Source organism: Taudactylus pleione, unplaced genomic scaffold (assembly GCF_031769625.1).
Source record: "Taudactylus pleione unplaced genomic scaffold, aTauple2 ptg000162l, whole genome shotgun sequence".
Taxonomy (NCBI): Eukaryota; Metazoa; Chordata; class Amphibia; order Anura; family Myobatrachidae; genus Taudactylus; species Taudactylus pleione.
This window is the reverse complement of record NW_028284564.1, coordinates 9387560-9531738: the sequence shown is the minus strand read 5'-3', so window position 1 is coordinate 9531738 and position 144179 is coordinate 9387560. Positions and strand designations below refer to the sequence as shown.

At 46.0% G+C, this 144179-nt stretch overlaps 1 protein-coding gene across 1 annotated transcript; it reads right to left on the bottom strand.

Annotated features, from left to right (window-relative positions):
- Window positions 1-74444: 74444 nt before the first annotated feature.
- Window positions 74445-135869, bottom strand: LOC148521467 (uncharacterized). The gene is made up of 4 exons (XM_088475147.1): window positions 135624-135869; window positions 135326-135398; window positions 110262-110298; window positions 74445-75408 (listed from the first exon to the last, which is right to left on the bottom strand). Exons 1-4 carry the CDS (start codon window positions 135867-135869, stop codon window positions 74445-74447), a joined length of 1320 nt encoding a protein of 439 aa, XP_088331273.1.
- Between the last annotated feature and the right edge of the window lie 8310 nt (window positions 135870-144179).

The window sequence follows — 144179 nt, the reverse complement described above, 5'->3', positions numbered from 1 at the left end:
ATATACAATAGCTGCTTATTACATTTAGCCTAATCCAAACTGTAACAGTTACAGTATATTGGACTAATATTGCAAATAATAATGTAATTTATAACAATTGAGGTCATCATGATTTCCCCACATTGCATTAATATGACCCTTTTTGTAGCAATGTGGTATTAACATTTGCATAAACGTTACCAGTTTCTGAAATTATGACACTCTCATTAATTTATGATGACCGGGGAAATTTTATTTTCTTAGCAACACAACTCAGGTTAAAGCCAGTTAATCTCTATATTATGTGGAGAATAGTCATTGCATTGGCTTCAATTGCAAGTAGAGCTAAGTCTTTTTTAATACATACTGTAGCTGACTAATTGCTTGGTATTTTTACTGTGTAAGCCAAGTTTTATGAAACTAATAAACAATCAGATTATCTGATGTTGATTGGAAGATCTGATGGCTGTGAACCAGGGCACAGCAGGGAAACTATAATGGTTCTTAGAAAAAAAAATTAAATATTATTTAATCTTTGAACATATTCTAATCTGTCTTTTTTTAACTGTTGACTGTTACAGCTACCACACTTTGCTTTAGCTCTGGGATTAACATTAATTCCATATTGGAATATTTTTTTTTAATAAGACTAGTATTTGCCCAATAAATTGTGTCTGTTGTATTATTGCTTTATTATTGATTATATAAATCCCTAGAGCAGTTTTTTGGTTGTGCAGTTCTAGTGAGGTAAGGGCAGCTTGCAGTGATAGCACAATCATGCCTCCACAATCCACAACCATGCCTCCCAACCAGTGGCGGCTCCTGGGGTGGGGCTGCAGCACAGTCCAAAATTCAGATAGGGGAATCACACCAACTGCCAGTGAGTCCCAGCCAGTGATGTTTGGCAGTGTTTGAAATGGCAGTTGGTGTGACTTCCCTATTTGAATTTTGGACTATGCTGCAGCCCCACCTCAGGAGTCACCACTGCTCCCAACTTTGATCCATAATCATGCCTCAAAACCATGATCCACAATCATGCCTCCCAACCATGATCCACAATCATTCCTCCCAACCATGATCCACAATCATGCCTCCCAACCATGATCCACAATCATACCTCCCAACCATGATCCACAATCATTCCTCCCAACCATGATCCACATTCATGCCTCCCAACCATGATCCACAATCATGCTGCCAACCATGATCCACAATCATTCCTCCCAACCATGATCCATAATCATGCCTCCCAACCATGATCCACGATCATGCCTCCCAACCATGATCCACAATCATGCCTCCTAACTATGATCCACGATCATGCATCCTAACCATGATCCACGATCATGCCTCCCAACCATGATCCACAATCATGCCTCCCAACCATGATCCACAATCGTTCCTCCCAACCATGATCCACAATCATGCCTCCCAACCATGATCCACAATCATGCCTCCCAACCATGATCCACAATCATGCCTCCCAACTATGATCCACGATCCTGCATCCCAACAATGATCCACAATCATGCCTCCCAACCATGATCAACAATCATGCCTCCCAACCATGGTCCACAATCATTCCTCCCAACCATGATCCACAATCATTCCTCCCAAGCATCCTGATTTCAACAAAACAGTCCCTATTTGAGGGTTCTATGCATCATGACTGGAACTTAATTATCTCTTTTGTCCAGCAGTTGGGAGTTAAGCGTGTTCTCAGCAGTGATGGGGTGCTACATGTACGTGCCACTGGTCTGGAGGGAGAAGGGAGAGATCTACGGTAAGCCTAGCGCACACGCCCCTATCCCAAACAGCTATCTTCCAATGTTGGAGGCATGTACACAATAAATGTGGCACTAAGCAATAACTCACGTAGGGGTCTATTTATCATACACAAAAAGCCCTAAATTCTGCAAAGCAAGATGTTTACAAAGGAATTATTGCTTCTTCCTATTTATCAAAACTCTCATTCTGGTGATGGCTTTCACTGGCTGTTACAGGCATTTGCCTTCTCTGGAGCACTCCTGTGATGTTTCCCCTCACAGATCATGGGATAGCCTACTACTCATGGACAGTGGCGGTGCAAGTACTGGCGATATCCTCCAATAGTCAACACCATCTCTGGATGGCGGTAGCCATGGATACGCACAGGAAAAAATTGTTTATTTTTAAAATACAGCATTTTTTTTTTTTTTAATTTCCTTTCTTTTTATTTATTATTACATTTTTTTTTTTATTGGATTGGAAATTGGAAGCCTTAGTTAGGATTCCAGTTCCAGTGCACATGCGGGAGCCAGTAAACTGGCTCATGATCGCCTATTAGACAATTTACTGGCCTGGCAAGCGGTAATCCTACATATTTAGTTATTTTAAAAAATCATAATTTTAGAGAGGTGCAGCCTCTGACTGGACACTGAGGTGAAGGCGAAGCTCAATGAGTTTACTTTTAGAATGTAAGCTCTCACGAGCAGGGCCATCTACCCTCTTGTGCTTCTCCTTACTATAGTGTCATTTACTTCTTACCACTAGGGCACCTAACACTTGGTTGCTTATGCTCTGTTGCTTATCTGGGTGATATGGTCACTAATGTAGCAATATATATTATCCATGTCCTGTATTGTATTGTTCTGTAAGTCACTTGTATACAATTTGTTTTTGTACTTTGTAAGGCGCTGCGGAACACTTGTGGCGCCATATAAATAAATGCTAATAATAATAATACTAGAAATACATGGAAATGGTAATAGTAATAGCTGGGACGTGTTGTGGGTCCCCTTTCCCAATACTGCACATCTGGAAATACACAGACACAGGGACCAGCCATGTGCAGAGAAGGCACCAGCCACTGCGTATGCTCAGAAGGGCCTCAGGAGAGGGGTCTGGCATTTCTGTGCCGCTCTTACCTCCATGCCCCAAAGTGATGTCACCTCCTTGAAGTGGCTGTATTTCTGCCATTGTAATTATGCTTTTGTTACTGAATATATGGTTGGACCTAAAGGAGCAGGCGTACTAAGCTATAGATAGTGATAAATTGGAGAGTGATAAACTACCAACCAATCAGCTCCTGACTGTCATTTTTCAAACACAGCCTGTGACATGACAGTTAGGATCTGAGTGGCTGGTAGTTTATCACTCTCAAATTTATCACTTTCCAGAGCTTAGTACATCTCTCCCAATATATTTAATGGCTGCCACTTGTTTGTAAGTGCACTGCCTGAGAATATGGCTTTCACTGCTATGTTTTCCGTATTATATGGCACTCACTGCAATGCTCTCTGTGTAATATGTCAGTCACTGCCATGCTCTCTGTGTAATATGTCGGTCACTGCAATGCTCTCTGTGTCAGGGCCGTTTCTAGGGGCGGGCGACGCTCCGCCCTCAATGCAAGATACGCCGGGTCCGACTCCTGCATGAGCGCTAGCCTGTGACAGCCTGTCTCCCTCCTCAACCAATCGGGCGGCACTACAGTAACTTCACACGCACACGGCGCGCACCCAATAGCCATCTTCCCTCCTCTCCTCCTGGGTGTCACAAGACAGGAAGGGGGCGGCATACACATCAGCCGCACTGAAGAGTCTGTCTGGATGCCGGTTGCGAGTGACCTCCTACTGCTTGCTGCACTCGACTCCTCACTCTCTCTCTGGGTGTTTGGCGGCTGCGCCTGCTCTCCGGACTGGGCGGCACTGACTGGGTACGGGATAGAAGTGCGGCAAGCGCACAGCAGCTTCAACAGGTTCCAACTTCCAGGTAACTAAACTGCACCTCTGTGGAGGGAGGGGGAGGGAGAGCGCGTGCAGCGTGTAAATAATGTCACTGTCAGTTGTGCAGGGTGCAAGCTGCCTGCAGCAGCATGTTGGGACCTGGGGGGGAGCAGCTTGTGTAATATTAATTGGGGGGGGGCAGGGGTGCAGGGGTGCAGCATGATGATGAGTAATATATGCTGGGGGGGTGCAGCGCAGCATGTTTAATATCAATTTGGGGGGTGCAGCATTTGTAATATCAATTGGAGAGGTGCAGCATGATGAGTAATGTATATTCTGGTTGGGGTGCAGCATGTGCTATGTCAGTTGGGGGAGGGGGTGCAGCATGTGCTATGTCAGTTGGGGGTGTGTACAGGGCCGTTTCTAGGGACGGGCGACCTGTGCAATCTGGTGGCACTACTACTTGGGGCTTTACTATTTGGGGCACTACTACAGAGGGAGCATTACTATTGGGGCCACCAACACAGGGGCATTAATACTGGGGAATGTATACAGGGGACACTACTACAGGGGGCATTACTATTGGGGCAATACAACTGGGGACACTACTACAGGGACCATTACTATTGGGGGCATTACTGATGGGGGCACTACTAATGGGGGCATGGCGCACTACTACTGGGTGCACTGCATAAAGGGCACCACTACTGTGGGCTCTGTATAAGTTGCACTACCACTGTGGGCACTGCATAAGGGGCATAAATACAGGGTGCACTGCATAAGGGGCACAAACACAGGGGGCACTGCATAATGGGCACTTTTGCCTGAGAGACAGTGGGGGGGAAGCCTAAGACCTGTCGGGCTGGAATTGCAAGGGAGGGGGCTGGAATGAAGTGTGTATTATGTGAATCTTGTTTTTTCAATGTGTTTTTATCATGTGGTCCTGGATTTCAAAAAGTATATTATGTGGAAGTGGTTTGTTGCAGTGTAATCCTGAAGTGGCTTTTTCAGTGTGTATTATGTGGACCTGGCTTGTATTTTCAATGTGCTGGGCTCGCCCTCCAGCATGACTGAACGGGTGTGATACAAGGTCTACTCCTGCAAATGTCACACCAAAGGCATGCACAAACAAATGCGGCGTAGGCTTGACAGCTAGGCCACACCCCATTTTTTGAGCGTGCACCTGCGGCGCGCGCATCCTGTCAGTCTTTCCTTTAACTGCATATATTTTTCAGTGCTTTGCCTCTGACAGGTTAGCCACCCATAGGCTCAGTAGTCACAGTGGCTGACATTCTGTGGTCTTTCGAGACCACGCTCTCTTACTGTGATACCACACCCCCTCATGATGATGCCACGCCCACTCCGCTTCTAGGGGGGGGCGCATTTTGTCTGCTTGCACTGGGAGCCTCAGACCCTAGAAACTGCCCTGCTCTGTGTAATATGTCGGTCACTGCAATGCTCTCTGTGTAATATGTCGGTCACTGCAATGCTCTCTGTGTAATATGTCGGTCACTGCAATGCTCTCTGTGTAATATGTCGGTCACTGCAATGCTCACTGTGTAATATGTCGGTCACTGCAGAGCTCTCTGTGTAATATGTCGGTCACTGCAATGCTCTCTGTGTAATATGTCGGTCACTGCAATGCTCTCTGTGTAATATGTCAGTCACTGCAGAGCTCTCTATGTAATATGTCGGTCACTGCAGAGCTCTCTATGTAATATGTAGGTCACTGCAATGCGTAAAAGAGATGACAGTGATCTGACACTGACTGGGGGATAGAGGTGTTGCAGCACACTGTATTAGTGACAGGCTCAGTGTGACAGTACATGTGTGGGGGTCTGATACTGCACCCACACCTGGGGGGAGATGTATGAAGTGTGCCGGCTCTGGGCATTATTTCTCCCACCGGCACCCGGCACTTTGTTTACTACATGCAGGAAAGCTACCGGTCCCCACCTTATTGCCCCTTCATACCTCTCCCCCCTGGTGCCTGGACACTTACCTCTCCCCCATGCTGCTGCCTGTATTGTGTAAATAGAGTAAGATGTGACTTCTGCATCTGCACTGCAATGTTACATCTGCAGGTTACTCCCGCTGCACCTGAGGGGGCAACATTCAGCACTTTAGGGGCACCAAAATGAAATTATATCTTGGCCCCCCAAACTACAAACAATGTGGCGCCCCTGTGTACAGATATGACCAGAGTAAAGAAACAAAGAAAATTTACCACTTTACTGAGGAAAAAAACACAGTATTCTATAGCACCTAAAGCTACACCTGTGATAAAACAAATTGCATGCTGAATAGAAAGCTGCTTTCTATGTGGGCTCCCAGCTTGAAATACTCCACAGAAGTGGACGAAACGCGTAGCTGCCCACTGCAAGGGTTCACTATGTCAAAGCTAGTCCAGCGTTCTCTTACAAATCAATTAACGGCAACAAGGCAGCCTGAGCACGCCGCACAGGGAGCGAGGATCGGAGCGGCTAAAAATGTTACAGCTGCCTTAACAGCAGGGGCGCCGAGAGGGGGTGGGAGCGGGTACAGCTTCCTGAGGGGCCCGGCAGGGGCCCAGGTCTGGTGCCACTCCCCCCTCCATTCTCTCTCTCTCAGCAGCCCAGCACACAGTGTGTGCTGAGCTGCAGTGGGAGACTGCTCGTGGCTGCTGATCACACTGATCGCGCCCCCCCCTGGCTTTGCGCCGGGCTGAGGGGCTTACAGTGCCCTCCACCCCGGCGCGTAGTGCCGCAAGGTGCTGCAAAACTTTTTTTTTGCTCGAGGGGCCGTGGCCACGCCTCCCGCGATTAGGCCATACTCCCTCTGTACCTGTGCCCGCCGCGGCTCTCTGCAACCCTGCTTAACAGCACACAGAAGCCTGAACCTATCGGAGTTACATTACAGCTCCCGACTTCAGCGCTTGATTTAATTTCATCAACCAAGTCTCCTCACCTTAACTAAAAAGCAGGTAACCCAACAAAACTACAACTATTGGGACCGTGGTCCAGAGCTTATGTATGGTATTCCTGATATAAGGATAAATACTTTCGAATATAACCAGACAAATCTACTGTAACTCCTGCTTTTTCTTCATTTGTATATGCAATTAACCTAAGTGAACTTTAAGCTGGACACCAGGGCCGTAGCTAGGGTAGTGCGACCGGTGCCATCGCACAGGGCACCACAGGGCAGGGGGCGCTGTTTGGACCTGTCAAATTTCTATTAATTATCATTCTCCACTTGTAGCTTCCTCTAATTTCATCTCCAGCATCTTCTGGCCTCTCCTATCTCTTCCCTGGCCCTTCCCCATGATGCCATGGCCCTTTTTTGGGTGCATTATGTCCCTTTGAAAAATGAGGGGGGCGCCAATGCTTTTTCTGGCACAGGGCACCAAAAAGTCTAGTTACGGCTCTGCTGGACACTATTTTTAAAGTACAGACACCCTATACACTGTCTGTGCTTGTAATACTGACAGAACCTTATGCTAAATGTTTCAATTTAATATATAACATTGTACTGTATCTAATTTTGGAAATTGTGTGATATATACTGTATATATATATATATATATATATATATATATACAGTTGATAATGGATATTGCTAATACCGATACCATTGATTCATGTTTTTTTTATATACTTTTAATATGAAATTTAATCAAATATGTGTTTTTTAATTAATTGATTTAACCCTTTAACACATTGGCTGATTATTGTAGATATTATTACTAGCGCAGTTTGTTGCGTTTACTACTTCACTAGGCAGATTTACTTCATTGTACTTATGTGTGGATCAGAGGAGCAGGAAAGATAGATACGGATGAGGGCGCAGTTATTTCTAATATATAATGGTGACTAAATGCAAAAACTATGAGGTAAGGAGAAAATGTGTTTTTAATGGACATTTCCCTATGATCACATTACTATGGAAAGGGAAGAAGACATTAGAAGTATTGCAGGGTCTTATATTGTTAATTAGGAGTAAGACAGCTGTATCAGAGTGTTTTGTACAGCCAATTTCCTTGGCACATAACACTACATTAGTGGTATTTACCTTCTGATAAATCTAATAATACAGAAAAATGACAATATTTATATTTTAAACTGTATGTAAAAATGTTATGGGAAAGAGAAGAAGGGTGTCGTATCAGTTCTAGCCTCATGTCGCAGAATGGCCAGGCACACCCTTGTTGCTAACAGGACCTAAATGTAGTATTAGATGTTTTATAAAAGAATAGGAATGAAAGTTGTGTCTAAACTTGTCTTTAGAAATATCATTCTTTATATTTTGTAACGTTATGTCGCAATGTTTCAGCCTCTCCCTATTAAATGAGTAACAAGTGGGCGTGGTTTAGTTACACCAACATAAAGAGTCACTGTTATAGAACACACATAATGCACTTATTCTTTACCTATATAAAACAATACACACACATATTAAACAAGGGCTTTTTATGCTGTCTGGAGAATAGAGAACGGCTATATAAATAGATGATCCCTAAAGGAGATGTAATGGATTTTTGGGCTTTGGTTGTTCTTTGCACTCTAAGGACCTGATTCAGAGTTGTATACAAACTAGGATCTGTACTGCGCATGTGCTGATTGGTGTCTGCGATGGTGGTCGCAGTGTCCTCCAAGCCACAGCATGACTGACATGCTGCCAACGTTTGGGGGTGGCGATGGCCAGTGTCTCAGAATGTGGGGGGTGTCTGCCCCATTTTCTGGGTGTTCCGAGGTCAGTGGCTGCGTTTTGGCATCACTTGTCCCCGGCAGCGTGAAAACACGGCTATCCTGGGTAATCTGTAGATTACTCAGTTGACCGATGTTCAAGCAGTTGATCCGATGTTGCGTCCACAGATCATAGTAACCGGCAGGAAGTGTCTATTTACACAAGACACCTCCTGCGCCATTAGTTTCACATAATTTCACATTGCCATTGCGTACAAAGATGCATTAGCGATGCCATTAGCGTACAACTTGAATCAGGCCCTCTAATTGGGTAAGCCACCGCTGCTCAGTGGGTTTGGACCTCAAATGTAAAGCAACACGAATAATAAGTGCAAAACAGGCCGGGCTTTGCATTTGATATTAGTGCTACTGGGTTTTGCACTTGTTATTAGTGCCCCATGGCTTTGCAATTGTTATTAGTGCCACTGGGCTTTGCACTTGTTATTAGTGCGACTGGGCTTTGCACTTGGTATTAGTGCTCCTGGGCTTTACACATGGTATTAGTGCCACTGGGCTTTGCACTTGGTATTAGTGCCCCATGGCTTTGCACTTGTTATTAGTGCCACTGGGCTCTGCACTTGGTATTAGTGCCACTGGGCTTTGCACTTGGTACTAGTGCCACTGGGCTTTGCACTTGTTATTAGTGCCCCTGGGTATTGCACTTGTTATTAGTGCCACTGGGCTTTGCACTTGGTACTAGTGCCACTGGGCTTTGCACTTGGTACTAGTGCCATTGGGCTTTGCACTTGTTATTAGTGCACCTGGGCTTTGCACTTGTTAATAGTGCCCCTGGGCATTGCACTTGTTATTAGTGCCCCATGGCTTTGCACTTGTTATTAGTGCCACTGGGCTTTGCACTTGGTATTAGTACCACTGGGCTTTGCAATTGGTACTAGTACCACTGGGCTTTGCACGTGTTATTAGTGCCCCTGGGCATTGAACTTGTTATTAGTGCCACTGGGCTTTGCACTTGGTACTGGTGCTACTGGGCTTTGCACTTGATATTAGTGCACCTGGGCTTTGCACTTGTTATTAGTGGCCCTGGGCATTGCACTTGTTATTAGTACCCCTGGGCTTTGCGCTTGTTGCTAGTGCCACTGGGCTTTGCACTTGTTAGTGCCACTGGGCTTTGCACTTATAGTGCCACTGGGCTTTGCACTTGTTGTTAGTGCCACTGGGATTTGCACTTATAGTGCCACTGGGCTTTGCACTTGTTATTAGTGCCACTGAACTTTGCATTTGTTATTAGTGCCACTTTGCTTTGTACTTGTTATTAGTGCCACTGGGCTTTGCACTTGTTATTAGTGCCCCTGGGCTTTGCACTTGTTATTAGTGCCCCTGGGCATTGCACTTGTTATTAGTGCCACTGGGCTTCACACATGGCACTAGTGCCACTGGGCTTCGCACTTGGTACTAGTGCCACTGGGCTTTGCACTTGTTATTAGTGCCCCTGGGCATTGCACTTGTTAGTAGTGCCACTGGGCTTTGCACTTGGTACTAGTGCTACTGGGCTTTGCACTTGGTACTAGTGCCACTGGGCTTTGCACTTGTTATTAGTGCCCCTGGGCTTTGCACTTGTTATTAGTGCCCCTGGGCATTGCACTTGTTATTAGTGCCCCATGGCTTTGCACTTGTTAATAGTGCCACTGGGCTTCGCACTTGGTATTAGTGCCACTGGGCTTTGCACTTGGTACTAGTGCCACTGGGCTTTGCACTTGTTATTAGTGCCAATGGGCTTTGCACTTGTTATTAGTGCCACTGAACTTTGCATTTGTTATTAGTGCCACTGGGCTTTGTACTTGTTATTAGTGCCACTGGGCTTTGCACTTGTTATTAGTGCCCCTGGGCATTGCACTCGTTATTAGTGCCACTGGGCTTCACACATGGTACTAGTGCCACTGGGCTTTGCACTTGGTACTAGTGCCACTGGGCTTTCCACTTGTAATTAGTGCACCTGAGCTTTGCACTTATTATTAGTGCCCCTGGGCATTGCACTTGTTATTAGTGCCCCATGGCTTTGCACTTGTTATTAATGCCACTGGGCTTTGCACTTGGTATTAGTGCCACTGGGCTTTGCACTTGGTACTAGTGCCACTGGGCTTTGCACTTGTTATTAGTGCCCCTGGGCATTGCACTTGTTATTAGTGCCACTGGGCTTTGCACTTGGTACTAGAGCTACTGGGCTTTGCACTTGTTATTAGTGCACTTGGGCTTTTCACTTGTTATTAGTACCCCTGGGCTTTGCGCTTGTGGCTAGTGCCACTGGGCTTTGCACTTGTTAGTGCCACTGGGCTTTGCACTTATAGTGCCACTGGGCTTTGCACTTATAGTGCCACTTGGCGTTGCACTTGTTGTTAGTGCCACTGGGATTTGCACTTATAGTGCCACTGGGCTTTGCACTTGTTATTAGTGCCACTGAACTTTGCATTTGTTATTAGTGCCACTGGGCTTTGTACTTGTTATTAGTGCCACTGGGCTTTGCACTTGGTATTAGTGCCCCTGGGCATTGCACTTGTTATTAGTGCCTCTGGGCTTCACACTTGGTACTAGTGCCACTGGTCTTACCACTTGGTACTAGTGCCACTGGGCTTTGCACTTGTTATTAATGCACCTGGGCGTTGTACTTGTTATTAGTGCCCCTGAGCTTTGCACTTGTTATTAGTGCCCCTGAACTCTCCACTTATTATTAGTGCCCCTGGTGTTTGCACTTATTATTAGTGCCACTGGGCTTTGCACTTATAGTGCCACTGGGCTTTACACTTGTTATTAGTGCCACTGGACTTTGCACTTGTTATTAGTGCCACTGGGCTTTGTACTTGTTATTAGTGCCACTGGGCTTTGCACTTATTATTAGTGCCCCTGGTTAGTGCCACTGGGCTTTGCACTTGTTATTAGTGCCCATGGTCTTTGCACTTGTTATTAGTGCCACTGTGCTTTGCACTTATAGTGCAACTCTTGGCTATTCACTTATAGTGCCACTGGGCTTTGCATTTATAATGCCACTGGGATTTACACTTGTTATTAGTTCCACTGGACTTTGCACTTGTTATCAGTGCCACTGGGCTTTTCACTTGTTATTAGTGCCACTGGGTTTTGCACTTGGTACTAGTGCACCTGGGCTTTGCACTTGTTATCAGTGCATCTGGGCTTTGCACTTGTTATTAGTGCCCCTGGGCTTTGCAGTTGTTATTAGTGCCATTGGGATTTGCACTTGGTATTAGTGCCCCTGGGCTTTACACATGGTATTAGCGCCACTGGGCTTTGCACTTGGTATTAGTGCCCCATGGCTTTGCACTTGTTTTTAGTGCCACTGGGCTTTGCACTTGGTTTTAGTGCCACTGGGCTTTGCACTTGGTACTAGTGCCACTGGGCTTTGCACTTGTTATTAGTGCCCCTGGGTATTGCACTTGTTATTAGTGCCACTGGGCTTTGCACTTGGTACTAGTGCCACTGGGCTTTGCACTTGGTACTAGTGCCATTGGGCTTTGCACTTGTTATTAGTGCACCTGGGCTTTACACTTGTTAATAGTGCCCCTGGGCATTGCACTTGTTATTAGTGCCCCATGGCTTTGCACTTGTTATTAGTGCCACTGGGCTTTGCACTTGGTATTAGTACCACTGGGCTTTGCAATTGGTACTAGTACCACTGGGCTTTGCACGTGTTATTAGTGCCCCTAGGCATTGAACTTGTTATTAGTGCCACTGGGCTTTGCACTTGGTACTGGTGCTACTGGGCTTTGCACTTGTTATTAGTGCACCTGGGCTTTGCACTTGTTATTAGTGGCCCTGGGCATTGCACTTGTTATTAGTACCCCTGGGCTTTGCGCTTGTTGCTAGTGCCACTGGGCTTTGCACTTGTTAGTGCCACTGGGCTTTGCACTTATAGTGCCACTGGGCTTTGCACTTGTTGTTAGTGCCACTGGGATTTTCACTTATAGTGCCACTTGGCTTTGCACTTGTTATTAGTGCCACTGAACTTTGCATTTGTTATTAGTGCCACTTTGCTTTGTACTTGTTATTAGTGCCACTGGGCTTTGCACTTGTTATTAATGCCCCTGGGCTTTGCACTTGTTATTAGTGCCCCTGGGCATTGCACTTGTTATTAGTGCCACTGGGCTTCACACATGGCACTAGTGCCACTGGGCTTTGCACTTGGTACTAGTGCCACTGGGCTTTGCACTTGTTCTTAGTGCCCCTGGGCATTGCACTTGGTATTAGTGCCACTGGGATTTGCACTTGGTATTCATGCCACTGGGCTTTGCACTTGTTATTAGTGCCCCTGAACTCTGCACTTATTATTAGTGCCCCTGGTCTTTGCACTTGTTATTAGTGCCACTGTGCTTTGCACTTATAGTGCAACTCTGGGCTATTCACTTATAGTGCCACTGGGCTTTGCATTTATAATGCCACTGGGATTTACACTTGTTATTAGGTCCACTGGACTTTGCACTTGTTATCAGTGCCACTGGGCTTTTCACTTGTTATTAGTGCCACTGGGTTTTGCACTTGGTACTAGTGCACCTGGGCTTTGCACTTGTTATCAGTGCATCTGGGCTTTGCACTTGTTATTAGTGCCCCTGGGCTTTGCAGTTGTTATTAGTGCCACTGGGCTTTGCACTTGGTATTAGTGCCCCTGGGCTTTGCACATGGTATTAGTGCCACTGGGCTTTGCACTTGTTATTAGTGCCACTGGGCGTTGCACTTGGTATTAGTGCCCCTGGGCTTTACACATGGTATTAGTGCCACTGGGCTTTGCACTTGGTATTAGTGCCCCATGGCTTTGCACTTGTTATTAGTGCCACTGGGCTTTGCACTTGGTATTAGTGCCACTGGGCTTTGCACTTGGTACTAGTGCCACTGGGCTTTGCACTTGTTATTAGTGCCCCTGGGTATTGCACTTGTTATTAGTGCCACTGGGCTTTGCACTTGGTACTAGTGCCACTGGGCTTTGCACTTGGTACTAGTGCCATTGGGCTTTGCACTTGTTATTAGTGCACCTGGGCTTTGCACTTGTTAATAGTGCCCCTGGGCATTGCACTTGTTATTAGTGCCCCATGGCTTTGCACTTGTTATTAGTGCCACTGGGCTTTGCACTTGGTATTAGTACCACTGGACTTTGCAATTGGTACTAGTACCACTGGGCTTTGCACGTGTTATTAGTGCCCCTAGGCATTGAACTTGTTATTAGTGCCACTGGGCTTTGCACTTGGTACTGGTGCTACTGGGCTTTGCACTTGTTATTAGTGCACCTGGGCTTTGCACTTGTTATTAGTGGCCCAGGGCATTGCACTTGTTATTAGTACCCCTGGGCTTTGCGCTTGTTGCTAGTGCCACTGGGCTTTGCACTTGTTAGTGCCACTGGGCTTTGCACTTATAGTGCCACTGGGCTTTGCACTTGTTGTTAGTGCCACTGGGATTTGCACTTATAGTGCCACTGGGCTTTGCACTTGTTATTAGTGCCACTGAACTTTGCATTTGTTATTAGTGCCACTTTGCTTTGTACTTGTTATTAGTGCCACTGGGCTTTGCACTTGTTATTAGTGCCCCTGGGCTTTGCACTTGTTATTAGTGCCCCTGGGCATGGCACTTGTTATTAGTGCCACTGGGCTTCACACATGGCACTAGTGCCACTGGGCTTTGCTCTTGGTACTAGTGCCACTGGGCTTTGCACTTGTTATTAGTGCCCCTGGGCATTGCAATTGTTAGTAGTGCCACTGGGCTTTGCACTTGGTACTAGTGCTACTGGGCTTTGCACTTGGTACTAGTGCCACTGGGCTTTGCACTTGTTATTAGTGCACCTGGGCTTTGCACTTGTTATTAGTGCCCCTGGGCATTGCACTTGTTATTAGTGCCCCCTGGCTTTGCACTTGTTAATAGTGCTACTGGGTTTTGCACTTGGTATTAGTGCCACCGGGCTTTGCACTTGGTACTAGTGTTACTGGGCTTTGCACTTGTTATTAGTGCCAATGGGCTTTGCACTTGTTATTAGTGCCACTGAACTTTGCATTTGTTATTAGTGCCACTGGGCTTTGTACTTGTTATTAGTGCCACTGGGCTTTGCACTTGTTATTAGTGCCACTGGGCATTGCACTTGTTATTAGTGCCCCATGGCTTTGCACTTGTTATTAATGCCACTGGGCTTTGCACTTGGTATTAGTGCCACTGGGCTTTGCACTTGGTACTAGTGCCACTGGGGTTTGCACTTGTTATTAGTGCCCCTGGGCATTGCACTTGTTATTAGTGCCACTGAGGTTTGCACTTGGTACTAGTGCTACTGGGAATTGCACTTGTTATTAGTGCACCTGGGCTTTTCACTTGTTTTTAGTACACCTGGGCTTTGCGCTTGTGGCTAGTGCCACTGGGCTTTGCACTTGTTAGTGCCACTGGGCTTTGCAATTATAGTGCCTCTGGGCTTTGCACTTGTTGTTAGTGCCAATGGGATTTGCAATTATAGTGCCACTGGGCTTTGCACTTGTTATTAGTGCCACTGAACTTTGCATTTGTTATTAGTGCCACTGGGCATTGTACTTGTTATTAGTGCCACTGGGCTTTGCACTTGTTATTAGTGCCCCTGGGCATTGCACTTGTTATTAGTGCCACTGGGCTTCACACATGGCACTAGTGCCACTGGGCTTTGCACTTGGTACTAGTGCCACTGGGCTTTGCACTTGTTATTAGTGCCCCTGGGCATTGCACTTGTTAGCAGTGCCACTGGGCTTTGCACTTGGTACTAGTGCTACTGGGCTTTGCACTTGGTACTAGTGCCACTGGGCTTTGCACTTGTTATTAGTGCACCTGGGCTTTGCACTTGTTATTAGTGCCCCTGGGCATTGCACTTGTTATTAGTGCCCCATGGCTTTGCACTTGTTATTAGTGCCACTGGGCTTTGCACTTGGTATTAGTACCACTGGGCTTTGCTATTGGTACTAGTACCACTGGGCTTTGCACGTGTTTTTTAGTGCCCCTGGGCATTGAACTTGTTATTAGTGCCACTGGGCTTTGCACTTGGTACTGGTGCTACTGGGCTTTGCACTTGTTATTAGTGCACCTGGGCTTTGCACTTGTTATTAGTGGCCCTGGGCATTGCACTTGTTATTAGTACCCCTGGGCTTTGCACTTGTTGCTAGTGCCACTGGGCTTTGCACTTGTTAGTGCCACTGGGCTTTGCACTTATAGTGCCACTGGGCTTTGCACTTGTTGTTAGTGCCACTGGGATTTGCACTTATAGTGCCACTGGGCTTTGCACTTGTTATTAGTGCCACTGAACTTTGCATTTGTTATTAGTGCCACTTTGCTTTGTACTTGTTATTAGTGCCACTGGGCTTTGCACTTGTTATTAGTGCCCCTGGGCTTTGCACTTGTTATTAGTGCCCCTGGGCATTGCAATTGTTATTAGTGCAACTGGGCTTCACACATGGCACTAGTGCCACTGGGCTTTGCACTTGGTACTAGTGCCACTGGGCTTTGCACTTGTTATTAGTGCCCCTGGGCATTGCACTTGTTAGTAGTGCCACTGGGCTTTGCACTTGGTACTAGTGCTACTGGGCTTTGCACTTGGTACTAGTGCCACTGGGCTTTGCACTTGTTATTAGTGCCCCTGGGCTTTGCACTTGTTATTAGTGCCCCTGGGCATTGCACTTGTTATTAGTGCCCCATGGCTTTGCACTTGTTAATAGTGCCACTGGGCTTTGCACTTGGTATTAGTGCCACTGGGCTTTGCACTTGGTACTAGTGCCACTGGGCTTTGCACTTGTTATTAGTGCCAATGGGCTTTGCACTTGTTATTAGTGCCACTGAACTTTGCATTTGTTATTAGTGCCACTGGGCTTTGTACTTGTTATTAGTGCCACTGGGCTTTGCACTTGTTATTAGTGCCCCTGGGCATTGCACTTGTTATTAGTGCCACTGGGCTTCACACATGGTACTAGTGCCACTGGGCTTTGCACTTGGTACTAGTGCCACTGGGCTTTCCACTTGTACTTAGTGCACCTGGGCTTTGCACTTATTATTAGTGCCCCTGGGCATTGCACTTGTTATTAGTGCCCCATGGCTTTGCACTTGTTATTAATGCCACTGGGCTTTGCACTTGGTATTAGTGCCACTGGGCTTTGCACTTGGTACTAGTGCCACTGGGCTTTGCACTTGTTATTAGTGCCCCTGGGCATTGCACTTGTTATTAGTGCCACTGGGCTTTGCACTTGGTACTAGAGCTACTGAGCTTTGCACTTGTTATTAGTGCACCTGGGCTTTTCACTTGTTATTAGTACCCCTGGGCTTTGCGCTTGTGGCTAGTGCCACTGGGCTTTGCACTTGTTAGTGCCACTGGGCTTTGCACTTATAGTGCCACTGGGCTTTGCACTTATAGTGCCACTTGGCGTTGCACTTGTTGTTAGTGCCACTGGGATTTGCACTTATAGTGCCACTGGGCTTTGCACTTGTTATTAGTGCCACTGAACTTTGCATTTGTTATTAGTGCCACTGGGCTTTGTACTTGTTATTAGTGCCACTGGGCTTTGCACTTGGTATTAGTGCCCCTGGGCATTGCACTTGTTATTAGTGCCTCTGGGCTTCACACTTGGTACTAGTGCCTCTGGTCTTTCCACTTGGTACTAGTGCCACTGGGCTTTGCACTTGTTATTAATGCACCTGGGCGTTGTACTTGTTATTAGTGCCCCTGGGCTTTGCACTTGTTATTAGTGTCCCTGAACTCTCCACTTATTATTAGTGCCCCTGGTGTTTGCACTTATTATTAGTGCCACTGGGCTTTGCACTTATAGTGCCACTGGGCTTTACACTTGTTATTAGTGCCACTGGACTTTGCACTTGTTATTAGTGCCACTGGGCTTTGTACTTGTTATTAGTGCCACTGGGCTTTGCACTTGGTATTAGTGCCACTGGAGTTTGCACTTGGTATTAGTGCCACTGGGCTTTGTACTTGGTATTAGTGCCACTGGGCTTTGCACTTGGTACTAGTGCTACTGGGCTTTGCACTTGGTACTAGTGCCACTGGGCTTTGCACTTGTTATTAGTGCCCCTGGGCATTGCACTTGTTATTAGTGCCCCATGGCTTTGCACTTGTTATTAGTGCCACTGGGCTTTGCACTTGGTATTAGTACCACTGGGCTTTGCTATTGGTACTAGTACCACTGGGCTTTGCACGTGTTATTAGTGCCCCTGGGCATTGAACTTGTTATTAGAGCCACTGGGCTTTGCACTTGGTACTGGTGCTACTGGGCTTTGCACTTGTTATTAGTGCACCTGGGCTTTGCACTTGTTATTAGTGGCCCTGGGCATTGCACTTGTTATTAGTACCCTTGGGCTTTGCACTTGTTGCTAGTGCCACTGGGCTTTGCACTTGTTAGTGCCACTGGGCTTTGCACTTATAGTGCCACTGGGCTTTGCACTTGTTGTTAGTGCCACTGGGATTTGCACTTATAGTGCCACTGGGCTTTGCACTTGTTATTAGTGCCACTGAACTTTGCATTTGTTATTAGTGCCACTTTGCTTTGTACTTGTTATTAGTGCCACTGGGCTTTGCACTTGTTATTAGTGCCCCTGGGCTTTGCACTTGTTATTAGTGCCCCTGGGCATTGCACTTGTTATTAGTGCAACTGGGCTTCACACATGGCACTAGTGCCACTGGGCTTTGCACTTGGTACTAGTGCCACTGGGCTTTGCACTTGTTATTAGTGCCCCTGGGTATTGCACTTGTTAGTAGTGCCACTGGGCTTTGCACTTGGTACTAGTGCTACTGGGCTTTGCACTTGGTACTAGTGCCACTGGGCTTTGCACTTGTTATTAGTGCCCCTGGGCTTTGCACTTGTTATTAGTGCCCCTGGGCATTGCACTTGTTATTAGTGCCCCATGGCTTTGCACTTGTTAATAGTGCCACTGGGCTTTGCACTTGGTATTAGTGCCACTGGGCTTTGCACTTGGTACTAGTGCCACTGGGCTTTGCACTTGTTATTAGTGCCAATGGGCTTTGCACTTGTTATTAGTGCCACTGAACTTTGCATTTGTTATTAGTGCCACTGGGCTTTGTACTTGTTATTAGTGCCACTGGGCTTTGCACTTGTTATTAGTGCCCCTGGGCATTGCACTTGTTATTAGTGCCACTGGGCTTCACACATGGTACTAGTGCCACTGGGCTTTGCACTTGGTAGTAGTGCCACTGGGCTTTCCACTTGTAATTAGTGCACCTGGGCTTTGCACTTATTATTAGTGCCCCTGGGCATTGCACTTGTTATTAGTGCCCCATGGCTTTGCACTTGTTATTAATGCCACTGGGCTTTGCACTTGGTATTAGTGCCACTGGGCTTTGCACTTGGTACTAGTGCCACTGGGCTTTGCACTTGTTATTAGTGCCCCTGGGCATTGCACTTGTTATTAGTGCCACTGGGCTTTGCACTTGGTACTAGAGCTACTGGGCTTTGCACTTGTTATTAGTGCACCTGGGCTTTTCACTTGTTATTAGTACCCCTGGGCTTTGCGCTTGTGGCTAGTGCCACTGGACTTTGCACTTGTTAGTGCCACTGGGCTTTGCACTTATAGTGCCACTGGGCTTTGCACTTATAGTGCCACTTGGCGTTGCACTTGTTGTTAGTGCCACTGGGATTTGCACTTATAGTGCCACTGGGCTATGCACTTGTTATTAGTGCCACTGAACTTTGCATTTGTTATTAGTGCCACTGGGCTTTGTACTTGTTATTAGTGCCACTGGGCTTTGCACTTGGTATTAGTGCCCCTGGGCATTGCACTTGTTATTAGTGCCTCTGGGCTTCACACTTGGTACTAGTGCCTCTGGTCTTTCCACTTGGTACTAGTGCCACTGGGCTTTGCACTTGTTATTAATGCACCTGGGCGTTGTACTTGTTATTAGTGCCCCTGGGCTTTGCACTTGTTATTAGTGCCCCTGAACTCTCCACTTATTATTAGTGCCCCTGGTGTTTGCACTTCTTATTAGTGCCACTGGGCTTTGCACTTATAGTGCCACTGGGCTTTACACTTGTTATTAGTGCCACTGGACTTTGCACTTGTTATTAGTGCCACTGGGCTTTGTACTTGTTATTAGTGCCACTGGGCTTTGCACTTGGTATTAGTGCCACTGGAGTTTGCACTTGGTATTAGTGCCACTGGGCTTTGCACTTGGTATTCGTGCCACTGGGCTTTGCACTTGTTATTAGTGCCCCTGAACTCTGCACTTATTATTAGTGCCCCTGGTTAGTGCCACTGGGCTTTGTACTTGTTATTAGTGCCCATGGTCTTTGCACTTGTTATTAGTGCCACTGTGCTTTGCACTTATAGTGCAACTCTTGGCTATTCACTTATAGTGCCACTGGGCTTTGCATTTATAATGCCACTGGGATTTACACTTGTTATTAGTTCCACTGGACTTTGCACTTGTTATCAGTGCCACTGGGCTTTTCACTTGTTATTAGTGCCACTGGGTTTTGCACTTGGTACTAGTGCACCTGGGCTTTGCACTTGTTATCAGTGCATCTGGGCTTTGCACTTGTTATTAGTGCCCCTGGGCTTTGCAGTTGTTATTAGTGCCACTGGGCTTTGCACTTGGTATTAGTGCCCCTGGGCTTTGCACATGGTATTAGTGCAACTGGGCGTTGCACTTGGTATTAGTGCCCCTGGGCTTTACACATGGTATTAGTGCCACTGGGCTTTGCACTTGGTATTAGTGCCCCATGGCTTTGCACTTGTTTTTAGTGCCACTGGGCTTTGCACTTGGTATTAGTGCCACTGGGCTTTCCACTTGGTACTAGTGCCACTGGGCTTTGCACTTGTTATTAGTGCCCCTGGGTATTGCACTTGTTATTAGTGCCACTGGGCTTTGCACTTGGTACTAGTGCCACTGGGCTTTGCACTTGGTACTAGTGCCATTGGGCTTTGCACTTGTTATTAGTGCACCTGGGCTTTGCACTTGTTAATAGTGCCCCTGGGCATTGCACTTGTTATTAGTGCCCCATGGCTTTGCACTTGTTATTAGTGCCACTGGGCTTTGCACTTGGTATTAGTACCACTGGGCTTTGCAATTGGTACTAGTACCAGTGGGCTTTGCACGTGTTATTAGTGCCCCTAGGCATTGAACTTGTTATTAGTGCCACTGGGCTTTGCAGTTGGTACTGGTGCTACTGGGCTTTGCACTTGTTATTAGTGCACCTGGGCTTTGCACTTGTTATTAGTGGCCCTGGGCATTGCACTTGTTATTAGTACCCCTGGGCTTTGCGCTTGTTGCTAGTGCCACTGGGCTTTGCACTTGTTAGTGCCACTGGGCTTTGCACTTATAGTGCCACTGGGCTTTGCACTTGTTGTTAGTGCCAGTGGGATTTGCACTTATAGTGCCACTGGGCTTTGCACTTGTTATTAGTGCCACTGAACTTTGCATTTGTTATTAGAGCCACTTTGCTTTGTACTTGTTATTAGTGCCACTGGGCTTTGCACTTGTTATTAGTGCCCCTGGGCTTTGCACTTGTTATTAGTGCCCCTGGGCATTGCACTTGTTATTAGTGCCACTGGGCTTCACACATGGCACTAGTGCCACTGGGCTTTGCACTTGGTACTAGTGCCACTGGGCTTTGCACTTGTTATTAGTGCCCCTGGGCATTGCTATTGGTATTAGTGCCACTGGGCTTTGCACTTGGTATTTATGCCACTGGGCTTTGCACTTGTTATTAGTGCCCCTGAACTCTGCACTTATTATTAGTGCCCCTGGTTAGTGCCACTGGGCTTTGCACTTGTTATTAGTGCCCCTGGTCTTTGCACTTGTTATTAGTGCCTCTGTGCTTTGCACTTATAGTGCAACTCTGGGCTATTCACTTATAGTGCCACTGGGCTTTGCATTTATAATGCCACTGGGATTTACACTTGTTATTAGTTCCACTGGACTTTGCACTTGTTATCAGTGCCACTGGGCTTTTCACTTGTTATTAGTGCCACTGGGTTTTGCACTTGGTACTAGTGCACCTGGGCTTTGCACTTGTTATCAGTGCATCTGGGCTTTACACTTGTTATTAGTGCCCCTGGGCTTTGCAGTTGTTATTAGTGCCACTGGGCTTTGCACTTGGTATTAGTGCCCCATGGCTTTGCACATGGTATTAGTGCCACTGGGCTTTGCACTTGTTATTAGTGCCACTGGGCGTTGCACTTGGTATTAGTGCCCCTGGGCTTTACACATGGTATTAGTGCCACTGGGCTTTGCACTTGGTATTAGCGCCCCATGGCTTTGCACTTGTTATTAGTGCCACTGGGCTTTGCACTTTGTATTAGTGCCACTGGGCTTTGCACTTGGTACTAGTGCCACTGGGCTTTGCACTTGTTATTAGTGCCCCTGGGTATTGCACTTGTTATTAGTGCCACTGGGCTTTGCAATTGGTACTAGTGCCACTGGGCTTTGCACTTGTTATTAGTGCACCTAAGCTTTGTTCTTGTTATTAGTGCCCCTGGGCATTGCACTTGTTATTAGTGCCCCCTGGCTTTGCACTTGTTAATAGTGCCACTGGGCTTTGCACTTGGTATTAGTGCCACCGGGCTTTGCACTTGGTACTAGTGTTACTGGGCTTTGCACTTGTTATTAGTGCCACTGAACTTTGCATTTGTTATTAGTGCCACTGGGCTTTGTACTTGTTATTAGTGCCACTGGGCTTTGCACTTGTTATTAGTGCCCCTGGGCATTGCACTTGTTATTAGTGCCACTGGGCTTCACACATGGTACTAGTGCCACTGGGCTTTGCACTTTGTACTGTTGCCACTGGGCTTTCCACTTGTAACTAGTGCACCTGGGCTTTGCACTTATTATTAGTGCCCCTGGGCATTGCACTTGTTATTAGTGCCCCATGGCTTTGCACTTGTTATTAATGCCACTGGGATTTGCACTTGGTATTAGTGCCACAGGGCTTTGCACTTGGTACTAGTGCCACTGGGGTTTGCACTTGTTATTAGTGCCCCTGGGCATTGCACTTGTTATTAGTGCCACTGAGCTTTGCACTTGGTACTAGTGCTACTGGGAATTGCACTTGTTATTAGTGCACCTGGGCTTTTCACTTGTTTTTAGTACCCCTGGGCTTTGCGCTTGTGGCTAGTGCCACTGGGCTTTGCACTTGTTAGTGCCACTGTGCTTTGCAATTATAGTGCCACTGGGCTTTGCACTTATAGTGCCACTTGGCTTTGCACTTGTTGTTAGTGCCAATGGGATTTGCACTTATAGTGCCACTGGGCTTTGCACTTGTTATTAGTGCCACTGAACTTTGCATTTGTTATTAGTGCCACTGGGCTTTGTACTTGTTATTAGTGCCACTGGGCTTTGCACTTGTTATTAGTGCCCCTGGGCATTGCACTTGTTATTAGTGCCACTGGGCTTCACACATGGCACTAGTGCCACTGGGCTTTGCACTTGGTACTAGTGCCACTGGGCTTTGCACTTGTTATTAGTGCCCCTGGGCATTGCACTTGTTAGTAGTGCCACTGGGCTTTGCACTTGGTACTAGTGCTACTGGGCTTTGCACTTGGTACTAGTGCCACTGGGCTTTGCACTTGTTATTAGTGCCCCTGGGCTTTGCACTTGTTATTAGTGCCCCTGGGCATTGCACTTGTTATTAGTGCCCCATGGCTTTGCACTTGTTAATAGTGCCACTGGGCTTTGCACTTGGTATTAGTGCCACCGGGCTTTGCACTTGGTACTAGTGCCACTGGGCTTTGCACTTGTTATTAGTGCCAATGGGCTTTGCACTTGTTATTAGTGCCACTGAACTTTGCATTTGTTATTAGTGCCACTGGGCTTTGTACTTGTTATTAGTGCCACTGGGCTTTGCACTTGTTATTAGTACCCCTGGGCTTTGCGCTTGTTGCTAGTGCCACTGGGCTTTGCACTTGTTAGTGCCACTGGGCTTTGCACTTATAATGCCACTGGGCTTTGCACTTATAGTGCCACTGGGCTTTGCACTTGTTGTTAGTGCCACTGGGCTTTGCACTTGTTATTAGTGCCACTGAACTTTGCATTTGTTATTAGTGCCACTGGGCTTTGTACTTGTTATTATTGCCACTGGGCTTTGCACTTGGTATTAGTGCCCCTGGGCATTGCACTTGTTATTAGTGCCACTGGGATTCACACTTGGAACTAGTGCCACTGGGCTTTGCACTTGGTACTAGTACCACTGGGCTTTGCACTTGTTATTAGTGCACCTGGGCGTTGTACTTGTTATTAGTTCCCCTGGGCTTTGCACTTGTTATTAGTGCCCCTGAACTCTGCACTTATTATTAGTGCCCCTGGTGTTTGCACTTATTATTAGTGCCACTGGGCTTTGCACTTATAGTGCCACTGGGCTTTACACTTCTTATTAGTGCCACTGGACTTTGCACTTGTTATTAGTGCCACTGGGCTTTGTACTTGTTATTAGTGCCACTGGGCTTTGCACTTGGTATTAGTGCCACTGGAGTTTGCACTTGGTATTAGTGCCACTGGGCTTTGTACTTGGTATTAGTGCCTCTGGGCTTTGCACTTGGTATTCGTGCCACTGGGCTTTGCACTTGTTATTAGTGCCCCTGAAGTCTGCACTTATTATTAGTGCCCCTGGTTAGTGCCACTGGGCTTTGCACTTGTTATTAGTGCCCCTGGTCTTTGCACTTGTTATTAGTGCCACTGTGCTTTGCACTTATAGTGCCACTCTGGGCTATTCACTTATAGTGCCACTGGGCTTTGCATTTATAATGCCACTGGGATTTACACTTGTTATTAGTTCCACTGGACTTTGCACTTGTTATCAGTGCCACTGGGCTTTTCACTTGTTATTAGTGCCACTGGGCTTTGCACTTGGTACTAGTGCACCTGGGCTTTACACTTGTTATCAATGCATCTGGGCTTTGCACTTGTTATTAGTGCCCCTGGGCTTTGCACTTGTTATTAGTGCCACTGGGCTTTGCACTTGTTATTAGTGCCACTGGGCTTTGCACTTGGTATTAGTGGCCCTGGGCTTTGCACTTAGTATTAGTGCCTTTGGGCTTTGCACTAGGTATTAGTGCCCTTGGGCTTTGCACTTGGTAATAGTGCCACTGGACTTTGCACTTGGTATTCGTGCCACTGGGTTTTGCACTTGTTGTTAGTGCCACTGGGCTTTGCACTTGTTATTAGTGCCCCTGAACTCTGCACTTATTATTAGTGCCCCTGGTCTTTGCACTTTTTATTAGTGCCACTGGGTTTTGCACTTGTTGTTAGTGCCACTGGAGTTTGCACTTGTTATTAGTGCCCCTGAACTCTGCACTTGTTATTTGTGCCCCTGGTCTTTGCACTTGTTATTAGTGCCCTTCGACTTTGCACTTGGTATTAGTGCCCTTGGGCTTTGCACTTGGTATTAGTGCCCTTGGGCTTTGCACTTGGTATTAGTGCCACTGGACGTTGCTCTTGTTATTAGTGCCACTCGGCTTTGCACTTATAGTGCCACTGGGCTTTGCACTTATAGTGCCACTGAGCTTTGCATTTGTTATTAGTGCCTCTGGGCTTTGCACTTGTTATTAGTGCCCCTAGGCATTGCAGTTGTTATTAGTGGCCCTGTACTTTGCACTTGTTATTAGTGCCACTGGGCTTTGCACTTGTTATTAGTGCCACTGGGCTTTGCAATTGCTATTAGTGCCACTGGGCTTTGCACTTGGTATTAGTGCCTCTGGGCTTTGCACTTGGTATTAGTGCCCCTGGGATTTGCCCTTGGTATTAGTGCCCTTCGCTTTGCACTTGGTATTAGTGCTCTTGGGCTTTGCACTTGGTATTAGTGCCACTGGACTTTGCACTTGTTATTAGTGCCACTGGGCTTTGCACTTGGTATTTGTGCCACTGGGTTTTACACTTGTTGTTAGTTCCACTGGGCTTTGCACTTGTTATTAGTGCCCCTGGTCTTTGCACTTGTTATTAGTGTCCCTGAACTCTGCACTTATTATTTGTGCCCCTGGGTAATGCCACTGGGCTTTGCACTTGTTATTAGTGCCCCTGGTCTTTGCACTTGTTATTAGTGAGACTGGGCTTTGCACTTATAGTGCCACTGGGCTTTGCACTTGTTATTAGTGCCACTGGGCTTTGCACTTATAGTGCCACTGGGCTTTGCATTTATAGTGCCACTGAGCTTTGCACTTGTTATTAGTGCCACTGGGCTTTGCACTTGTTATTAGTGCCCCTGGGTATTGCACTTGTTATTAGTGGCCCTGGACTTTGCACTTGTTATTAGTGCCACTGGGCTTTGCACTTGTTATTAGTGCCACTGGGCTTTGCAATTGCTATTAGTGCCACTGGGCTTTGCACTTGGTATTAGTGCCCCTGGGCTTTGCACTTGGTATTAGTGCCCTTCGACTTTGCACTTGGTATTAGTGCCCTTGGGCTTTGCACTTGGTATTAGTGCCACTGGACTTTGCACTTGTTATTAGTGCCACTGGGCTTTGCACTTATAGTGCCACTGTGCTTTGCACTTATAGTGCCACTGAGCTTTGCATTTGTTATTAGTGCCTCTGGGCTTTGCACTTGTTATTAGTGCCCCTATACATTGCAGTTGTTATTAGTGGCCCTGGACTTTGCACTTTTAACAAAGCTGTTATGCTCCTCTTTAGAAATGCCCCCAGTAGTAGTGCCGCCTGAGTAATGTCCCCTGTAGTTGTGCCCCCTTTAGTTGTGCCCCCTGTAGTAGTGCCCCCTGAGTAATGCCCCCTGTAGTAAAAAACTACTAATATATACATATAAGCCCCACTCCCGAGTCCGCTGCCGTCTGGTCCCCCTGGTCCGCCTGGCTGCTCCTCAATCTGAACTATGAGAGAGACGTCATGACGCCTCTCCCATAGTGCACTGCACACAGCGGGACCCGGAAGCCGGAGCTCATGAGTGCCGCTGGCACTGTGGGGAGGGAGTCGGGCGCCCTCTGGTAACAAAATCTCAGCGGGCGCCCGGCAAATGTGGCGCTTGGGTTTAGGTGGGTCGGAGGAGGTGGAACTGGTACCATCTCCAAATAGAAGTAATGGAACGCAGTTCCGCCTCGTTCCGGCCAGCTTTAACCCCTGTATGCGTGGCATGATGCACAGGTAGTGATTTTAAAGCTACTTATCTCCAGGGGTGTATCAAGGGGTCCGAGCATCCCTGGCAAAAAAAGGGACTGCTGCCCCCCCCCCATATTTTTGGTGTACTGTTGTCAGTCTGTGGTGCAATACAGTGTTTGCATGGTTAGTCTGGTGTACTGCAGGATGTACAGGATCAGTCTTTGGTATAGTATGTACAGGGTCAGTCTGTTGTGTAGTTTCCTGGCCTCATCCTGTAAACTGCAGTGGACGGCTGCGGGAGCCCATGGGTCACTGCAGCCGGCCGATGGTACACAGATTAAATTATGCTGCGTTGGCCAACACCGCTTGGTTAAGTAATGCACAGGAGGTGTGATGCCTCCTGCTGCATTACCATATCTGCAAGGATCGCAATTGCAAAGCTGCCTGCGTGCAAACATCATATCTATAGCCTGCGTGCAGCTTTGCAATTACGATTCTTACAGAATCAGGCCCAGTGCATGTAGTCAGGGGCGTAACTAAAACTTTGTGGGCCCCATAGCAAAATCCTGAAAAGTCATCATAACGTCTCTCCCATTGTGCCCACTGCCGAGCGAGACGGGAGCAGCGCATAAGGGGCACAGGGGCACTACTGGGAACACTATATAAGGGGCACTACTGGGAGCACTGTATAATTGGTGCTGCATGGGGCGCACTATACAAGGTGCACTACTGGGGGCACTGTATCAGGGGCACTATATATTGGGTATTACTGGGGACACTACTGGGAGCACTATGTAAGGGGCACTACTGGGGGGACTGCATAAGGGGCACTGTATATTGGGCACTGCATAAGGGGCACTACTGGGGCACTATATAAGGGTCACTGTATAAGGGGAACTACAGGGGGCACTGTATATTGGGCTCTACTGGGGGCACTGCACAAGGGGCACTGTTTAAGAGCAACTATATATTGGGAACTGCATAGGGTTCCATATATTGTGCATTACTGGGGACACTACTGGGAGCACTATATAAAGGGCACTACTGGGGGACTGCATAAGGTGCACTGTATATTGGGCACTGCATAAGGGGCACTATATATTGTGCTCTACTGGGGGCACTGCATAAGAGGCACTGTATAATATGCACTACAACAGGTAGCATTGAATAAGGGGCACTACTATTGGGGGCACTGCACAAGGGGCACTACTACTGGGGCACTGCTACAGGGGGCATTGCATAAGGGGCACTGCTACTGGGGATATTGCATGAGAGGCACTACTACTTGGTGAATCGCATAATGGGCACTACAACAAGGAGCACTGCATAAGGGGCAATACAACATGAGGCACTGCATAAGGGGATATACTACTGGGGGCATTAAGGTGCAAATGGAATGGTAATGAATGTTCCCAGGTTGACTAGAAACGGTGGTGTGTCATGTTGACATGCCTCCATTTATCAGTGGCCACGCCACTTTTGGTACGTAGCCACGCCCATTTTTCTGGCGCACACGCATTGGAGGGGGGGTGCTCCATTTTTCATCTTGCCCTGGGCTCCAAATACCCTAGTTACGCCACTGATTGTCACACGCACACACACACCACTCAGCTATTGTCACACACACACCAGTCAGCCATTGTCACACACACACAGTGCACCCAAACCCGTTCTCTCACCTAGCATGCATTGTGTGGCTGGCTATGATGGGCCCTGTTTACTTTTCTCTCCAACTTGGTTCAGTCTGGGACCGACGCTGTGTCCGTCTCCCAGTCAAGAGATGCAGGGGGCGGAACATAGCCTCATGGGATTTGTAGTTTAACTTAACTGCTCAGAGTCTGAGCAAGTAAAAGATAAACTAAAAATCCCATGTGCCACACTACTCACCTCTCTTGCCAGCCGGCCTGCCAGGTGCCTGTATACAACTGAAGGCATAGTGAGTTGTATACAATCCATGCGATGCGTTACTGGGTGCAGGAGGAGCGTTGGGCTCTGGAGGCAGCCATAGTAGTTACATGGTCAGTCTGTGGTGTAGTACGGTGTGTATAGGGTTGCTCTGGGTGTAGTGCACAGTGAATAGGTTTGCTCCACTTTGTGATGTAAGGCGCTGCGGAATATGTGTGCTAAATAAATAACTGGTAATAAATAAATATATAAATATATATATAAATGTGATGTGGGTAGGGTCAGTCTGGTGTAGAGTGCGCTGTGTCCCTCCCCAAGAATTCTTATTCTACATACCGTTGTCAATCTGCTTTATTTTTTAACAGTGCACAGCGCCGGCGCGCAGAGGCTGCACCTGCCTGTCCCTGGACAAACAAACTCTCTGGAGCCTGCGCTCTCTGTGACAGTCACATGATGGACCAAATAAGAGGTGGTATCCAAAAGAGGGATCAAACAGGGGATGGAGTCTCGTCCCTGGAACCAACCAGATCCATTTCCCCGATCTGCCAGCTGTCCATTAAAAATTGCAGTGGGAGGACAGGATATGTAGAGGTGGGGCCACACCAAAAGTATTGGTCTGCGAATGTGCCTCTCCCAGACTGCTGACAGACCCTGCAGAGGGTCTTATATTATGTCTATAATATAATTGAAAAAAATTAAAATACATGCCAGCGGAAGTTGCAGGCAGGCCCCCTAGGCTGCACTGTCTTGTGAGTGGGTTTGTTTTCTAACCTTAATCTTCACCCTAAACCCCCACTTGGTGCCTAACCCTCCCTCTTGTTGCATAACCCTAACCGTCCCTTCTAGTCCCTAACCGTCCGATAAGTGCCTAACCCTTAAATAAACAGAAAAACATGCGTCAACCAGTTTTGTCTTGAACATTTTTGTGTCGACCTTTAGTACATGTCGACCTTCATCCATGCTGAACTTTTCTGTGTTGACCTTTTGTCCCTGTCGACCCTTTGTCCATGTTGCCAGATTTCCTACAGCTCTGTGTGGAGTTTGTATATTATCCCCGTGCTTGCGTAGGTTTCCTCTGGGTACTCCGGTTTCCTCCCACACTCCAAAAATATACTGGTAGGTTAATTGGCTCCTAACAAAAATTAACCCTAGTGTGTACAGTATGTGTGTGAGCATTTGGTAGGGAATATAGATTGTAAGTTCCACTGGCGCAGGGACTGATGTGAATGGCCAAATATTAAGTGCTGCGGAATACGTGTGAACTATATAAATTACTGGTAATCAATAATAAATAAATATTGCCTGTCTAACACATAGATGCCGACATTCTGGCTGTCCCTTCCGGGAGGGGGCAGCCAGATCGGAAAAATCAGGGGGCGGAGCAGGGGGTGTGGCCATGTGATCACGTCATTTTGGCCCCGCTACACAATGCTGAGATTTCCGGCATTGTGCAGCAGGGGGCGGGTCTAAAATGATGCAATACAGCGTGAATCGTGTCACCGACCCCCCGCGGCAGGGGTTTCTCATACAATCCCGGAGGGGGGGGGACAGGAGGGGTCGGTGGCTACTGGGAGGCTTATCTGCCTTTCCAGGGGGCTGGGAGTGGCACACGATTTTCGGGAGGCTCCCGGCCAAATCGGGAGGGTAGGCAGGTATTGTCTAAGATCAGTTTTCTATGTAGACATTGTTGACTTTTTTAATGTCTATCTATTGACTGGAAACCCTTGTGGGCGATCTGGCCCTGGCCAGTGTCAATGCCTGGTGGCCAGCGCCCCAGACGAGTGCCATCCTGGCCAAGGGGTAGATATGCCCCTGCTTATCTCTTTCTGTATGCTGGGTGTAATGTTTAGCTATCCTGTATGTATGAATAACTGCGACTAATGTTGTTGGTTGTGATGGGTGAGTTGATTCCAGATCTGATTTTTCAATAGAACAACAGTATGGACACATTTCTATGCCATTAATTTGTACTCTTAAATATTGTAATATTTTATTACAAATTGTGAGAAACGTGGTGTTGATCTGATCCTAAAAGACTCCTTTATTTGCTATTATAGGGTTTGCTTTCCCTTACATCTATTTTATAACTAGTACTTATGGGAATCCTTGAGTTAGTATGACAGATTATGAAACTCTGTTTCCTTCTTAGCTAAATCATCAAGTAGATTATGAAACTAAGCTACTTACCCTTATTTCTAGATAAGGATCACTACTTTTTCTTTTATTTTAAATATTAGATTTCTGTGGAATTGCAGAGTTCTTTTGCAGTGACAGTAGTCCCTAGTTTGCGATCTGTTACCCTTATTCTACAACACCAATGTCAAAACAAGCAGACTTTGGCAGAAAGAGAATCAGAAGATCCAGATCCGCTTTCAAACTTATTAACACAGGATTTGCAGCTGAGAGCCAGAAATCTTATAGCAAACTTCCTCCTTCACATCAAACAATGTGATTTATATTTTGTCACGTGTGGACAGCTTCCAATGTTTGACTTGTGAGACACTGTTGTTTCAAATAATTGCACTCTTTGTATTAAGAACAAAAATGTCATATATTTACTTTTTTGTTTTAAAGCATTGTTCTGGGAGTATAAAGAAAGGATGAGAAATCAGTCTACATGACTTAGTCATGGGATTTATTGTATTTAAAACTATACATTTTATTTGTATTAAAAATATTTTACTCCACTAACTGTGGGAAAAAGTAATTTTAATGCATACTAATAAAATGTAAAGTTTTAAATACAATTGCTCTCTGTATATGATATCGTCCTACAGATGTGTCCTCATACACTAATCCTTCTTGCGCAACATGGCGCGAGACATCAAAAGTGACTTAGACACTCCGCCACAGGGTGCGATCCTTGGACTTTAGTACTTTTTCCTAAATTAAGCGTCTTTGGGCCTGATTCAGCAAGAAACACAGTTGCTTATACACACGCAATCGGTAGATTAATTCACACTGCGCATGCATTTGCATCGCAGTGCTAGGCGCTGTGTTCGGAACTGCAATCGCAAAGGCTATGCAGACCCATGGCAGAGGGATTGACAGGAAGTGCCGTTAGTGGGTGGTGATGGGGGGGGGTCGGGGAAACGCAGGCGTGCCAGTGCGTTTCAACGCCGTTGTAGGGGCGTGCATAAATTATCAACTGCAATACCAGATGCACCTGAGGTATCATAGCATAAGCAATTTCTGAGTAAAGTCTGGGCTTCCCTAACTGTCCGATGTTACTCGATGTTACCGATTATTTCACTATGTTGGCCAAGTATACGGATGTGAGTAAGGGGAAGTGGGCGTCTTTATGTCAGGCTGCGATCGCAATGCGAATGCAAACATTTACATGGCACCGCTGTTATTAGCTACTGCGTTGCATGCGTATAAGCAGAATAGCGATCCGTAGTGAATCAGGCCCTTTGTCATATCATAGCTGCATCCAATGTCTCTCATAGTGTCCTGGGCATGTAGGATTAGTAATTTTATCGCAGATTAAGTACAACGCTGGTTGGAGTGATGCATGGTGTGGCTCACATATCGGTCCTCTGTTTTTTGCCTTCTTACCACGTTTAGTCGCACATAGCAGCTGCAGTGCCAGTGCCAGAATCCAGGATACCTGTGCATTACACTATTGTCATATTAGTGATGCGAATAACACGCATATTTTGTGAAATATGCTTAGCAGGACACATGGTGTAGCTTAGTCCCGATGTCTGTGGAGCGCCAAATGGAGCTATTTAGATAAATGTAATAATATGGGTATGTGGACACATCTGTATTCTGGGGTATCATAAATTATGGAATTCGGCCAATGATTTCTTTTAAGGATTATAAGAGTTGTTAGTGCCTGGTAGCCTGCTAATATTGATTTTCAGCAACTGCTGGCAAGATGAACTTTGAACTCCACAGGTGAACTTTGAACTCCAAGTCCAAAGGGGCAAGCTCAGAAGACAATTTCTCTTAATTGTTCAGTGCTTTTGCTCCTCAGCACCAAATGTGCAATACGTTTCTGGATGCACAAAAAGTATTATATGTACAAACAAAGTGAACATTAAATTTTTTCAAAGTGTTCGCCAGAAGAGTCTATGCAAAGTTGCATGCACTCAAAGCATTTGGTGAAGAGGCTGGACCAGCCTGAAGCAGGTATGTCTTCTACATGCTGCATGAAGGTCTCCACTGCAGATTCCGGTGACTCAAAATGATTCCCATGCATAATGCGCTTGATTTGTGGGAACACAAAGCAGTCGCAGGAAGCCAGGTCTGGACTGTATGACAGATGACCAAGCTCCTGGATGCGTTCATTGGCCAATAAATCCACCACTTTCCCGGACTTGTGGGCAGGTGCATTGTCGTGATGGAGAAGGGCACCACAAGCGCAAGTTCTTTTCGGCGCTTGGAAATTGCTTCCAGCACTTGCGGCAGCCATTGATCGGCGTACCAGTCCCCAGTGACGGTGCACTGCTGTATGAGTGGTACAGTAGCTACATAACCAGTCTTGGCCAAAAAACAGCCACCATCTGCTTTGCCACACTGTGCTCATGCCAGAACTTCTGTGGTGGCGCAACTTCTAACTGGGGTCCACTGGACTGACCGTTGTTTGATCTCGGGGTTGAAACTGTTCATCCAAGATTCATCACCACTGATGATCTCCCAGACAGAGTTTGTGCGACTGCTATTAAACCTGGTCAGCATGTTGCAGCTCCAAGCCTCCTTCTGCTCGAGTCAGCTCATGGGGCACCCAGCATACACTAAGCTTGCTCAGGCCAAGCTTTTTGTGGAGCATTAAGCAGATAGATCCCGTTGAGATGCCTTTCTCCTTCACTAACTGAGCCATGTCACCCTGGCATCCACCTCAAATATTGCCCACACAGCAACATCGTTGTCCTTGTGATGGCGGACACCGGTCAGCAGCAGCGCTCCTCGTCTTACAGGGACTATCTCCTGCGTTGAAATTCCGCAAACCACATTGGTTTTTTTGGGATGATGCTTCCTCACCAAAAGCAGCTCACAGTCAGTTAAAAATCTCCTGCTGTCGCAGACCACTTTTGTAGTTGTTAAAGATCATGGCTCTCCAGTGACCTCTGTTGAGCTCCGCAAGGAGTTTCTTGAAGGAAGTGAACAAGCTGAGTTCTTCAGTGTGAAGTGCTGCTTATATACGGTTCTGTGCAATGAATTTCACAAGAACTTCAGTCAGAGATTCACAACCAGTAAGATTGTGTTTACTCTACCCAGTGCCAGACTGTGGGCATGAAGGGCCCACCAGGGGATTGCAATAGTAGATGCCCACCGAAGGGGCGTAACCATCTGCCAAAGTGGGTGTACTCAGTGAATAGAAAGGTGTGGCAATAATATGTACAAATAGATGAAGGATTTAACTAGCGACAGACCTCCAAAAAGCCAGAGAAACGGTTGTCCTGAGCAGTGCCAGATCAAGGTCCACATGGGCCTGGAGCTCAAATTTATTAAAGGTCTATTGTGTGCCACTACAGAGGGTGTGACTAGTGATGTGGGTGTGACCTGTGCTGTGTGGGTGTGGTCAGCACAGGGTGTGTGTTTTGTGCCATGGAATGTAGCTAGTTCCATGGGGGGCATAACTAGCGCCTACCTTCAACTATTTTAATTTATAGAGGCAGATTCAATTAGCCATGGTGTTTACCGTGCAGGTAAAGGTCTGGATTTAATGGGCAGAACTGTTCAATTACTATGCATTTCTCTCCCGCACCACCCACTTAAGCCACCCCCCATGCCCCCTTCTGTACTGACCGGGCTGCCCCCTATATATATATATATATATATATGATATAGATATATCTATATATAGATGTGTATGTATATATATATATATTTATATATACACAGCCCCAAGGACAGATCACACTCACACAGAGCAGGCAGAGCAGCACCAAATATTACACTAACCTGTGGGGATACATGCAGCTGCCCTGTATCCATTTATTCCTCTGCTCGGTATTTCCCTTGCCTGCACTTCTGTAGGCAGCTTAGCTTCTGCTGCTCCACTTTTTTCATAATTTTCGTGCCCACTCCAGTCTCCAACTGCCTGCTCATTTGCTAATGGAGGATTGTGGGGGGTAAATGGTTGGAGCTTCAGCTACCCGTGAGTGGGCTGAGCTTTGGCTACCGTGAGTGGGCAGTCTCATTGGCCATGGACGGGGCTTCAGACGGCTGGGGGCTGAATGGGCAGGTGTCTGAAGCAGTGGAGCTCCACCTGCCCCATTGTTAATCCGGCCCTGATGGCAGCAAACCCCCTGTATGTGGCCCACTAAGCCCCACCCCCTCAGAGAAAGGGGCATGGTCACAACACAGTGGGACCCAATAGGAAATTACCCTATTCCCTGGCAGCCCATTCTGAACCTGCCTCTACCTATGCACTGCACATCCAGAAACGTATTGCTTTTGCTCCTGAGAACCAAATGTACATCACTGCTTCTGCTCCCCAGTGCCAAATGTACATCACTGCTTCTGCTCCCCAGTGCCAAATGTACATCAGTGCTTCTGCTCCTCTTTGCTAAATGTACATCAATGTTTCTGCTCCCCATCGCCAAATGTACATCAGTGTTTCTATTCCTGCTTCTATTGCTTTGTGGAAATCATTGTCTGCGATGGTCATTCCTTTCTGCTGTGTGGTGTGGTTGGAGTGACACTGAAAACAATTTAAGATAAAATATAATAACGAAATGTGTGAACTTTCATGGCCAAATGCAAAATGAGGGAAATATTGTGCTTGGTGGAAAATCTGTCTTATGCTACAAAAGTTAAGGGACCGTATACTAATATGGCTTCTACATGATGAGCCTATAACCAAAATGTTTCATCAATCAAATTGTGAGCTAATAATTCCTTATCTATCTACGTATAGCACACCTACACCACTGCTGACCTGTGGCACATCAGAACATCTTATAGAGCCTGGCTCCTTTACATTTCATAAAGATGTCAAAAGAGCCTGAGACCTATTAAAATATAGGATGGTAGTTTGTTATTGACTAGTCAATGAAGTTAGTACATTTTTTATAGTCGCTTATGACAATTGCTAATCCTTCTTAACAGTCAACCCATTTACTATAATTGGCTAAAAATTTATTAGCAGATATATGGATTTCACAGTATGAAATGCACTTCTCTGACATGGGTAAGTGGCTCTTATAGAACTGAAAGTTAACATTTAATACAGTAAAATTTTATGATTAATTTTAGTTTATAGGATCTGTTAAGATCAATATAATACAGTTTCATTATTATTATTATTATTTTATTATTATTAATCACATCTCAAAGGGAAAGAACTATAATTATCTTATGTTTTTGATATTTTGAACCCAATTGTACTATTTCAGAAAAGGAGATTACTTGTGGATTTATTAGACTAATAATTAATTAAATGAGGGCTTTGTTTATTTAATTCATTCTCCAGCATGATCTGGAGGACACTAGCATGTTGGAGCTTGTAGTCAATGGCTACCTGCAAGGGTGTAACTAGAACTTTGTGGGACCCACAGCTACATTTTGAAAGAGCCCTTCCAAAAACACACACACACCTGGAAAGGTCACATGGCATCTGCATACAGTAGGGGTCAACAGCCACGGACAGTACAGAAACACTACCAACCCTCCTACACTAGACATACTATAACCCCACCTTTACATAACGGAAACACTACCAACCCTCCTACACTAGAGACATACTATGACCCCACCTTTACATAACAGAAACACTACCAACCCTCCTACACTAGAGAAATACTATGACCCTTCTGTACTGTACCTTCACATAACAGAAACAATACCAACCCTCCCACACTAGGGAAATACTATGACCCTTCTGTACTGTACCTTTACATAACAGAAACACTACCAACCCTCCCACACTAGGGAAATACTATGACCCCACCTTTACATAACAGAAACACTACCAACCCTCCTACACTAGAGACATACTATGACCCTTCTGTACTGTACCTTCACATAACAGAAACAATACCAACCCTCCTACACTAGAGACATACTATGAACCCACCTTTACATAACAGAAACACTACCAACCCTCCTACACTAGAGAAATACTATGACCCATCTATAATGTACCTTCACATAACAGAAACAATACCAACCCTCCCACACTAGGGAAATACTATGACCCTACTGTACTGTGCCTTCACATAACAGAAACAATACCAACCCTCCCACACTAGGGAAATACTATGACCCCACCTTTACATAACAGAAACACTACCAACCCTCCTACACTAGAGACACACTATGACCCTTCTGTACTGTACCTTCACATAACAGAAACAATACCAACCCTCCTACACTAGAGACATACTATGACCCCACCTTTACATAACAGAAACACTACCAACCCTCCTACACTAGAGACATACTATGATCCCACCTTTACATAACAGAAACACTACCAACCCTCCTACACTAGAGACATACTATGACCCTACCTTTACATAACAGAAACACTACCAACCCTCCTACACTAGAGAAATACTATGACCCTTCTATAATGTACCTTCACATAACAGAAACAATACCAACCCTCCCACACTAGGAAAATACTATGACCCTACTGTACTGTACCTTCACATAACAGAAACACTACCAACCCTCCCACACTAGGGAAATACTATGATCCTACTGTACTGTACCATCACATAACAGAAACACTACCAACCCTCCCACACTAGAGACATACTATGACTCTACCTTTACATAACAGAAACACTACCAACCCTCTCACAATAGAGAAATACTATGACCCTACTGTACCTTTACAAAACAGAAACACTACCAACCCTCCCACACTAGAGACATACTATGACCCTACTTTCACATAACTGCAATAATACCATCACCACCCTATTGCCCGAACCATGCGCTAAAGCAATAATACCAATATCACCATGCCCGCACAACAACAAATATATCACCTCCACTCCTCCACAAAAGCAATAATACCCCCAAAATAACAGTAATAATTACACCACCAACAACTCTGTAATACAGCAATCTCACCAACCATTCCTTACATACACCTCTATGTATCTGTAAAGCCATATCTACTATATAAAAACGAAAATTTGTCTTTCTGTCTTTCTATACAAATCCACAGTTTACAAGCAAAGATCGTGAAATTTAACATACGAGCGTATTAAAACACGACGGAGGCAACTAAAAAAATTTGAAATCGAAATTAATTGCTGTTGATTTTTAATGAATTAAAAAACACAATTTTTGTATAGCATTCGCCCTCTACAGGACAGGTACGGAATTACAAAAGGATTTAGCTTATCTACTATATTTTCTTTTCTATCTTCTTCTCTACTATATAAAAGCAAAAATTTGTCCTTCTGTCTTTCTATACAAATCCACAGTTTTAAAGCGTATTAAAACACAGTGGAGGCAACTAAAAATAATCTAAATCGAAATTAATTACTGTTAATTTTTAATTAATTAAAAAACACAATTTTTGCTAGACGCTCATTGTGGGGCCTCATGGCATAAGGGTAGGGCCTCGGAGCAAGCGTTTTGTGTTGTCATGTTTTGTCATGATCTTAATGTTTATTATCGAAGAGAGCTTTAGCAGGCTTTGCCAGCATTCTTAGTTCTCTGACTATACCAAATTATGCAACAACATTGACTTCTGTCTTCGAACTGTGTCAAAATGATGACTTTGCAAAGACCCTGCTGTACTGTGAGCTGCCAAAATATTACACATGGAATGCGTCTCAAAAAGTTTTTATCGGTAGGAAACAGGGAGTCGCTGTAGATGGTCATTCTGGTATCAGAGCAACAGAAGCTCTTGGCCATGTTTACACATTACATCCAACAAATTTAGAATACTTTTATCTCCGAAGTTTGCTTTACATCGTTACAGGTCCTACTTCCTTCGAAGACCTTAGGACTGTTGATGGGGAAGCTTGTCACACTTTTCATGAGGCCTGCCTAAGGAGAGGTTGGTTGGAGGATGATATGTAAACAAACATTCTTAAAATCCTGGGCAACGCCGGGTACTCCAGCTAGTATTATATAAATGAGGGGTCGGGTGGATGAATATGCTATGTTACATTTGGAAGAAATCAAGATATTTACAGTTAAAGATAAATGTGACATTTGACATGAATAGGACATAGCACTTAATAAATGCTATTTAATACAAGAGAGAATTTGAGACCTTAATTTACAAAGTAACAGGTACGCAGACTAAATTTCCTCTCTGCATTTTGGGGGACACTGCACATCCCTCTTTTTTTAGACAGCCACTCTGTTCCTTTTAGACCTCTGACTAGCATCCACCTTGATATCCACCTGCTCTACATATTGCCCTTGTTAGATAATACATGATAGCTTCCTACCTACATTATACTGAATTCATATTCTCAATTTTAGAAGAAAGTATTTATTCCCGTGCTATTCTAAATCTATAAAGTGAGAAGTGATAGGGTTTGAGGTGACAGGATGGAAGGAACAAAATTGGGAGGTGATTGGGTGGGAGGTGACAGTGTTGGTGACAGGGTGGCAGATGACAGGATGGGAGGTGACATGGTGGGAAGAGACAGGATGATAAGTACCATGGTGGGAGGTGACAGGATGAGATGTGACAGGGTGGGAAGAGACAGGATGATAAGTACCATGGTGGGAGGTGACAGCATGAGAGGTGACAGGGTGAAATGTGACAGGATGGGAGGAGAAAGGTTGGGAGGTGATTGGGAGGGAGGTGACAGAGTGGGGGTGAAAGGGTGAGAGATGACAGGATTATAGATGGAGGTGACAGAGTGAGAGTGACAGGATGGGAGATGACAGGGTGAGAGGTGACAGAGTGGGTGTTGAGAGGTGACAGGTGAAATTCCTTTAACTCATCATAATTGTTAAACAGCAACCACCATTTCAAAGCTACTCTTCTTATTTCCACCTCCATATTTGGTTGGCAGGGAGCGAAAAAGGAAATGTAATTGGGGACAGAATATCATGGCCTATTTCCTCAGAATGTCCTTTCATAAGGATGTTTGCATTTCCTTAATCTATTTTAACCATATTTCAAGTGTAGTTTTAATTGTAAGATTTAGTCATCTTCATAGGATATGTTCAGTTTTAATCCCTCCACTTCTGTGTAATTCGACTCTGTACCCCCACAAACCCAGCGACTTAAGTTTGTTGTATATATTGTTGTATCACAGCTAAGTCCTTTTTCATGTTTACCTGAGTTCAATAAATAGAGAGTTCATGTAATATTATGTAAGTAAGTTGCACAGGAAATTACCATGAGAAAATGAGCAGTATTTATCAGCCACAGGCAGAGGCCCTGAGAGGGAAGGGAGAGTGGGTACTTATTGCCTGGGCTTGTCTGAGGGAACTGGCAGGCCCGGTACTCCTGTGGATGAGGAAAAATGCCTCCCTCCATAGAAAGCTTTGCATAGTATTTTTCATTTGTTTCTTCAGGTGCCATGCCTCCAATATTTGCCCTCACTGCCTGTGTCACATGGGCTGCCCACATATCTGAGGCACCTTGGCCACAGCAGCCCATACTGCCTGAGATTTTTCCATACTTCTTGCTTCAATGATCATCTTAGCGCTGCAGGATTCTAATGCAGGTCCTGGAGAAAATATCATTATCAAAGTTTATATTTTAGGGCACCACAAGTTCCATAGCACCTGACAGACAAGGAACAATTAAATTAAAAACAATAAAACATACACTATATAAACATACAATTTATGTGTGAGCAGTTGTTTGTCAAGACAGGACATTTGTCAATGATGCAACAAGTATAGGTGGCATGGCTCTAGTAACACATGTTAAACATGAAATGAGTATAATTGCATAAAATATTTATTGAAGATAAAAATATACAATGCTAATATAAAATAATAAATAGAATATACACATATATGGATATAAAATTAACTCTGCATCAATATTGTACGTAAAGACAAATGTTGTATCAACTAATGTATCAACTGCCACAGTAATTGCAATATAATATTATGTTGAAACAAATAGATGTCTGTTCCCAATAAAAAAAATATATATAAAGCTCCAAAGTAATAAATGTAAATGAAGTCCAGTGGGAAGCAGAACAAAAATAGGGTACCCTGGTTATGAAAAACAAAAAGTGCATGATCCGTGTATAATAAAAAATGTAGATATTCAGGTGAATAAAAAAGAGTCAATCAGAATAAACAAAGTGATCCGGATAGCGTGTAGGCATTCCTGTGTTTGGTTACTCACATGTGTTAGCTCACCTCTCGGCAATGGTGATAGTATACTCCAGATAGAGATGCGGTACCAGCCTGATGGTAGGAGGCTGGTTCGCAGCTGGAGGGTGCCGGGGAGTAGGACAGAGTTGGTGCACACGTCTGTGCCAGGAGAGCTGTCCGCTCTGGGGATCCAGAGACGCGGCCGGAGCACCACTACAGAAGCTGGAGGGCGATGAGGCAATGTAATTCCCAGCAGTGTAATCACTCTCTACAGAGAGATTTTGCCACGTATGTGTTCCCCGCTCTGCTGAGCCGCGGCTAGCGGGCAAACCTGGTAAAGCTGAAGTCTGTAAACTGACAGGAGCTGAATGGTTGGTACTTTATCGCTCTCTACTTTATCACTTTTCTATACTTAGTACATCTCCCCCTAAGCCTTAAATTAAGATAAAGTGAATGGAGATAAAGTACCAACCAATCAGCTCCTAACTGCCATGTCACAAGCTTTCTGAAAATGACAGTTATGAGTAGAGATGTGCAGGCTCAGATTAGTTCTGATTTTCCCACCAAAAATCTGGTCTCAGAAAGAGGCAAAACATCATCCTTCATGGACTTTTGTCATCTGTGTGGACTAACATCCATTTTACATTCTGCTGACACCTACAGCAATCATATAGGTTCTACCAATAAGAGTGACCATGAGAGTGACCCAATTGTTTATGCAGACTGTATATATTAATGTGGATGATCTCCTCCAGCTGAAACCTAGTCCATCGGCAGCCAGCTCTGCTCCCATGCAAAAACTTTACTGACTTTCACAGATACCTTATAAAATATATAAAATACAAACATATCAGTATCTTTCCTGTGATTTCCATTCATCTAACCAATATCTTTTAGAGGTGCCCCAAACAGAGTAATCCGTGCTTTTTGTTCATTAATTACCAATTTACACATGGACAGCCAGACTGCACAGATAATTTACTTGGATTGTGCCAAATGGCTGGAATTCAAAAGAGTATTGTGGCCTACTAGTGTCCTCAGGTCACACCAGACACTTTGATCAGTTATGCTCATATTTTATCCACCATAATTGATTAGGAACAATGATCATTTTGTTGATAGTATCACTATGTTTGTGGCCAGCTTATACCTTCCATAGGAAATTTGTTTGTATGAATATCTTGGACACCACCCCGTACACTGTAAGTTTGCTTTACATGTCTCATGGTGCCATCAAGACTCCAAATGTCTGACACAAGGATCAGAGCCATCTATACCATTACTACTGCAATGTTTGAAGTAGATTATTATTTATTCTTCTATTTGTATTTAGCTCATGTACATATTTGCTGTGCTAACATTCACACGCTATGATATCCATTAGTTAAACATCAGGTGTAGTGTTGCAATAGACTTTGGAGGGAAATTATTGATGTGCGAAGATCACTTAATAGTGGTATAGCTTCTGGATAGTGTTTGTATATGTACAAGAGGAATCAGGGCCAATGGTGTATGGATCCTATTCAAACTAGAGATGAGCGGGTTCGGATCTCAGAGATACAAACCCACCCAAACTTAGGGGATCCGAGTCAGATCCGAGTCAGCTCGGGTTTTCCCGCCTGGCTCGGATATGAAAATGAGGTAAAACGTCATCATCCCGCTGTTGGATCCTCGCAGGTTTTGGATTCTATAAAAGGTCCCGTGATCACCGCCATTTTTCATTCCAGCTGTGGAGCATGCACAGGGAGGGAGCTGGGATCTGTTGCTGACTGACGCTGACCATAGGGGCTGGCTGGCTACTGTTGTCTTGTCAATAAACTCAATATAGGGGCTGGGCTGGCTGTTGTCCTGTCTATAGGGGCTGGCTGGCTGTAGTGCTGTGTTCAGTGGGTGCTCTGTCCCTCAGGGGTGCTCTGAGGCTTCACCCACCCCCAGTGTGAAAACAAAATATATTTTTTTTCTATGTGCGTTTTAGCCACACTTGAGGTTGTCATCAGAGTAGGTGTGCAGGGGTGCTGTGCTGCTGTCTGTCAAGGGGCTGCTGCCAAAAATAATTAAAAAAATTGTGTGCATGTCAGCCACACCTGTCATCGGTATAGGTGCGCAGGGGTGCTGTGCTCCTGTCTGTTGAGGGGCTGCTGCCCAAAATAATAAAAAACTTTGTGTGCGTGTTAGCCACACCTGTCATTGGCGTAGATGCGTAGGAGTGCTGTGCTCCTGTCTGTCAAGGGCTGCTGCTCAAAAAATAAAATTAAAACCAACAAATTTTTTTGTGTGTGGTTGTGTGCAAAGTGAGTATGGAGGACAGTCACAAGACCGGAGAGCAGGATCCACATACCAGTCTTGTAGCTGCCGACAGCAGTCATGATGACGATGCAAGGCCGTCAACGTCATCTATGAAGGCCGATGTACCAGGGCTTAAGTCAGGCCAAAAAAATCAACTTTTATCCTGTTAAAGCAAAAAAAATTTAAAGCTAAGTCAGCTTTAGAGAAACAAATAATTGGCAATATGCCATTCACTACATGAAGTGGCAAGGAAACGATAAGGCCTTGGCCTGTATTTATGACTGATGGTTCTAGTGATAATTTAAGCCCCTCTGCTTGTAGGAGAGGTACAAAAAAATGTAAAATTGTTAAGACGAGTAAGACACCGGAACCATCTGTGTGCTCGGAAAAATCAGAAATCCCAGAGGAGAGTCCAAGTGTGTCCGCGGTTGCCATGTATAAGCCTGACCTTTCTAATACTGTACTTGAAGAGGATCCTCCTTCTACCATTTGTATGCCTTCTGGCGTAGAAATCGAGGATGTTTCTGTGGAATTGCATGAGGAAGATGAGGAGGATATGTATGTAGTTGGCGATAACAACAAGGATGATGAGGATGTTGATGAGAATGAGGATGTTGATGACGAGGATGTTTAAGTAAAAACTGTAAATCAGGCAACAGTTGTTGCCCATGGTGGAAAAATCCCTTCGTTGCCATGCCTGGGCAAAGGACCAAAAAATCCACTTCTCATGTGTGGAATAATTTCCACCCAAATCCAGACAACCTTTGCCAAGCCACTTGTAACCGTTGCCATGTAACAATGAGTAGAGGTAAGGACCTTAACCATCTAGGAACCTCCTGCCCTGTTACGTCACTTGCAGTGCATTCATCAAATTGGAAAAGGTATTGAAACTTTGCGGACAAAAACAAACAACAATCAGTCCAGTGTCACCAAGCTGCTCCCTTCTATCTGGATCCAAGCACCTGCAATATCCATCACCAACACCTGCATCATAATCGACATTCTCATTCGTGATCGGAAGTAGTCCTGCATCCAACATCATAAGGACTGACTCATCTCCTATCTGTTATTCCTCAGAAGGATCCTTGAGTGTTACGTCTGTTGCCTCTGCTGCTGCTGTTGTTATAAGTGGATCTTCATCCCAGAAAGGGACCAGGAAGAAGACTACTTTTAGTAGTCCAGGAAGTTCAACAAAACAATTGACTGTCACTTAGGGCCTGATTCAGACCCGGTCGCTATGAGCGTACGCTCGCATGATGCGTATGCAATATTTGAAAGTGACGCAGCGGGGTGCATAAGCACGCCCATCGTACCTGTACGAGTGTTCACTTTGTGTATGCAGACTCCCCTTAGCGTATGCAGAGACGCCCACTGCCTCACGTCATCTCCTGGAAGTTTATGAAAACATTGGTACATCGACCACTATCGGATGTGAACGCAGTGCTTGTGGTAGCTTTTTTTTACCGCAAGCATTGCGAGGAAAACAGAGGAAAAAAATGGCTGGTGACTATGACGCTGCCTGTTAATTATGTACGCCTCTAAAACGGCGTTGAAACACTCGGGCATGCCTGCATTCGCATCTCCAACCTCCCGCTTTTACTGGACTGCCCCTGTCACCACCCACAAATGGCCTCTCCTGTCACTCACTCTGCTGGGTGGTTTTGCTGGGCGAGCGAGGGATCTGTGATCGCACAGTGTAGTTTGTGCATGTGCACTGCGATGCATACGTATGCGCAGATTAGCAACCATCGGCAATTGTGAATGGACTGCAGATACCGTCCGGGTCTGAATCAGGCCCTTAGTCCATTGCATTGGTGAAAAAGTATGACAGCAAACACCCAGCTGCACAGCAGATAACTGAAGCCATAACAGCTATGCTGGTATTAGATGTGCGTCCAGTGTCCGCCATTAATGCAGTGGGTTTTACTCAGTTAAAGTAGGCCCTGTGTCCCCGCTACAATGTACCTTCTAGATTCCACTTCTCTAGAATAGCAATTCCCAATCTGTACAAGTGCATTAAAAAGATCTTATTAATGTCCTCTGATTGCAGTTGTGCCCACTGTCCATTTAACCACAGATATGTGGTCAAGTGGGACAGGGAAAACTAAAGATTACATGACCTTGACAGCCCACTGGGTAGGTGTATTGCCTCCAACTGTGCAAACAGCAGCAGCAGCAGCATCATCTAACAAATGCCAGCTCATTCAGATGCAGGCTACTCTGTGCATCACCAGTTTCACAAAGAGGCATACTGCTGAGAACCTCTTAGAGAAACTCAGGGAAATCATTGCAAAATGGCTTACCCCACTTGGACTCTCCTCGGGATTTGTGATTTCTGACAATGCCAGCAAAATTGTGCGAGCATTAAATGTGGGCGAATTAGATCATATCCCATGTTTTGCTCACAATTAATCTGGTGCTGCAACATTTTTTGAAAATGACAGGGGCATGCAGGAGATGCTCTCGGTGGCACAACAGATTTCTGGACATTTTCGACATTCAGCAACTGCGTGTTGAAGATTGCAGCACCAGCAAGAACTGTTGAATTTGCCCTGCCATCAGCTGAAGCAAGAGGTAGTAACTAGGTGGAATTCTACCCTCTATATGCTTCAGTGGATGGAGGAGTAGAAAAAGACCATCAAAGGCTACACTGTGGCCTATGACATAGGAAGAGGAGCGGGAATGCACCTTAGTCAAGCGCATGTGGAGAATAATTTCCGTGTTGTGCAAGGTTCTCAAACCCTTTGAACTTATAACACGTGAAGTTAGTTCAGACACTGCCAGCTTGAGTAAGGTCATTCCCCTCATCAGACTTTTGCAAAAGCAGCTGGAGAAACTGAAGGAGGAGCTGAAACGGAGTGATTCCGCTAAGTGTGTGGGACTTGTAGATCAAGCCCTTCATTCAATTGAACAGGATCCAAGGGTCGTCAATCTCTTGAAATCAGTTCACTATATTTTGGTGACCATACTTGATCCTAGGTTTAAGTCATACCTTGTGTCTTTCTTTCGAATGGACATAAATCTGAAAAGATGCAAAGAGCTGGTGGTGAAAAAATTGTCAGCTCAAGCGGAATGTGACACGGCAGCATCTCTTCCTTCAGTTTCTACAGCTGCCAGGAAAAAACTACATTTTCCTAAGAAACCCACTGCTGGTGGTGATGCAGATCAGTCAGCAAAATCTAATGACATCTGGTTGGGTGTGAAAGAACTGCCTACAATGAGTTACATGTCTACCATGACTTTGTCTGATATAGTCACCATTCAGAGAATGGTGGATGACTATTTAGGGATAGCATCCAAATAGGCATGTCAGACAGTCCGTTTCACTACTGGCAGGAAAAAGAGGCAATTTGGAGTCCCTTACACAAACTGAGTTTGCTGTACTTAAGTTGCCCACCCTCCAGTGTGTACTCTGAAAGAGTTTTCAGCGCAGTCGGGAACCTTGTCAGTGATTGTCGTAGGAGGTTACTTCCCCAAAATGTGGAAAAGATGATGTTCATCAAAATGAATTACAAATTCCATGAGGAAGACCTTTACCAGCACTTAAGTCCAAAAAATACAGAAGCATCTGACTCTGTAATGGTGGATTCCAGCGGGGACTAATTCATATTGTGTGAAGAAGAGGATGCACACACTGATGACGATGATGAGATAATGATGACATCTAATGTATTGTAAAGCCAGTTTGTGTATGGGATCATTGCCACCAATATCAACTGTGCATTGTCAGCTTGTTTTGTGGGGGGTCCAAACAAAATAATAATTTCAGCCAAAAGTGGCAGTCCCTGTCGCTGAAGTGATTGGTTTATTAAACTGTGAATGTCCTATTTCATATACAACATAAGGGTGGGTTGGAGGGCCCAAGGACAATTTCATCTTGCACCTTTTTCCTTTCCATTATGTGCTGGTTGGGGCATTGCTGGCTAACATATTTAATGTTATGGTTTATGAATGTCCAGAAATTGGAATGGCCACAGATAGCATCTCCTGCATGCCCCTTTCATTTTTTTAAAGAAAATTCTGAATCAATTGCTGCTTGTTGTGTCAACCCAACGGTGCAAGTCGCACAACAGTGACATTCAGCCAAGGGTTCTCAGCCCTGAAGGCTGCTACACGGCCCAAAGGCCGCATTCTGCTTCATGGCCCAAAGGCCACCTGTTATCACTCCTCACCAGCCCTCAAGGCTGTAATGGCCGCAACTTGCCAAGAGTTCCAGGCCTCAAGGCTGTTGCAGGACTAGTTCCTTCCTAATCATAGCTCTGTATTCCACTACTACTCAGCCTGGAGGCTGCATCAACAATTAACTATCAATTCTTCAGTCAGTGGCTGCACCAATTATCAATTCTTCAGCCAGTGGCTGCACCACCAATTATCAATTCTTCAGCCAGTGGCTGCACCAATTATCAATTCTTCAGCCAGCCAGGGGCTGCACCAATTATCAATTCTTCAGGCAGGGGCTGCACCAATTATCAATTCTTCAGCCAGTGGTTGCACCAATTATTAATTCTTCAATCCTCATATTTGCACAGTCCTCAATTCTATTTATCACTCAGTTTTGAGCCAGATAGCTGGATGCAACTGTTTGGCCCTTAACTAGATGAAAAAATCATTATTGTGAGATGTGAGGTGGTCTAAATTGAGTGGAAACGAGTGGAAATAAATGTTATTGAGGTTAATTATACTGTAGGAACAAAAAAAGGCAAATTTTATGTGATTTTAGCTGTTTTTATGATTTTTTAAGAAAAAATCCAGATCCAAAACCAAAACCGAAAAACAAAACATGGAGGTGAGGTATTGGCAAAACCCATTCAGATCCAAAACCAGGGGAGATCCTGATCCAAAATCAAAACCAAAACACGGGGGTCAGTGCACATCTCTAAATCAAACAAGTTTACCTCCTGCTTAATACTTCTCCGGGTAGACAATCCTCACCCCCTGCCAACATAGTGACACAGCAGCCATTTTTGAGGATCAACATTTTCCTAAACATTACATTCTTGAAAGCCCCTACAACAGCTAATATAGAAAACCCATAAATATGTATAGCAGTTTTTCAGATGACAAGTAACGCGGTAGGATGAGAGGAGTGCAGCCTGGGAGCATTACAGCCATATGTGAATGGTCTATCCATAATGGTCTATCCATAACAATTTATTTTTAAAAAATAACTCATTGAACTAAGGACCTGATTCAGCGATGGATGCTATAGCACAGTCGCTGCATCTTTGTACGTAGTGGCTATACTCCAGGGGGTGACACCAAAATGCCAGATCCTCTCCAGTGACAGGGAGCCATTTCCTGCACTGTGACATTATCGTGCAGCACCTGGCTCCTGGTCACTGGGGAGGAGCGGGCAGTGCAGGCACAGTCTCCGGGGGATGCCCAGCATCTCGGGGAATGCTGGGCATGTCCCCAGAGCGGTGTAAACGGGGACTTCCCATGAAGCCACACCCCGTATAGAAGAAGACACCGCCTTCCCATGAGGCCACGCCCCTTCCAGCAAGGCCATGCCCCTTTTCGGACACAAGCGCCTTTGGCACATGCGGGGGGGCTATTTACCTCATTGGCTGTGCTAAAATATGCAAAATCGTAGGCGTCTTAAGTAAAAAGAGGCCCACTGACAGCTTCTGTGATCTGATGGCTGCATCAATTAGCCCCCGTTTTCTGGAACGCTGCCCTGATCTGCACATGTGCAGATCTTCAGTCATTGGAGAGTTACATGAACATTGGAGTTCTGTAAATCTCTGAATCAGCCCCCAGTTTTATAGTTTTAAGTGTAGTTATCCTATAATAGAATACACAAGTCAATGTTTTGATAAGTGCTTTTTTTTAAATATTTTTTTATATTTTTATCCCTATTACCTATATAAAAGCATGTAATTACACTTTAAGGGGATTACTATGCCTTCTGGTCTCAAACAGTTGGATTTATCCTTTCTATTCACAGACCAAGCCATGTTTGTAGCTCATGACCTAATATGTTTAATCAGTTCAATTAAAATATTAAATGTTCCTTTAAAATTTGGGACACATGAGCTGAATAATTTTCTCTTTACTAGTGAAATGTAAAACATTTGTTGGAAGTTGCATGCCAGTGAACGCAGTGAGAGTTTATTCCCTTTATTCCTTCTGTCTCCATTGTAACCTTCATGTACATTTTAAGATAACTATAAAACCAAATATATTAAATGATTACAATTGTTTTTTTGTTTTGTCTTTTAGCTAGATACACATTATTATTTTGTGTGCTTTGCTTAACTGAAAAAGATTACTTCAGTTCAGGGTCTCATTAGTTATCTGCTGGCGGTCTTATAAGATTTTGTTTTTGTTAGGTATTTTTAACAACATAAATGATTTCATCATATTATCAATATTAGAATTGTAGTATGGTAACTACATTCTGTAATCACTTCAATGTGTCAGCAAGGTGCCACATGAGTTCAATGAACCAGGGACGTGCAACTCTATGCTTCTTCTGTCTTCTCCAGGACACTCCTTTTCAGGTTCTTGATCCTCCTCTCTCTGTGTCAGGCTCATCTTCAGCCATCCGCCATTACAGAGCCTCCTGCTATCTTCTCTCATTAGTGCAGCACGTCTGACATTCTATAGGGCACATTCTCCCTTCACAGCACAGTACGCCAGGTTCTCCCCTCACAGCAGCCCTGTCCCCTCACAGCACAGCATCCCTCACCCATCACAGCACCTCTCAGCCATCACTGGATAGCATCCCTCCACTCATCACAGCGCCCCTCTCCCAGCACAGCAGAGATCACAGCACAGCACCCCTCACCCAGCACCCTTCTCCCAGCATAGCAACCCTTACCCAGCAGTCAACACCCTTTTACCCAGCAGAGCACCCTTAGCTTCATTAATTATGCACCTCTTTCCCAGCACAGTCAAGTCAACACCCCTGATACAGCAGAGAACCCCTGGCTTCATTAATTATGCATCCCTTTCCCAGCACAGTCAGCACAGCACCCCTGCCTCATTAATTATGCACCCACCCCTTTCCCAGCACAGCACCTCTCAGTCATCCAGCATCCCTGACCAGACTAACCTATCTATGCACCCAGCACCCCGGCCCTTTGCCAGCAAAGACAACACCCCTGTCACAAGCAGCCAGTCTTAGTCAGTCTTGTCAGATCCAGGCACCAGCATCACCCCTCTACCCGTAGTGTCCCCTCTCCCAGCTGAGAGACCTTAGGTTCAGATTAGAGATGTGCGGGTTTGATTTTACTCGGATGTTTTTTCAAAAACAGCATCTTATTGGCTATCGCCTATCATGTGTTGTGGATAGCCAATAAAATAAGTCCAAACTAATCTAAACTTGCAATAATTTGAAACGAACCAAGTAAACCGAACCCACAGGTCTCTACTTCAGATTATCAGATAATTTAGATAAGAGACAGAAAGACAGTAGCTCACACACTCGTCCTGGGAGTGGGACAGACAGTGGCTGTCCCTGCTGCTGCAGCTGCTGCTCCTTTCTCTGCTGGCAGTGGGCACTGGTGAAACATGGAGGCACAGCCATCATCTCTGCAAAGGCCCATGGGAGGAGTAGCCACAGCTGGGCATGTGCTGCCCGATTTGGAGCTGAGCTGCGATCGCAGTAGCCAGCGAAAGCGGCAGCTAGATAGATGGTGGTTGCTAGCGCCCTCACAGCTGTTAGGGCCAGCTCTGCGGATATGTAGTTGGTAGGCACACCGCCACAGCTGAGCTGCAGAGCCACAGAGATGCCCCTAAGGCAGCCGCAGATTCCCTAGGCATTTGCCTAAAATGTCTATGCCTAGGCCCGGCTCTACATGTGAGAGAGAGGGGCCCAAGGCATGTAACTCCCGAACCCCTTCTAAATACAGCTCTTCCAATAACGATGATGATAGTCTAACGGGGACCTGATATCGGCTGTGAACTGCTTCTTATTCACAGATAGACATCTGTATAACAAGCAGTTTGTGACCAGGATCATCAGTGCCGGTAATCCTCCCTGTCAGCCCGGGTCAAGGGGTACATTAGTACCCCTTGTATAGCCCCCTGATGGCAACCTTGGGTAGGTTTAGTGCAGATTTGCACCTATGGGCAATATTAGTAAATAAGCTTTATTGGATCAATAAAAATAACCCCCAAAATTAGTCAATTAACTGCGAATGCTAAATGTCCAAGCACGGTTTCAAGGTTTGTACAGTTATATGGGAAATGATTAGTTTAGTGGTGCCCACCACTCCTAGGAGGAGTATTACAGCCTAAAGGGGGAATTTGTACATGTATGCCTAAAGTTCAAATAGCGTTTCAATCTTACATGATGGGGCTCACATACTGTAGTGTTGTATATACAGTACCTACAACGGAAGTGTAGAATATCTTTATTTATACTGTGCATGTGCAGTAAAATGTGGTATGCTTCAGTCTGTATGCGTCTGAAGCATATTTCCCTGTTGTGTTTCCCTATGCTTAGAAAGCAGTGTAGGGAAGGGTCAGGCTGATGTACTCCCCACTGTAATACATTGAAGTGATATGACGAAAGGCTACTAGCATATACAGTGCATCCGGAAAGTATTCACAACGCTTCACTTTTTCCACATTTTGTTATGTTACAGCCTTATTCTAAAATGGAATAAATTCATTTTTGTCCTCAAAATTCTACACACAATACCCCATAATGACAACATGTAAAAAGTTTTTTTGAGATTTTTGCAAATTTAAATAAAAAAACCACAAAGAAATCACATGTACACAAGTATTCACGGCCTTTGCCATGAAGCTCAAAGTTGAGCTCGGGTGCATTCTCTTTCCACTGATCATCCTTGAGATGTTCCTACAACTTAATTGGAGTGCACCTGTAGTGAATTCAGTTGATTGGACATGATTTTTGAAAGGCATACACCTGTCCATATAAGGTCCCACACTTGACAGTGCATGTCAGAGCACAAACCAAACATGAAGTCCAAGGAATTGTCTGTAGACCTCCGAGACAGGATTGTTTCGAGGCACAAATCTGGGGAAGGGTACAGAAAAATATCTGCTGCTTTGAAGGTCCCAATGAGCACAGTGGCCTCCATCATCCATAAATGGAAGAAGTTTGGAACTCTTCCTAGAGTTGGCCAGCCGTCTAAACTGAGCGATCAGGGGAGAAGGGCCCTAGTCAGAGAGGTGACCAAGAACCCGATGGTCACTCTGTCAGAGCTACAGCATTCCTCTGTGGAGAGAGGAGAACCTTCCAGAAGGACAACCATTTCTGCAGCAATCCACCAATCAGGCCTGTATGGTAGGGTCGCCAGACGGAAGACAATCCTTAGTAAAAAGCACATGGCAACCCGCCTGGAGTTTGCCAAAATGCACATGAAGGACTCTTACACCATGAGAAACAAAATTCTCTGGTCTGATGAGACAAAGATTGAACTCTTTGGCATGAATGCCAGGCGTTATGTTTGGCGGAAACCAGGCACCGCTCATCACCAGGCCAATACCATCCCTACAGTGAAGCATGGTGGTGGCAGCATCATGCTGTGGGGATGTTTCTCAATGGCAGTAGCTGGAAGACTAGCCAGGATAGACGGAAAGATAAATGCAGCAATGTACAGAGACATCCTGGATGAAAACCTGCTCCAGAGCGCTCAACTTCAGATTGGGGCGACGGTTCATGTTTCAGCAGGACAACGACCCTAAGCACACAGCCAAGCTATCAAAGGAGTGGCTTCAGGACAACTTTGTGAATGTCCTTGAGTGGCCCAGCCAGAGCCCAGACTTGAATCCAATTGAACATCTCTGGAGAGATCTGAAAATGGCTGTGCACCGATGTTTCTCATCCAACCTGATGGAGCTTGAGAGGTGCTGCAAAGAGGAATGGGCAAAACTGCCCAAAGATAGGTGTGCCAAGCTTGTGGTATCATATTCAAAAAGACTTGAGGCTGTAATTGCTGCCAAAGGTGCATCAACAAAGTATTGAGCAAAGGTTGTGAATACTTATGTACGTGTGATTTCTTAGTTTTTTTTTTTTCATTAAATTTGCAAAAATCGCAAAAAAACTTCTTACACGTTGTCATTATGGGTTATTGTGTGTAGAATTTTGAGGACAAAAATGACTTTATTCCATTTTGGAATAAGGCTGTAACATAACAAAATGTGGAAAAAGTGAAGCGTTGTGAATACTTTCCGGATGCACTGTAATTTGCATATCCTTTGTTATTTGGATAAATTAAGACGAATACACAGTTTCCATAATATGCACAGTTGCAGCCATCTTAGGATACCTGTGGCTCCAAATTTTACTCATATTTTTTATAGACACTATTTAAATGTATGTTTTTAGTATAAATTGTGACCAAGTCTATATGATCCCAAATGTACAGTATCTGTGAATGTCTGAATGTAAGTCCATGAAATTAGAAAAAGGTAATCAATTCTATGGAGTGTACTATATTCTTGCAGAGTCTAACAATAACATAACCTTTATTGATATGCATTAATAAAGCACATCACTTAGGATCGGATCGCGGATCGGTGGATTGCAGTTTCCATGTATGGCCCACATTAGGATGTAAGACTGAGTCAAAATTGCTGGCATGTTTAGTGTTTTGTATTACCATACACTGCCTTCTACCCAGCAATTCAACACTGTATTACTATTTACTTAACTTTAACATTTAATGCATAGATACATGTGCAATGACCTACAGTGTAAAAATTCATGTATCATGAGGATATGGTTCTAGTTTTTGTTGTTACTCTGGCAATGCAGTACTCTCGTATATTACTGTGATCTTATCCAATTCTTTGTTCAAAGTATTTGCCTATAATTGTTTAATAGTCCATATATGATAAAACAAACTGTTGCCGGTGCTTTGACCTATGGCTGGATGTCTTTGTGTTTCTTACAAATAAAAATATGAGGATTTTGTAATGAAAACACTTAAGCCCGCAGCCTCTGTCACAGGGACCCCCCAATCTCTGCTGGTCCCTACATTTGCATAAATGTTTCATACATCATTAAATTGCAGCCAAAATACACTCACATCCAAGATACAGAGGGTAACATGTAGACAGGGGCTGGCTTGTGATCCACACCCAAGTAGGCTTTATATAGTATTACTTGACAGCAGCCAAGTAAAAAAAAATTGAAACAAAAGCAGGAAAGAAATCTGTCCGCGCTCGGCTGTACCCGTATTATACATGGTACCAGCTGCCATATATGAATAAACAGAAAGACAAATTGTTGCTGGTGCTTTCATTATTAGCTGCAATTCTGTGTGTACCTAACAAATAAAAGTATGTCCCTACAGTAGTATAAATGCTTCACACTTGTGAGCCGTCTCCGGGGGATCCGGCAGGATTGCAGAGACACAATATAAAGAATATGACCATGAACAGTTATAGGACCTCATTCAGAGTCGGTCTTTGCGGCTGCACGGTCGTAAGGTAAAAAGGGCCGGATATGCAAATGAACCGCTCGCAAGTTGCCTCGTTAAGATGTGATCGTTAGCTGGACGAGCGAGGGGAGGATGCGGCCGTAAGACTAAAAATACGCCCCCTTCTCGTTCGCATTACACGTCATCTCCGGGCATATAAGGATTAATCGAGAACCATCGGAGCTGGTCGAAGAGCTTAAGGTTGACCATACCCTCTCTTAAGCACTACGATCAAGTCAGTGTACAAACCACCCATGTCACATGTGCCATGACACTACTTAGTTAATTATGCACTCCCATAAAACGCCGTTTGCATAGTCAGGCACGCCTGCGCTCGGATCTCCACTCCCCCGTTCACAAGCACCTTCCCCTGTTACCACCCACAAATGCCTCATCCTGTCACTCAAACTAATGACCTGGCCAAGTTGAAGGAGAGAGCAATTTCTGATCGTAATAGCTAGTTTGCGCACGCGCATTGTGAATTTTACGCATTCGCAGTTTAGCGAACATCGGTGGCGTACGACCGTGCAGCCGCTACGACCGACTCTGAATGAGGTCCATAGTGTCATTGAAGTTTGGTTAACAGAGGGTTAATGAAGAGCACAGTCAGCTCATTGTGCACTGGGAGTACCAAGTCCAGCTGCGGTAATGGGCCACAAAACTTATAACACAAGTGTACTAGCGTTAAGGTGCTACTAGCTACTACCAAATTGCAGTCACATATGATACAGCACTGTTGGTAATTACTTAAATAATAACTTTTGTCAGCTGTCTCAATGTACTCTACATTTTACTTAGTGTGTTAATTTGCTTTGTTAATAATATAAAATAATCCATGTACTTTCCTTAAACGTATGTGTATACAAACAAACTGACAGACTTTTGACACCTATTAGACCTTTGTCACATCATGCACCTCCCCTGTAGACACCTCTGCAATGGCAGCACTATATCTGAGTGCTGCCGTTGCACACAGCTAGCTGTATTTACTCTTATAATGGGAACACCTCCATATGGCTCCCATTTCACTTACATATGAATTATTTATTGAGTTTACTTTATACGTCAAGTTCTATACAAGCTATTGAGCAATAAATGATCTCACTGCCACATTTTGTGTCTCAGGTGATACTTAGAATTTGTGCACCTACCCTTAACAGAGCCGTGCTAATAGTCCACGCCTTATGTACAGTAGGATAGCTGCCGGCCATCCATGATTGGGTCCGGAGTGGCTTACAGGCATGCGTGGACCCCAGTGCTACACAGACACTCAACGTTCAGTAGTCTGAAGGGGTTACTGCCCTCTCTATAACAGAATCAGATTGAATTCTGTAAACTACTACTGATATACTCATGTAACAAACAAATCATGTGATGAACTCCTGCTTTGTTAAGTGAATTTGTTAAGCGTAATTCTAAATGGCCATCTATGATGCACAGAACAGTATAATACAGCTGTAGCAGTCAGTGATGTGCAATGAGGTAAATGGCTGGGAAGGCACTGGCTGGTATCAGAGCTAGATACATGTATGAACCCTGAGGGTTCATGTGGGCATTGTACAAAGGTGCAGAAGTATATAGTGCTGGAAATTTGGTGTGTTTTGATCAGGGACGTGTGGAAAAGTTAGACAGGGGAGGCAGTGCCTCAGCTGTCATACACTTTTTACTTCAGAGTTTTGACTATAAAAATAATTAGAATAATACAAAGAAGATATTTATAATATTTTCTTTCTTTTATTCTCATAATTTTATAGTTAAAACTTTGGCGTATAGCTAAGTATGCCTAACCTGACCACACATCACTGGTAGCAGTTTTCTCTACGGATATGGATAATAAAAAAATAATAACTAGTAAAGGGACCAGACATATGCCAGGGCACCTCGGTCTGTCTCCTCCTCAAAGGTTCGTCCTAGCCCGCCCCCACTGTATTACTCACCCCATTCTTTTCCCAGAGGTAGTCTGTAGCCACAATCTATGCAGCAGTGCCACTTGGAGCGTCCTTAGGAATCTTCAGACGGTCACACTGCTGCCGTTACAACACCCTGGAGCATCCTCAGGATGCTCCGGGCATTGCTGTAATCACCAGCGATTGTGGGCACGCTCCGTGTGACATCACACGGAGGGAGCATGGCCTGCACCGGGCTCGCAAATACTGTTATATATATCTAAATGGCCCTCGGCATAAAAAAGGTTCCCCACCCCTGCTATAGATAATGGTATTCTCTAAATAGGTAATGCAAAATAACAGATATGGTCTAACAAAATATGATTTGCTTTACTTAGATAGGTAGGAAATAATTTCCGTAGCCAAGTCTTTCTCTTTAATGTTATACTTTCAAAAAAGGTTCCTTTTAATTTTCAGACTGGTAAAGAAAAAATGAAACCTATAATAACTGTGAAACCGCAGCCATGGTTTTCTAAATTACGCTGACCAACAAAAACAAACATTATCAATTAATAAGGTTATGTTCAATTAGATTTTATTTATTTATCTTGCCTAGGCGAACCATGAGAGTGTTGTTGTTAATATAATAGTCATCAGTTTGTTGCACACACACTCAGCAATAAAACAATCGACCATACAGAGAGACAAAAACAAGCCTCTTTGTGCACAAAGGCTGTGTGTTTTTTTGCTATGTCATTTTGAATAATCATAACAATAGTCCATTAATACTTTGGCCCTTAGGTTATTGAGATAATAATCACAGCATGCCATGATATTTCGATATATATGCCTTCTTGTGTGCTTCATTCAGTTTGGACCTTTATTCGCATCTGCATTCAATAGCCTCAGCGAATACAAATTTAAATAGAATATAAATTAGCCTTTTTATAATTGCAGTCTGAAATAGAAATGAAAATATTTGAATGTAACCACATTATCCGCAGCAAATAGTACACAATTTAATTTGTTTCATTTATTTTCCTGCATCTCTCAATCAAGTTTTAAATGAAATACCATATGTAGGATTACATTAATGTTATTAAGTAGACAATACTTGCACCAGCACTGACCTGTCTACAGTAATAGGAGGGAAGAGTGTTGTCAGTAATAGTAATGGACAATTATATAATTTAGTTTTTCACGTATCACTTAACACCAAACAGCTTAGTTAGCATAAGGTACATATATAGTTGCACTCATTAGCATTGCAGAATGTGACAGTTTCTGTTTTTCTTGTCAAGGTTAAAAAAAAGGAAAAAAACTTGACTGAAAGAATATGAAATAGCATTGTATTCTGATGGAGGCTCTGCCTCTTTTACAGCTGGTACAGAAATGATGAACAACTTGCCTTAGTAATTATAGAAGCATTTAGAGAAGCATGTATGTTGCATTTGCAGCCCCTTGCATCTGAAGAGGTGGATTAAGGATGTTAATGTGCAAGTGGAATACAGAGAAGTAAAAAGATTGAAGATAAGTGCACCCCTTTGAGATGCATAAGGGCAGGGCCAGTTCTTCGGCGCCCTGAGCTCAGGGGGAATGTCCTGACAGGGGGTGTGGCCATGGCTGCCAAAAATAAAAGAAAGAAAATAGTAATTGCGGGGCCAAACGGGTGCCATTTGCCGGGGGTGCCATTTGCTGGTCTTAACTGGTGAAGGCAGATGGGTCACTTCCTTTGTGCTTTTTGCATCTTCTGTATTTCGCAGCCGCTCCCAGAATGGCATGCACGACGACGTCACACTGGGCACCGGGCACTGGGAGAGTTTCTGGGAGACTGGGACTCCTGAGTCCCGGTGGTGGGCAAGAGCGGGCTGGGTGATGGCAGCCGCCGGCAGTAGGCAAGAGTTAGATTAGATGGCTCCAGCGAAATGACTGCAGCTGTGCCCTCAGGCCGCAGCGCCCCAGGCGATAGCCCTGCTTGCCCACCCCTAGAACCGCCACTGATCTAATGCAGATCTAGATATATATTAGCTATAATGCATAAATTTTGCACTAGCATAAGCCTAGTAAAAGTGTTTGAGTTTCTAATGATGGCTTTGAAAAAGTGTGGATGAAACCATGGAGCTGTCAGGACGAAACGCATCAGTAATTTCCTTTATGGTTTTCTGATGACCTTTCCTGGGACAGCTTCTTGTCAGATGAGCTTTCTTCAAATGCCTTATTGTATGTGTGTTTTTTGAAGTGATTAAATGTATATATAATAATAAATAATACACTATGGTCTCCACATAATCTGTTCTCTTTGAGATTGTCTCCACTCAATGGCATATACTGAAGAAGGAAGAAGTTCACAACTGAATACTACTTTTTAGTACACACATATGTACATACATTGGATTGCCCCAGAGAAAGTCAACAGATTTGTTTGCATTACAAATTACATTGACACACTTACACAGAGTGTTCCAGGCAAGCACTTAAAGTAAAGTTTCAAATGTGTAAATTATTAAGGGGCCTATTCATCATACCTTAAAACTCTCTGGAGGTAATTAGGTTTAGAACTCGCATGGAGTTCTACCTAATTACCGGAGGAATTCATCATTCCTCCTCCCCATAACTATCTATTTCGAAAAGCTGTCATTTTTGCGATAACAGCTTTTCGGGAAATAGATAGTTATCTCTATCTACACTAACTTACTGCAGCTGGAATCCGTTCTGTTACATTAGTAAAGCCAGCGCATGCGAAGCACTGCCTACACCGGCGATAAGTTTGTGTCCCCCCCACCCCCTCCCCCCCGCGCTCACCTCCCCCCATCCCCGCACTTACCTGCCCGCTGCAGCGCCTCCGGCTCCGGTGGCTGTGCTGTCACGTGTTCTCCCAGCAGCTCACAGTACAGTTTAGAAAAAAATATTTTTTTTTTCTAAACTTTATTATGTTCTGCTGGGAGAACACGTGTCTGCACAGCCCCAGGAGCCAGAGGACGGACCAGAGTGCCGGAGGAAGACGCCGGGGGACCTCACCAGCTGGAAGCAGGTAAGTGTCACCTGCTATTCGCCACCTCACAGTGGCGAATAGTAACTCCATCAAATTCCGAAAATACATAATTTTCATAATTTGATGAATAGCATAATTTCCATATCCCCATACTAATGTATGGTGAGTGTGGAAATTAACGCAGGTGGACTTAGAATTGAGATATCAGTGATATAAGTGTGTTCATGAATACTAAAATAACATTAATTAAGGAAAATGTCCTTAAAAATGTTATTTTAGTGTTGATGAATAGGCCCCTAAATGTCTACAGATTTAAAAAACTGAAAAAAGCTGCTTGCATAAGAATTCATACAAGCTCTGTGCTGTGCAAGCCCTGTGCTGGCCTAACAATTGGCTGTCTCTCAGGGGCCTATTCATCAAACGGTAAATGGCCCATTCATTATCAGGGGTCCAAATAGGACCACCTGATATTCATCAAACTTCGAAAACTGAAAGTTTGCGAGAACAAGCGCCATCTTCAGATGGTGCTTGTTCTCGGATCCCAGCTTCTTCCTATGGGAAGGAGTTCCGGGGATGCGAAGAGGGTTCAGAGCAGATTCCTCCGCTACCTCCTCACTAACTCCCTGGCGGCCATGCGCATGTGTTACTTCAGGTTACGCATGCATAGACACGCCGACAGGGAAAGGTAAGTAATGCAACTACTTCTGTAGCTGCGATACTAACTGAGGGGACAGCTGCTTTTCGGAGCAGCTGACCCTGCATCGGAGCAATGATAACTTGCTCCACTGTAAACTACCACTCACTGAGAGATGGATACTTAAGTATCCCTCGCAGCGAGATTAATATGGACCCCGATGATGAATAGGCCCCTTAGCTTCTACCTAAGGTTATCTTTTATGATAAAAACGACTCCCTAACTCCAATAGCTTTGGTTATACTGTGAATCTACAGGAAAGCTTTCAACATTTTAAGAAAATGAAAGTTATAGACATGCACAAGATAGGAAAAAGCTACAAAATAATGTCCCTGTTATTGGATATCCCAGTGAGCACTGTGGGATCAACTGAGAGGAAATGGAAGCTGGATGATACCACCCAGGCACTGCCTAGACAAGGCCATGCTTCAAAACTTGAAGGACTGATGGATAGTGCAAAATACAGTGAGATACTGCAGGACAACCTGCTTTAGTGTGCTAGAAAACTAAAGCTCAGAAGAAAGTTTCACCCCCCAGGTATGCAGTGTCAGACTGGGGCATGAAGGGCCCACCAGGGAAATGCAACGGAAAAGGCCCACTGAAGGGGTGTTACCAGCTATTGGGTAGATAAGTATAACAGAGTTAGAGCTACAGAATGCATTCAGGAATAAGAATTTATTGTGGGTGCAGCATGTGTCTATCAGTGAGGTGGGTGTTAGGATGTGTCTATCAGTGAGGTGGGATGTGTCTATCAGTGAGGTGGGTGTCAGGATTTGTGTATCAGTGAGGTGGGTGTCAGGATGTGTCTATCAGTGAGGTGGGTGTCAGGATATGCCTATCAGTGAGTGTCACCACTGGCATAACTACTGGAGGTCCAGGGGGGTGGCTGCTAAGGGGCCCGGGCCGCCTCCGGGGACCGGCCCTTCCCCTGCACCTAGGGTGCCAGGCCAGCCGTGGTTGCATTCTCCTTCAGCAGCAGTGTGCTGGACTGTGCAGGGCTGGCACATCTGCCCTCCTGATCGGCTCTGCCTTCATCCCTCCTCACTGACTGATACTGGGAGGAGGCGTGGCCCTGATCCTGAGAAATTCCAGCAGGCTTAGCATGGCTCCCCCCCAGCATCAGCCAGTGAGGAGAGATGGAGCTGAACTGATGGGTAAATATGCCTTACTTGTGCAGCACACTGCTGAAGGAGGACACGACCATGGAACAGAGGTAAGTTGCGGAAGGGGGTGGAGGAGTGCGTGGGAGGGGACCTAGGGGGGCCTGTGAAAAATTTGTTATGCCAACAGTAAAGCATCCTGAGACCATTCATGTGTGGAGTTGCTTCTCAGACAAGGGAGTGGGCTCACTCACAATTTTGCCTAAGAACACAGCCATGAATAAAAAATGGTACTAAAACATCCTCCAAGAGCAACTTCTCCCAACCATCCAAGAACAGTTTGGTGACGAACAATGCCTTTTCCAGCATGATGGAGCACCTTGCCATAAGGCAAAAGTGATAACTAAGTGGCTCGGTGAACAAAACATCAACATTTTTAGTCTATGGCCAGGAAACTCCCCAGACCTTAATCCCATTGAGAACTTGTGGTCAATCCTCAAGAGACGGGTGGACAAACAAAAACCCACAAATTCTGACAAACTCCAAGCATTAATTAGGCAAGAATGGACAGCCATCAGTCAGTATGTGGCCCAGAATTTGATTGACAGCACACCAGGGTGAATTGCAGAGATCTTGAAAAATTTAATTGTCAATAAAAGCCTTTGACACTTTTATGTAATGCTTGTAATTTTACTTCAGTATACCATAGTAACATCTGACAAAAAGGTCTAAAAACACTGAAGCAGCAAACTTTGTGAAAACCAATACTTGTGTAATTCTCAAAACTTTTGGCCATGGCTGTAGAAATATCCCAATATAGACTTAAATGTCATCAATGACATTCTAACATAAAAAGACACCTACAAAAATTTCCACTTAAAGTAGAATGTTAGTAGCGTAAATATAGTACTCCAGGTGACTTCCTCACATATAAGACTATCTACCACTCTTATCATAAGGTTTTGGACATTGCTAAACAAACATATTTTCAGTCTCTCATCTCTGCTCAATCTTGTAACACCAAGCAACTTTTTAATACATTTAAATTGCATCCTACCACTTCCACACCCAACTCACCAACTAATATCAGTGTACAAGTTCGAGATCTTGCTTCCTATTTCAAGGACAAGATTGATAAAATCCAAAATGAGATGGTATGCTCTTCCTCAGCCAGCCACCTGCTCAATTGCTTCTCTGAACCCTCTAGCACATTCTCTGCATTTGATCCCACAAAAGAAGATGAAGTATCAAAATTCTTTGCATCTTCCTACTCTACTAGCTCATCTCTTAATCCTATACCCTCACCAATCAGTAGAGCTCTATCACCTGTACTCATCCCATCCTTAATTAAAATCTGTAATCTCTCTATCTTTCCATCATTATTTAAGCATGCAGTGATTATTCCTATTCTGAAAAAATAACACAATTCTGACCATGTCTCTCTCAAATTACCGTCCCATCTCTCAGCACCCTTATTACCTACATGATATCACTTTCAATGTGTCACAACTCACAAATAGGTAATGGATGCTAGTCTGAATTTCAAGATTGACGAGACCTTCTACTGAGGCATGGAGTCTAATGTGCCGGCGGTATTCACGAGGGACTCACGCAAAGAGGTTTGGACATAGCTGTGTCTGATACACAGATCACAGCCCTCAGACTTGGTTACCTAATACAGGTGCTGGAGCCTATACTCTATACACTATTAGAGTGTCCTTAGGAACTTCCTTATTGTTATATCTGTATTCGGCTGGTCGAGTCTGGACTGAATCATTGGAATGGGTGCTGACTTGTTCATCTGTTATGATGATGTCAGCCTGGGCGTTGGCCTGATCAACAGTGATTGGTTTGTCAGAAGTTTAATCAGGTGCTGGCTCTTGGGTCTGTGTGAGTTGTTCTGTTCTGGCTTAGTCTCCCACAGGATTCCATGTGGGAGACTAAGCCTGGTCCCTAGTTCTAGCTGTTTGCAAGCTGCCCAGGAAGGGTTGCTGGTTTCATCATCTGCTAAGTATACTGGATACATTATATTACATATCATTGCTAGCAGATATACACCTGGCTAATATACTACCCTGGATCGTCCATGTGTTTTGAAATGTCTTATCCTGCAGTTTGCTGTATAGCTAAAGAAATTACTGAGTTTTTCAATTACTGTCATGTTTATTGAATTATCATTCTAGAACTAATATTATTGCTTAAGAATGTATATATTATTAATTTAGTGAAAATATAACTGCATACCCTTTTGTTAATTGCTTAATTTAAAGTAGCTAAATAGCACCCTAGTTTGTTACTAGCTTGCACTGATGGTAACTGCAGGAGAGCATTCTGGTAATCACTGATTAGGAGTGCTGCTTGTGTTGCTACATCAATTAGCTTTAGGTAGAGTTCTTCTGTCTAGTTTGTGAAGCTAAGCAGTAAGGGCTTGGGTTTATTCCTGGATGGGAGACCTTCTGACATATAGTTTCCTATATGAGTTTTTAGTGTCACATTCCTTTGTCTACATTTTGATACCTGTGCTTCCTGCACTGTTATTACTTTTAAGTGCAAATTCTAGGTGGTAGCCAAGTAATAACGAAGAACTCTGTGTTTCGGGTAAGGGGTTTGTTATTGGAAAAGGGCATTTTTTGTAAGTTTTTACAGTGCAGGAGTTCATCATGTATCATAACATTTATGTAGGAGGAGACGTGAATTTGGCACCCATATGACGTCACCCTTGGCGTGTCTGGCCCTTTAAAAATATTTCTGATCAGCCCACGCGGCCCTATGGGTCTGTAACCGCTCACCAAAAGAAGAGGAAAAAAACACTGGGACCGCACACAATGTGCCCCAGGAAGCTGCAGAGCAGGGAAGCCAGTCGGGCGTTGAAGCAGCGGGTGCTAGAAACCATGCACCCACTGCCCTGTAGACCACCAGTGCTGCTGGACCTGCTAGGTAGATGACAGGATCTGGCACACCATGAAATACTGTACTGAATACTCCACAAATGACTTGTGAGGGAACCTCTGGTGGAACTTCCAAAGAAGTTGCATGAATATCCAAGGCCTTGACCCAGCAGCGTTCTTCAGGACCATATACTTTGTAGTCCACCAGGAATTTGACTGTACCTTGAGAAACTCTGGAGTCAAAAATCTGCTTCACCTCATACTCCTCCTGATGATCTACTGGAATAGCTGAAAGAGGGTCAGAGGGCCTCGAAAATTGATTCAGAACCAGTGATTTCAAGAGTTTGATGTGGAAGACATTCAGAATATTAAGTGTGCCAGGGAGCTTCAGGTGATATGCCACAGGGTTGATCACTTAGAGAATCTGGATTGGTCCAATGAATCTGGGGGCAAACTTCATTGTAAGCACCTTCAGTCACAGATGTTTGGTTGACAGCCAGACTCTGCCACCTGCACTCAGTAAAGGAACCCTCTTCCTTTTCCTGTCTGCAAACACCTTATACCTCGAAGAGGCTCTGCACAAATTCTTCTTTACCTCTCTTCAGATACTGTATTGAGGAAACTCTTAACCATATCGCGGACGACTGGGAGTTATACTAACCCAAGGACTGACAATTCCGGTAACACAGGGTGCAAACCATACTGGATAAAGAATAGAGAGTGGCCTGCTGTCTCATGGAACAGATTGTTGTGAGCAAATTTAGTCCATGGCAGCAAGTAGACGAAATCGTCTTGAATGGCCGAAACTTACATTCGGATGAATTTCTCCAAATCCTAAATCACCCGCTCCAACTGACCGTTACTCTGGGGATGGTAGGCTGATCTCCCTTGGGAAAGCCTCTACTAGCTTTTGAGCCAAATGTAAGCCTTTTAACGGAACAAAGTGAGCGGCCTTGAAAAACCTGTCCACTACTACCCAGATGGTCTGGAACCTTAACAGAATGGTAGATTGATGACAAAGTCCAAAGAAATATGGGTCTAAGGGCGGTCAAGTACTGACAATGGATGCAGGGAACCTGAGGGTGAGTGAGGTGGAACCTTGTGTTGAGCGAAGGTAGAGCAGGCTACCACGAAGTCCTTAACATCTTGACAGACCGTTGGACACCAATACCCCCTAAGAATTAGCTCCAGGGTTCTTTTCTCACCTGCATGAACGGTGACGCGTGAACCATGTGCCCATTGTACACAGAGCTCAGGTGCTACGAATGTCTTCCCTGGAGGAATTTTGACCTTGGTGGTTGCCGCTAAAAAGCAAGCCGGTTTCAGAATAGGCTTATTTTCCCAAACTTCATCCTCCTCAGCGGAACTGAATGCCCGAGACAATGCATCAGCTTTGATGATTTTGTTGCCTGGCCGGTAGGTGATCACCAGATTGAAGTGGTTGAAGAACAGCGACAATCTGGATAGTTCAGACAGTGAGCAGTCTTGAGGTAAGTAAAGTTCTTGTGGTCAGTGTAAACCGTCACAGAGAATTTTGCACCTTTTCAGCAGGTATCGCTATTCCTGCAGGGCTAGCTTGATGGCTGACAATTTTTTATCCCCGATAGCGTAGTTTTTCTCCGTGGCTGAAAATTTGCAGGAAAAGCAACCACAAGAATACCACTTTCCCCCCTCATCCTTCTGTGAAAGCACTGCCCCAACCGTAGAGGAGTGCACCGCCAGAAAGAAGGGCTGATCACAGAAGTGGGTGTTGCGGTGGGGGGGGCGCGGGGTCCGCAATTGCGGGGGGTGGGGCTTAGTGTCAGGGGTGGGGCTTTGCGACGGTAGGTCGGCGCATGCGTCAGCACTTGTCACGGTATTTTTTGTGAAAATACCATGATAAGTGTGTAGAGGGGATTCGCAGGGACAGAGCTTTATCACAAGCTCTGCCCCTGCAAGGGATTTTTAGTAAATCCTTGTGATATTGCCTAAATTTAGTAATATCACACTACAATCTGCATTCAAAATGCGGATTGTATTAAATAGAGCCCTATCTCTTTATAGAAGATCAGGATGTCATCCAGATACACCATAACATACTTGTATAACGGATCTCAAAAGATGTTAATCATGTACTTTTAGAAACAGCATGTGCATTGCTTAAAACAAAAAGCATGGCCAAGTACTCGCAATGACCATCACGTGTGTTGAAGACCATCTTCCACTCATCCCCCTCTCATTTCCTGATTAAGTTATAGGCCCCTCTGAGATTTAATTTAGAAAAAACCTTAGCTCCTTTTAATGCAATCAAAGAATTCCAAGATTAGTGGTAGAGGATAACGATCCTTAACGGTGATAGAGTTCAGACCCCAATAAATAAATACATTGGGGCCAAATGTAATATGGTGAGAGTTTAGAAAATATGAGAGTTTAGCAGTATACTCTCACACTTTTTAAACTCAGCCAACTCTCACCATTTAAACTCTCATACCCATTTTGATGATAAAAATCGAGCAATGTGAGAGTTTGCTGCTAAACTCTCACATTTTCTAAACTCTCCCTATTATATTTGGCCCAAGGTCTCAAACCTCCATCTTTCTTCTTAACAAAAAATAACCCCGCTCCCGCGGGTGATTTAGACTTCCTGATGAACCCGCACTACTTGATGTATTCAGAAACTGCTTTGGCCTCAGGTAGCGAGAGAGGAAACACTCTCTCGCGGGGAGGCACTTCCGAGGCAGTAAATATATAGCGCAGTCCCACTCCCAATGACCTGGAAGTGTCTTAGCTGCCTTTTTATTGAATACATCCCTAAAAGCCTGGTATGGAGCTGGAAGAGGATTTTCTGGGCATACGACCGAACTCCGGATGAGACAATGTGGACGTTTGATAGATGGCAAGCATGACTGATGGCACTGGGATCCCCACAACAGGATCCGAGGTTCACTACAATCTAAAGTGGGGGCGTGCTTGTGCAGCCATAAAAGACCCAGGATAATCGTATTCTTAGCTGATGGGAGTATATAAAAAGGAATTAACTCCTTATGAAGAGCACGAACTTGCATGATGACCTCTGAAGTCCTGGAGTGGATAGTAGCCATAGGAAGTTTATTCCCGTCCACTCCGATAATGCAGAGTGGCATCTGTAATGGCTTTCTTGGCTGAGATGAAGTTGCCATCGGCACCCATGTCTAAAAAGGCCTAATAATTTCATACGGTTTCTCTAGAACCAGCGTCACATCGATAGTAAACTGGGAGGAAGCATTTCCTTTTGGGGTGTGCTGAAATAAAACTAATATGACCACCCCTCGATCAGTTAGGCCTTCTTGTCTCCCAGTCATTGAAAACAGCCAGAGAGCAGATGACTTGGTTCGCCACAGTACAGACACAGCTTTTTCTTGTACCTCCTTTCCCTCTCTGCAGCAAGAAGACGTGACTTCCCGATCTGCATAAGCTCTTCTGGAGACTCAACCGGAGATGTGAAACAGGGAGCAAGTTTGAAGCTAAAGCATCGGAACTGTTCCCTCTCTCGTGATCTTTCTCTGTGTGAAGATCTACCCAGATACAAAAGGAAATTAGGTCATCCAGAGATGTTGGCAATTCTCTGGATGCCAATACATCCTTGATTTGTTCTGATAGACCTTGAATAAATGCAGCTATCAAGGCCTCATTGTTCCAGCCTAACTCCGAGGCAAGGGTTCGAAATTGCACTGTATATTGTCTCGCATCACAGACTGGTTGCCTTGCTTCAATTGCAGAGGTTACGCACCCAGGCTCATCAAAGTCCTTACGGAGCACTGCTAGGAACTCAGCACTGTTATTGACCAGAGGGTCATTTCTTTCCCATAATGGAGAAGGCCAAGCCAATGCCTGTACAGAGAGCAGATGACATAAGCCACTTTCGTCCTCTCTGAAGGGAAAATCCTCACCTGGACCTCGAACTGAAATGAGCACTGATTCAGAAATCCTCGACAGCCTTTGGGGTCCTCATCATACTCTGATTCAGAATCCATAACGGTGCAGAAGCACCTGCAGCCTGTACAGGCAACTCGTTGCATAAGCGTTTGTAGGTACTGCATAAATCTGGGCCTGGTCTTGTTCTTCCTTCTCAAATCTGATGAGGAGATTTTCTAGCAATCTCGAGGTGATAGATTACCGGGAGCATCCATGTTGGGCCAGAGTATTCTGTCACAACTCATGGATAGGTAGTGGATGCTAGCCTGTAATTCAGGATTGGTGAGACCTCGTACTGAGGAGTCTAATGTGCCAGCGGTATTCACCAGGGACCCCTGCAAGCAGGTTTGGACTTATCTGCTTTTGACACGCAGGTTGTGGCCCTCAGCTGGCATACCCTGGATACAGAGCTGTACGAAGGAGATTTACTAATATAGTTAAAAAGCAGGGTCAGAACCAGACAGACAAGACAGTATCAGGAATCAGACAATATCAAGGTGAGAACTAGAATACCAATCGCAGTACCAGGGAGGAAACAAAGTGGGTCACGGATAAGACAAGATCAGGAATGAGCAGGAATAATCACGGATAGAGGAACACTGGAGTAAGGTTGGGAGCCTATACTCTAGCACCACAGTGTCCTCAGGAACCTCCTTATATAGGAGGAGAATTAAATTTGGCACCCAAATAATGTCACTCTTGGCGCGCCTGGCCCTTTTAGAATATTTGTGAGCGGCCCGCGCAGACCTATGGGAGCCACAGCCGCTTACCGGAAGAAGAGGAAACAAGCCACCAGGACCACACACAGCGTGCCACAGGTGGCTGAAGAGCAGGGAAGCCGGCCTTATGTTGAAGCAGCGGGCGCTGGAGACCACTCGCTTGCTGCCCTATGTAGACCACCAGCGCTGCCAGACCCGGTAAGTAGAAGCCTAGAAGGATCTGGCACGCTGTGACACAATGTTAATAACACTACAACCCACCATACCCTTCAAGCGCGCTACGTGGGTTTCAGCCATCGCATGGATCTGTCCTTTGTTCCCCACATTCAATCTGCTCCCAAGTCCTATTACATACAGTACATCTAAAAACATCCAGAATACGTCCATATCTTACACAAGTCACTGCAAAAACTAAGTAAGCTTTCATAATGCTACCTTTGATGTTAATTACATGGTTCACCTATAACAACAATGGCAATATTATGTTCTTTCATGTTTTAGATGCCAACACAGAAACATACCCCCAAAATACAAACATTTATACACATCATACATTTTTGACTGATTAGTAAACAAAACTTTGTGCATACATTTTTGTTGTTATTATTGCTGTTTTCAATGTTTAATTTATAGGGTGCCCTGGGGAATGTTATCTTTAGCAAATGCTCATGTTGCCCAAGACCACTTCCCATCACCAAAGCAAAGTAGACACCCAACCTTGCTGATCTTCTTCCTATAATAACGCCCATTCTCAGCGCTCAGTGTTTGGGGATCACTAGGGCATCAACAGCACCGCCATGTTAGATAGAAAACAGTACACTCCCAATGGTAAAAAAAACACAGGAATTGTCACACAGATCAGTAATGTTACAAAGAGGAGCATATATTCAGTTGGGTACAGGATTTTGGCAGGAAAAAGGGTGGGCACCTCACGCCCAATTTTGAATTATCACAGGTTTGCACGCTCCCGATACCTGCAGTACTCAATAAAAAAAATAGTTGCAAATTTTTTTGCGGGCAACATCCCTCTGGGGACGAAAAAAAGATAGAGCCACAGAACTCTGGGAACTCACCAATGTGTTCCGGCCTCTCCCATGCTTGGCTGCCAACTGACTGGGACACAAATACACCTAACAGCTCACACACACAATGACTGACACTGACTGATGGCTTCTCTCACACAGAGGGGGTCACACACACTGACAGTGGGTCACACACACACACATCAGCAGCACCCCTACAGACACCCAAGCAGCACCCCATGCACACCTAAACACAAACAGCACCACTCACAGCAGACCCTGGGAAGACGTATGACTTCCAGCATGTCGGGGAAGCGGAGGAGGAGAACAGCACTGTAAGACAGTAAGTAATTATGGATTAATTAAGCTAATTGGAAACTTCCATTTGCTTTATTAGTCTTTAGTCCAAGGGGTTGAGAAGCAAGTCCTGACATATTTTCCTAAAAATAACGATTGAGTCCCCAAAAATAAAAGTCATTCCCCCAAATTGAATACCGAAAATCTCACACCTGTGGGAAAAACTCTGTGGTGCGAGATTTTTGGTAAATTTGCACCTAATTGAATATGCGCCAGAAAAGAGTGACAATGGGCATGATTCAGCAAGGATCGCTATTCTGCTTATACGCACGCAACGCAGTTGCTAAAATCAGCAGTGATATGTAAATGTTTGTATTTGCATTGCCATCGCATCCTAAAATAAGGACGCCCACTTCCCCTTACTCACATCCGTACACATTGGCAACATAGCAAAAATAATCGGTAACATTGAGTAACATCGGACCCATACGCACACTTAAGGCAACTCAGACCTCACTCAGGAACTGCTAACTTTAGCGCACGCTATGAGACATGCGTATGGTATTGCAGTGGATAATTTATGCATGCCCCTGCAACGCAGTTGAAACGCACTGGCGCGCATGTGTTCGCCTGACCACCCCCCCATCACCACCCACAAACTGCACTTCCCCGTCAATCACTCTGCGATGGGTCTGCCTCGCCACTGCGATCGCAGCTCCGATCACAGCGGCTGGTTTGCGCACGAGCACTGCGATGCATATGCATGCGCAGTTCGAAACAATCGGCTGATTGTGTACGTATGAGCAACTGCGATCCAAGCTGAATCAGGCCCAAAGTCTGCACATAGAAACAAGCTCACAAGTGCACGTCATAAGGCGTTCATACATATATTGTGATAAAAACATAATAACCTCTTATGCTAAGCTTAACTTCTAAATGAAATAACCACACAGACAACGATAGCTTAGGTCGAATTAGAATTGGTTTATTTACTAAATTGTAAATTTAATTAAAGAGGGTGGCAAAAGAAGGTGCTACCACTACCTAGCTCTAGTCCATATAAATCTTACTACAAAAAACTGGGGGACGACTAAAATGCCCCCACCTCTCAAAAATGCGTAACCTGCGCTGTGCAAGTCTCACCGCCCCTTACTTTGGCACAGTCCGGACACTTCCGCAAAGAATAGTGCCCGATTGTCCAACCCACATAGGTAGGACCCACTCACCATCCTTCAAAAGAGCAAGTGCTTCACAACGACCGCTTATGCCACATGTGGCCGCTGGTTAGTAGCGCCTTCCCGCCACGCCAGGTTCCATGAACCGCAGCCTGCCACCCAACAACAAAACAGCTAATCAAAAACAGAAAAAATACCTTTAAGAAAAATTCCCATCCCCAAAGGCGATAAATGTACCCCATCTGACCTAAAATAGTGGGCATTCTCCAGAACCAAAAGAGGGTGCCTAATTACAACACCCCCAGCAGCCAACACAAACTTAGCCACTGCAATATTTACCTTCTTCCTGGCTTTGTCCAAAGCAACCACATCTACAGACCCTCTCCAATTAAAACGAGGTACAATTTCTGACCACGCTAAACGTACCCCCGGCCAATGGGACAACACCCTATCCAAATCCTCTCTGACTCTTAGTATCAACTCGATGCCTTTGATCTGACCTACATCATTACCTCCTAAATGTATAATCAACCAATCAGGACGGCCCCATTGCCTCTCATGGCTAAAAAGCAGACCCAAAAGGGAATCCCAATGCAATCCTCGAACTCCTAACCATCTAACTGTGCGGCCACCCATTAGCATACCCGCTCTTTTAGCTAGGGATACCCGCTCTTTTAGCTAGGGGGTGTCTTTCAGCCCAAAACATATAGGAGTGGCCCACCAGCCATACTTGCTCCGCAGAGCCCGTGGATGCTGAAAAAGAAAACACCTAACTGTCAGATAATGTACTTGTGAACTTAAAACCAATGTAAACGAAAACACATGCGACATACAATGTTAGTACATAAACCCAGGCGAAGGAGAAAACTTAAAAAACCTCCCGTGGACCACTTGTATAGCCAATTGTAAATTAAGGCCCCCGCGGAGGAAAAATGTAAAAAATCCGTTCACACCCCCAGTTTTTGAAAGCTAATCTTTCAAAAACTGACGGGTAAGCAGCGTTTCTGGGTTGGCGCAACAGGCGCAAAATCACAACTTATCGCAACGAACATAACTTTTAAAAGCAGCTGATTTCCACCTCCCCATCTGCTGAATAGCAGCTGCTGGCATTCCTTCAGCCGCAGCGCACGTAGCAGCGCCGATGCGTAACGAGTGAGTACCATAGTCCTCACTCTTCAAGCCCAAAGCAAGCAAACATTGCCTAAAAACCGCCGCAAACTGAAATTCCGTAAGAGGGGAAGAATCTACATGAACTAAAAATTGGAAACCCCCTGCCGGCTTTGCTTGACTGTAAAGGCCCCCAAGACGCAAAGGGCAGATGTCAGGTATGGCATGAGATTTAAGGGAAACCCACTTCCCACGGCCAGTCTGATCCGTTTTAGAACGGGAAATTTTACACAAGACTGATTCTTTTTTAATCAGCACGTTTCTGGACAGCAATCTGGTGACCTCCGATCGTTTATTGACCGCCACCAGCTCGCTGACCTGAAAGGCCCCAAAAAAAGCAAATGAAAAAGCACCCCGGAAAAGCAAGGCTTCAAAATCATTCGCAGCCACCGATGGCAATATTGACATAAGGTCCCGAAGCAATCGTAAATCAATGGGCCTGCGGTCATCCGCAGAAGCAGGTCTATCTCTGGCAGAACCTTTAAGAGCCCTAGATAGCACAAATGTCTTGGTGGGATCAGGTCTCTGGTTAAACTTTGAGTAAATGGAAATGCCTGCTAACGCAGCAGCCATGGCTGCCCTAGATCTACCCCTTTTGTAGTGACCCCAAACAAACGCTAACAAGCAATCCTCCTGTGACTTACCCGCATCCCCATACTTAACCCTGTAAGCCTCCCAGTCCTGCCACGCAGATGTGTATGCCCGTAATGTAGATAGTGCCAAGGACTTACGCGCCAGTCCAGCTATGCCTGCTCGATAATCTGCCAGACATAAGGAGGACATGTTAAGCCAAAAGGGGCATCCCCAGGCACCAAAGTGCGAAACCTAGAAAATTGGAAACGTGACAAAGCATCTGCTATGTCATTCTCAACCCCTGGTACGTGTTCTGCTGAAAAATTTATGTTAAACTGCAAACACCTCAGCATCAAATGCCTCAGAAGCCTCAAAGCCTCAGGGGAAGATGAGCGCTGATTGTTAACAGCGTGTACTACCCCCAAATTGTCACATCAAAATACCACGCTCTGATTCGCCAATCTGGTGGCCCAAAGCTCCACAGCCACAATAATTGGAAATAACTCCAGCAACAACAGATTGGCCATGAAACCCCGTGCGACCCATGACAGTGGCCAACGCGCCACACACCATTCCCCTTGAAAAAATGCTCCGAAACCCGTACAACCAGCTGCATCAGTAAATAATTGCAGAGTGGAATTAAAAACCCTAGAAGAAGGCCATATGAGTTCCCGGTTAAAATTTGACAAAAAGGAAAACCACACTCGAAGATCATCCTTGATTTCCCTAGGAAGGCGGATGGTATGATGCGGCTTTAGCACACCCGCCGTTGATTTCTCAAGCTTACGGCAAAAAATCCGCCCCATAGGAATAATTCGGCAAGCAAAATTAAAAGAGTCTAAAAGGGATTGCACCTGCTTCAACCGGAGCCTTTCTAGCTGCAAACATTCCTCTATTTGCTCCAAAAGCTTCTGGACCTTATCTGCCGGGAGGCGGCAGCATCCCGCCCTGGAATCGACTTCGATACCCAAATAGGACAAACAAGAAGTGGGGCCCTCTGTCTTTTACTGAGCAACTGGAACCCCCAAAACATGAAACAACGAGCTGGCTGAAAACAAAATTTCTTGACAAATCTTGCTATTTCCAGGACCTATAAAGAGAAAATCGTCTAGATGATGGGCAACACCATAATGACCTGTGCCCGCGACAATGCACCAGTGAAGGAAAGTGCTGAATTTCTCAAAATAGGCACAAGAAACAGAACACCCCATGGGCAGACATTTATCCACGTAGAACTTACCCTCCAACTTAAAACCCATATAACGCATGGAATCGGGGTGTAGTGGCAGTAGCTGAAAAGCTGACTCGATATCTAACTTTGCCATCAACGCCCCAGGGCCAAAACTGCGAATCAAACACAGTGCGTCGTCAAACAATTGATACCGCTCCCTGCAAAGCTCCTCGGGAATGGCGTCGTTGACAGAGCCCCCGCGTGGGTGAGACAGATGTTGGTTTAAACAGAATTTGCCGGGTACTTTCTTGGGCACTACCCCCAGGGGGGAAATGCACAAACCTGGCAGGGGTTCTGTATCAAAAGGACCGCACATACGTCCTAATTGAACCTCTGTATCCACTTTCTGCCGCACCACCAGCGGTAACTCCCTCGCCGACCTGAGATTTCTGCCAGCAATCACTTGAAAGGCAACGGAAATGGGCAAACGAAAACCTAAATTAAAACCCTCAAACAAAAACTCAGCATCATCCCGCAAAGGATAATGAGCCAACCACTTACTAAGTTCTTTCAAAATAATGGGTGTTGGCGCCCTATTTATTAGCCCCAGCGCTCTCTCGCTGCTCCGAATGGGAAGCACCAACCCCGCCCTTGCAATCCTTGGCTGGGTGTCCTCCCCCACAATTGTGACAGGAGTGACGAAAACGACAATTCGACCCTCTAGTGCATTTCCCATCATTGAAGGCAAAACATTTACCTTTTGCCGTGTACCCTGAGTCGCCCTTCCCTACTCCACTCTCTGATGGGTTTTTATTATGCTGGGTTACCTCTAGCCACACTTCCACGTCTTTTACCCCCAAAGGCATAACCAAATTTCCTTCCTGTTTACGACGGAATTTTTCATCGTAATCTCTCCAAACATAACTCCGAGAAGCCAAGAACATATCATGAACGAGATAAATGTATTTAAGCATGTTCATGTGCTCTCCAGGCCTAGTTTCAAGGTAACAAGCCGCAAACACTAAAACACCCCTCATCCAATGATGAATACTACGAAAAGCATTCTCCCCAATGCCACCTGTCTTCTTGGCCTTCTCACAATCCTGCCTCATGTCATCCGTGAGAGTAAACATGTCAATATATTTCCCCTTTCTTATCTTTTCCCGTATTCTCTTCCTTAAACCCCTCGTAATAGCCGTATTGGCGCAATGCACCATATCAGAATATGGTGGCACTTCAGCAGGCGCAGCTGTCTTCTCAGGACCCTTGCTCTTTGCCGCTTTCTTGACTATGCAGTGCGCAATCAATTTTGCTAATTTCCGCGGGCGTTTAGGGGACCCCGACGACTCGCTGCTTGTAGATGAATCAGACGAATAACTGTCATTGGAAATCTGTGCAGATGTATGCTCACCTGTTCCTGAAGGGCCTGGAAGCTCCGAATCCTCCGATATCACTCCTGCTGTCCCCGTAGCATTGCTCCCTGATGCCGCAACTTCGTCCCGAGACACGTTCCTCCTCCGTACCACCGCGTCTGATACCGCAACGGTTGCTGAAACACTAGGGAGAACATCAGGTGTGGCAAAAGACGTGTTAACATCCACGGAGGACACTGACTCAACAACTGGTGTTGGGGGAGGGGGAGGTGGGGTCGGAGGGATGGGAGGCGCTTGCGGTGCAGTAACCAAAAAATTCTGACTCGATGTGGAAATCGGGCTAAAATAAGGAGCGGAAACCACTGGTGATTGTGGAAAACTCTGGTGCAGAGTGCTTGGCGGGGGGTATGCTGGCAACTAGGATCCAGGTGAAGCATAAGCAGGGTGCCAGGAGCCATGTGGGCAAAGTGGCTGTTGCGATCCAAAAAGACTCGGCTGACCATAGGGAAGCTGACTAAAATTAGGGGCCGAGGGGGTGTAGGATGGGTAAGAAACTGTCATGGGGGGAAAAGCGGAATACTGGGGAAAAACATGGTGCACTCCTAGGGACCAAGTGGTTTGCACGGCATGTGGAGAGGAGACCACCGAGGGTAAGTGCGAACTGATCGCATGCGACCCTGACATCTGAAAAAACGCCTGCCGAGCCGTACTAACAGCCAGCACAGCCTGAAAAAAAGGGGCATTAACGGGCAAAGGCCCTCATTCAGAGCCGTACGCTCTGAGCAGAGCGCACGCTCTGAATGAGGGCCGCCCTCCATAAAAAAGGAGCGTCCTCCTGGACACTCGTATAGCTGTGGGTCACCACCCACAGGCTATACGAGCGTGCATTTTGATGGCCGCGATGGTCGTGACCATCGCGACCATCGAAACTGCGAGCCGGAGCCTGCGGTTGAGGTTTTCAACCACAAGCTCCGGAGTGATTTTGGCTCTATCAGAGCCAAAATCACTCCCACTGACATCACTAGTGATGTCAGTGGGCCGGCTTCTGACGGGAGGCATTCCCGTGGGAACGCCCCCATCAGGGAGGCACGCCCCCGGCACGCCCACCAAAGGGGGCGTGCTGTCAATCAACATCGACAGCATGTCCCCTTTGATCAGACACAACGAGCGAAGGACTTTCCTTCGCTCGTCGCGTCTGGCGCATGCGCACGATGGAGCTCCCTCCGTCGTGCGCATGCTCAGTGCAGAACATCGACCCACTTGCGAGCGGACAGCCGCTCGCGAGTGGGTCTGAATCAGGGTCAAAGTTAACAGCATAACCCACGAAATTATTAAGCGAGTTTAAAATAGTGGGCTGGTGTTGCAAACTATAACCTGCTGACCATGAGCTCGCAGTGCCCATGGCCTGCACACACGCAGCTGAACCAGCAGGTGGCACCCTATTCAAAAATCTAACAGGCTCACCCATCCCAGGAGCTGCAGAGCTCTCTCTCGCAGCCCCTAAAATGGCGCCCGCAGAGGTAGCCGCTGGCAAGGGCCCTGAGACCTCCGCAGAGAGGCCAGGGGTCCAGCTGCCACTTACCGCTTCATCATTTATCATTAGCACAGCCGGGGATTCCCTGTCCCCAGCATGCACCTTGTCACCTGACCCCCCCACCCGCCCCACCGTCCACCGCGCAGCCAGGGAGGACACCGGACCCACGATGGACACCAGGACCGCCGGGAGGTAAGCCCAGCAACTGCGCTACCGCTGTCGGGGATTCTAAATCCCCGACTCGCGGGGGGTCGTCACCTCCCTCCACTGGCGCGGGGGCACATGCTCGACTTGAGCGCGCGCCCGGGCCACCAAGCTCCACCGCCGCATGGACAGGCAGCGGGGGCCCGGAGGAGGGAAGATGGGGAGCCGCCTCACCTCCAGTTTGGGAAACGGGCTGAACCCCGGCGGGCTCCCCAGGTGCAGGAGGGCCCGCCAAAAGCACAGGCCGGTGATAGCCTGTGGCCGCGAGTGGGCCTCCGCTAAACGGAGGGGAGGGGGTGCTGAACGCTTGGGACGGGGCATCCTGACAGGGAAAGGGAGGGTAAAGGAAAACCCAATGAGGAATAAAAAAGAAAAAAGGGGTGGTGAAATAAAGCAGACAAAGAGGGGTCAAACGAGGTTTGGTGTAAAATGAACTAAAGAAATGCAAGATACAAAATGTAATAAACAAGAAGGTTAAGAAAAATGATAAGGGAAAATGAGGCTTAAACAGTAGAGGACAGAAAAGCTGGCACAACTCCTGAGGTAATACAAGGGCGATACAGGTTTGACTTATCTGGCTTCCAACTGAAAAAGAGGCAGAACCTTATTCAAATTCTGCCTTAAATAGTACAACCTCAATGTACACGCCCCTAACTACCTTAATTGGCTGACCCTAAATGATAACCAAATACCTCACAAACTAGGCTTTAGGCTACCCATCACAAATAATGTAGAACTCTTAAATAGTCTCCGGCTTAGGCATCCCTCGTCTAGTCATAGCATCAGAGAAGTGCACAGCTTAGTATATCACACCTAGAAACTCAGTAAATAGAGACCTACAAACAGGCAATATTCAAAAGCCAGAAGCATAACATGAAAAAAAAAATCCTGTTTTCTGTGGTTTATGTAAATCAATCAATACATACATGGCGTTATGGTTTTTTTTTTCTTTGGTTGATTTACTGCCTCTGTGTATGCAGGTTATTGTGCCTTTATGCTATGCCATTCAGCAGTCAGTTGTCAGTGATATTGCTTGTACTAGTTATTCATTAAGTCACCCATAGTTTTATTATTTTACACAACACTCTTAAGCTTTAACTTACCTAATAAATAAGACACAGACAACTGTATAGAATTGGTAAAAGAGGTCACAGCCAAATTTATTATATGAAATTAGAATTGTTAATTAGTCCTGGTGGCGAAAAAGCAGTGCTACCTCGGTCTACAGATCGTAATTAATTGATCGCTTTACCAAAATGGGGTGGAGTTTTCTCCACCCCCTGCGCAAGCTATCCTGGGTAGAACCACCTCCCCATAACTAGCATAGTGCTGACCCCTCCCTAGGATGAAGACCTGGTTCTCCCTTAAGGTAGTAACCGACTCGCCTTTCTCAAAGGGGGAATGCTAGCCAAGCTCTGCTGCGCTAAATTGAGCTGCCGAGGAGCACTGCTTTCCGCCTTCTGCGCCTCACCTGCTGGAACAAGAAACATAGCATATTCCAACGAGAAACACATTGGTACACACCAATTTTTTCAACTAATAACTATTGGTTCAAACCAATTTCTCACCATGAATAAATATTGGTACAAACCAATTCCTCAATGTGCCAGGTGGGTGGGAGGGATCTCAAAATGAAAAGAGGCAGTTGACTCCACCTCCAGCCTTAAAATACAAGTGCTAAACCCCGCCTCGACGGGGCAGCTAATAGGCTAACCAAATAATGATTGGCAACTGACCTCAACCAGTTATAAACTATCAACAAAACCAGCTCTAACTAGTACTGTACCAAATAAAAAACAGTGTGCTTATATCTTCTCAAGCTTATTCAAGCATTCGAATATTTTTAATCTGATACGGGCAACTTAGGCAAAGACAATGGGGCTGATTCAGCATTCAACAAAAAAATATATATAACAGGCACTAGTCAATAGAAAAATGTATTAAAATACATCAAAATAACAGGAAAAAAGAAAAAAGGAAAAAATTAATAAATAATAAAAAATAAATATTTTATATATTAATATGTGTATAAATAAATAAACAGGAAAAACAATTAATATAAACAGTAAAAAAATCATCATACGTAAGGCTAACACAATTAATACACACTATCCAATAGAATATACAGTATATATATATAGATAGCTAAAAATACACATCTGCCTAAGACTAAACAGTCATCCTACTTATACACTTGATTCTTAATGGTGTTTATTAACTATACAGATGGCAGCTTTGATTTTGAGAGTGTTGCAAGTGCAATGCTGAACGCAGATTCCTGATTATCGGGAATCAGCGCATGTGCAGGACCCATTTTGTGAATGTGCAGAATGGGCAGGGGCTGGCTGGCAACTTTTAGCCTGGGGGGCAAGTACATAGCAGTGGCCCATATGCAACGGCTCATCCTTAAATAGAGATTGCGAGATCTCACGCGCAAAACGACCGGCACAATTGAACAATGAGTGTCCTAATCAATTACTCAAATAGGAATGTTAGTTTCAATACATACACTTACATAAATAAAACATCATAAGAAGAAAATAAAAAGGTGGATATTTCTAAAAAAAAAAGAGACAATATAGGGCCCTTTTTGACAATGAATACCTTTAGCAATTACTGAAGAGGTTATGGTGTCCTTTTGGAATTCAACAAACAGCAGTAAGCTTAGCTTATCGCTGTTTATCACAGTACCGCTTGTGCCATCTATACATGGCAATAGTGATGCGTTCCCCATAACAGTCATTGAGGACCCAGCAACAGCCTTTTTCCGGCTTCAGCTAAGCCTTGCAGGCTTTTCTGTGCCCCTGGCAAGTGAAAGTATAATGCGCATGTGCAGACTGAGGGGCCTATTCATTAAACCTAAAAATTCTCTGGAGATAATTAGCTTTAGAACTCTCATGGAGTTCTAGCTAATTATAGGTGGAATTCATCTTTCCACCTCTCCATAAGTATCTATTCCGAAAAGCTGTCATTTTTGCGATGACAGCTTTTCGGGAAATAGATACTGTTCCCTGCCTACACTACCTTATCGCATCTGGAAACAGTGCTGCGCATGCGCTGTTACTTCTGTAAAACCAGCGCATGCGCAGCACTGCCTACAGATGTGCTAAGTTTGTGTACCCCCCCGACCCCCCCCACGACCCGACCCCTCCGCCCCCCGACCCCCTCCGCTCACCTCCCCCCCCCCTCGACTTACCTGTCCGCGCAGCAACCTCCGGCTCCGTCCTGCTGGTCTGTCATGTGGTTTCCCAGCAGACCACATGACAGATTAGAAAAAAAAAAAACTTTTTTTTTTGTCTAAACTTTCTTGTGCTCTGCTGGGGAGCACATATGTCCGACCAGCCTCCGGAGCCTGAGGACGGAGCAGAGCGCCGGAGGGACTCGTCGGGGGACCTGCACACGCGGATACAGGTAAGTTTCACCTGCTATTCACCACCTCACAGTGGCGAATAGTAACTGCATCAAATTCCGAAAATTTATAATTTTCGGAATTTGATGAATACCACAATTTCCACATCCCCATACTAATGTATGGGGAGTGTGGAAATTAACGCAGGGGAACTTAGCAAGGAGATATCTGTGATATCTCCTGTGCTAAGTGGCTACATGAATACCAAAATAACGTTTTTTAAGGAAAATGTCCTTAAAAACGTTATTTTAGTGTTGATGCCTAGGCCCCTGACTGTCACACATAACACAACTGACTGACCGTCACTGTCACCCCAAGTATGAGTGTGTGGGGAGGACAGCAGTCTACAGTCCAAGTGTGTGTGTGGGGGGCTTGAGGGCAGTAGTCTGTAGTCCAGGTGTGTGTGTGTGTGTGCGTGTTGGGGGGGTGGGGTGGAGGACAGCAGTCTGCAATCCAGGTGTGTGTGAGAGCTGGAGGGCAGCAGTCTGCATTGTGTGTGTGTGTGTGTGTGTGGGGGAGAGGGGATGGAGGGCAGCAGTCTATAGTCCACGTGTGTAGGGGCTGAAGGGTAGCAGTCTGCAGTCCAGGTGTGTGTGTGTGTGTGAGAGGGGTGGGGCTGGAGGGTAGCAGTTTGAAGTCCAGGTGTGTGTGTGGTGGGGGATGTCTGTAGTATAGATGTGTGTGTGTGAGGGGGGGCTGGAGGACAGTTTTCTGCAATCCAGGGGTGTGCAGGGGGGTGGGGGGATGGGGGGTTAGTAGTCTGTAGCCCAAGTGTAGGGAAGGGGTAGGAGAGGGCTTTGTGTGTGTGGGGTAGCTGTCTGCAGTCCAAGTGTGTGGACCTGCTAGGCAGCAGGAAGCAGCCCTAATGGGGGTGGGTCTGTTGAGGGAGCAGGGTCTGTTGAGGGGGCAGGGTACTCCCTCCTCTTAGGGCCTGAAGGGACTTTTGCAAGCCAATGAGGAAAGCAGTGTCGGCAACATAAATCTTTTTGAATTATACACTCTTTTTTGGGCCCCCCAACCTATATGGTGGTTTCTCAGGGAACTTCTGGAGAATTTGAGCCTCACTGGGCAGCGTCTTCATCCGGTATTCACTATTCATGTAGGAGATCAAATTGTCTGGAAGATGCCTATTTACATATAAATATAACCAATATCATCATCATAACCAGATAATATATAGTAACAAAAGTTTTTGTGCAGGGCAGAATGTGAATTTACCTGATCAAACAATTTCTGTGTCTATCCAGGCCCCCCTGTGTTACTTCAGACCCCCCTACGTCTCCATCCCCAGGCCCCCTGTGGTTCTCCAGTCTCCCTGTTGTTCTTCAGTCTCCCTGTGTCTCTTCATCTCCAGGCCTCCATGTCTCTCCATCTCCAGGCCCCTTTGTCTCTCTTCAGGACCCCTGTATCTCTCCATCCCCAGGACCCCCTGCATCTCTCCATCCCCAGAACCCCCTGCGTCTCTCTAGGCCCCGTGTCTCTCCATCCCCAGCCCCAGTGTCTCAGACTCACTCTCCCATCCCCAGTGTGCATCTCTCAGCTTGATACCCCCAGACCCAGTGTGTATCTCTCATCAGCCCCTCTCCCCCAGACGCTGCTGGTACCATGTATGATATGGGTAAAACCGAGCACGGGCTTATTTTATTTTTTTTTGTTTCAAAATTTTGCCTTGTGCTATCATGGCAGCTTTCAATTAAGGCTATAAAAGGCCTAGTTGGGTGTGGCTCACAGCCAGCCCCTGTATAGATGTGTCCCTCTGTATCTGGGAGGTGAGTACATTTGGCTGCAATGTAATGGTGTGCTGGGCATATATGCTAGAGTAGGGACCTGCAAAAAATAAGGACCCCTTGACGCTGGGCTACAGGCTTATATGCTTTGATCAAATAATGACAAAATCCCCTGGTGTTATTTGCTGCACACACATAGATTTGCAGTTTATTATTGTTAGCGACGATAGCAAAAGTTTTTCTGTTTTGTAGACACCTAGGCTGAGTAACAGTATTACTTCCAGCTCCATTACAGATGCACAGACCGATAGGGGCTATTAATTACCACTAGGGGTGAACTAGGGCTGAAATCCGAACCCCCCCGAGCCCCCCGGATCCGAGGCCGATCCGAGTTAGGCTTGACTTTTCCCACCTGACTCGGATCTGAAATCGAGGCAAAACATCATCATCCCACCTTCCGGGTCTCGCGGGTTTTGGATTCTATATAAGGTACCCGCGTCTGCGCCATTTTCTCACTCGGCTGTGGACAGTGAAGAGGGAGGGTGGGAGTTAGGGCTGGCTGGGCTGTGTAGTGTAGTGTAGTACAGCGTAGTGTTGTGCTGTGCTGTGCTGTGCTGTGCTGCTGTTGTCCATAGGGGCTGTGCACACTCCTCCAAAGTCCATAGGGGCTGGCTGGACTGTGTTGTGCAGTCAGTTGTCCATAGGGGCTGTGTCCACTCCAAAGTCCTGTGCAGTGTCCCAGTCCTAAAGGGCTGCTGTAGTGTTGTCCAGGGGGTGCTCTGTCCATCAGGGGTGCTCCCTCCAAGTGCAAAAAAAAATAATATTTTTTCTGTGTTTGTGAATTGTGTGCACAGTAGCCGCACGTGCATCAACAAAGTAGTGCCAAGCGTGCGCCTGTGTCATAAGTAAAGGGCCAGCTGGCTTGACCATTAAAGGGTGCTGTAACCTCCAAAGTGCACTCCAAACAAAATAAAAAATATTTTCTGTGTTTGTGAATTGTGTGCACTGTGGCTGCACGTGCATCAACAAAGGAGCAGCGCCAAGCGTGCGCCTGTGTCCCATTAGTAAAGGGCCGGCTGGCTTGTCCATTAAAGGGTGCTGTAACCCCCAAAGTACACTCCAAACAAAAAAATATATATTTTCTGTGTTTGTGAATTGTGTGCACTGTAGCCGCACGTGCATCAACAAAGTAGTGCCAAGCGTCCGCCTGTGTCATAAGTAAAGGGCCAGCTGGCTTGACCGTTAAAGGGTGCTGTAACCCCCAAAGTGCACTCCAAACAAAATAAAAAATATTTTCTGTGTTTGTGAATTGTGTGCACTGTGGCTGCACGTGCATCAACAAAGGAGCAGCGCTAAGCGTGCGCCTGTGTCCCATTAGTAAAGGGCCGGCTGGCTTGTCCGTTAAAGGGTGCTGTAACCCCCAAAGTGCACTCCAAACAAAATAAAAAATATTTTCTGTGTTTGTGAATTTTGTGCACTGTGGCTGCACGTGCATCAACAAAGGAGCAGCGCCAAGCGTGCGCCTGTGTCCCATAAGTAAAGGGCCAGCTGGCTTGTCCGTTAAAGGGTGCTGTAACCCCCAAAGTACACTCCAAACAAAAAAAATATATATTTTCTGTGTTTGTGAATTGTGTGCACTGTAGCCGCACATGCATCAACAGAGTAGTGCCAAGCGTGCGCCTGTGTCATAAGTAAAGGGCCTTCTGGCTTGACCATTAAAGGGTGCTGTAACCCCCAAAGTGCACTCCAAACAAAATAAAAAAATATTTTCTGTGTTTGTGAATTGTGTGCACTGTGGCTGCACGTGCATCAACAAAGGAGCAGCACCAAGCGTGCGGCTGTGTCCCATTAGTAAAGGGCTGGCTGGCTTGTCCGTTAAAGGGTGCTGTAACCCCCAAAGTGCACTCCAAACAAAATAAAAAAATATTTTCTGTGTTTGTGAATTGTGTGCACTGTGGCTGCACGTGCATCAACAAAGGAGCAGCGCCAAGCGTGCGCCTGTGTCCCATAAGTAAAGAGCCGGCTGGCTCATTTCTTAAAGGGTGGTGTAACCCACAAAGTGCACTACTCTCCAGCAAAAATAAAAAAATATTTTCTGTGTTTGTGTGCGCCTTAGCCGCACGTACATATCAAATCAATATAACATAAATGGAGGACCAAACTTTCTCCGATAAAAATAAAATAGGGAAAGATCAAGAACCACTTCCTCCTAGTGCTGAAGCTGCTGCCATTAGTCATGACATAGACAATAACATGCCATCAACGTCGACTGCCAAGGCTGATGCCCAATGTCATAGTAGAGGGCACATACAATCCCAAATGACAAAGTTCAGGAAAATGACCTTAAAAAAAACATTTAAATCATCTGAAGAGAAACGTAAACTTGCCAATATGCCATTTATGACACGGAGTGGCAAGGAACGGCTAAGGTCTTTCCCTATGTTCATGACTAGTGGTTCTGCTTCACATGACGATGGAAGCCCTCCTCCCACTAAAATAATCAAACGAGTTAAGCTGGCAAAAGCACAGCGAAGAACTATGCGTTCTAAGAAGATATCACAAATCCCCAAGGAGAGTCCAAGTGTGGTGGCGGTTGCGATGCCTGACCTTCCCAGCACTGGACGGGAAGATTTAACTCTTTCCACCATTTGCACGCCCCCTGCAAGTGCTGAAAGGAGCACCCACAGTCCACTTGCTGATATGCAAATTGAAGATGTCACTGTTGAAGTACAACAGGATGAGGATACTGGTGTAGCTGGCACTGAGGAGGAAGTTGGCGAGGAGGATTCTGATGGTGATGTGGTTTGCTTAAATCAGGCTTCGGGGGAGACAGTTGTTGTCCGTGGGATGAAAAAGCCCATCACGGTCATGCCTGGGCAGAAGACCAAACATTCCACCTCTTTGGTCTGGCAATATTTCTATCCAAATCCGGACAACAACTGTCTTGCCATATGTACCATATGTAAAGGTGAAATAAGTAGGGGTAGGGATGTTAACCACCTAGGAACATCTTCCCTTATACGGCACCTGCAGCGCATTCATAAAAAGTTACTGTCAAGTTCAGAAACTTTGGCTAAGACCATAAGCAGTCCAGGGACACCTAAATCCCGTTGTCCTGTTGTATCCAAGCGCCTGCAAACCACACCGTCAACTCCCTCCTCGTCAATTTCCTCCTTAGTCAGGATCGGAAGTAGTCCTGCAGGCCATGTCTCTGGCATGATTGACTCTCCGATCCGGGATTCCTCCGGAGGATCCTGCATTGCTACGCCTACTGTTGCCGCTGCTGCTGTTGCTGCTGCTGGGAGTCGTTCATCATCCCAGAGAGGAAGTAGGAACACCACTACTTTTACTAAACAATTGACATTCCAACAGTCCTAAGCGAGGAGGATGAAGTACGACAGCAGTGATCCTGAAGCAAAACGTATAACTGAGGCCTTGACTGCTATGTTGGTGTTAGATGTGCGTCCGGTATCCGCCATTAGTGCAGTGGGATTTAGACAATTGATGGAGGTAGTGTGTCCCCGGTTCCAAATCCCATCTAGATTCCACTTCACTAGGCAGGCGATACCGAGACTGTACAGAAACGTCAGAAAAAGTGTCCTCAGTGTACTGAAAAATGCGGTTTGTACCCAATGTCCACTTATCCACGGACATGTGGACAAGTGGAACAGGGCAGACTAAGGACTATATGACTGTGACAGCCCACTGGGTAGATGTATCACCTTACGCAGCAACAACAGCGGCGTCACCAGTAGCAGCATCTCAGAAATGCCAGCTCATTCCAAGGCAGGCTACGCTGTGTATCACCGGTTTCAGTAAAAGGCACACAGCCGACAACCTCTTAGAGAAACTGAGGGAAATCATCGCCCAGTGGCTTACCCCACTTAGACTCTCCTGGGGATTTGTGATATCTGACAACGCCACCAATATTGTGCGGGCATTACATCTGGTGGTGCAGAATTTTCTGAAAAGCGACAGGGGCGTGCAGGAGACGCTTTGGGTGGCCCGAAAAATTTGTGGCCACTTTCGCCATTCAGCGACTGCGTGCTGAAGACTGGAGCGCCAGCAAACACTCTTGAACCTGCCCCGCCATCACCTGAAGCAAGAGGAACTCAACCCTCTATATGCTTCAGAGGATGGAGGAGCAGCAAAAGGCCATTCAAGCCTATACATCCACCTATGACATAGGCAAAGGAGGGGGTATGCACCTGACTGAAGCGCAGTGGAGAATGATTTCCGTGTTGTGCAAGGTTCTCCAACCCTTCGAACTTGCCACACGTGAAGTCAGTTCAGACACTGCCAGCTTGAGTCAGGTCATTCCCCTCATCAGGCTTTTGCAGAAGCAGCTGGAGAAAGTGAAGGAGGAGCTAAGATGGAGCGATTCCGCTCGGCTGTGGGACTTGTGGATGAAGCCCTTCATTCGCTTTGCCAGGATTCCAGGGTGGTCAATCTGTTGAAATCAGACCACTACATTTTGGCCACCGTGCTCGATCCTAGGTTTAAAGCCTATGTGGTGTCTCTCTTTCCGGCCGACACAAGCCTGCAAATGTACAAAAACCTGCTGGTGAAAACACTGTCAGCTGAAGCGGAACGTGACACATCAACAGCTCCTTCTTCATTTTCTCCCGCAATTGGGGCTGCCAGGAAAAAACTTAGGTATCCTAAGCAACCCGCTGGTGGTGATGCAGGGCAGGCAGGACCAAGTTTGAACATCTGGTCTGGACTGAAGGATCTGGCAACAATTTCTGACATGTGTACTGTCACTGCATATGATACTGTCACCATTGACAGAATGGTGGAGGATTACATTGGTGACAGCATCCAAGTAGGGATGTCAGACAGTCCGTACCTGTACTGGCAGGAAAAAGAGGCAATTTGGAGGCCCCTGTACAAACTGGCTCTATTTTTCCTGAGTTGCCCCCCCTCCAGTGTGTACTCCGAAAGAGTGTTTAGTGCAGCCCGGAACCTTGTCAGCGAAAGGCGTAGGAGGCTGCTTCCACAAAATGTGGAGAAGATGATGTTCATGAAAATGAATTAACAACTCTTCCAGGGAGTCCAGCCTCCAGAACGTACAGAGGGACCTGTGGTGGTGGATTCCAACGGGGACGAGTTAATAGTCTGTGAGGATGAGGATGTACACAACACTGAAGAGGGTGAGGAATCGGTGGATGAGGACATCTTGAGTCCGTAGAGCCAGTTTGTGCAGGGACAGATTAATTGCCAACTTGTTTTGTGGGGGCCCAAACGAACCAATCATTTCAGCCACAGTCGTGTGGCAGACCCTGGCACTAAAATGATTGGTTTGCTAAAGTGTGCATGTCCTGTTTATACAACATAAGGGTGGGTGGGAGGGCCCAAGGACAATTCCATCTTGCACCTCTTTTTTTTCTTTGCATTATGTACTGTTTGGGGCCTAGTTTTTCAAACTGCCATCCTGTCTGCCACTGCAGTGCCACTCCTAGATGGGCCACGTGTTTGTGCCGCCCACTCGTGTCGCTTAGCATAGCCTTTTGGACATAAAAACACTATTGTGAGGTGTGAGGTGTTCAGAATAGACTGGAAATGAGTGGAAATTAAGGTTATTGAGGTTAATAATAGCATAGGAGCAGAAAAACCAACACAATCTGTGATTTTAGCTGTTTTTATTCTTTAAAAAAAAAAAATACAGATCCAAAACACAAAACCCAGAACCCAAAACACGGAAGGGTGGTTTTGGTAAAACCAATCCAGATCCAAAACACAAAGAAAGATCCAGATCCAAAACCAAAACACAAAACACGAAAAGTGGCCGGTGCACATTTACCACATTTACTTCGCAATTGCCCCATCCTTGCATATCCTGCAATTTCATTGACACTCTCGGTCTGAACTTACCGTGCCTGAGAACGCCCCCATTACAGCCCAGTCACACCCCTTCATTCGCAAGGGAAATACATTCGGTTTGCTTACGACTCTGAACATATGTAAGATACGTTCCACAAACAGACTTTGTTCAACTTTGAAGCAGCTCCATTAAGTCATTAATGAATTCTAGAATTAATGTAGAATTCTTAGAATATACACAGTGGGAACTCCTATTGGTAATCCCGAATGTAATTGGTAATTCCTGAATTCCGAGAAATGTGCACCTTATTAAGTAATAAAGCCCTGATTCAGAGATGGACGCTGTGCCGATATTTACTCAGCAATGTTTTGCTACTGCACATGTGCAAAAAGTTTAGAAAACCCTTACTGCGCACTCACAAACCAATATGAGCTGTGCCATTCACAATTGCATACAGAATTGCTAACACTTGGGAAGGGATTTGCGATCCCTGGGCATTTCAGGGTGGAGACTAGGAGGTGATCTAAAGTGATTGCAAAAAGTGGCTGTTTAGTGGGTGTGTTGTGGGAGTGTCACAGGTGTGTCTGGGAATGCTATCGCATTCCCAATTGCCAGGGCTGGCTCCAGGTCTACTAGCACCCTCTGCTGTCGATTTTGGAGTGCTCCTCCCCATGGTGGCCATCTTTTCCTGGCCTGCCATAATCACCAGCATTGCCATTTTTATCATGAGCACCAAAAATTAAAAAAAAAGAAACAACAGAATAACCACATATCCTACTGCAATGAGGTTTAACTTAACATATTATGTCTTTCATGGGCCAGAACATGGCAGTATGATCATGGCTTACATAAAACAAAAGTTTACAATAACCATTAAGTTTCCAATAATACATTATTAATACATGTAGTCTACTATATAAAAGCAAAAATTTGTCCTTCTGTCTTTCTATACAAATCCAGTTTACAAGCCACGATCGTGAAATTTTACATACGAGCGTATTAAAACACGGCGGAGGCAACTAAAAAAATGAAATCGAAATTAATTACTGTTAATTTTTAATTAATGAAAAACCACAATTTTTCCATAGCATTCGCCCTCTACAGGTTAGGTATGGAATTACAAAAGGATTTAGCTTATCTACTATTTTTTTTTTCTATCTTCTCTACTATATCAAAGCGAAAATTTGTCCTTCTGTACTTCTGTCTTTCTATACAAATCCACAGTTTACAAGCCAAGATCGTGAAATCTTACATACGAGCGTATCAAAACACGCCCGAGGCAACTAAAACAATTTGAAATTAATTACTGTTCATTTTTTAATAATTAAAAAACACAATTTTGGCTGTACGCTCATTGTGGGGCCTCACAGCATATGGGTAGGGCCTCAGAGCAAGGGTTTTGTGTTGTCATATTTTGTCATGATCTTAATGTTTATTATCGAAGAGAGCTTTAGCAGGCTTTCCCAGCATTCTCAGCTGTCTGGCTATACCAAATTACGAAACAACATTGACTTCTTTCTTCAAACTGTGTCAAAATGATGACTTTGCAAGGACCCTGCTGTACTGTGAGCTGCCAGAATATTACACATGGAATGCTTCTGGAAAAGTTTTTATGCGCAGAAAACAGGGAGTCGCTTTAGATGGTCATCCTGGTATCAGAGCAACAGAAGCTCTTGGCAGCTTTTACACTGTACATCCGACACACTTTGAATGCTTCTATCTCCGAAGTTTGCTTTACACCGTTACAGGTCCTACTTCCTTCGAAGACCTTAGGACTGTTGATGAGGAAGTTTGTAACACTTTTGGTGAGGCCTGCCTAAGGACAGGTTTGTTGGAGGATGATGTGTAAACAAACATTCTTAAAATCCTGGGCAACGCCGGGTACTCCAGCTAGTTTTCAATAATACAACAATATAAAACAATGAATAACTTAATAGTATTCAGTTAGCAGTATGGGATGTAGTCAGGAAGCCGACGGTCTAAATGCCGACCGCTGGCTTCCCGACTGTCTAATCCCGGCAAGGTACTAATGACAGGCTTCGAAATCCCGACGCCCGTCATTAGACCTATGCCGGGAGCCCAATGCCCGGTATACCAAAACGAAGATAAGCCAGGTGTCAGGCACGGACAGCCACAGGGGGGAAGGGTTAGGTTTTAGGGCTCCTGGGGAGATTTAGGGTTAGGCACCCCTCTAGGATGTTTTAGTTTAGGTTAAGGTTAGGCACCCCCCCGGGAGACTTAGGTTTAGGCTGTGGGGAAGGGGGGGTTAGGTTTAGGCACTTAGAGGGGGGTTAGGGGTTAGGCACTAGGGGGGAGGTTAGGGTTAGGCACCCCAAAGGGAGGGTTACGGTAGGGAGTAGGGTTAGCAGTACTTACCTTAATTACCGATGGGGATCTTCACCCCTGATGGGCTTCCACTGTCGGGATTTGAACCGCCAGCCATGCGGCTGGCAGTAATACCTACTGCACCCAGCAGTATAACAGGGTTGTGTATGGGAGACCGGCAGTTGGTATTCCGGCTGTCAAATGACCAACAGCAGCATCCCGATGTTCAGAATCACAACAGGGGCTGAGTAAGTTTTCTAACCCTCCCCCCTTCATCTCCAAACTCTAACACTCCCATCCGGCATCCTAACCCTCACCCTAACCCTAACACTCCCCATTAGTGCCTAAACCAAACCCTCCCTCCCTAGTGCCTAACCCTAACCCTCCCCTGGTGGTTGATAAAGTCCATATTATGAGAAGTTATTATTTCTTGTAACCACCTTATTCTCTCACATGTGTTTCACACACTGCTGCCTATGGCCTTATAGTGGTTTTATATGTTTTTCACTTGGGACTTGGAACTACCTATTCCTCCCTCAAGCGTTAACCAGAAGTGATACTTGAATTCATAATCTCACCAGATACACGCTTTGTGAAGATAGCCTTATCATACAGAATCCGCAAAGGCTGATCTAATCACATACATTGATACGATGGTTACAAGATTAAGATAGTCCTTTTAATAAACAGAAAAAAATATATTATTTAAATTATGTTCAGTCAAGAATTAGATAATAATAAACATTTTACTTATACTTAACAATTCGTGAACAGAAAATAAGTTATGTACACATACAAGATAATACAAAGAAAACATTTGTAGTTACATGCAGCAACAGGTCATCCTAGAGCTTCAATTCCCAGTCCTCTCTAACAGCCTTTAGTCACAATATTTATACTTGTCTTCATCTCTTAATTTATATAAACATGACGCTACTTTTAAATATTAATTATAGTGGAATATCCAGAACTTGATTGGATGCATCCTCCATCTTGGCGGCCTTGGCTTCACCTAGCGATCATCATTGGTCAGTAATTACATGGGATGCTACTTATCCAAGGTCACTTGAATATATGGATGCTATGTATAAGTCAACGTCATCTTCACACGTGTATTCCTTATCTGAAACATATGTCAGAACAAACACTATGGGCCCAATTGAGACCCGCTTGATAGGCTGCATTCGCACGCAGCCTGCCGATGGTTGCAATCTGCCCATGTGTATGCATCACAGTGCGCGTGTGCGAACTAGTCCATGCAATCGGGAAGCGTTCGCTCGCTATGCATAGTCACCTCACTAGAATGAGAAGCCGTTTGTGGGTGGTGACAGGGGATGGTCGGTGGAAACGGGGGAGTGGTGGTGCGAACGCAGGCGTGCCTAAGAGTCTTAACGCCATTTCAGAGGCGTGCATAATTAAAACGCAGCGTTTAGTACACGTCACATGGTTATTTTACACGCTGAAGCACTCGCAGTGCTTGCGGTAGGAATGGTCAACCACAAGTGCTGTTTTCGCTTCCAATGGTACTCGATGTTACCGATGGTTGAATACACATCCTGGAGATAACGTGCATAAGTGGGCATGCTAATGCCTTGCCATGCGAACAAGTATTTACATAGTTTCGCTGCGTGGGAACGCATCTAGCATGCGGGTCTAAATCGAGCCCTATGTATGTAGCGAGTGCACGGAGGCCATTATAGGATTCGCTATTATATTTTATTTGTTAGTTATTGCAAATAGAACTTTTCTACATTGATATTAGTTATTACAAATAGAACTTTCTGCATCACTATTCTGCATTGAATTTATAAATATGTTATAACTAGATTTATTATATCTTTAGAACAAACTTATCTCCAACATAATATTCCAATGCTGGAATCTCGACGCCCGGCATAATGCAGACGCCACAATGCCAAACATATAAGGATACCGACGTCCGGCATACCAACTGCGCGGCATCCCAAACATAAGGTTGCGGGTAAATATTTCACTTAGCCTGGGTATGGAGGGTGTTAGGTTTAGGAACCTCCCCGGGTGGGTTAGGGTTAGGCACCCCCCAGGAAGGGTTAGGGTTAGGCTGCGGGGTGGCAGGGTTAGGGCTAGGCACCATCAGAGGGAGTTTAGGGTTAGGCACCATCAAAGGAGGGTTAGGGTTAGAGGGGGAGAGAGGGGGGTTAGGGTACTTACTTGACTCTGTAACGATTCTGCACAATCGAGATGCTGGCGTCAGTATTTCAACCACCGGCATCTGATACTCAGCGATTTTATACTCAACCTGTTTTTTATATATCACAGTTTCATAATGGGGGTAAGGTGAAATCAGGGAGATTGCTAGACTCTTCAGGGAGTCAGGGAGCATGTTGCTATTTCAGGGAATTTCCCTGACAATCAGGGAGAGTTGGAAAGAGTGGGGTAACCACTTGTCTATCAAGGTGTTTTTACAGCAATTGCAGTGCCTTGGAATGGTCAAGGAACAGGTCCATGTGGTCATCATTTGAATGGCTTTGAATCAAGAGTTAATGTAAGTATGCTGCAGTAGGTGCAAAGTGTACTGCTATTCGTGCTTAGTATTATCTCCTCATCTGATAGGAGACAGCCATAATACTGACAAGTGAGGATACCAGTGGACGACTAACCCGCAACCCTTCCTGTGAGTAAAGTCAGGTTGTGGCTGTGTCACCTACCTGCTCTGGTAGCTTTCTCTGTGCTGAGTTCTTCTGTGAGTTTGGGCAGCCAATGTTGTAAATAGCTACTTCCCTGAGTACTCTTTTATATACTAACTAAGGATGGGTACACACTTAGTGACCTGCCAAAGCGACGCCTGATGGTGCCGAAGAACGATACATATGGTTGTCGGTACATACTGTCTGATCCGGTGAATGACCAATATAACGATATATCATTTACCTGCACCACTGACTTTGCCGGCGTTGACATCTGGGTCGCTCCATTTGCTGTGCATGCAGGCAGATGGAACAACCCTGATGAATGACCCATGGGCGCACACATAGTGAGTACATACTAGATTATGTGCCCGATATGTCGTCCTAATCCACGCACATCGGATTACATATAGTCCAGTGTGTACCCAGCTTAAGTTTTTCTGCCGCACTCTGCATGTAGTGACTGTCTGCGCGGCCACAGTATGCACAATGATGCCTGCTAACATTGAAACCTTCACTGTCAGAGTGAGTAGCGATGCAAGTGGTGGTAGTGCCAGGGGCGAGTTAATTGAATTGAACCCATAGTTTTAATTCCTGTTTCCCTGTAAAGAAGAAGAATGGTGCTTATGTCTGCCATCTGTATGGTGCTGAGTGGCATGAGTACAGTCTGCCACAGTGTAGCATAACATTGGAGGATAATGAAGACATGGTACAATGGGATTTTGTCAGTGGCATCTTTTGGACAATATTTATTGACAAGACCAAACATGTAACACAGTAGGGAAACCACAGGTCATAAAGTACACCCGAAACAGGGTTTGGCAGCACTTGCTAGATGCAGTACTGTACAAGGAGACTGCATGTAGTGACTGCCTGTGCGGCCAGAGTATTCACAATGATGCCTGCTCACATTGAAATCTTCACTGTCAGAGTGAGTAGCGGTGTGACCAGTGGTGGTGAACGCAGACATATGGCATGAACCAGCAGAGCGGATCATCCTTGACCTTACCTCCCTTCCTTCCTCATCCGGCTCTGCAAGCACTGCCCGGGCCAGAGATTTAATAGTTGGTGCGCTGCTGCCGGCGGCTGGTGGTCAGCACTGCACCAGTCATAGCATTGGTCACACTGCACCCTCTATGGGGAGCCGCCCACGTGCGGTCACTCTGCTTGGACGGCCCTGGAGCTGACCTTGCCAATCGCAAGTCCAATGCTTCAGAGTCCATGTTTAGGTGTATTAGAGGAGAGTAGCTAGAGCAGACCCTAGGCTACTGCAAATGTCGAGAGTGCAACTGATGTTGTGTCAGTGTTGGTTTGTTTACAATCTCCATCGTAAATACACAGACCACACAACCTTGTATTGTATTTGTATATACCCTCAACCACTAGTGCTTGAGCGGCTGCGACCGCGCCTGCTTTACCAACCAACTCAGAATCAGGCTCACAATATAAAATACAATATAATATAATACAATATATACATTTGGTTATGAAGAAGGTGGTTCCTATATAGACATTTGTGTTAGTGTTGAGTTTATGCGCCTTGCTTAGCTCTGCTGCATGCCAGGTATGTAGCATAAGATCCACATAGCTGCAGCAATAGTTATTAGGAGGCACAACATTTAGTGCTAGGACCTGTGTTAATGTTCTGTGAGAATATTTTGCATAGTAACATTTTCAAATATTTTGGCATGTAGAGGAATGTACTGTAGCATCAACATTCCCAAACAGCTAAGCATGCAGAACAAAACACTCTCATATTAGTCACTGCTCAGCAATCACATTGTAATTCATTTGTTTGGCACAATCCTTACAGATCAAATTCCATGCTTTTGTCTTTTTTAGTGAAGGTATAGTGTAGACATAGGCTGGCCTGGGTGTTATTCATTAAGCAATGTATTCATGTTTAATTTGTGCTTCCTTCTACTATGGTTTTAAATTCCACATATTAAACCATAATATTCATAGTATATGTACATGTTTTATGAATAATATGGCTCAATCTGTGTATTAGGGCAAAACTAGAATTATGTGGGACCCCTCAATCCAGGGTTGCCTACCTTTAATATTCTCTTCCCGGGAGAAGCCCGGGTAAGAGAAGCAGCAGGGGGCCGACGGGGGCGGGGCTTGACGATTTGCATCATTACATAGGGGGCGGGGCCAAATGCTGTGATTCATGCAGAATCACAGCTTAAGCCCCGCCCCCTTCACGGAGACCCGCGATTGCCGCGGGTATTCTCCTAATTCTGCCCACTTCACTAGGAAGTGGGCAGAATGCGGGAGAAATGCCTACCCTTCCGGGGGTGCGGGGGGTTACCCGAAAAATCGGGAGCCTCCCGCGAAAACCGGGAGGGTAGGCATGTATGCCTCAATCCCTTCTCTGGTCTGGTCTTTGAGTATGATGAGTACATCCTATTTACTAAGCTGTGTTAGGAGATAAAGTGAACAGTGATAAGGTACCAGCCAATCAGCTCCTAACTGCCATGTCACAGGCTGTGTTTGAAAAATGACAGTTGGAGCTGATTGGCTGGTACCTTATCTCCTTTCCCTTTGTCTCCTAACACAGCTTAGTAAATAGACCCCTTAAACCCTCATTTGAAAAACTTGTAAAATATAGTAACAAATCTAGCATATGAACAAGGAAGTGAAGGATAGAATGATAGTGAAAATATTACAAAAATATATGTACTATTAATGTTATTATTATTTTTTATTTATTATTATTAATTATTATTATTATTATTAGTTAATGCTTCCACTTCAGAATATATAGAGATTTATCAGTTTGCCACATGTGTTTTGTAGACTGCAATCTGCACAGACTACACTCCATTGAATGTAATATTGTTCAAGAACAAAACAATACAAGCCAAAATTATTCAATACTTTTTTGATGAAAAGTTTAAATTTAATTACATTGAATATATAATAAATACTATTACTATTAGACTACTAACTTAGGGCCTCATTTATCAACAAGCTTTGTCAGTGCTATATTTCTAGAAAAATAGGTTCAAGAAATCAGTGGTGGGGGGTCAAGGTGGATGTAGCTGTAGATAATGTGGGTGGAGTTACAGCGGGGGTGGGGCATCAATTGGTGCGTAAACTAAATATAAATTGTGAAAGTTTAAGCTGTGGGGGTGTTATTATAACATGTCAATCAAAATGTAACCAGACCAAACCTTGTCCAAGTCATAACTCCAGCTGCAGCGTCCTGTACTCCGCTCCATGGTGATATAGAGGAAGTCACCAGGGTCTGGAGTGGGATGGCTCAGCCTGAGATTGTGGCCACAGAATATGCAGGGGGCAGGCCTTGTAGATTGTCCAGGCCCCGTTGTAACTGTTCAACAAGCTGCACAGACAGGAGGGTCTGGAACGCCGTTCCTGATTACATAATCTTTTCAAGACCTTCAGGAACAGCGTTCCGAAGCGTTCCCACTGAAAAAAAGCTCTGAGTTTTATCATACGAAACGAGTGATAAAACTCATTGCGTGTGATAATGGTGCTACAGCCAATCAGCTCCCAACTGGCATCTGTTTAAAAATGATGGTAGTTGGGAGCTGAATGGCTGGAGCACCATTTATCATATGCAGCAAGTCTTATCAATAATTTCGTATGATAAATGAGGCCCAATGTATCAAAGGTTCTCCAATGTCTTTCTAATCTGCAGCTGATATACAACTCCTGTGGATTTAAATAAGCAGTAAAAGTGACCAAGGTGGAGATGTATCAAAGCTTGGAGAGAGTTACAGTACCAACCAATCAGCTTCTAACTGTTATGTTACAGGCTGTGTTTAAAAAATTACAGATGCTGATTGGTTGGTACTTTATCTCTCTCCATTCTCTCTCTCTCCAAGGTTTGATACATCTCCCCCTAGTTCCATTTGCACATGTGGCTACCTAGTCACTATCTACCACCCATTCCAAGACATTGCAGATGTTTTACTAATACTGGGCATACACAGCCAGATAAAATGTCTGTCAGACCGACAGACATTTTATCTGGCAGCCTGCCAGCCGTAGATGTCGCCGGCATACACTGTGAGAGAAATCTCACAGTGTATAGCTCGACATCCGCGTTCCGCCCCCGGAGTAGGAGACATTTCCCTGTTCCTTCCGTAGGAAGGAACACAGGAAATGTCTGTCTGTCGGCCGCGCTGGGCATACACTGCCCGATGCGGCCGACAGTTTACCGGGTAAATATCGCATCGGACGAGCATGCTGGACAATCCTGCATGCCCGACAGAGCAATATTTAACCCTCGGTCGCCCACACACACGCTACAATTATCGGGGCGATCCGCCGATATCAGGCGGATCGCCCCGATAATTGTAGCGTGTATGGCCAGCATAAGCCATGATGCTTCACAAAACACCACTATTGTAATTCTCAACGTAATTTGTAAATATTGTTCTGAACCTAAAGTAGAATATATTTGGTATCCTGTAGAAATAGATGAAGGAGTTTAGTGGATGCCAGATTACGGAGCGTATCTTTTGTGTTTTGAATTGTGCATGCCCCAAAACTAAGTGCATACAAGTCCAGGCGATATAGAGTTGTACATGTTACAATCACATTTACACTTTACAGGTGCAGATGGGACACAAACCGCTACTAGTCGTATTGCACCAATTGCAGGGGTTCAATACCACCTGCACTTTACAAGGAAACCTTTTGGTTATTGTCCAACACACACATTCGACTGGACACATTGTGGTTTAAACTAGAGATGAGCGGTTCGGATTCTGTGGAACATAGGGGATCCGAGTCCACCCGAACCCTGTCCGGGTGTTCCCCGCCTGACTCGAATCCCCGTTCGGGGTCCGAACGGTGGCCGCCTGATGTCGGATTCTCGCATCAGGGCTCCTCGAGTGTAGGGCAGACCGCTGTGATAGCGGTCTGCCTTACACAGAACAAACACACAGCCACCAGCGGCAGCTGTGTGTTTGTTACAGCAGCCAATGAGAGTCACACAGACTCTCATTGGCTGCTGCACGGAGGGAGCCGGCTGGAGCTCACTCAGGAGCTCTGTCTTCCGGCTCCCTCCTCGTCGCATGGCAGCAGAGTGGATGGCGGCTGGAGGATACAGGTACGTTTTTTTTTTGTTTTTTCATGTGTGTATGGGGGCCGGCTAATGGGGGGGCCTACTACTGGGGGGGCTACTACTGGGGGGGGCATACTACTGGGGGCTTGCTTATGGGGGCATACTACTGGGGGAGCATACTACTGGGGGCCTGCTTATGGGGGTATACTACTAGGGGGCATACTACTGGGGGCCTGCTAATGGGGGGCATACTACTGGGGGGGCATACTACCAGGGGCCTGCTAATGGGGGGCATACTACTGGGGGCCTGCTTATGGGGACATACTACTGGGGGGGCATACTACTGGGGGCCTGCTTATGGGGGGGCCTACTACTGGGGGCCTGCTAATGGGGGGCATACTACAGGGGAGGGCTTTTAATGGGGGGCATACTACTGGGGGAGCTAACTACTGGGGGCCTGCTTATGGGGGCATCATAATGGGGGGCATACTACTGGGAGGCATACTACTGGGGGGGCCTGCTAATGGGGGCATACTACTGGGGGGCATACTACTACTGGGGGGACTGCATAGGGGGCCCTACTACTGGGGGCATTGTGTAAGGGACACCATTGCTGGGGGCATTGTGTAAGGGACACCGCTGCTAGGGGCATTGTGTAAGGGACACTACTACTGTAGGCATTGTATAAGGGGCATTACTACTGGGGGCATTGTGTATAAGGGTCACTACTGTGGGCATTGTGTAAAAGGGTCACTACTGTGGGCATTGTGTAAAAGGGGCACTACTGTGGGCATTGTGTAAAAGGGGCACTACTGTGGGCATTGTGTAAAAGGGGCACTACTGTGTGTTGTAACATAAATAAGAGACACTACTTTATGGTGTAATGTGAATCAGGCCCTATGTGCAGTGTAATGTGAATAAGATTGTGCACTGTGACTCCTTGGGCCGTAGCCCACTTTGTAAACAATTACTGTGATTCTGCTGGCCGTACCCCACTGGGTGGGTGCACTACTTTTCATTCTGCTGTGTGGCAATGTGTCATAGATGTGCTTTATACTGTGGTGTCTGTGTCATTGTGCCGCTGCTTTGTCGCTTAGGGGGTCATTCAGTCCCGCTCGCAAGTGCAGGACGCTCACAAGCGGGTCGATGTTCCCCCACTGTGCATGCGCACGACGGAGGGAGCTCCGTCGTGCGCATGCGCGAGACCCAGCGAGCGACGGGCTCTCCATCGCTCCGGGTCTCGCACCAAAGGGGGCGTGCTGTCGATGTTGATTGACAGCACGCCCCCGTCCCTGCCAGACGGAGGTGTTCCCATGGGAACGCCAACCGTCTGAAGCCGGCCAAAATCACTCCAGGGCTTGCGGCAGCGAGACCCTACCACAGGGTCTCCGTCGCATGCCCGATGGTCGCGATGGTCAAGACCTTCGCGACCATCATCATGGATGCTCGCATATGCTGTGGGTGGTCACCCACAGCTATGCGAGCGGCCGGGAGGCCGCTCCATTGTCATGGAGGAGGGCCCTGATTCAGAGCGAGCGGTCTGTCAGAGCGTTCGGCTCTGAATCAGGCCCTTAGTAACCAGTCAGCTCACTGCAACCTTTGGCCAATAATGTTGAAAACAATATTATAAGCTGTGAGGTTCTAAATTGACTGGAAATTAATGCTATTGAGGTTAATAATACTCTAGGAAGAAATAAAAGACCAGTTTATGTGATTTTAGCTTTTTTTGTCAATGTTTGTAAAAAAATCCAAATCCAAATCCAAAGCCAGTCACCGCAGTTTGGCAAATCCAAATCCAAAACCGGACAATGAATTAGAACCAAATCTAAATCCGGCAAAAATGGTCCGGCGCACATCCCTAGTTTAAACACTCTCTGTCAGGATTCACCACCAAGCTCACCACTAAGCGGCATATCCAATTGGCCACAAGGTTTTGCCTGCAAAAAGTTATGCGTACCTCGTGATCAACTTTGGATTACTGTGGGTATGCTCGCTCCCGATACCCACGGTATCCAATAAAAAAAAAAAATGGTTGTGGGGTTTTTTTTTGCGAGCAAAATCCCACAGGAGGGGAATTTTTTTTACTCCTGTGAGCGACTGCTGAGGCTGGGTGCGAGGGCCGGGTGCAGTGTAGTGTAGTGTGTGCGGGGAGCGGATGCAGAGTTAGCGGCGGTAGTGTATGTGGGGTGCGGTTGCAGGTTTAGGAGTGCAGGGTTAGGGGTAATATCTGTCCTGTGCCCTGCCATCGCAGACAGCCCTGGAAGCTGTCTGCGACGCTGGAAGCTGGATAAGAGAACTGGAGGTGGAGGACAGCGCTGCAGAAGGTGAGTAATGAAACTTCCAATTGCTTAATTAGTCATGGGGGGAGGGGGAGTAACAGAGGTCCAGAAGCAAGTCCCGACAATTTTTTCTTAAAATAACGTTTTAAAGAAAAAATGTCCCTGCTCTGGGGGCTCTCAAAAGAAAAACTTGAGTGTTAAAAAAAAAAATCAAAACCCTGCATCCAAATGAGTGTCAACATTCTGCATAAAAGACCCCACAGGTGCAAGATTCTTGGTAAACTAGCACCTAATTGAATATCCCCTAAGTGGACTACAAAATAACAGTATAAGAGCTCTATTTACTACAATCTGCATTGGTAATGCAGATTGTAGTGTGATATTACCAATGCAGGCAATATCACAGGAATTTACTACAAATAACTTGCAGGGACAGAGGCCCTGATTCAGAGCCGGACGCTCTGAGAGAGCGCTCGCTCTGAATCAGGGCCGTCCTTCTTAATTTTTAGAGCGGCCTCCTGGCCGCTTGTATAGCTGTGGGTGACCACCCACAGCTATAGCGAGCGGCCAGGAAGACGGGCTTGCGACGAGACCCTTGTGGTAGAGTCTCGTTGCCGCAAGCCCTAGAGAGCCGAAATCACTCCCACTGGCATCACTTGTGATGTCAGTGGGGCCGGCCGCAGACGGTAGGCGTTCCCATGGGAACGCCTCCGTCTGGGCAGCCACGCCCTCGGCACACCCACCAAAGGGGGCGTGCTGTCACTCACCATCGACAGCATGCCCCCTTTGGTACGAGACCCGGAGCAACGGCATGCCAGTCGCTATCCTGGTCTCGCGCATGCGCGCGACTGAGCCGGCTCCGTCGTGCGCATGTGCACTGGGCCAACATCGACCCGCTTGTGAGCGCTCAGCGCTCGCGAGTGGGTCTGAATGAGGCCCAGAGCTTGCTAGAAAGCTCTGTCCCTGCGAATCCCCTTCGCACAGTTATCACGGTATTTTCACAAAAAATACCGTGACCAGTGCCCCGCGCAGCATGCGCCGACCAACCGCTGCTACCCCCCCTGCTACCCCCCCCGGCGCTAAGCCCTGCCCCTGTTGTTAAGCCCTTCCCCCCACGATCGTGGACCCCCCCACAACCCCCCTCTCCCTTAATTACACTTACCTGCATGATCCGGGCTCCGGTGATGTCTTCCATGTCCTCCGGTCAGGTGATATCCCATACTGCACTGGGACCTGATCACCTGATGAGCGAGCCGCAGTGCAGCATGGGAGACCAGCTGACCAAAGGGGAGACATCACTGGAGCCCCAACCACCGGTCCCTGGAGTCAGGTTAGTAAATTTTTTTTTTACTGTTTTATTTTTTTACAGTGAATCAGCGTGTGGTCTGTTTAGACCACACAACTGATTACTGGGGCCGACTCCCGGCTCTGCTCTCCGTGCAGGAGTCCGATAACCGGGGGAGACCCTGGATAATGCCACCTCCAGGTGACGTTATTATCACAGGGCTTTCCCCGGTATTTTTTACAATTTATTTTTAGTAACTCTGGTCGGATCACATTTCCCATTACAATTATGGGAAATGCGATCTGCTTACTAAAAATAAGTGATACTTAGGGGTTGGAGTAGAATTTTACGAATTCTACTCCAATTGCCCTATAGTATCTGTAGGTGAAACTAAAATAATGTCAAAAGGGTGTGAAAACACCCTTTTTCACTTTATTTTAGTAAAAATAATGTTAAAAATAGAGCCCTTAGTTAGATAATGATGTTGTGTTATGTATTTCAGCTCACTGTGATCTATACATTTAACTGGTGCAGGGTTATTACAGGGTTAATTCTTTAAACATAGCTACAGCAACCTGTATTATTTTTAATGTAATTTACATCTACGCTTTCTACTGACGAAGTGTGACTGTATAGTAAAGAGTTGTTCTCACGTAGGTAAAATCCACTAGATGTAAGCGAAAATACACCTATTGCCTAGTACAGAGTCGGTTTAAGTGCGAACTGATGATGATGATGACTAGTAGCAAACCAAGCAGACGGGCCCACCACAAGATGCTTGTAGCTCTGTATACAGGCAAACATACACATTGTTCCTGTGACGCAGCTTGGGAGTAGGGGTGAGCGGGTTCGGATTTCTGAAATCCGAACCCCCCCGAGCCCCCCCGATCCGAGTCCGATCCGAGTCAGGCTCGACTTTTCCCGCCTGACTCGGATCTGAAATCGAGGCAAAACGTCATCTTCCCGCCTTCCGAGTCTCGCGGGTTTTGGATCCTATATAAGGTACACACGTCGGCGCCATTTTCTCACTCGGCTGTGGACAGTGAAGAGGGAGGGTGGGAGTTAGGGCTGTGTAGTGTAGTGTAGTGTAGTGCTGCTGTTGTCCACTACTTCAAAGTCCATAGGGGCTGGCTGTGTTGTGCTGTGCTGCTGTTGTTAATAGGGGCTGTGTCCACTACTTCAAAGTCCATAGGGGCTGGCTGGACTGTGTTGTGCAGTCAGTTCTCCATAGGGGCTGTGTCCACTCCAAAGTCCTGTGCAGTGTCCCAGTCCTAAAGGAGTGCTGTAGTGTTGTCCAGGGGGTGCTCTGTCCATCAGGGGTGCTAAAAAAATAATATATTTTCTGTGTTTGTGAATTGTGTGCGCAGTAGCCGCACGTGCATCAACAAAGTAGTGCCAAGCGTGCGCCTGTGTCATAAGTAAAGGGCCGGCTGGCTTGACCGTTAAGGGTGCTGTAACCCCCGAAAGTACACTCCAGTCCAAACCAAAAAAAAAATTATTTTCTGTGTTTGTGAATTGTGTGCGCAGTAGCCGCACGTGCATCAACAAAGTAGTGCCAAGCGTGCGCCTGTGTCATAAGTAAAGGGCCGGCTGGCTTGACCGTTAAGGGTGCTGTAACCCCCGAAAGTACACTCCAGTCCAAACCAAAAAAAAAATTATTTTCTGTGTTTGTGAATTGTGTGCGCAGTAGCCGCACGTGCATCAACAAAGTAGTGCCAAGCGTGCGCCTGTGTCATAAGTAAAGGGCCGGCTGGCTTGACCGTTAAGGGTGCTGTAACCCCCGAAAGTACACTCCAGTCCAAACCAAAAAAAATATTATTTTCTGTGTTTGTGAATTGTGTGCGCAGTAGTCGCACGTGCATCAACAAAGTAGTGCCAAGCGTGCGCCTGTGTCATAAGTAAAGGGCCGGCTGGCTTGACCGTTAAAGGGTGCTGTAACCCCCAAAGTACACTCCAGTCCAAACCAAAAAAAAAATTATTTTCTGTGTTTGTGAATTGTGTGCGCAGTAGCCGCACGTGCATCAACAAAGTAGTGCCAAGCGTGCGCCTGTGTCATAAGTAAAGGGCCGGCTGGCTTGAACGTTAAGGGTGCTGTAACCCCCGAAAGTACACTCCAGTCCAAACCAAAAAAAAAATTATTTTCTGTGTTTGTGAATTGTGTGCGCAGTAGCCGCACGTGCATCAACAAAGTAGTGCCAAGCGTGCGCCTGTGTCATAAGTAAAGGGCCGGCTGGCTTGACCGTTAAAGGGTGCTGTAACCCCCGAAAGTACACTCCAGTCCTAACCAAAAAAAAATTATTTTCTGTGTTTGTGAATTGTGTGCGCAGTAGCCGCACGTGCATCAACAAAGTAGTGCCAAGAGTGCGCCTGTGTCATAAGTAAAGGGCCGGCTGGCTTGACCGTTAAGGGTGCTGTAACCCCCGAAAGTACACTCCAGTCCAAACCAAAAAAAAAATTATTTTCTGTGTTTGTGAATTGTGTGCGCAGTAGCCGCACGTGCATCAACAAAGTAGTGCCAAGCGTGCGCCTGTGTCATAAGTAAAGGGCCGGCTGGCTTGACCGTTAAGCGTGCTGTAACCCCCGAAAGTACACTCCAGTCCAAACCAAAAAAAAAATTATTTTCTGTGTTTGTGAATTGTGTGCGCAGTAGCCGCACGTGCATCAACAAAGTAGTGCCAAGCGTGCGCCTGTGTCATAAGTAAAGGGCCGGCTGGCTTGCCGTTAAGGGTGCTGTAACCCCCGAAAGTACACTCCAGTCCAAACCAAAAAAAAAATTATTTTCTGTGTTTGTGAATTGTGTGCGCAGTAGCCGCACGTGCATCAACAAAGTAGTGCCAAGCGTGCGCCTGTGTCATAAGTAAAGGGCCGGCTGGCTTGACCGTTAAAGGGTGCTGTAACCCCCAAAGTACACTCCAGTCCAAACCAAAAAAAAATTATTTTCTGTGTTTGTGAATTGTGTGCGCAGTAGCCGCACGTGCATCAACAAAGTAGTGCCAAGCGTGCGCCTGTGTCATAAGTAAAGGGCCGGCTGGCTTGACCGTTAAGGGTGCTGTAACCCCCGAAAGTACACTCCAGTCCAAACCAAAAAAAAAAATATTTTCTGTGTTTGTGAATTGTGTGCGCAGTAGCCACACGTGCATCAACAAAGTAGTGCCAAGCGTGCGCCTGTGTCATAAGTAAAGGGCCGGCTGGCTTGACCGTTAAGGGTGCTGTAACCCCCGAAAGTACACTCCAGTCCAAACCAAAAAAAAAATTATTTTCTGTGTTTGTGAATTGTGTGCGCAGTAGCCGCACGTGCATCAACAAAGTAGTGCCAAGCGTGCGCCTGTGTCATAAGTAAAGGGCCGGCTGGCTTGACCGTTAAGGGTGCTGTAACCCCCGAAAGTACACTCCAGTCCAAACCAAAAAAAAAAATATTTTCTGTGTTTGTGAATTGTGTGCGCAGTAGCCACACGTGCATCAACAAAGTAGTGCCAAGCGTGCGCCTGTGTCATAAGTAAAGGGCCGGCTGGCTTGACCGTTAAGGGTGCTGTAACCCCCGAAAGTACACTCCAGTCCAAACCAAAAAAAAAATTATTTTCTGTGTTTGTGAATTGTGTGCGCAGTAGCCGCACGTGCATCAACAAAGTAGTGCCAAGCGTGCGCCTGTGTCATAAGTAAAGGGCCGGCTGGCTTGACCGTTAAGGGTGCTGTAACCCCCGAAAGTACACTCCAGTCCAAACCAAAAAAAAAATTATTTTCTGTGTTTGTGAATTGTGTGCGCAGTAGCCACACGTGCATCAACAAAGTAGTGCCAAGCGTGCGCCTGTGTCATAAGTAAAGGGCCGGCTGGCTTGACCGTTAAAGGGTGCTGTAACCCCCGAAAGTACACTCCAGTCCAAACCAAAAAAAAATTATTTTCTGTGTTTGTGAATTGTGTGCGCAGTAGCCGCACGTGCATCAACAAAGTAGTGCCAAGAGTGCGCCTGTGTCATAAGTAAAGGGCCGGCTGGCTTGACCGTTAAAGGGTGCTGTAACCCCCGAAAGTACACTCCAGGCCAAACCAAAAAAAAATTATTTTCTGTGTTTGTGAATTGTGTGCGCAGTAGCCGCACGTGCATCAACAAAGTAGTGCCAAGAGTGCGCCTGTGTCATAAGTAAAGGGCCGGCTGGCTTGACCGTTAAAGGGTGCTGTAACCCACAAAGTACACTCCAGTCCAAACCAAAAAAAAAATTATTTTCTGTGTTTAGCCGCACGTATATATCAAATCGATATAACATAAATGGAGGACCAAACTTTCTCCGATAAAAATAAAATAGAGAAAGATCAAGAACCACTTCCTCCTAGTGCTGAAGCTGCTGCCACTAGTCATGACATAGACGATAACATGCCATCAACGTCGTCTGCCAAGGCCGATGCCCAATGTCATAGTAGAGGGCACATACAATCCCAAATGGCAAAGTTCAGGAAAATGACCTTGAAAAAGACATTTAAATCAGCTGAAGAGAAACGTAAACTTGCCAATATGCCATTTACGACACGGAGTGGCAAGGAACGGCTAAGGTCGATCCCTAGTATGTTCATGACTAGTGGTTCAGCTTCACATGACGATGGAAGCCCTCCTCCCACTAAAAAAATCAAAAGAGTTAAGCTGGCAAAAGCACAGCGAAGAACTGTGCTTTCTAAGAAGATATCACAAATCCCCAAGGAGAGTCCAAGTGTGGTGGTGGTTGCGATGCCTGACCTTCCCAGCACTGGACGGGAAGAGGTGGCTCTTTCCACCATTTGCACGCCCCCTGCAAGTGCTGAAAGGAGCACCCACAGTCCACTTGCTGATATGCAAATTGAAGATGTCACTGTTGAAGTACAACAGGATGAGGATACTGGTGTAGCTGGCGCTGAGGAGGAAGTTGGCGAGGAGGATTCTGATGGTGATGTGGTTTGTTTAAATCAGGCTCCGGGGGAGACAGTTGTTGTCCGTGGGATGAAAAAGCCCATCACGGTCATGCCTGGGCAGAAGACCAAACATTCCACCTCTTTGGTCTGGCAATATTTCTATCCAAATCCGGACAACAACTGTCTTGCCATATGTACCATATGTAAAGGTGAAATAAGTAGGGGTAGGGACGTCAACCACCTAGGAACATCCTCCCTTATACGGCACCTGCAGCGCGTTCATAAAAAGTTACTGTCAAGTTCAGAAACTTTGGCTAAGACCATAAGCAGTCCAGGGACACCTAAATCCCGTTGTCCTGTTGTATCCAAGCGCCTGCAAACCACACCGTCAACTCCCTCCTCGTCAATTTCCTCCTTAGTCAGGATCGGAAGTAGTCCTGCAGGCCATGTCACTGGCATGACTGACTCTCCTATCCGGGATTCCTCTGGAGGATCCTGCATTGCTACGCCTACTGCTGCCGCTGCTGCTGTTGCTGCTGCTGGGAGTCGTTCATCATCCCAGAGAGGAAGTAGGAACACCACTACTTTTACTAAACAATTGACCCTCCAACAGTCCTTAGCGAGGAGGATGAAGTACGACAGCAGTCATCCTGAAGCAAAACGTATAACTGAGGCCTTGACTGCTATGTTGGTGTTAGACGTGCGTCCGGTATCCGCCATTAGTGCAGTGGGATTTAGACAATTGATGGAGGTAGTGTGTCCCCGGTTCCAAATCCCGTCTAGATTCCACTTCACTAGGCAGGCGATACCGAGACTGTACAGAAACGTCAGAAAAAGTGTCCTCAGTGTCCTGAAAAATGCCGTTGTACACAATGTCCACTTAACCACGGACATGTGGACAAGTGGAACAGGGCAGACTAAGGACTATATGACTGTGACAGCCCACTGGGTAGATGTATCACCTTACGCAGCAACAGCAGCAGCGTCACCAGTAGCAGCATCTCAGAAACGCCAGCTCGTTACAAGGCAGGCTACGCTGTGTATCACCGGTTTCAGTAAGAGGCACACCGCCGACAACCTCTTAGAGAAACTGAGGGAAATCATCGCCCAGTGGCTTACCCCACTTAGACTCTCCTGGGGATTTGTGATATCTGACAACGCCACCAATATTGTGCGGGCATTACATCTGGGCAAATTCCAGCACGTCCCATGTTTTGCTCACACAATAAACTTGGTGGTGCAGAATTTTCTGAAAAGCGACAGGGGCGTGCAGGAGACGCTTTGGGTGGCCCGAAAAATTTCTGGCCACTTTCGCCATTCAGCGACTGCGTGCCGAAGACTGGAGCGCCAGCAAACACTCTTGAACCTGCCCCGCCATCACCTGAAGCAAGAGGTTGTGACACGGTGGAACTCAACCCTCTATATGCTTCAGAGGATGGAGGAGCAGCAAAAGGCCATACAAGCCTATACATCCACCTATGACATAGGCAAAGGAGGGGGTATGCACCTGACTCAAGCGCAGTGGAGAATGATTTCCGTGTTGTGCAAGGTTCTCCAGCCCTTCGAACTTGCCACACGTGAAGTCAGTTCAGACACTGCCAGCTTGAGTCAGGTCATTCCCCTCATCAGGCTTTTGCAGAAGCAGCTGGAGAAAGTGAAGGAGGAGCTAAGACGGAGCGATTCCGCTCGGCATGTGGGACTTGTGGATGAAGCCCTTCATTCGCTTTGCCAGGATTCCAGGGTGGTCAATCTGTTGAAATCAGACCACTACATTTTGGCCACCGTGCTCGATCCTAGGTTTAAAGCCTATGTGGTGTCTCTCTTTCCGGCCGACACAAGCCTGCAGAGGTGCAAAGACCTGCTGGTGAACACACTGTCAGCTGAAGCGGAACGTGACACGTCAACAGCTCCTTCTTCATTTTCTCCTGCAACTGGGGCTGCCAGGAAAAAACTTAGGTATCCTAAGCAACCCGCTGGCGGTGATGCAGGACAGGCAGGACCAAGTTTGGACATCTGGTCCGGACTGAAGGACCTGGCAACAATTTCTGACATGTCTACTGTCACTGCATATGATACTGTCACCATTGACAGAATGGTGGAGGATTACATCGGTGACAGCATCCAAGTAGGCATGGCAGACAGTCCATACCTGTACTGGCAGGAAAAAGAGGCAATTTGGAGGCCCCTGTACAAACTGGCTCTATTTTACCTGAGTTGCCCCCCCTCCAGTGTGTACTCCGAAAGAGTGTTTAGTGCAGCCGGGAACCTTGTCAGCGAAAGGCGTAGGAGGTTGCTTCCACAGAATGTGGAGAAGATGATGTTCATCAAAATGAATTATCAGCTCTTCCAGGGAGACCAGCCTCCAGAAGGTACAGAGGGACCTGTGGTGGTGGATTCAAGTGGGGACGAGTTAATACTTTGTGAGGATGAGGATGTACACACTGAAGAGGGTGAGGAATCGGTGGATGAGGAGGATGAGGATGACATCTTGCCTCCATAGAGCCAGTTTGTGCAGGGACACATTAATTGCCAGCTTGTTTTGTGGGGGCCCAAACGAACCAATCATTTCAGCCACAGTTGTGTGGCAGACCCTGGCGCTGAAATGATTGGTTTGTTAAAGTGTGCATGTCCTGTTTATACAACATAAGGGTGGGTGGGAGGGCCCAAGGACAATTCCATCTTGCACCTCTTTTTTTTCTTTGCATTATGTACAGTTTGGGGCCTAGTTTTTCAAACTGCCATCCTGTCTGCCACTGCAGTTTCACGCCTAGATGGGTCACGTGTTTGTGCCGCCCACTCGTGTCGCTTAGCATAGTCATCCAGCTACCTCGGTGCAACGTTTTGGACATAAAAACACTATTGTGAGGTGTGAGGTGTTCAGAATAGACTGGAAATGAGTGGAAATTAAGGTTATTGAGGTTAATAATAGCATAGGAGCAGAAAAACCTACAAATTCTGTGATTTTAGCTGTTTTTATGCTTTTTTAAAAAAAAATACAGATCCAAAACACAAAACCCAGAACCCAAAACACGGAAGGGTGGTTTTGGCAAAACCAATCCAGATCCAAAACACGAAGAAAGATCCAGATCCAAAACCAAAACACAAAACACGAAAAGTGGCCGGTGCACACCCCTACTTGGGAGCTACATGTACTTGATTTTAGAGATGTGCGGTTCGGTTCTCCAGAAATCCGAATCCACCCAGATTTTGGGAATCCGGGTAAATCCGAGTAGCAGTTCAAATCTCCTAAGGAGATCCCGGTAAATCCAGGTCACGGTTCTGATATATTTGCGGTTTGGAATTTGGATTTTAAATCTGAATTTTGGGTTTTGGATTGCATAAATGACATAATTTTAGCTGTTTTTAAAACTTTTCATCTATTTTTTATTTAAAAAATCCATATCCAAAACCAAAACACTTGAATGTGATTTGCAAAACCAAATCCAGATCCAAAACCTTGAAGGAGATACAGATCCAAAACCAAAACACGGGGGTCGGCGCACATCCCTACTTGATTTACTTCCAGGCTCCAGCTCTGCATCAAGCCCTACTGTAAGTGTTTTGCTAGTAAAGTCTTTAGAATGTTTTCTTTGCATGTTCCATATTTCCCACATCATAAGTCACAGACATGGACTTACAACCTTGATCAACATTTCATCCAGTCGGATGATGATACAATCTGAACGTGTTTGTTGTCGTGATTCAGCCCCTCTAAGCAGTATGCCTGTTATATGATGTTAATTAGATATTACATTTACACAATAATCCCTCAGTAGAAGTTTTATATTTATTTGTGTCATGTAGTATTTCTATGTATTTTGGTCCAAGATCAACAGCATTTGTAAAAAAAGATATGGAGATAATTACCTAATGGAATTTGTCTCGGGCTCATGAAGACTGAAAGCTGCGAAAAATAAACACGCGGTACAGAAAAGTGTTCAGGATATACAGTGCAGAACTCATGGACTGATAGACGTGACACAGGGTAGAACATTCCTTGGCATGAAAAACATTCAAATGTTCAAATCAACAACTTGTTCTCAGTTTCTCTTACCTGATCACTTAAATTACTTTTCATCTGCTGTGTTCCCTGTTTATATTTTTTGTATATTTTGAAGCAAAACTCAAAAAGTTGGCATATAGAAACAGAAAACAGATAGACTTTCCCTATATTGATCATTTACACTCTGCAGGTATTTTTTAATACTCCAAGACTTTTGGGTAAATTTGCTAACTGTCGGTTTTGAAATAGACACAAAACGGCCGGTTAGCAAATTTACCAAAAAGTCTGTGAATATTAAAAAATACCTGCACAGAGAAATTAGTCAACTCATTGATGGGTATCGATGTCGGATTACAGTCTAAAAAAACAGCATTAACTATGCAGCGGTTTTTACTGTCATTTGAAAGATTTCAAACCCCTATAACGTAGCAGATCTGACGGCAAAACTACTGTCAATCTGCCGCAGAGGTGAAGCCCTGCAAAGGTCACTTTGATCTGTGCAGGCTTTGGTAGTTAAAAATGTTAAAAAAGTGTTAAAGTTTGAAAGAAATTGCATGCAGTCCCCCACTTCCATTACCAGCCCTGGACCACTGAGCCTGGGCTGTTATTCTAAAATATGAGGAAAACACAATGTGAGGTTCCTAATTTTCCCCATTAGCCAGCACCAGACAGAATCAGCCAGGGGGCTGACACTACAGCAGGGGGACACACAGCATTGGGTCCCTCTGCCATGATGGCAATCGGCTCCAAAATAGTCTGCTCAGAGTTGCAATCAGTAGGGACCATCCTGCCCCCCCCCCCCCAAAAAAAAAAGTTCCCCCTCCCCAAGGACACACAGCCCTGGTGGTGGTGGGTTTAGAGGTGATGGTCATTAAATAGTTAAACAATATTGAATTTTAGTTTTACAGATGTCTTACAACAAGTCCTCAGCAATGGGGATGTGCTGATTGGTTACAGCGCTGTAGTCCCCATCATAGTGCTCTGTGCAGTGCTTCACCCAAACTCACCTGTCACAGGCAGGATTATTGTTTGTGGGCGGGTTTACGGATGTTTTACAGCCAGTTTTTGCTCAGTTTGCTAACCGACCATGAGTAAATCTGAGGCTCCTACTGTTGTCCATGTACAAAAATTGATACTTGCTCTGGTGCTATAAACAGTTCTAAAGTCTGTATTTTGTCATTTTTCCGTCAATTTTAACTTTAGTAAATGATCGGTTTGTAAAACTGATGGAAAATCATCCAAAATAACAAAATCGTCCCTGGTTTGCCAGTTTGTTCATTTTCCATAAGGCAACTTGGACATGTGTAGTCCCCAAAATGATCATCCTAAACAACCAAAATCTTACCATTGAAATTGATAATTTAGGGAGGGCAAGCCACATTGGCCTTGTGTGTCCTCACTATCCAGCAAGTAACATGGGCACTGAGATCTGTTCATCTGGCCCTAACACCGCACTAGTATATCTGTAGAGGTAAGTAGGGGAATTGTTGATGTTGGGGTACTGTATTTTACTGTGATATGATTAGCTGAACATCATGGCCGCACACCATTGAGAATTGGATAAATCCCATAGAATTAAACTTGCTTAAACACATGTAGACCTTTGCATCAACTGCTGCATAGGAAAAAGCTGGAGATGAATAGAGAAGCCAGATTCTGTAGTACAGCTTAAAAGTGAAACAAACACCTGACTGGTTGCTATGGCCACAGCTTTGTTTTTTTACAAATATCAAACCACAGCTTTTCAAACTGGGATTTTCTGCCATTCTGCATTCAGCACATTGTTGGAGACTAAAGACGCCTGAAATGTAAACTGATTAGCACCTCGCATGCGCCCAGAGTCCGTGTTGCAATTGAGATGCCTGGTCTCAGTAACATCTTGAAAATGTATTCGGTGGTGACAGGGGAGGTGGCTATGCGGATGCACAGAGATGGGCCGTCTTACAGGCATGCCATGGGAGTGTCGCTGAGAAGTCACCAGCGGCAGCTCCTACCTCTGTTTCCTGGTGGGTCTGTATGTCTGCTATGTGTGCACAAATTAACAAGCAGGCTCTAGGGACTGCATCGGTTGCAACCCCCAGAGGATGGTAAGGTCTGTTGTTATAGCAGTGGAGGGGCTTCCCATTGAAAGCGCTCTCTCTGCTTACTTCAGTCAGGACTGGCAGTCCCAGGGGAGAAAACACCTCCCCCTGGGACTGTCTGTCCATCATGTGGCTAGCAGGGAGCACTTCCAATGGGAAGGCCACTGCCACTGCAGGCAGTCACTAGGTTGTCAGATTGTACTGGGAGGGCTGCAGCCCCTAGGTAAAATTTGCCACTTCATTTATACTCAGATGCATTATTGTCTACATTGGAGGCCAAACTCTGATGTAGAATCTGTACCTAGCAAGGGGCTGTAGAAGGTTTCAATGGTGTGACAGATGGATGTGTTTAAAGATGTCCCAAGTGGTATTTCTGCATCTAAAGATGGTCAAAGTGGGCATCTCAGTCCTTGCATATCCAGACACATTCATGTATACCAGGGAAGGGCTTGTAGCAGAATATGCATATAGATTCACAAGCAATAGGACCAAATGACACAACATGGACACTGCAGCATTAGACTCAGAAAATTAGTTTGTGTCATGTTTAGGGGTGAGCGGGTTCGGATTTCTGAAATCCGAACCCCCCCGAGCCCCCCCGATCCGAGTCCGATCCGAGTCAGGCTCGACTTTTCCCGCCTGACTCGGATCTGAAATCGAGGCAAAACGTCATCATCCCGCCTTCCGAGTCTCGCGGGTTTTGGATCCTATATAAGGTACCCGCGTCGGCGCCATTTTCTCACTCGGCTGTGGACAGTGAAGAGGGAGGGTGGGAGTTAGGGCTGTGTAGTGTAGTGTAGTGTAGTGTAGTGTAGTGTAGTGCTGCTGTTGTCCACTACTTCAAAGTCCATAGGGGCTGGCTGTGTTGTGCTGTGCTGCTGTTGTTAATAGGGGCTGTGTCCACTACTTCAAAGTCCATAGGGGCTGGCTGGACTGTGTTGTGCAGTCAGTTCTCCATAGGGGCTGTGTCCACTCCAAAGTCCTGTGCAGTGTCCCAGTCCTAAAGGAGTGCTGTAGTGTTGTCCAGGGGGTGCTCTGTCCATCAGGGGTGCTCCCCCCAAGTGCTAAAAAAATAATATATTTTCTGTGTTTGTGAATTGTGTGCGCAGTAGCCGCACGTGCATCAACAAAGTAGTGCCAAGCGTGCGCCTGTGTCATAAGTAAAGGGCCGGCTGGCTTGACCGTTAAAGGGTGCTGTAACCCCCGAAAGTACACTCCAGTCCAAACCAAAAAAAAATTATTTTCTGTGTTTGTGAATTGTGTGCGCAGTAGCCGCACGTGCATCAACAAAGTAGTGCCAAGCGTGCGCCTGTGTCATAAGTAAAGGGCCGGCTGGCTTGACCGTTAAGGGTGCTGTAACCCCCGAAAGTACACTCCAGTCCAAACCAAAAAAAAAAATATTTTCTGTGTTTGTGAATTGTGTGCGCAGTAGCCGCACGTGCATCAACAAAGTAGTGCCAAGCGTGCGCCTGTGTCATAAGTAAAGGGCCGGCTGGCTTGACCGTTAAAGGGTGCTGTAACCCCCAAAGTACACTCCAGTCCAAACCAAAAAAAAAATTATTTTCTGTGTTTGTGAATTGTGTGCGCAGTAGCCGCACGTGCATCAACAAAGTAGTGCCAAGCGTGCGCCTGTGTCATAAGTAAAGGGCCGGCTGGCTTGACCGTTAAGGGTGCTGTAACCCCCGAAAGTACACTCCAGTCCAAACCAAAAAAAAATTATTTTCTGTGTTTGTGAATTGTGTGCGCAGTAGCCGCACGTGCATCAACAAAGTAGTGCCAAGCGTGCGCCTGTGTCATAAGTAAAGGGCCGGCTGGCTTGACCGTTAAGGGTGCTGTAACCCCCGAAAGTACACTCCAGTCCAAACCAAAAAAAAAATTATTTTCTGTGTTTGTGAATTGTGTGCGCAGTAGCCGCACGTGCATCAACAAAGTAGTGCCAAGCGTGCACCTGTGTCATAAGTAAAGGGCCGGCTGGCTTGACCGTTAAGGGTGCTGTAACCCCCGAAAGTACACTCCAGTCCAAACCAAAAAAAAAATTATTTTCTGTGTTTGTGAATTGTGTGCGCAGTAGCCGCACGTGCATCAACAAAGTAGTGCCAAGCGTGCGCCTGTGTCATAAGTAAAGGGCCGGCTGGCTTGACCGTTAAAGGGTGCTGTAACCCCCAAAGTACACTCCAGTCCAAACCAAAAAAAAAATTATTTTCTGTGTTTGTGAATTGTGTGCGCAGTAGCCGCACGTGCATCAACAAAGTAGTGCCAAGCGTGCGCCTGTGTCATAAGTAAAGGGCCGGCTGGCTTGACCGTTAAAGGGTGCTGTAACCCCCGAAAGTACACTCCAGTCCAAACCAAAAAAAATTATTTTCTGTGTTTGTGAATTGTGTGCGCAGTAGCCGCACGTGCATCAACAAAGTAGTGCCAAGCGTGCGCCTGTGTCATAAGTAAAGGGCCGGCTGGCTTGACCGTTAAGGGTGCTGTAACCCCCGAAAGTACACTCCAGTCCAAACCAAAAAAAAAATTATTTTCTGTGTTTGTGAATTGTGTGCGCAGTAGCCGCACGTGCATCAACAAAGTAGTGCCAAGCGTGCGCCTGTGTCATAAGTAAAGGGCCGGCTGGCTTGACCGTTAAAGGGTGCTGTAACCCACAAAGTACACTCCAGTCCAAACCAAAAAAAAAATTATTTTCTGTGTTTAGCCGCACGTATATATCAAATCGATATAACATAAATGGAGGACCAAACTTTCTCCGATAAAGATAAAATAGAGAAAGATCAAGAACCACTTCCTCCTAGTGCTGAAGCTGCTGCCACTAGTCATGACATAGACGATAACATGCCATCAACGTCGTCTGCCAAGGCCGATGCCCAATGTCATAGTAGAGGGCACATACAATCCCAAATGGCAAAGTTCAGGAAAATGACCTTGAAAAAGACATTTAAATCAGCTGAAGAGAAACGTAAACTTGCCAATATGCCATTTACGACACGGAGTGGCAAGGAACGGCTAAGGTCGATCCCTAGTATGTTCATGACTAGTGGTTCAGCTTCACATGACGATGGAAGCCCTCCTCCCACTAAAAAAATCAAAAGAGTTAAGCTGGCAAAAGCACAGCGAAGAACTGTGCTTTCTAAGAAGATATCACAAATCCCCAAGGAGAGTCCAAGTGTGGTGGTGGTTGCGATGCCTGACCTTCCCAGCACTGGACGGGAAGAGGTGGCTCTTTCCACCATTTGCACGCCCCCTGCAAGTGCTGAAAGGAGCACCCACAGTCCACTTGCTGATATGCAAATTGAAGATGTCACTGTTGAAGTACAACAGGATGAGGATACTGGTGTAGCTGGCGCTGAGGAGGAAGTTGGCGAGGAGGATTCTGATGGTGATGTGGTTTGTTTAAATCAGGCTCCGGGGGAGACAGTTGTTGTCCGTGGGATGAAAAAGCCCATCACGGTCATGCCTGGGCAGAAGACCAAACATTCCACCTCTTTGGTCTGGCAATATTTCTATCCAAATCCGGACAACAACTGTCTTGCCATATGTACCATATGTAAAGGTGAAATAAGTAGGGGTAGGGACGTCAACCACCTAGGAACATCCTCCCTTATACGGCACCTGCAGCGCGTTCATAAAAAGTTACTGTCAAGTTCAGAAACTTTGGCTAAGACCGTAAGCAGTCCAGGGACACCTAAATCCCGTTGTCCTGTTGTATCCAAGCGCCTGCAAACCACACCGTCAACTCCCTCCTCGTCAATTTCCTCCTTAGTTAGGATCGGAAGTAGTCCTGCAGGCCATGTCACTGGCATGACTGACTCTCCTATCCGGGATTCCTCCGGAGGATCCTGCATTGCTACGCCTACTGCTGCCGCTGCTGCTGTTGCTGCTGCTGGGAGTCGTTCATCATCCCAGAGAGGAAGTAGGAACACCACTACTTTTACTAAACAATTGACCCTCCAACAGTCCTTAGCGAGGAGGATGAAGTACGACAGCAGTCATCCTGAAGCAAAACGTATAACTGAGGCCTTGACTGCTATGTTGGTGTTAGACGTGCGTCCGGTATCCGCCATTAGTGCAGTGGGATTTAGACAATTGATGGAGGTAGTGTGTCCCCGGTTCCAAATCCCGTCTAGATTCCACTTCACTAGGCAGGCGATACCGAGACTGTACAGAAACGTCAGAAAAAGTGTCCTCAGTGTCCTGAAAAATGCCGTTGTACACAATGTCCACTTAACCACGGACATGTGGACAAGTGGAACAGGGCAGACTAAGGACTATATGACTGTGACAGCCCACTGGGTAGATGTATCACCTTACGCAGCAACAGCAGCAGCGTCACCAGTAGCAGCATCTCAGAAATGCCAGCTCGTTACAAGGCAGGCTACGCTGTGTACCACCGGTTTCAGTAAGAGGCACACCGCCGACAACCTCTTAGAGAAACTGAGGGAAATCATCGCCCAGTGGCTTACCCCACTTAGACTCTCCTGGGGATTTGTGATATCTGACAACGCCACCAATATTGTGCGGGCATTACATCTGGGCAAATTCCAGCACGTCCCATGTTTTGCTCACACAATAAACTTGGTGGTGCAGAATTTTCTGAAAAGCGACAGGGGCGTGCAGGAGACGCTTTGGGTGGCCCGAAAAATTTCTGGCCACTTTCGCCATTCAGCGACTGCGTGCCGAAGACTGGAGCGCCAGCAAACACTCTTGAACCTGCCCCGCCATCACCTGAAGCAAGAGGTTGTGACGCGGTGGAACTCAACCCTCTATATGCTTCAGAGGATGGAGGAGCAGCAAAAGGCCATACAAGCCTATACATCCACCTATGACATAGGCAAAGGAGGGGGTATGCACCTGACTCAAGCGCAGTGGAGAATGATTTCCGTGTTGTGCAAGGTTCTCCAGCCCTTCGAACTTGCCACACGTGAAGTCAGTTCAGACACTGCCAGCTTGAGTCAGGTCATTCCCCTCATCAGGCTTTTGCAGAAGCAGCTGGAGAAAGTGAAGGAGGAGCTAAGACGGAGCGATTCCGCTCGGCATGTGGGACTTGTGGATGAAGCCCTTCATTCGCTTTGCCAGGATTCCAGGGTGGTCAATCTGTTGAAATCAGACCACTACGTTTTGGCAACCGTGCTCGATCCTAGGTTTAAAGCCTATGTGGTGTCTCTCTTTCCGGCCGACACAAGCCTGCAGAGGTGCAAAGACCTGCTGGTGAACACACTGTCAGCTGAAGCGGAACGTGACACGTCAACGGCTCCTTCTTCATTTTCTCCTGCAACTGGGGCTGCCAGGAAAAAACTTAGGTATCCTAAGCAACCCGCTGGCGGTGATGCAGGGCAGGCAGGACCAAGTTTGGACATCTGGTCCGGACTGAAGGACCTGGCAACAATTTCTGACATGTCTACTGTCACTGCATATGATACTGTCACCATTGACAGAATGGTGGAGGATTACATCGGTGACAGCATCCAAGTAGGCATGGCAGACAGTCCATACCTGTACTGGCAGGAAAAAGAGGCAATTTGGAGGCCCCTGTACAAACTGGCTCTATTTTACCTGAGTTGCCCCCCCTCCAGTGTGTACTCCGAAAGAGTGTTTAGTGCAGCCGGGAACCTTGTCAGCGAAAGGCGTAGGAGGTTGCTTCCACAGAATGTGGAGAAGATGATGTTCATCAAAATGAATTATCAGCTCTTCCAGGGAGACCAGCCTCCAGAAGGTACAGAGGGACCTGTGGTGGTGGATTCAAGTGGGGACGAGTTAATACTTTGTGAGGATGAGGATGTACACACTGAAGAGGGTGAGGAATCGGTGGATGAGGAGGATGAGGATGACATCTTGCCTCCATAGAGCCAGTTTGTGCAGGGACACATTAATTGCCAGCTTGTTTTGTGGGGGCCCAAACGAACCAATCATTTCAGCCACAGTTGTGTGGCAGACCCTGGCGCTGAAATGATTGGTTTGTTAAAGTGTGCATGTCCTGTTTATACAACATAAGGGTGGGTGGGAGGGCCCAAGGACAATTCCATCTTGCACCTCTTTTTTTTCTTTGCATTATGTACAGTTTGGGGCCTAGTTTTTCAAACTGCCATCCTGTCTGCCACTGCAGTTTCACGCCTAGATGGGTCACGTGTTTGTGCCGCCCACTCGTGTCGCTTAGCATAGTCATCCAGCTACCTCAGTGCAACGTTTTGGACATAAAAACACTATTGTGAGGTGTGAGGTGTTCAGAATAGACTGGAAATGAGTGGAAATTAAGGTTATTGAGGTTAATAATAGCATAGGAGCAGAAAAACCTACAAATTCTGTGATTTTAGCTGTTTTTATGCTTTTTTAAAAAAAAATACAGATCCAAAACACAAAACCCAGAACCCAAAACACGGAAGGGTGGTTTTGGCAAAACCAATCCAGATCCAAAACACGAAGAAAGATCCAGATCCAAAACCAAAACACAAAACACGAAAAGTGGCCGGTGCACACCCCTAGTTATGTTAGGTAGGGACAATTACCTAGGAGCCTAGTCCAGCACAGTCTTGAAGGCAGGAATGTAATTAGTCCCGAAGTTGTATGACAGCCTTGAGGACTGGTAATTAGGCTAGATGCAGCCTTTGGGCTGAGTAGTTGCCTTGCGGTTGATTATGCTGGGTTGATGCGGCCTCGGGGCCGTGATGCAGCCTTTGGCCTGAGATGCGGCCTTTAGGCTGTGTAGCAGCCTTGAGGGCTGGTGATCTTGGCAGGATGCGGCCTTTGGGCCGTAATGCAGTCTTTAGGCCGAGTAGCAGCCTTGAGGGCTGGTGATCTTGGCAGGATGCGGCCTTTGGGCCGTAATGCAGCCTTTAGGCCATGTTGCAGCCTTGAGGGCTGGTGATCTTGGCTGGATGTGGCCTTTGGGTCATGATGCAGCCTTTGGGCTGTGTAGCAGCCTTGAGGGCTGGTGATCTTGCCAGGATGCGGCCTTTGGGCCATGATGCAGCCTTTAGGCCATGTAGCAGCCTTGAGGGCTGGTGATCTTGGCAGGATGAAGCCTTTGGGACGTGATGCAGCCTTTAGGCCATGTTGCAGCCTTGAGGGCTGGTGATCTTGGCTGGATGTGGCCTTTGGGTCATGATGCAGCCTTTGGGCTGTGTAGCAGCCTTGAGGGCTGGTGATCTTGGCAGGATGTGGCCTTTGGGCCGTGATGCAGCCTTTGGGCTGAGTAGTTGCCTTGCGGTTGATTATGCTGGGTTGATGCGGCCTCGGGGCCGTGATGCAGCCTTTGGCCTGAGATGCGGCCTTTAGGCTGTGTAGCAGCCTTGAGGGCTGGTGATCTTGGCAGGATGCGGCCTTTGAGCCGTAATGCAGTCTTTAGGCCGAGTAGCAGCCTTGAGGGCTGGTGATCTTGGCAGGATGCGGCCTTTGGGCCGTAATGCAGCCTTTAGGCCATGTTGCAGCCTTGAGGGCTGGTGATCTTGGCTGGATGTGGCCTTTGGGTCATGATGCAGCCTTTGGGCTGTGTAGCAGCCTTGAGGGCTGGTGATCTTGGCAGGATGCGGCCTTTGGGCCGTGATGCAGCCTTTAGGCCATGTAGCAGCCTTGAGGGCTGGTGATCTTGGCAGGATGAAGCCTTTGGGACGTGATGCAGCCTTTAGGCAGTGTAGCAGCCTTGAGGGCTGGTGATCTTGGCTGGATGTGGCCTTTGGGTCATGATGCAGCCTTTGGGCTGTGTAGCAGCCTTGAGGGCTGGTGAGCTTGGCTGGATGTGGCCTTTGGGTCATGATGCAGCCTTTGGGCTGTGTAGCAGCCTTGAGGGCTGGTGATCTTGGCAGGATGCGGCCTTTGGGCCGTAATGCAGCCTTTAGGCCGTGTTGCAGCCTTGGGGGCTGGTGATCTTGGCAGGATGACACTGGGGTGCGCCAAGTGCTGCCGGGATGACACTGGCAGCACTACACAGAACAGCGTACTCTGGGTACTGGGATTTGCGCACTTCGGACGCTGAAGTGCGACCTATGTCGCCGAGTTGACACTGGCACTGGTACACTAGGTAGCGTACCCCAGATGCTGGAATGCATGCCATACCGCCAAGATGACACAAGCGGCAACAGCAGATGATATGCAGACCGGGCCGCCTGGATGGATCAAATGGTAGTGAGGAAACACAGCAGGACTGGACTCTGGAAGTTTAGACAGATCAACAGAAGTCTTGATGCCACTGGAACACAATAAACGCTATCACCGGCATGGAGTGAAGGGCTGGCTGGATTTGAACAGAAACAGGGCCCAACTAGAGCAAGTCTCCCTAATGACAGATATTGAGCACCTGGGCTGTGCACAGACAGTAGAATCAATCAGTGTGCACCTGACAGGCAGTAATTAGTGCAGAGGCTTAGCAGTAACCAAGACTGGAACTGCAAACAATATGCTGCTAACCACAGATCCAAACAGGAGGAAGGAGGAGACTTCAGCGAACTCTTGCCCGGCGTTCACACCGCACAGCATTGGCAGCGCTGCGGCTTGTGACAGTGTGAAGTTCACTATTGAAGTTCACTTTGCATTAAAGGTTTACCGTTCACCATTTGTAATAAAAAAGAGATAAGATACTTCAAATGTATCTTGAATGGTGTGAAATGAGTCACATATGTGCACATCAGAATACTATGGAACAGGCTCAGACATTATCAAACTTGTTTGATTTTGGTAAAAGTTCCAAAATTCAAGAAATTCCAATGAATTTTAAAATTGATTTATCAAAATGGTTTAAGAATGAAAATGAAGTCAGGTTAAGCATGTCTACTGGAGAGCCGCTGTCACAGCTACTATGAAGAGGAATCTGGGGATAGAGGATTTCTTATTGCCAGTTAAAGGTAGTTAAAAAGGTAGTGCTGGCACACGTGTGGAGTCAAATGGACTCACAAGGGAGGCCCTCAATAAAATTTGGGCTTCACTGCTGGATGATCTGCAGGCTGTACAGTAGCTCTCTGACGTAGCCACTGGCATGACAAGCTAGTTAACTATAGGATATGGGGTCCCAATAAGTTATGGAGAAGATGTATTACAGTAGGTGAGCCAAGTTCTGGTAAATTAGCGGACTGTGAAGTGCCAAATCAGAAAGAAGAAGAGTGAGGACTAGCCAATGTCAGCAGAGCAGCTTATATAGGCATTGCCAATTTGAAACAACTGACCGTCAACTGTGATGTTTGTGGTCAGCTGACCATAGGTTGAAAGAAACTAGAAGTGTTAATTGTTTGCCACTGTAGAAAAAGTGAATGGGGGTGGCCATCAAAGGGTTCATCATCAAGACCATTGGTGCATTACATTGATGACATGAAACTACAGACAAAAAACAACTGATGGTTTGAAACCATTGATGGCAGGGGCGTTTCTGGAGAGGAGGGGGCCCGTGTGCAGTCTCCGATGCGGGCCCTCTCCTCTCCGCCCGGCAGCGCACTGAGCTGTGCGCGGCCAGCACCAGAGTTATAGACTCTGGGCACTAGAGTGTGTCCAGAGTCTGTAATGTATGCACAGGTCACTGGGAAAATGGCCGCGTCAGCCATTTTCCCTGTACTGCGCATGCGAAAACGCCGGGAATATGGCCGGTGCAGCCATTTTCCAGTTGTTCTACAGCACCGGACCCCCGTGCCGACGTGGGACTCCGGAGAGGTAAGTAATATTATGGGTGCAGGGTGTGCGGTGCGGGGCCCACCTGGACCCAGGGGCCCGTGTTCCCCGCACACCCTGCACCTATTATAGATACGCCCCTGATTGATGGGCATTCCTGCTGTGACACACAGTGGGTGAATAATAGAAGGGGGGCATAAACTGAGCAGTGCTATGATGAGGGTTGGCATGGTTGAGTAGGTCACGCCATGTGTGTGGGTTGCTAACCATCAAAGGTTTATGGTCATCCCTAAGGGTTGGAGCCATGATAAGAAGCAAGAGATAGCATGGTAAGCCGTGTCCGGTAAGTCCTTTCAGCTAAACTATTACCATTGAACTGACCAGCAAAGATGCATCTATCATTTTAATACAAAAGCTAGGTAAAAGTTCTATTTTTACAATACTCACAGCATGTTTAATTACAGTGCTATTTAAACATTTTCAGATAATCTAATGCTGACCATACACCAGCACGATTTCGGGCCAATTTGTCCGATTTTCGACGAGTCTATTTTTGGAGTAGGATACAGTCCGATGTGCACTCCCGCAGCTCCTAAAACGGGACTTATGATCAGATGTGCAGCCCATATTATCCATCGTATCGTGTGCGGATTGTACCGTTTATTTTGTGCATGCGATGCACCGTGTCCATTTATGTCTTTTCAATTACTTTTCGGTGATGTGTGCATTTGGCACACGATCAATCGTACAACAGATCGTGTGCAATGAAAAAACAACAAATCATGCTGCCCGGGACTGCCAGGGAGCTCCGGGGAATCGTATGTGAATCATATCTTAAGCTGATAGTGCAGGTGTATGGCCAGCATAAGAGCATCTGAAATCATTTAATCACAGGACCATTTCTATAGCATTGCTGTTAGTTTTGTATATTAAAGAAAACAATCAGTGAGGGGAATGAGCATGTGGGATGTTTAATACATACAGCATGAGTGTATTGCCACATGAGGCCAAACAGCAGCACAGCTATAATGTCACATAAATCAGGCAAATTGATTAGCAAAAAAACCATATCCTTCCGTGAAAAGCACTGACATCTGTCTATATACGTCTTTCCTAGCTGTAATTTCTGATAGTGGATATATACAGTAATTACAACTAACAAACTGATTCCTATTTGTGCTGAATTATGAAGTGAATTGATTGTATAGTGCCAGCATCCTCCATAGTGCTTTACAAATACATGTTATTAATGAAATAAAAAGCAGTAAAGACATAAGGGTATGGTGTAATTAATTTACTATTGTATGTTCTCGCTATTGTTATCTTGTTTATTATACTGAATGTTCTAGTTGGTCTATAAGAAAGATTTCAACATCTGAGTTATTTAGGTCACTTTGAAAATAATCCATTATCTAATACATGTAAAATGACTAATTAGTAATTACTGTACATGGCTTTGCCATCACATGAACTCATCTTATATTGTGCAAACTCACATTCTGAATCACAAAAGGTGAATTGATGACAAATATAATTACATAGACTAATTTTATACTGTTATTAGTACCCAGTAATGTTGACATTCTTGTGTCATTTGCCCTATTAGCCACAGTGGGGCTGTTTCTTAGTCACACTCAAACCGACTGTATTTGTGGCCGCTTTGGAAAACCGATTTACTACCTTATGATAATGAATCCGTTTTTCTGTCTTTGTGAATTGTGTGGGCTGTAGACGCACCTGCATCCTCAAAGCAGCAGCGACAAACGTGCGTCTGTCTGTTAAAGGATTACATCGGTGACAGCATCAAGTAGGCATGTCAGACACTCCATACCTGTACTGGCAGGAAAAAGAGGCAATTTGGAGGCCCCTGTACAAACTGGCTCTATTTTATCTGAGTTGCCCCCCCTTCCAGTGTGTACTCCGAAAGAGTGTTTAGCGCAGCCGGGAACCTCGTCAGCGAAAGGCGTAGGAGGTTGCTTCCACAAAATGTGGAGAAGATGATGTTCATGAATTATCAACTCTTCCAGGGAGACCAGCCTCCAGAACGTACAGAGGGATCTGTGGTGGTGGATTCCAGCGGGGACAAATTAATACTCTGTGAGGATGAGGATGTACACAACACTGAAGAGGGTGAGGAATCGGTGAATGAGGAGGATGAGGACGACATCTTGCCTCCGTAGAGCCAGTTTGTGCAGAGACAGATTAATTGCCAGCTTGTTTTGTGGGGGCCCAAACGAACCAATCATTTCAGCCACAGTCGTGTGGCAGACCCTGGCGCTGAAGTGATTGGTTTGTTAAAGTGCGCATGTCCTGTTTATATGACATAAGGGTGGGTGAGAGGGCCCAAGGACAATTCCATCTTGCACCTCTTTTTTTTCTTTGCATTATGTACTGTTTGGGGCCTAGTTTTTCAAACTGCCATCATGTCTGCCACTGCAGTGTCACTCCTAGATGGGCCACGTGTTTGTGCTGCCCACTCGTGTCGCTTAGCATAGTCATCCAGCTACCTCGGTGCAACCTTTTGGACATAAAAACACTATTGTGAGGTGTTCAGAATAGACTGGAAATGAGTGGAAATTAAGGTTATTGAGGTTAATAATAGCATAGGAGCAGAAAACCAACACATTCTATGATTTTAGCTGTTTTTATGCTTTTTTTCAAAAAAATACAGATCCAAAACACAAAACCCAAAACACGGAAGGGTGGTTTTGGCAAAACCAATCCAGATCCAAAACACGAAGAAAGATCCAGATCCAAAACCAAAACACAAAACACGAAAAGTGGCCGGTGCACGCCCCTAGTCCTAGCTTTGAATAATATTTATATTCCACCTTAAAATTACATTTATGTATCTTAAGAGCCCATGTGAAACGTCACTTTTGCAACCATATGTTTATTTTATGTGGGCTGTTGAGGCGAGTATTTAAACAGTCAGTCAAAGTGATTCTTTTCAAAATAAGTTGTGGAACCTGTTTCTTTGCAATCTCGTCTTTCTGCTAGACAAAGATACAGAATTATCCATGCAAGAAGTGATGACAACCATAACTTTATGTGCACAAAGCGAGACAAAATATGCACTTACTGTGCGAGAGCAAGATCTGCGTACGTTTTGTCATGGTGGATGAGGAAGACGTTTCTGTGAGAGTACGTCAGATATGTGTGATTGAATTTTGTGTTAAACTTGGTAAAAGCGGAAATAAAACTCATGAAATGTTACGGCAAGCATAGGGTGGAGAAACAATTAGCTGTGCTGGAGTATTTAGGTGGTAGAAGCAAGAGGTTAACTTTATGCCAGGTGGGTCCCCAGGAATCTTGCAGAAGAGCAGATGCGATGACAAGTTGAATCGTGCAAGAACACCGTTCGAATGTCAGAGAGAATACCCGATTTCCTGACATCTATTGTGACGTGATGAATCGTGGATTTGTCTTTATGATCCGGAATCCAAACAACAGTCCAGTGTATGGAAACAAGCAAATTCGCCTCCGCCCAAAAAATTCTATGTGATTCCTTTGGCGTGTAAAGTCATGCTTCTGCTGTTCTTTGATGTGCACGGTATGAACCTACAGCACTGGGTTCCCTGTGCACAGACAGTTAATGGTGACTACTATGCAAACGTCCTGAAAACCTATTTGCGTGGGGCCATGAGGAAGAAAAGACCACATTTGCTGAAGAAACAGTGGTTTTTGCTCCTCCAAGACAATGCCCGGCCACATGTCGCTGCTGTTGCATTGGCGGCACTGACTGAAATTAATGGGACAGCACTGGAACACCCTCCATATAGCTCAGACTTAGCGCCCTGTGATTTCTGGGCATTCCCAACCCTGAAAAATCAACTGCGCGGAAATAAGTTGTCAACAGATGATGAAGTGAAGTGCAGCTTTGCGGGTGGGCGGGCGAGCTGCACTCGGGCAAGTGTGCTTAATGGGTGGGGGGTGGGCGGGCACATAGGTGAGAGGAGGAAGGCAGGTTCTCTTCTCCTGCTCCAGTTTAGGCGCTCATCACAGAACTGAAGGGGAGCAGGAGAAAAGTCTCTTACTTCTGAAAAAGTGAGAGACTTTTCTCTTGCTCCCCTTCAGTTAGTTTAGTGGAGGAGGCATGATGAATGCCTTCTAAACTGTGTTTGAACTCGCAGCGAGTTCAAACCGTAATTATCACAAGTGATAATTATGTTTTGATGAACAGGCCCCTAAGGGCCTATTCACTTGTGATAATTATGGTTTGAACTCGCTGATGTAAAAAAACAGTCTAGTGCGCGTCTTTGAATAGTTGTTGAAACGCTGCAAAAAATGTATTGAATGTGAAGGACGTTACTTTGAAAAAGAAAAATGTTCAGATCCTGTGGAGTCATCTGATTCTGATTAAAAAAATTATTTTTCTTTTTAATTTTTTACTTTTCAATCAGCACTCATATAGGGCTCTCTTTACTACAAACATCACTTTGAAAGCAGATTGTAGTGTGATATTACCGACTGAATTCGCATTGCGAATTCAGCTAATATCACAGGGATTTACTAAAAATCCCTTGCAGGGACAGAGCTAGCGATAAAGCCTGCGAATCCCCTCCGCACACTTATCACGTTTTTTTCATAGAAAATACAGTGACAAGTGCCCGTGCATGCGGCGATGGTTTGCCGCTAAGCCCCGCCCTTGTTGCTAAGCCCCACCCCCACGATTGCGACTCCCTCCTCCAGGTGGCGTTATTATTACAGGGCTTTCCCCTAGTATTTTTTTCACAATTTATTTTTAGTAACTTCCAGGCAGATCGCATTTCCCATTACAATGATGGGAAATGTGATCTGATTACTAAAAATAAGTGATAATTAGGGGTTGGAGTAGAATTTTACAAATTCTACTCCAATTGCCCTTTAGTAACTTTAGGTGAAACTAAAATAAAGTGAAACGGGTGTGAAAACACCCTTTTTCCCTTTATTTTAGTAAAAATAATGATAATAAATAGAGCCTATAATGTATAGCAGCAAGAAGGGCCTAAAGAGAGTAAAAGTTCTCAACTCAACTTTGCTATTTGTATTTTTATTAAGGCTGATTATTTACCGTCACTATTTCCTCCATGCCCAGATGACCTTTCACTAGTCTACTCTGACCTGATTTTGGCTCTTGGAGCAAAGTACAGTAGACAAAGTGACTTGTGCAAAAGTCAGAAGGACATTGACATTAGGATTAGAAGCAGAGTTTCAGGGTCTGATTCAGAGCCGGACGCTATTTGCGCTTGCTCGTTCAGAAAAAGGGGGTGGCTATTTAAATTAACCGTTCGCTCTTTGCGGTCTGTTGACGCCTCCATGTCTGAACGAGCGAACAAAACATGCGGACGTTTTTTTGTAAAAAATGCCCCCTGGCTGCTCGCATCATACGTCATGTCCGCTATTTATTAGATTAATCGAGTACATTGAACAGCGTATGAACTGCTCGCTATTCTTGTGGTTGGTTTTTCCTACCGCAATCTTGCGAGCAGTTCTGACTATAAAACAACCAAGTGACGTGGTCAATGACGCTGCTTTATTAATTATGCACACCCTTAAAACGCCCGTTTTGACCTTTAGGCACGCCTGCGTTCTGATCTCCACTCCCCTTTTTCAAGCACCTTCCCCTGTTACCACCCATATACGCCTCATTCTGTCACTCAAAATAGCAGGCATTCGCTATTTAGTGAGCACACGATTTTCAGCCGCACTGACTGGTTCACGCATGCGTATTACAATCCGTACGCATGCGCAGATGTGCGAACATCGCTCGGAACGAACGAGCGGCCGCTAAATAATCACTTTTGTGGTACAATTACTGCAAGGTCCAAATGGTGCTTCTGCATAGTTTATGCAGTAAGAAAGTCATAATTCACCTATTTACAATACTGCTTTGTAGTGTAATTTGCTGTTTAGACTTTCCACCCTAGTAACGCAGCATATTCAGTTCACATGCAGTCTGACTGCGAAGATATGATAATGATTGCAATCACAATGCCATACGCAGCCTAACATAAGGACGCCCACCTCACCTTACACACATCCGTAATACTTAACAAAACTGTGAAACCATCTGTAACATTGAGTACGATCTGAGCCTCACACACACTTGCGCAAGGTCTGACCTTACTCAGATATTGCCAACCTCATTGTACACAGTGCAAGCCCAAGCTTGCACTGCGTACTGCTCGCAGAGGCTAATTTATGTACGCCCCTGCAACGGCATTCAAACGCACTGGCGCGCTTGCCTTTTGTCAACAGGATGCAATCAGGAAGCCAACTGACATTAAACTGACAGCCGGCTTCCCAACTGTCATATCCTGGCGAGGGTGAAATGCCTGGCGTCTAGATGTCGGCGCCGCTCATTTCACTGACGCCGGGAGACCGGCACCCGGCATCCCGATCGAAGGGATGCTGGGCGCCGCGAGCGGATAGCCGCGCGGGGAGGGTTAGGTTTAGCGCACCCGTGGGGGACTTGGGGTTAGGCACCCCCCCAAGAGGGTTAGGGTTAGACTAGGGGGAGGGAGGGTTAGGGTTAGGCACCCCTGGGGGGGACTTAGGGTTAGGCACCCCCCCAGGGGACTTAGGTTTAGGCAGGGGGGAAGGGGGGGTTAGGGTTAGGCACTTACAGGGGAGGTTAGGGTTAGGCACCCCTAAGGAGGGTTAGGGGGGTAAGGTTAGGTTAGTCTATACTTACCTTACAATGATCGGGATTTCCACTGCTGTCGGGCTCACGCTGCCGGGATCTGTTCCAGTGTCGGGCTGCCGCTGCCGGGAATCGAACCGAAGGCCATGCGGCCGGCAGTATTTCATACTGGTTCCTTTGTCAACCACCCCCTCACCTCGCCTAAACGGTACTTCCTGTCAAACACTTTGCGATGGGTCTGTGTAGTCACTGTGATCACAGTCCAAAGCGCAGTGGGGGGTTCTACACGCGCACTCCGGGAAATTACGTCTGGTATTACCCATTTCTTTCTATGTGGAAATTGCTATGACTGAGCGATTTGGGAAAGGGGTATTTCAGTAACAATGCAGTAACAGAGCTGATTGGTGTCCCTGGAAATGGAAAGACAGACTGGGCCCTGCTTCACAAGATTATAGAGTGTCCCTCCACATCAGGTTTTCAACCATGGTTTTTGCTTATATCTTATTTGACTGATAAAAGGTGAATATTATTCTGGTTCATACATTGATTCCTCATAGTATTCCTCTGCTGTAATTTCCATCCCTATTTAATTTAAAATATTTTATATTTGAAGGCGCTGGTCACCTCGTATTATCCTGTTAGATAAAAATGTAATGTCAGTATTCAGCCTTCAGTAGACATCTGAGTCAGGGCACAAAGTTGGGCTTGGTAGGTAATTAAATCCTGTATATTAATAATATAGTACCATGCTGTCTCCCAATTAACAGTTCACCTTCCTACATTAAATATCGACAAATTAAATACTATGTGCCAGGCTGTAACCTTTCACTGTGTGTTTGTTGCTTGTCATGTTAATGTGGCCACTTGCATCAGTAAGACTTTTGTCTTGTCCACTATTTCTCACTTACTGTTTAATTTAATTTACCTTGGCTCAATTAATTAAGCATAAGTAAAAGGTAAAGCTGCATACACACACAACGATTTTTTTAATGAACGATTTGAGTAAACGATTTTTTCCCTTGTAAAAATTTACTAAAATCGTTTACTAAAGTTGTTCATTTACTAAATGTCATGAACGATTTTTATGAACTACAACCGATTTTTGCATATTCCCTTAATGTAAATCGTTGAGTTGACAAGTCTGACTGAACGACAAACTACAAACGACAAACTACAAACGTGAACGCGCATGAACGATAATCGTTCATCGTTTGACTCAGAAAGTGAACGATTTTTGCCATCAATTAACGATAATCATTAAAAAAATCGTGTGTGTATGCAGCTTAAGTGTTAAGTACTGGAAAAGACAAATGCTTCCCTGATAAGAGGTGTCTGCTGTTCTATTATGTGTTTCAACTGTTCTACACGACAACGTTTTGATTGAAAAGTACAAATGTAGAAAATAAATCTTCATTCGGTACATGTGTGCACATCTGTCCCAGTGAGCTAATTAGGTTACTAATACACCATCAATGGTTTTGCTTCTCATTCAAGCATGTGAGAAACTTGATTGAGCTTAATACTAGACATGCCAGGAGTCATTTAACAAGAAGCATATCATAATCAATGAAGCAGATGGTACAGCTCACGATATCACACCCACACACCTACCAACCAAGGAAAGGACTCTCACCCTTTGTTGTTTGAAGACGTTCCAGGAGACTTACCCGCTCCTCCTGGCCATTCCGTAGGCAAGTATGTTTCTAGAACAAGTAGAAAGCACATGTAATTTAATCTACTACTTCTCCCATTGTTTTGCAACAATTCCCATTTTACTGTGATTGCTAAACCAAACATTTTCTGTCATCAGGTGGTGCACATAGGTGGGGAGAGTTATTTACAGGAAAATACTTTTTTAAAAACGTAAAGAAATATGAAATGAAATTCAGTTTTGGTTCTCAAGCATAATATACAGTAGTCTGTGATATATATGCAACACAATGGTATAGTGTCACAGCAGCACCTACTTTTACTAAATGTAGAGTACAATCAGAACTGGCACTAGCAACAGCCTAGTTCATTGAATGAGTGACTTAGGGCTCTATTTACTGCAATCCGCATTTGTAATGCAGATTGTAGTGTGATATTACCTGAATTCGCATTGCGAGTTTAGGCAATATCACAGGGATTTACTACAAATCCCTTGCAGGGACAGAGCTTGCAATAAAGGATCCATCCGCACACTAGTCACAGGATTTTCGCAAAAAAATACCACTACTAGTGCCCCGCGCATGCGCCGACCGGCCGCCGCTGCTACCCCTCTCCCCGGCGCTAAGCCCCGCCCCAATCGGTAAGCCCTGCTCCTGCGATTGTGGACCCCCCCTCTCCCTTAATTACACTTACCTGCATGGTCCAGGCTCCGGTGATGTCTTCCATGTCCTCCGGTCAGGTGATATCCCATACTGCACTGGGACCCGATCACCTGATGACCGGGACGCAGTGCAGCATGGGAGACCAGCTGACCGGAGGGGAGACATCACCGGAGCCCCGACCACCGGTCAGGTAAGTTAATTTTTTTTTTTACTTTTTTTTACACAGCATCAGCGTGTGGTCTGTTTAGACCACACAGCTGATTACTGGGGCTGGCTCCAGGCTCTCCCCGTTAGAGCAGGGCAGGAGTCTGGTAACCGGGGGAGACCCTGGATAACGCCCCCTCCAGGTGGCGTTATTATCACAGGGCTTTCTCCAGTATTTTTTTACAATTTATTTTTTGTAACTTTGGTCGGATCACATTTCCCATTACAATTATGGGAAATGCGATCTGCTTATTAAAAATAAGTGATACTTAAGGGTTGGAGTAGAATTTTACGAATTCTACTCCAATTGCCCTTTAGTAACTGTAGGTGAAACTAAAATAATGTGAAAACACCCTTTTTCACTTTATTTTAGTAAAAATAATGTTAATAAATAGAGCCCATAGGGTTATCACGGCTTGCTTCTGTTTAACAACAGGGATTCCACAGAGAAATCATTGATATCTCTTGTAATCCCTATATTTTCACAATTGTCGCATCTCCATAGCCTGTGGTGTCTGTATAATTTAACAAATGTAATGACATCTTCAAAGTGCGCTGTCTTGGAGTTATCCTGGACACCTCCTTCTAATTTAAACCACATATCCAGCACCTCTTGAAGTCCTGTCATTTCCATCTCAAAAATATTTCCAAGATCAGACCCTTTTTTTTTTTACCCAGGATGCTACTAAAACCCTCATACACTCACTGGTCATTTCCAGATTGGACTACTATAGCCTATCTGGCCTCCCCATCTCCCACCTCTCTTCTCTCCAGTCTGTCCTCAATGCTGCTGCTCGGCTCATCTTGCCTCCCCTTTCCTACCAGCCCTCTACTGGATCCCCTTCCCCTTCAGAACCCAATTCAAGGTTCTTACACTTGCTTACAAAGCCCTCACTCATTCTTCTCCTATTTACATCTCTGACCACATATCCCTTCACTCTCCTGGCCGCCCTCTTCATTCAACAAATGCACACCGCCTCTCATGCCAACTGATTACTTCCTCCCACTCCCGCCTCCAACATTTTGCCCGTGCTGCTCCCCACCTTTGGAACTCTCTCCCTCTCCCCATCCGACTCTCCACAATCCAAACGGGCTCTCATGACCCACTAATTCATCAAATCCTTCCAGCTCTCATCCTAACCTCCTGCTACATGCTCCTTTCTCCCTGTCTACCCCATCTGTGTCACGCCTGTTTGTCTGCCCTTCTCCTTTAGAATGTAAGCTGTCACGAGCAGGGCCCTCTACCCTCTTGTGCTTCTCTTTACTTTATTTTCATCTACTCCTTACTCCCCACTAGGGCACCACCTAACACTTGTTTGCTTATGCTGTTGCTATTTGGGTGTTATGGTTGCTAATGTAGCAATGTATATTATCCATATCCTTGTCCTGCCCTGTATTGTGTTGTAAGTCACTGGTCACTTATTTGTGGTGCCATATAAATAAACAATAATTAATAATAAAAATAATAATAAATGCCATTACTTAAATCCTGGCTTTGCCTGATCCCCTCTGGGTCAAACTACTTTGCACTTTAGCGGGGGCACATTTCACAGTTTGGCTGCCGATGAACCACTGTAGAACCCCCCCACCCTCCCCCCCTTCCTGCAGAGGTGCATACTGGTGCTGGGTTCCGACATATGCAGTGTCAACATAAATGATTGTCAATCTCTGAACTGCATACAACACAATGTGTTTTTAACTTATCTGTTAATCTCTCCTCCCTGTAGTGACTACTAGTAGTGTTCTCTATTTACAGGAGTGTTCTCACCTAGAGGAATACACTGGCACTCCCTAAATAAGAGCAGTCAACTAATCATGCTGTCAATATCAACAGTGCTTCACATATAAAAATAGCTGAAGTGACACTAACATATGACATATAGCACGAGAAGGTGTGTGAGGTGAGTAATGCAGGTCATACAATTAATGTGCATTGCTCACTGAAAATATGAGAATGTCCAAGTCACTCATTAGCCCTGAACTCAGATAACACCTTCTCATTGTTCTCACATAAGTTAAACTTAATCATGTCGTGTGGAACAAGAGTAACAAGGTATGATTACATTGCTACAAATGTACTGACCCTTCGGCAATGTATGTTACAGTGAACCTTGAGAAACTATTTGTAGTCTGCGGTGATAACATATAGTAATAGGGGACATTTCTGGTATAAAACTTAGAAATATTAAAGTACCATTTAACATTGTGACTCTTGATTAAATGGTGCTAATTGCGCACATTGGATCAGATACTTATTCTGATGTAGCTTCTATGTCTGGATGCAGCTGCCTGCTTACTACATTATGGTATTGCGAGAATCTGTCCGTGTATACCAGGAGTGGGGAACCTCAGGCCCGGGGGCCGTATAAGGCCCCCGGAATCATTTGGTCTGGCCCTTGGAGATTTTTTCTGCTAGCCTCATCTGGCTAGCAGGGTGCTTAGATGGTACCCTGCAGCCAGAAACTATGCAGCAGTGCTACCTAGAGCATCCTTAGGACGCTTCATACGGTCACACCGCTGCCCTTACAGCTCTCCGGAGCATCTTCAGAATGCTCCGGGTATTGCTGTAATCACTGACTATTGTTGCCCCGCCCCCGTCTGATGTCACAAGGAGGGGGCGTGGCCTGGACTAGGCCCGCAAATAATGTTATATATATCAAAATGGCCCTCGGCAGAAAAAAGGTTCCCCACCCCTGGTGTATACTAATAAGTTGCGCGACCACGTGTAGAATTTTAGCCCACCCATTGTTCTGACATCTGCAGTCGACATTATTAGAATCAGCCTATCAGTATGCTGTGAATAAGCACTGAAGGCAGCCAACACTGCCATAGGATGGATCAGTTCCGTGCGATCTCATTGTCGCCTCCCAGTTACTGCCCAGTAGCACCCATTTCATGATAGTGTGGTCCATCAAAGGACAGATCAATCTGTACGCACTTGTGAGCTTTGTCCGTGCGCTTAAATCTGATTTGATGCATGCGCAGTTGCCAATTTCTTTCTTTGGTGCATGCGCATTATGATGAACAAGAACCATCCACATTGCCACTTGCATCCGACTCCACCTCTATAACCATCTTCAGTCTCCACCTCTCTGTATGCATTTTTTTTTTTTGCACATATACCCTATATCAGCCAAAACAGTCTGTAACATTACCATGTACTACAAGGCTGGCCATCGGATTTATGTACAAAGCATTTGCCAACATGTGAGCCGAGAAATCAGGATTCATTGCAATGACCACATTTTAATTGCCTGTGTTCTTCCTGGAGTTTGGGTAATATCAGTGCCTCTGAGGACAAGGAAAGATAATTGGTGAAACAATTACCCTGTTCTTTCCTCCATATAATTTATTCATTTTAGGCCCCATGTCAAAATGTGACTTTCTGGTACTCCATGTGCCTATTGTAGAGACCTGCTGTTACCGTTAGCTTCCACCATTACTGCTGTTACCACTGTTAACCCTGTTCCTACTGTTATTACTGCTGACACTGCTGTTAACCCTGTGTACACCGCTGTTTCCAAATAATCCTACCATCCTGGTTAAGGACATCTGTGTGGACTAACATCCATTTGACATTCCTCTGACACCTATTGTAATTAGAGATTAGCAGGTTTGGTTTACTGGATTGCAAGAGGAACCAGAAGAGAATCTTCTAGTTTCAGATGTACCTACAGCTCCCACACCTGCTCCAACACAAACTCTCACACCGCCCACATTAGTCATCCCATCTCCTGTCACTGTCCAGCCCATTAGGAGGGGTAAGCAGCAGTGACCCTGAATGGTGGCAGATGCCAGAGCAGCCCTCAGTAGGCGGACTGAATCTGTGGACGTCATTGGGACACATGTGACCGTCAAACTTAGGGAAATGGAGGAGAGGTAGCAGAAGGCTGCAGAAAAGATCATATTAGAGCTCTAGTTGAAGTCCCTTCCCCGGGTTCTAGAACTTCCAATCCAGCAAGCGGTAGCAAGTTGGGATTTAGTTATACACCGTCCAGTGAGGACAGTTTTTACCGCTTTGACCCATAGGCATATTTATAATGTGTGCAGGGTGTGGGGAGCACATGGGACCCTGGATCCAGGCAAGCCCCACATTACACACCCTGCACCCAGAGTATATGTACCTTGTACCGGCAAACCCAAGTCCCCCCTCCTCCGCTGTGCCATCTTCCCAGTGGCATCTTCGGGAAGATTACACTGCAAAGTGAAGGCAAATAGTCTGGCACTGTGCCAGAGTCTTTGCTCTCTGGTGTACAATCCCCATCTTCCCAAATAGGATGATGGTGCCACAAAGGAGAGACCCACTTGCCAGCACAGGGTAAGATGTGGGGCTGGGTAGGGCCCCACTGTTCAGAGGAGTGGGCCCACTGCATAGCCTCTCAGGTGTTAATACACTGCTTGTGTTTTCTATTTTGTACTCACCTTTACATATTGAGGTTTAAGCACCTGGATGATGGCTTGGCACGTCTCAGGTATGACCAGGCCAAGAGCTTGCAGTGAGTTGAAGGTGCTAAACTTGAGGACTGCCAGAGACCTTCTAGTAGCCTGGAAGCACATGGCAGCCACCAGGCGTTGTTCTGCAGGTACGGCTCTCTGCAAATAGGTGTCTTTCTCCTCTATGTAGGGTGTGACCAGTTGCAGCAGCTCCTGGAAGGTGGGGTCATCCATTTGCAGAAAATTCCTGTAGTCATCAGGATTATTTTCTGTGATCTGGTGTAATAGGGGCATATGTGACAGGGCGCTCCATTGCTACGGGTCTCTCACCACAGGGGGCAAGCTGTCGATAGTGAGCGACAGCTCGCCCCATTTGGAGGCGGGCAGGGGGCTTGGCCGGCCAAATGGAGGCGTTCCAGACGGAACGCTTGCCGTTTGGTGGCGGCAGCACTGACATCAGCAATGATGTTAGTGGGGAGCTTCCTGCTCGATCAGAGCAGGAAGCTCCCTGGGGCTTGTGGTTGACGAGACCCAACCTTAGTCACAAGCCCCGATGGTCCAAGACCATCACGACCATCACCCTGGTCGATCGCAAGAGCTGTGGGTGGTAACCCACAGCCTAGCGATCGACCAGGAGGCGGCAGTTGAAAAAAGTAAGCGTCCGCTCTCATTCAGAGCGATCGCTTGCAGCAAGTGATTGACTCTGAATGAGGTCCTCTCTCCTTAGCAGCTCCTATGGATAAGGGCCCTTCTCTCTCTCCTATTCTGAGCCCACAGGAATCTCACTGTAGTGACCATATGCTGTAGGCAGCAACAGCTTTTTCACTATCCATTCTCGCAGGTATAATACACAGAGTAGAACTAACAGTATCAATAGTAGAGTGCAGCAGCTGTGTATGTAACTAGTGTTTACTCAATACAATAGCAATACTGTAATGGCTAATATTGTGATTTTCCAGACTGAAAGCACAATCATCTGATAGTTTGTACGGAAACACAATTTTGGCAAGTCAATTTGCAATCAAACGGGTCGTTTAGAACTAATCGACTATTGGGCAGTGTGTACGCTGTATATCGGGATCGTTTTGGTCAGTCTGAATCTGTCTAGTCATTAGCATTGTCGGGCATAATCTTATAGTGTGTACCCAGCTTTAATCCCCGATTCTTCAGGTGTTGATCCTTTCTGGTAAGCCACGAACACAGCTCAGCCACAGCATGTATCAAATGCAGATGATTCTTTGTCACAAACAAGTTCACAAACCCACTAGTTTGCATAATGACACCCATTCTTCTGTCCCATATCTGGGCGTGGTGTCGTGTCAGCTGGGTCATGCCCCCATTTCTCATCCCACTGGGGGCGAGCCCAGAACTCTGGCATCTGCTGGCTTCCCCCAACTTCTCCCAGTACTATCCATCTTTGCTCTGCAGCTAAAGCAGCAGTAACATAGTGTCACCCCCAACCTCCCGACCGCCAGCGGCCCATGGGTGGGGCAGTGGCCACTACCCGAATTTTTAATTACTGAACAAAATTTTGCTCACATATTTAAAAAATAAAAATAAAAATGAAGGGAAGCCTTGGTTCTGCTTCCTGATATATACAGTAGTATGGGGGATAAAGGAAGTGGTTGGTTGCAGAAAGACAGTTACATACACACTTCAGCTTCTTCCCTTTAAGACCTGCTGCCAGAATACCATCTGTGCTGCACTATCTGTGTAAACATAAAGGCAAACATCCATAATACAGCCCTGTATTTTTGAATCAGGCCTTTCTAGTAATATATTTTATTTAAATTGGTTATCACTGTATATAATAACATTTAGGTACTTATAAGCTATAAACCACTATTCTGGTGCCCTGAAATTATTGATCTCTGATCATTGATGAAACTAATAAGATAAGGTGCTCTTTTCTTATGCATGTGAGAACACACACACACACACTAATTATTCTGAAAGCACTCGTCTCAGTTTTCACACATATGTCTCAACTCATTTAGCTTCAAGCTAAAAAACATCGCTTTTATTCCAAACACGAGCACCACCTGTTGTTTTGGCATGACAGCATCAAGACCTCATTCATCCACCTACTGTACTGGAAGATGAGATTATCTTTTGGCATGCTCTGTCCTGTAAGAGGTACAGTAATTCTGGCTTTAACTACAATGTATGCAAGTTAAAAATAAAAACCCTACAGTGCATATTAACATAGCTATTCATTAGCATGTAATCAGACAATTGATAGACTATCTATTTAGCAACAGTTACTGGGGTAAAACTACATATTTGAGGTATTTTAATGTGAGATAAAGATGCCCATGCAAGTAGAAATTTAGATGGACATTTTAGATAATATCCATTCCATAAAACTCTGCTTTATTGGAAAAAAGACGTAACAGATCCCAACCAAATGTTGCTCTAGACTAATGTAAAAAGTCATAATCTCATAGTGCATGCAGGCGTGTCTGAGCCATGATCTCAAAGTGCATGCAGGCGTGTCTGAGCCATGATCTCATAGTGCATGCAGGCGTGTCTGAGCCATGATCTCATAGTGCATGCAGGTGTGTCTGGGCCATGATCTCAAAGTGCATACAGGTTATACTTGCCTACCCTCCAGATTTGGTCGGTAGCCTCCCGAAAATCGGGTGCTGCTCCCGACCTCCCGGGAAGGCAGGCAATCCTCCCGGCTGCCGCCCACCCCTCCTATCCCCCCCGCATTTACCTTAGAAACCCCCGCAGCAGGGGGGGCAGTGACGTGATTCACGCTGAATGGCATCATATTGGCTCCGCCCACTGCATCATAATGCCTATAATATCGGCATTGTGTAGCGGGGACGGGGCCAAAATTATGCGATCGGGTGACCCCGCCCCAAACTCCACCCACAAATGCACGTTGTCTGGCCGGCCCTGCCTCCTCACAATGGCCACGCCCCCTGTCATGCCGATTTGGCTGTTCCCTCCCGGAAGGGGCAGCCAGAAAGTCGGCAAGCCTGATACAGGTGAGTGTGAGCCATGATCTCATAGTGCATACAGGCATGTGTGAGCAGGGGCATAGCGAGGGCGGAGGGGCCGGGAAAGGGTTTGGCTGGAGTGACTGGAGGCTAAAGCGAAAGGGGGCTTGTGTGACATGCGGTTGGTGTGAGAGGGGGCTACTGTGATACGGGGCTGGAGTGACAGGGAGCAGAAATGACAAGGGGCTGGAGTGACAGGGAGGCTGGTGTGACATGGGGCAGGAGGATGGAAAGACACGAGGCTGGAAAGATGGGGCAGGAGGCTGGAGAGACACAGGGGGCAGAAGGCTGTAGGGGACACAGGGCAGGAGGTGACACAGGAGGCACGAGTCTGGTTAAATCTCTGTTGTATTATGATGACATTGGTTATATTCCTGCACAAACAGGCATCTTCCGTACCATGTGATCTCCTAGATGAATAGTGGACACTGGGCCTGATTCTGACCCGCTAGCGAGCACTGTTCGCTCGCAAGCGGGTCGACGGTGCCGAAGTGCGCATGGGAGCTCCGGCATGCGCATGCGCGAGACTCGGCAAGTGACAAGGAAGTCATCGCTCCGGGTCTCGCACCAAAGGGGGTGTGCTGTCGGTGAGTGACAGCACTCCCCCTTTCGTGGGCGTGCCGGGGGTGTGGCTGCCAGACGGAGGAGTTCCGATGGGAACGCCTACCGTCTGGGTCCGGCCCCACTGACATCACTAGTGATGTCAGTGGGAGTGATTTTGGCTCTGATAGAGCCAAAATCACTCCAGGGCTTGCGGTCACCGAGACCCTACCGCAGGCTCTAGTCGCAAGCCCGATGGTCGCGATGGTCTTGACCATCGCGACCATCATCATGGACGCTCGCTATAGCTCTGGGTGGTAACCCACAGCTATGCGAGCGTCCATGAGGCCGCTCCAAAATGAGGTAGGAGGGCCCTGATTCAGAGCGAGCGCTCTGGTCAGAGCGTTCGTCTCTGAATCAGGCCCACTGACTGAAGACTGCCTGCCCAGGGAGGATCAATTTCTTTAGAGGTTCCCCAATGCAGAGAAACCACCATATAGAAGAAAGTAAAGGTGTATTTTTAGTACACACAAAACTGGATTTTTAGTGGAATTACTTTAGTGGGTTGGAAAATAACAAGCCCTCCACAATCTAGCTCGATACTGTCACTAATGTTTATTTTATTTACCTGTAACTTAACTCCACATGCTGGACACACCTCCTCCCTGCAACACTTGGGGGAGGGGGGAAGGCGCTGTAACACGCACATGCTCCGGGCTTCCTGGCCACACGCTACACCTGTGTGCGTAGGCCATGATCTCATAATGCCCGCAGACGTGTGTGAGCCATGATCTCATAGTCCATCCAAGTGTGTGTGAACCATGATCTCATAGTCATACAGGCATGTGTGTACTGCATTGTTTAATATGTTGATGTTATATACATAATGTCAAATAATTATCAATCCCACAAACAGGTCATGAGTTGCAAACTTTGGCCTAACTACAGCCACTCATCCTCCAAGACAGTTAATAAGACAACATGCAGAATTTGATCTGTACTGGGCCTACTAGGTGTATTTGACAGATTAATTTTGACCTTCCTTTCTCATTAAATATAATTAGGGCTCAGTGCTAATGCCCTGGCTACTTAAATAGCTACTGTCATTTGTCAGATAATGTCCATTTTACATAGTGCCTCATGCACCATGTATTTCCAAAGAGAACAAAGGAGAGAGAATAACTGTCTCTGTGTGCTATATGCAAATACTATATGGGCGAGCAGTCCTTCTTTTTACATCGCATGAGGGTAGGGTAAAGATGTGTCCTCATACATCTAGCCTCAATATGCCATGCAGCTCTATGTGCCTGGCGTGATTGAGCCATTAGTTCCCGTGCAGCTAGTGTTGGGCATCTTTTTTTGCCGAAATTGCATCTAAGTCGCAACGCTTTGCCACTAGGATGCCCAGGAGACTGCGCGGATTAATTTGATATTTGACACTTGTATATCTGTGTGCAACTGAGACTGTAAATGGAACTTGGTATGGAAAACAGATGTGACCTCTGTATCGTAGCACATTGCCTGCTGATTGAGAGACTAAGGCCCATATTCAATTTGAGGAGAAAAGCCGAGATCGGCAAAAAAGTTTCGCCGATGACGTCATTTCGCCAGGCGAAAACGTATCGCCGTATTCATTTCGAAATACTTTCCGCCTAGACGGAAAGTAAATGCAATGTAATAGGCTAAAAAGTTTCGCCTATGAACAGCAGGCGGAAAAAAGTGCAGAATTGCGGTTTTGGGGTGCAACATTGTGGGAACCCCTGTGCAGCCTTCAGACAGTCCCCCAAAGGTAAACTGTGTAATAAATTTTTTTAAAAGACTTAAGGACACCCCAAAACATGGCTTTCAATTTGGGGGCGAAAAAATCCAAAGTTGGGGGACAAAGTAAAATATTTGTGAAATAGACACCAGGGGGGTCCCCAAGTTTGGGGCAGATGTTTTTTCGATTGCAGGTGCTTGCGGGTGGATTTTTCATGATTTAATTACCTACACTTTAGCAACTTTTAAATATACTACCCCCCATTTTCAAGTACCCCAAATTTCTGGGACTACTTATTTCCTTCAAAAAACATTGCTAAATGATATTCTTCACCACTTCTCCAAAAACGCTACATAGCACCTTTTGAGACCATTTAAAGTGGCCAAATAACTTCAGCAGGGCTATTCGGGGGTACCCATAGTGAGCCCCCATGTCAGTGCATCTTTTGGGGGAAGTCAGGCTGAATTCCCCAAATCTGACAGCACTTTTTGCCTGTTTCAGTTTTGCCGGGTGACGTTTCGCGTCCTTTCAAATTGAGTACAGGGATAAGCGGGGACGCGCATGATACTTTTTCGCCTGCAAAACACGCGATGTAGGCAAAAAGTCGAGCAGGCGAAAAAGTATTGCGGCCGCGAAAAATATTGAATACGGGCCTAAGTCGCACACAGATATACAAGAGTCACATATCAAATGAATCAGCACAGTCTCCTGGTACGTTCTAGTCACATCACATTGCGACTTAGACACATTTTCGTCAAAAAAAGAAGTTAAAAAAGATGCCAGAAGTTAGCTAAGAATCAACAGACAAAGCACAACAAGAGGGTCTGTTTGATGCAACTGCAGCAAAGACAAAGTAAGGACACATCTGTAGCTATGATATAGGATTAAGCCACCATGGAGCGAGTATGAATATATAAGGAACTATGGGCCTGATTCAGACCCACTCGCGAGCGGCTGTCCGCTCGCAAGTGGGTCGATGTTATGCACTGAGCATGCGCACGACGGAGGGAGCTCCGTCGTGCGCATGCGCCAGACGCGACGAGCGAAGGAAAGTCCTTCGCTCGTTGTGTCTGATCAAAGGGGGCGTGCTGTCAATGTTGATTGACAGCACGCCCCCTTTGGTGGGCGTGCCGGGGGCGTGCCTCCCTGACGGGGGCGTTCCCACGGGAACGCCTCCCGTCAGAAGCCGGCCCACTGACATCACTAGTGATGTCAGTGGGAGTGATTTTGGCTCTGATAGAGCCAAAATCACTCCGGAGCTTGCGGTTGAAAACCTCAACCGCAGGCTCCGGCTCGCAATTTCGATGGTCGCGATGGTCTCGACCATCGCGGCCATCAAAATGCACGCTCGTATAGCCTGTGGGTGGTGACCCACAGCTATACGAGCGTCCAGGAGGACGCTCCATGAAAATGGAGCCCGGCCCTCATTCAGAGCGTGCGCTCTGCTCAGAGCGTATGGCTCTGAATGAGGGCCTATGGCTCTGAATCAGGACGGGCCATTTTTTTTTTTTTACCCCGGCCTCCAGGCCGCTCGCTAAGCTGTGGGTGACCACCCACAGCTTTAGCGGGCGGCCTGGCGATGGTCGCGATTATCGCGACCATCGGGCTTACGACGGAACTCTTGTGGTAGGGTCTCGTCCACCGCAAGCCCCAGTGAACTTCCTGCTCTAATAGAGCAGGAAGTTCACTACTGACATCACGAATGCAAACGGCAGCTGTTCCTTCAGGAACACCTCCGTTTGTGCAGCCACCCCCGCCTACAAAACGGGGCGAGCTGTCGATCAACATCGACAGCTGCCCCGTCTTGTAGCGAGCCCTGGAGCGAGTGATTTCTCACTCGCTATGCGCTCGCAAGCGGGTCTGAATCAGGCCCTATGCACAGTAGTGACATACAGATGGCAGTTTGAGATTGCTGCAACTTTACACAACTTGGGTACCGCTAAGTATCATCATACCAAGTAGGGGTGAGCGGGTTCGGATTTCTGAAATCCGAACCCCCCCGAGCCCCCCCGATCCGAGGCCGATCCGAGTCAGGCTCGACTTTTCCCGCCTGACTCGGATCTGAAATCGAGGCAAAACGTCATCATCCCGCCTTCCGGGTCTCGAGGGTTTTGGATCCCATATAAGGTACCCGCGTCGGCGCCATTTTCTCACTCGGCTGTGGACAGTGAAGAGGGAGGGTGGGAGTTAGGGCTGGCTGGGCTGTGTAGTGTAGTATAGTGCAGTGTAGTGTAGTGTTGTGCTGTGCTGCGCTGTGCTGCTGTTGTCCATAGGGACTGTGTCCACTACTTCAAAGTCCATAGGGGCTGGCTGGACTGTGTTGTGCAGTCAGTTGTCCATAGGGGCTGTGTCCACTCCAAAGTCCTGTGCAGTGTCCCAGTCCTAAAGGGGTGCTGTAGTGTTGTCCAGGGGGTGCTCTGTCCATCAGGGGTGCTCCCCCAACGTGCAAAAAAAAAAATATTTTTTCTGTGTTTGTGAATTGTGTGCACTGTGGCTGCACGTGCATCAACAAAGGAGCAGCACCAAGCACGCACCTGTGTTCCATAAGTAAAAGGCCGGCTGGCTTGTCCGTTAAAGGGTGCTGTAACCCCCAAAGGGCACTCCAAACAAAATACAAATATATATTTTTTTGTGTTTGTGAATTGTGTGCGCAGTAGCCGCACGTGCATCAACAAAGTAGTGCCAAGCGTGCGCCTGTGTCCCATAAATGAAGGGCCGGCTGGATTGACTGCTAAAGGGTGCTGTAACCCACAAAGGGCACTCCAAACAAAATAAAAAAAAAAAATTTTTTGTGTTTGTGAATTGTGTGCGCAGTAGCCGCACGTGCATCAACAAAGTAGTGCCAAGCGTGCGTCTGTGTCCCATAAATAAAGGGCCAGCTGGATTGACCGCTAAAGGGTGCTGTAACCCCCAAAGGGCACTCCAAACAAAATACAAAAATATATTTTTTTGTGTTTGTGAATTGTGTGCGCAGTAGCCGCACGTGCATCAACAAAGTAGTGCCAAGCGTGCGCCTGTGTCCCATAAATAAATGGCCAGCTGGATTGACCGCTAAAGGGTGCTGTAATCCCAAAAGGGCACTCCAAACAAAATAAAAAAATTTTTTCTGTGTTTGTGAATTGTGTGCACTGTGGCTGCACGTGCATCAACAAAGGAGCAGCGCCAAGCATGCGCCTGTGTCCCATAAGTAATGGGCCGGCTGGCTCATTTCTTAAAGGGTGGTGTAACCCACAAAGT

Coding starts and splice junctions, on each gene's coding strand:
- LOC148521467 (XM_088475147.1), bottom strand. CDS start 135,869: ATGGATGACCCCACCTTCCAGGAGCTGCTGCAACTGGTCACACCCTAC. Junction 135,399..135,623: donor TTAAACCTCAATATGTAAAG/GTGAGTACAAAA, acceptor TTCACTTTGCAG/TGTAATCTTCCCGAAGATGC. Junction 110,299..135,325: donor CTTGGGTTTGCCGGTACAAG/GTACATATACTC, acceptor TATTTTTCGCAG/CTTTCAGTCTTCATGAGCCC.